At 44.1% G+C, this 144179-nt stretch overlaps 1 protein-coding gene across 1 annotated transcript; it reads right to left on the reverse strand.

Annotated features, from left to right (window-relative positions):
* Positions 1–10554: 10554 nt before the first annotated feature.
* APCDD1L (APC down-regulated 1 like) lies at positions 10555–100590 on the reverse strand. The gene is made up of 4 exons (XM_082271939.1): positions 99988–100590; positions 17444–17618; positions 15296–15827; positions 10555–11953 (listed from the first exon to the last, which is right to left on the reverse strand). The coding sequence occupies exons 1-4, from the start codon at positions 100025–100027 to the stop codon at positions 11195–11197; spliced, it is 1506 nt and encodes a 501-aa protein (XP_082128065.1). The 5' UTR covers positions 100028–100590; the 3' UTR covers positions 10555–11194.
* Between the last annotated feature and the right edge of the window lie 43589 nt (positions 100591–144179).

Below are 144179 nucleotides of genomic sequence, written 5' to 3' on the forward strand. Positions count from 1 at the left end.
TGAAATCCTTGCTCTTCTCCACACAGAAATTCCATGAGGGACCTGATAGGTTCACTGTGATTGCGCTGTCCAATCAAATTTGATCGGGTCCACCCTGGAAGCACTGAAGAGGCAGGAAAGCCGAGATTTTACATCTCTGGACTGCTGTGGCAGTACGAACATGGGGGCGGAGAGGGTGTCTGGTGTTATTTCACCCTTTACATATTTTCTAAAAAGGTAAAACAACCCTTTAAAGGAGGCTGGGGACTCTTTACTTTGCTTACATGTGACAGTGCTGGGTGCCTGAGCAGCCATTTATCAGTCACCTGTGACAGGTGAGAGGAAGAGAGTTGACAGTGGCATAGCAAATGGAAGGTATGTGCTGCTAGTGGGTATGTCCTTATTTTTAATGGATTTGTGGAATGCATTAATGGCCCAAAAGCCTGCCTCGTTTTTTTTTTTTTGTTTGTTTTTTTTTTAGTGCACTGTAGGGCAACACATGTTCCACATTACATTAATTATTGTGTATGGGCATTGGGCTGCCATTAAAAATGGCACTCACGATTGGCATACATAGCACGTTGTTGTACCACATGTTAACAGAAAGCACACTAAAAAGTTTTAATTGTAAATCTTGCCTATTTAAATATACAATATATTTGAAAGCCCAGAGGAAAGCTCTATCAGCCAAATTAGGAACAGAATCTGGTGCATTTTTATTGCAAATCCAGTGTCTTCTCCAATAGCAAAGCATTTGCATCAGTTTAATGTGCATTTGAGACCTCCATGATTGCAGTTCCCTCAATAGAAGACTCCCTTTATACAGCAGCTGCTGTCAGTGCTTTGAGTACCCGAAATGACCTTGCTGTCAAATTGAGCGCTGGTCTAGTTCTGTGTATCAGTTGCAGACTCCTACTCCAGTTAATCTACTGCTCCTGAGACAGTGAGCTAGATCTAGAATTGGCAGCCTAGTTCTGTGGATCATAAGGCGAGAGCGGCTCACTTGATGTAATCTGCAGTGCCCAAGTGTCCGTTTTGATAGCTGGTCCAGTTCTGTGTATTAGCAACAGCTGTTCCTTTCCAGTATACCTTTTTTCCCCAGTATGGCACTGGTTTATAAACACGTACACCAGTCTCCAGGAAATGTTTCTGGCTTTTCTGAGCTGCAGAACTTGTACTGGCACCTGTAATCGACAGGCCTGAGCTGTCAGATAGAAAGCTGAGGCTTGCTTGTGAATCAGGAGACCTGCAGAGTGCTGCCAATTCCTTTTCCTTTATCAAGTTTTCACGGAGGCGAGCCGGGGCATGCACTGGTGTGAGTCATCCGGCAATTATACCACCTTGAGCAGTGAGTTCTTGTCTCTTCAATTGCATTAGCAGTATGATTGCCCTAAAAGGGTCGGTTGTATCTAGGGTGTGATACGTAAAAAGTGCTGAGTACAAGAGTATGTTACGTACAGAGTGTTGAGCTCAGGAGTGCACTGTGTACAGAGTGCAGGGTCCAGGAGTGTGCTATGCATAGAGTGCAGGGTTCAGGAGTGCGTTATGTACAAATTTCATGGGTGTGCTGTGTACAGAGTGCAACCCCAACCCTCTCCCCTAAGCTTCCTTACATCTCTCTCCTACCTTGCCTGGCTCTAGTACCTCCCTTTGTAGGTGGCTTTGCCTTACCTTGCAGGGAGCAGAGGCGGAAGGTGAAAGTTGGAGGTGGCAGAATGGAATTCCACCACATTCTGGTTGCAATAATGGGTGTGAGGACCACATGACAAGGCCTGGAGGGACATATGTGGTATAAACCATCATTTGTAGACTCTAAAACTTTCACACAAACTACTCAATATACACTTATTGGGATTAAGACATGCAGCAGAATACATTTTGGTCTAAATTTATAAAATTTGATTTTCTCTTTCGTTCATTGACTGACACAGCTTCATTTACCGTTGGGCTATGCTGCTCTTCCTAGGAGTAGGATACTAGGCAGAAAAGGGTTAACAAAAGTTAACAAGACTTTGACTATGCCCATGGGTGGTCCTAGGGGGTATACTCCCACTTCCTGCTCTAGAACGTCAGTTTTTTCTGTCCAGTAGGTCCCCGCTGGGATCTCTGGTCCTGGCATTTTTTCTAAATTTCTAACAAAATCTTTTTCTTTTTTGATTTTTTTTTTCCTTCTACAATAAAGCTGCTCCTGTGAGAACTGCAATCAAGTGCTGGACTGGGTGACGCACTGGATATTCTAGATCCTTGAGGTCCACCCAGTCTGGCCAGGGAGTGCATGCAGACTGCATCTCCACTCTCAGTCGGCCCGACATAGCCCCACTGGATGGGGACTGGCCGGCGAGTGAAACACCTAGCAAGGACGCACGCGACCGGGTTGTGGCCTGAGTCGCAGCGTACCCCTGGCCCGCAGCCCCCTAATACCAAGATGGGGAGGTGTTCTGCCTGGAGTGGTGCCCACAAAGTCTCCAAAGGTATGGTGAGTAACTTGTTCTGGGAAACTTTAGGTGGAAGCGGGCCCATTCTGAGGTGGTCGGTTCTTCCTGTGACCTGCCAACCCCCCTGGTGCCCCATTTTCAAAATAAAAAGGGCCTCTGTGCTACACCCCCTCCCGAACGGAGGAATTTTCTGGGGTGAGGACTGTGTAGGGGGAGCTGTGGCTGGTAAGGGCTGGGAAAGCAATGTGGCAGTTCCCACAAAAAAATAGCAGGCTTTTTTTTTGGCTCCTATTAAAGCCTCCCTTGCTGACTAACACATTTGTAATAGGCCCTGGGTTCTAGTGTGCCACTCTCCTGCTGCATGGTGCCGCCATTTTATTGTAGCCCTTCTTTGCTGCATTCGGTGGCCATGTTTTGAGAGGCTTCCATAGAAGCCTATTGGTGGCCATTTTCCTGTAGTCAGAGGAGCGGTGCGCAGCGGGGGCCTCTAGTTGTGACACGGCCGTTCCAATTCCCTCTCAGAATGGCACGGAACAGGATGACTGATGCTCTCACTCTGTGACGGTGTGGTGAGTCTTCGGGGGTGTATGCGACCCCTCTCTGTTGTAGCGTTAGCTGGGGCCTGTAGTGCCATACTTAAAGTGGTGGAACTCTGTCCTGTAAAGATCCTTGGAATAGGAAGGCTGAGGCTCTGGTCCACCATCTTTTCACTGTGACAGGTTCCATTTTGAGGCCCATGTTCGCCATTACCTTGGTCTCTCAGACCAAGGTAATGGCAATCAAACGAATGGTCTGACGAAGGAGCACTAGTGCGCATGTTCCCAAAATGTGTTACCGCCCCCTGACGTCATTACGCCTAGTGCGGTCCACGGGTGAGGCATGCGTTCCACTGCAGCCTTGGACTGATCCACTGTTCCTGATTGGGCTCCTCCATCTTCGTCATCTCCCTGCTTCTGGACAGTTATAGGAAGAACGAGTCGCAAGATCAGGAAGAGACCCCGAGCCATGACGCTATATTCAATTTATCCTGTAAGTGTGCTAATTTCGTGTGTGCAATAAAGTATCACTAGCTGTACTCAGAGGCGCCTTTTTCTTTCCTTTGACTCTCTCACAGAAGGTGGCCTTCTTGGTGGCCATAACTTTGGCACGCAGGGTTTCTGAACTGGCTGCGTTGCCCTGTCCATCACCTTATCTGGTGGTTCACAGACAGGGACAAGGTGGTTCTTCATCTCTGTCAGTCATTTCTTCCTAAGGTTGTCTCGGGCTTCCATTTGAATGAGGACATTGTGTTGCCTTCGCTGTGTCCTAAGCCAAAACATCCAAAAGAGATTGCCTTACATTCCTTGGATGTGGTTTATGCCATCAGGGTGTACCTGGCGGTGACTGAAACAATTCGTAAATCGGATTCCCTATTTGTACTTACGGATAGACCCCATAAGGAGCAGGCTGCGTCTGCTGCGACTATTTCCAGGTGGATCAGGCAGACGGTGGTGCAGGCCTATTCCATTAAGGGTCAGGTCCCTCCTTTCCCTGTCAAGGCGCATTCTACAAGGACGCTAAGTGCCTCCTGGGCCTTTCGTCATCAGGCATTGGTGGTCCAGGTGTGCAAGGCGGCCACCTGGTCGTCTGTGCATATGTTCACCAAGTTTTACAAGGTGGATGTCCTGGCATCTGTGGATGCTGCTTTGGGCCGCAAAGGTTTGCAGACCGCTGTTGTGGAAGCTGCAGCCTCTTGAGGGTGTGTGTTTTTCAGGTTGGTGAGCCCCAGTTGTTTCTGGTTGGGCTCCTTATTGTCTCGTTGGCTATTTTTTTCTGTTAGCCGTTTTTTTGTTAACAGTTTGCTGTATGCCCACCCCTCATGATGACACTGCTTTGGGACATCCCAACGGTCAATGAAGGTGTGTCCGTCAATGAACAAAAGAGAAAACTGGATTTTTGTCTTACCGTAAAATCCTTTTCTCTGATGTTCATTGGAGGACACTGCACCCACCCCTCTGTGGAGTTGGGTTATGTATTCTTCTGACACTGCTTGTTACAAAACGGACGTCCTAGAGCAGAAGTGGGAGTATACCCCCTTGACCGCCCATGGGTATAGTCAAAGTCTTGTTAACTTTTGTTAACCCTTTTCCGTCTAGCGTCCTACTCCTAGGAAGAGTAGCATAACCCAATGGTCAATGAAGATATGAAGCTGCGTCCGTCAATGAACATCAGAGAAAGGGATTTTATGGTAAGACCAAAAATCAATTTTTTTTTTTTTTGTTGGATTTGTTTTACTTTTAAAAAGTAAAAAATGTTTTCTCTTTTACGTTCATTGATGGATGCAGCTTCTTCTGTATTCTTGACTATTGGGTTATACTGCCGCCTTCTGGAGTAGAACACAAGGCAGAAAAAATAACTCTTCACCGCCTATGGGCATTCCTAGCTGGTAGTCAACCTCCTCTCTGCCATAAGCAGCTCAGTTTTTTTTCTGCCTAGTGAGGAGTAAGGCCCTGGCTCCCTGCTGAGACCTGAAGTTTCATTACTTTTTTCTTAGAATTTTTTCTTTAAGAGATCTTCCATCAACAGACCTTTAGGTTCTTGCTGGGTCGGCCTTGACATGCCCCATCTTGGACCAGGGCGGCCAGTGAGTTAAACGCCTCGCAGGAACACATATAACCGGGCACTTTTAGTCCTTGTCTGTGTTACCCTGGCTGACAGCCCTCCCCCCACTTTGGTGGAGAGGAGGCTCTGTCTTGGGAGTGTTGCCTGCTCGCACCGCTAGATCAGTAAGTAGATGCCCCCTCCCTTCCTTCCCTGTGGTGGTCGGTCCCTACGGGGTTCTCCCCATCCCCCCCCCAGCTTGTTCTCCCTCTATCCCCCTAAGGTGTTTGGGGCATGGTGAGGTGGGGACTCTATTGCCGAGTCCCCTTGAGTAACGGGGGATAGTTGATGAACTGAGGGATGCCCATTTATGGGCTTCGGGGCGGGGCTGTGTTACTGGAGCCCCCCCCCCCCGCGCGGTACTTTAGGCTGTGGCATTTGCTGCCTACAAGAAGCAGCCGCGTCCAAAAATTTAAGCCACCGCAGGGGCTTCCTTGCCTGGTGGGACTACCAACTCCAATGGCAGGGCCACCAAAGGCGCCTACTGCTGTAGTGTGGAGGTCAAGGCGGTAGCCTATTTTTTCTGTTGTGGCCCCCAGGCAGCAGCCTTCCTTTTGGGGCCCGTGCTGGGCCTGAGAGCCTCAGCTGGCAGTACCCTTTTGCGGGGTCTCAGACTGTAATCCTCTTTTGTGGAACCCTCAGACGGTGGGGCCCTTTGCGGAACCCTCAGATGGTGGGATCCTTGCAGGCCTAAAGTGCCTCGGCTGGCAGTTCCATTCAGAGGTGTCTCAGACTGTGTCCCCCCTTTGTGGGGCCTCGGATGGTGGACTCCCTTTGTGGGGCCTCAGACGGAGGCCTCCTTTGCATGGGCTAGGACGACTACCTCCCTTTGCATGGCCTAGGACGACTACCTCCCTTTGCATGGCCTCAGATCAAGTGTAGTGTCTGTTCCAGTTTAATATCTGATACATTCCACATATGGGGCTTTGGCCAGCAGCCTTCTTTACAGGGTCTCTAACAATGACCTCTTTTGCGACACTGGCCTCCTTTGCGGGGTCTCCGTCTGCGTCTTTCTTTGCGGCCTTTAGACAGCGGCTTCCTTTGTGCGACCTTTGTTTTGCAGGACCTCTACCAGCCTCCTTTTGCAGGTTAGCTTTCTCCGAGCAGCTCATCCAGCAACCGCGTGCGGTGGGTCTCCCTTCAAGTCCACGGCTATGCCTTGGCATGTAGATTGGCCCTGCCTTGGTTTGCTAGGTGTTATGTCACCGTTGTTGGTCTTAAGATCCACAGTATGGGCCATGAACTGTGTCTGTCAGGCCATAGATAGCCGCATCTGCTTGCTGCCTGAACAGTTCCAGCTCTTCAAGGCCCCCTCTTCAGAGGGGGGTAAGCACTCCTGGACCAACGTGTCTGCGATGCTCATGGATAAGTCCTATTCAGCATTTTGGTGGTTCCACCCACTCTCTGGGTAGGGGTTTGCCTTGCTGGTTTTTCGGACCGTGGAACCCCCCTTATTCCCAACATGCGAGTCTACTTATGGCTTGTGTCTGGCTGCGGTATAGCGTTTCCTTCCTATCCGCTTGAGTAGTTCCTTTCCCCCAATTTCCATTTTTCCTGGTGCTGAATCTGCCACAGGGGGTATTTGTCCCTGTGTCTGAGCTGGCATAAGTTCTGGGGGTTCCCCCTTTCTGTTTGGTCCTGCCTTAGGGACCAAGAGGCCAAGCTGGGTCAAGCTGGAATCCATTCATGTCTTCTTGGGGTTTTTTTTTCCTCGCAACCGTAGACGTCCAGGATTCTTACTTGCATGTTCCTATGGGCGAGGGACATGTGTGTTTCCTGCCATCTGCAGTTGGGGACACATTCCATCAATTGTGGCATTTTACCTGCTTTGTTGCACCCTGTTTTTTTCTGAGGTGTTGGCTCCAGCCCTGGTGTTGCTGAAGCAGCTGGGATTGCTTTGCCTAGTTTCTTGGGCGAGTGCTCTTCTAGGTCACGCTGACGGTTAGCTTAGGGGACCTAAGGCTCCCTGCAGGGCTTTGGCTAATTACGGAACATCCTGAGGACCATTGTGACCGGGGAACTGGAGTCTATGGACCTGATTCTTGACTGCATGCCAGCGTGTTTTCTTAAGGTCAAATTTTTTTAGATTCCGGTACGATTACTTTCGTCCTGTGGGTATCCTCCCAGCTGTCTTGTTTGTGGACTCTGGTCCCTATGGTACCCACCTTTCTGGATGGCCTTGTGTGGGCAGTTCCATGTGAGGATTCTGTGGAGGGAGTTGTGGTCCATACAGGGTGACCCTGCATTTCTTATAGACAATCAATGAGAGCTTTCCTCTTATGATGGTTCTGGTCCGCTGTTCGGCTAACCAGAGCACACTCTCTTCCCTTTCTGTGGATGGTAATTTATATTACAGAATGCCAACCTATCCAGCTGGAGGAAGAGCTCTTGGTTCGCCTGCTCTTCGCGGTCTTCGGGCGCGAGAGTTAAGGTTGACCCGTGCTGTTTTTTTTTTCTTACCCTTCTCCGTGAGCTTCCTCTCTGGGTCTGATCAGACGTTACTGAGGCCTAGGTCTTCAGCCAGGGCAACACGTACATTGTCCTTCTTTTGTGGTGGGGGGCGCAGCATGTTTCTGGCCTTCTCCGTCGTGCATAAATCGGGCAATGAGAATTGATATGGGAAGTGAGTTCTGTACTGAGACGATTTTGTTTTTTGGCAGATTTGCCTACAGTGGAGAATCCCTGGAGGGGTTGTCCTGATTCCCTGCCTTACAAGGAGATGTAACAATTGGGGGCGACTACTGCTACCCTGGGTGGATGCATTGGATGTGCTATGTTCCCTTGTCTGCTGTAGGGTTCATGGGATGGCAACTGTAGGGGTTCTGGTCCTTCGGATGGCCCCAGACTGGTCTGTAGTATGCTGACATGGTACGACTGGTCTTAGATATTCCCTGGCGGTTGACTCTTCAAAAAGGTCGCCTCCCCTGGACTTCCCTGGTTGATTGATTATGTAGGGGTTCGTCGTCGTTGACATTCCCCATGTTCTATCTGTGACCTTTATTGTGTTTCAATTTGGGGTTTTGGTTCTCTAGAAGCCTTCCCTTGGAGAGTATGGAGGATATTACTCTGCTTCACTTTCTCAGAGCGTTGCCCTTTTGAGTATTTTTGCTTCTGCGGGCGCATCTGAGTTGGCTTGTTCATCTCCCTGTTTGTCTTTTCACAGGGATAGGGTCATTCCTTTTTTGTGTCTCTCCTGCCTGGCCGGTGTTGTCAATCTCTCACTTACCTGAGGCTATTTTCCTGCTTCATTGTGGCGATGTCTGGCATCCTAAGGAGCTTGTTTTGCACGCTTTTGGATGTGGTCTGTGTGGTTCATGTGCCCTTGTCCACTGCGACCTCCTGCTGGTTGGTTAGGTGTCTTTTATGTTCCCGTTGGGCTCCGGGGAAGGCCTGGACCTTTCTAGCCATGTTTTTTCTCTGTTGGTCAATCACTCTTAAGGGCGGGTTCCTCCCTTGTCCATTAGGGCACGCTCCACGAGGGCACTAGTGCCTCTGGTGCTTTCGGGCATCTGTGTCTCAGGGTTGCAAGGCAGCTCCTCGTCTGTGCGTTCTCTTATTAAATTTTCCCTGTTGATGTGTTGAATCTTCAGGTGTTTTTGGGCGCAAAGTTTTTCAGAAGGCTCTTTACGCTTCTTTGTGGCCCCCTTTAGGGGTTGTTTAGGTGGTTGGCATGTTTCCCTTATTTCTCCAATTGTTTTTGGTTTCCCCACCTGTTGAGGCACTGCTCTGGGACATCCCAATGGTCAAGAATACAGAAAAAGATGTGTCTGTCAATGAATTCGAAGAAAGGGATTTTACAGTGAGTAACAAAAATCCAGTTTTTCTTTTTTTTTCCCCCAAAATTGTCTTTTTTTTTTTTATATATAGCAAAAAATACCAAATACCATGAAGTGAAGCTCAATATGTGTTGAGAAAAATGACAAATTTCATTTGCATAGTGTTGCATGACTGCCCAATTACCCTAACGCAGTACCGCATAGCAAAAAATGCCCTGGTCTGGAAGGGGGTAAAATCTTGTGGGGGTCAAGGAGTTAATAAAATGAAGACAAATGTTATACTCCCAAACACATGTACTGTATGTAAGCTCACCAATAAATCCCTACACCAGAGACATCAAATTCGCTGCACATAATCTCTTAAATTGAAAGACACTGCTCTGATCTATTCTTGTTGACATGTTACAAGGGGAATCCCCTCTTCATCAGAGAGGACTCTCCTTGAAATGCATCAGCTAGAATAGATCTTAGGGGCATCTTCCCATGAAAGAGAACTTGACAAAGCTACATCGTAGCGAAACATGTAGTTGTGGCAAAGGGAGGCTCCAGAGAAGCGAGCGCATCACTTCCCTCACTCCATCCAGCTTCTTGTTACACTTGTACACAGCGTGAGTACAGCGCATTGGCTCCGGTCCTAGGAAGTGGCCGCATACTGGACCGTGCGAGCCTTCACAATCGAGGACCATTTCCTCACCGGGACTAAAGGTACCATGTTCCCATGACTTCCATCAGGGATCCTTTACATCACAGCTAGGAGATACAGAGGCTTCAAGGTCCGGTAGTAGGAAGTATGCTGTTTGTTTTAATTTACCCTGGATTTACTCAATACATCTTTATAGACTGCACATGTGAGCTTCATTTGGGGTGATTTTACTTTATCTATGCACGCCAGAGCGCCATCCTTTTTTCTCGTTTTTGCTTTCCCATGAAAGAGAGTATGTGCAGCCGATCTGATTTGTCTGGTTTTAGGATTTATAGATGAGCTTACATACACGTGTTTGAGTATAATAATTTTCTTTTTATAATTACATGGTTTACAACATTAATGCACTAGGCTGATGCATCCTCTTTGTTTTCTAGTACATTTGTATCAGGGCTTCCCCAGTCCTAACAGGGCAGCAAACCATGGTGGTCTAACACATCTCTGCAGTGGAAGTGTGTGGGTCCATTGCCTTCTGTATACCACACTATAGGGTTCAGTCAATCTGCCAGACCAGGTCTGCACACTGCAGGTCCCCATAAAAGTTGTAAGGACCAGTGTTAAGTGGCACATCACTTGGGGACTGGTGCATATGTTTAGAAATTAGTGCTGTGTACAGTAAAGTTTACATTTGGAGGGACAGGATTGATGTTGAAAATTGCACCTTTACAAAGGTTTGCCCCAACAGCATCCCTTACCCTCTAAATCTCAGCTTCCCCCTTCTACTTACCTTGGATCAGCTGGTAACCAACCTCTTTAGCTAGTGAAAGATGGCCTCGCTGTCCTCAAGTGACTGGGACTACAGACAACATTTGGCCACAGGTGGTGGAGGGGGTCCCTACCTGATCTTAGGTAAGTAAAAGATGATATATGGGGAGGGCACATTTATCTAAAGATTGAGTAATCCATTAGAAGAAAACTTTGCAAGGCCAAAACATTCTTATTTAGTTTTTACATAAGTCAAGGGGCAGAGGTATGTGAAGCACCTATATAAGCAAGAGGGAAGATGAGAGAAGTTTGAGATAAGTTTTATAAGAAGCTTTCACAAGAATAAATATTTTACATCACAAGTAAAAAAAAAAAAAAAACAACTTTCTATTTTATGGAAAGTTACACAATCTCCTTTTTAAACCAAACACAGGTCCATTTTGTGAGTGCTGTGCACTGTCCACATATTGGCGAAATCCCAATGAGCCAGACCAGTCATTCCTTCCAGAAGCAGCACAGTACTGGTCTAAAGAGCACCTGTATAGTCAAAGGGTGACAGCAGCCATTTGGCACCATGGCTGTATCCATAAGAATGCAGCCAATTTGTTGGCTATAATGTCAATCAGACAGCGGACTCCACATGGGTTCAGTCCACACAAATGAAGGCTTCCCCATGAAGGTTACAGGTCCTCTTCAAGAGCGTGTTGAAAGCCATTTCTGTTCGGTCGCTGAAGCACCATCTGGCTTTGGCATAGGAAAACCTCAGCACCTGGACTTTTTACAAAAAATATGTATCTTTTTCAGCAAGTGCATTAGCTAGATAAAATACTATGTACATTATCTTGAAACAATACAAAGGAAAGCTAAAACCTCAACATATTTTTATCTTTCTTAGAGGAAGATGAGGGTGTCCCAGTATGTCAGAGAACTACTCCTGACCAAATAGATGCAATGAATCAGTTCTGTCTTAAAATATGTAATACAATAAACATTGAGAGCAAGGCCCAAGGATGAGGCCTAGGCAAAGCTGCAAGGCTTGATGCATTGTCTGTAAATAACCTTTGCTTCAAGGGCTCTGTGAGCTCACCAGAACACTGGATGAGTGGAGGCTGGTATGACGTTGGCCTTTTTTGGGGAGTCGATGGACTGGACCCGTCTGTAGGCCTTTCACCCATGTAAAGAAGGAGACGGCTATGGCTGTCCTGCTCGATTTTAAATAACTCGTATTCAGTGTGGGGGAGGCTGATGCCCAGGGTGGTACAACCTCCAGTGACTGAAATATCTTGCTCCTCCCCTATGGCCCATAAACCATCAATACCACAGCCCCTAGGCCGAGAAGTGTTCAGCATCTGTAAGATGACCTGGTTTAGTGGTTTAACCCATACTTGGTTTACTGTAAACACCAACTCTGTGCCACCCTTCACACGCTCAGAGTGGATGCCTCTGGTGTAGTAGCCAGCTGCACGGAGGGTGAAAGTCGGCTGCTTGCAGAGAGGGTCGGCGTAATGGTAGTAGAATCCTTCCCAAGAGCGGTTATCTGCATGGAACGTCAAGTAACGAGTGAGGAAGAGTACATTTGGACGCACTTCACATTGGCTGCTGACCCATTCACCTCGGAGGTGGGTTGAAGGCTGTGGAGTGTGAGGCAAGACAGGTGGTTGGTGCTCATTGGCGTTGTATATTATCCCACAGACGTGGCATGGGTGAACGTGGTGCTGCAAATAGAACACAAGTGTAAGTAAAGAGAAATCAATTTAAGCCTTATGCCCTGTACACACTATCAGATTATCTGAAGACTTTTGTCTGCAGACTTACCAAAACCATATAATATGAGGTCAAACCTAAACACTTTCAATTTGTATGCAATCCGGCAGGCCCTTGCACTACATAGAAAAGGTAAATCTGAAGACAAAAGTCTTCAGATAATCTGATAGTGTGTACAGGGCATTAGGCCTGTTTCATGTAAACTTCAGCTTCTATAAGAGCAATGTGAACAGCAGCCTTTTATGAAACGGTTGGCAAGCTTAAGCCCCGTACACACGTACCGATGGTCGGCTTACAAATGTTCCTCTTTTCTCCCCGGGATGTTGGTGTCTGCTGAAAAGTGCAAAGACAGCACAAGGACAGCACAAGAATTTTGTCCGCCGACTGCAGAAGTGATGTCATGTAATGGTTAACTTTCCCTGTGTTTTCTATTTTCTGAGCATGCCCAGTCTTGCAAATCTGCGGTCTGTCGGCCGAATTGTGTACTGACAGGCGAACAATCGTCCGTTCTGGTGTCGGCATACAAATATTTTCATGTTTGCACGAAAGACTTTTGTCCGCGGATTGTGCGCAGACATCTGTCGGAGGCACCATACTAACACGCGTACAATCGGCAGATCCTTCGTCCACCGACGTTTGTATGCCGACGATCGGTACGTGTGTACGGGCCTTTATGCATAGCTTTCACTAGCTAAGGAAACATACACAAATCCTAATTGCCTTTTTAAACAAGCTGCTAGCAGGCTTCAGCAAGCTTAAAACAAGCTTCAAATAGTGCTGCAGCCTGCTAGCTGCTTGTTTAAAGTGGCAATCAGCACTCCCATTAGGATCTGTGTTTAAAATTTAGAAACTGGAGCAGAATGGTACTTTAAAATATTGCTTGTTGAATGCTCTGCAAATGCCTCGTAAGAGCTTGCAATTCACAATGTTCTTATACAAGTGGAATCCCATGTGAAACAGGCATTAGTAAGAAATGTTGGGCAGTTTGTGCTGATCTGGCCTTAAGGAAAGTTGTAATAATGTGCAGCCCTTATAGCAGCCAAAACAGGAAGTAGTGTGAAATCACTTCAGGGGACACAGCAATAAAACAAATTGGGAAGAGTTACAACCTCTGTCAGGTTATTATTACTGTTTGTAATACTGCTCTCCCCAATTTTCTTCTTGCTGTCTAAAGGACAGGAAGTGAGGTGAAATCTCCTAAACAGGGTGAGCCGGGGCTGTGGCCGAATAAAGTATTGAAATGTTTAAACTACATTGACCAGTTCATGACCTTCCTTTTAGATTAATCTCTGCATAAAAAAATTACAGCTTTTAATTGGTTGATATGTACAACATACATTGATGCCGTGATAATCAAAAGACATGCATTATACAATACTAATTTGTGAAAGGTGTGGAATGACTGTATCAACCATCCAGGTTTGTGGCCCCTGTGAGGAGCCTACGGTCATAAAACCACCAAGGAATGGGACTTTGAAGGCAGTGATTAGTCTGGCAGAAAACAGATATTCGAGACTAATACAGTTAAAAAGATAAAAATTTTATTACATATCAAATTGATCAAACATTGGGTCATGGATGCAGAAAAGCATCAGCTAAAAAAAATAGTGTACATAAATTACACATAGTAATAATCAGAACCGAGAGATACAGTAATAGGGTCACCAGGGTCCGACATGTTTTGCCAATGTAGTGGGCTTCATCGGGGACCAAAGATAATAGTGACCTCTTAAATGGCTCAATGATTCAAATATTAAGACAAATATTCATAGACAGCGACAGGGGTCTTAGCACACACACGCAGCTACAAGGTGAACCATCCCAGGTCATGTGAGACATCGGATATCGTAGGTCCAACGTCCTGCAGCGTCAGGTAGTCGTGTCCTCAGGACACGACTACCTGACGCTGCAGGACGTTGGACCTACTGATTTCAACAACTTTCTTGAGGTTGAGACCTCCTATCCATTTTTGTCCCTTATGGTGTATACGGTCTGCTGCTGACCCTAGTCCGGTCCAGTATCTGCCACGTGCTGAGGACATGATATCCCATGTCTCACATGACCTGGGTTGGTTCACCTTGTAGCTTTATGTACACTATTTTTTTTAGCTGATGCTTTTCTGCATCCATGACCCAATGTTTGATCAATTTGATATGTAATATGTAATACAATTTGTATCTTTTTAACTGTATTAGTCTCGAATATCTGTTTTCTGCCAGACTAATCACTGCCTTCAAAGTCCCATTTCTTGGTGGTTTTATGACCGTAGGCTCCTCACAGGGGCCACAACCCCGGATGGTTGATACAGTCATTCCACACCTTTCACAAATTAGTACTGTATTAGGGATGTGGCAGTGATTATTGGGTGAACCAGTTGCCGGCCTTTTAAATCATTTCATGCCCATGCATTATACAATAAGTGAGAGCTTTATTCAAAGATGGGGGGGGGGGGGGGGCATTAGCAGTTCTAAATATTCCTGCACTTTACAAAAAAATGCATCTTTTTCAATGATTTACTTTATAAAATTGAGCCTTAACCTAAACTTAAATAGACCTCAAAATAAAACAAAGATATGTAGTATGAACTATACAGAAATAAAACAGATCTGCACCAGTTTTATAACCCCCCCCCCCCCCCCCCCACTGGGGTTGGCAAATTGTCTCCTAATCCAAAATGTTTTTCTTCCTGCTTTGCTATAACCAGGGCTGCTGTTAGAAACCACAGGGCCCCATACAGCCAGCCTGACAGATCCCCCCCCCAAAGAAAATAGAAAACACAGTTTACTATGCTTCAGTTATGAGTGAATACAGTAAGTGATCAATACCGATCATTCCGGAAAGGAAGGTCATATTTTTACCGGACACTTCCCTCACTCTCCATCCTGAAGGATCCTATTATGTGCTTGCAGCTGCTGGTGGGAAGAAGGGGAGGAAAGCTGGCAGAACTGCGAGGGTGGGCAGCAGGGGTGAAAGTATGGTGCACAGGGAGGGTAATGGGTGTGGTGTGGGGGGGGGGGGTCAGTTACTGGAATCGAGCCTTTGTATGGCTCTCTCTGCAGCAGCAGTGAGAGGAGAAGAAGGTGGCTTTCAGTTGCTGCAGAGAGAGCCATACAGGGGATTGGTTCCAGTAATACCCCCCCCCCCCGCTGTGCCAATCAACCTTCCTACCCACATCCGATTCATACAGCTACCTAGGCCCCCGTGCATTAGGACTGGTGGTACCCCCTTATCCTTGGCCTTAACATTTCTTAAAATACATTTACAAATAAAGAAGCCCACTGTTGTTGACTTACCAAAGCGCTCTGTAGTGCCTGCTGGTATCCGTTTGGCCGGTAGTGTGCCCTTTCTGATCGATCTGTATGAGTGTCTCCCAGAAACAGCTTCTCCACCAGTCCTCCCCCCTGTTGTCCGTTGTATTGCTTCTCCAATCTCACTAGACTTAACTCATGCATGGAGAAGGCGATGGCAGCAGTGCAGTCTCTGCCCCCTTTAGCGCTGAGAAGCTCATATACCCTCCCTGGTGCCCATGTTCGCCCGGTGGATAAAAAGCCAGAGCAAGTCCTGTTCATCTGGGCCCTGATGTCACTCATGGCTTCCTGGCTGTAAAATACAATCCCCACTTTCTGCAAGTGATATTCAGCCTCGGTAGCCCCCCTCGTAATCCAGGATGCTTGGCGTAGACGCAGTTTTCCCTTGATCACCAGAGAGTAGGAAGGGTGATGACAATGGGGGTCTGTATAGTAGAACTGGAGAGCCTTGAACAAACGACTAGGATAGAAGGTGTAGGATCTTGTAAGGAATTCTGGGCCTGGTCGCACTTCGCATCTGTAATCAGTAAATGGAAAAAAAAACAGCAATAACTTCATGTATAACTTATACTGTCTTGTTTTTTTTCTAGGAATTTGCATTTTATATATACTTTATTGCCAAGGGATTCAGTACACTTGACCATCACACCTATATGAGCTTTTTGGACATCCCATTCCAAAACCATGGGCATGTGTATAGAAATGCCCTTACCTATCCCTCTCTCCTTTGTGGCTCAAACAGCCTCTGTTCTTCTGGTAGTGCTTTTCACAAAATTTTGGAGGGTATCTGTGGGAATTTGTACCATGTAACCAAAATAGCATTTCTGAGGTCAGACATGGAGGAGAAGACCTGGCTCATAATAGGGTGGAAGTCAGGGCTCTGTGCAGACCACTCAGGTTCCTGCACAACAAACCCATCAAACCATGCCTTAATAGAGATGGCTTTTAGCACAGGGGCACAGCTATGCTGGAACAGAAAAGGACCTTCACCAAACTATTCCCAAAAGGTTAGAAAGACATTGTCTAGGACAGGGGTCTCAAAGGTTTCTAAACAAAAGGCCAGTTTACTGTCCTTCAAACCTTATGGGGGTAGGACTGTGGCCAGTGGGAGAAGAAAATGTCCTGGCGTCAGTGGGATTACGCAATGCCTCATGCTTGGTATCAGGTAGGAATAGTGCCCCATCATTGATATCAGGGGTAGGAATAGTGCCCCATTGTTAGTGTCAGTGGGAGGGAGATAGTGCCCCATCATTAATGTCAGTGAGAGGAATAGTGCCCCATCATTAGTGTCAATGGGAAGAATAGAGTCCCATCTTTGGTGTCAGTGGGAGGAATAGAGTCCCATCATTGGTGTCAGTGGCAGGAATAGTGCCCCATTGTTAGTTTCAATGAGAGGAATATTGCCCTATCGTTGGTTTCAGTGAGAGGAATAGTGCCCCATCATTGGTGTCAGTGAGAGGAATAGTGCCCCATTGTTAGTATTAATGAGAGGAATATTGCCCTATCATTGGTTTCAGTGAGAGGAATAGTGCCCCATCATTGGTGTCAGTGGGAGGAATTGTGCCCTATTGTTGGTTTCAGTGGGATAAATAGTGCCCCATCATTGGTGTCAGTGGGAGGAATTGTGCCCTATGTTTGGTTTCAGTGGGATAAATAGTGCCTCATCATTTGTGTCAGTGGGAGGAATAGTGCCCCAATGTTAGTGTCAGTGAGAGGAATATTGCCCCATTGTTGGTATCAATGAGAGAAGTAGTGCACCATCATTGGTATAAATGGGAGGAATAGTGTGTCATTGTTGGTGTCAGTGGGAGGACTAGTTCCCCATTGGTGTCAGTGTCAGGAACTATTCCTCATTGTTGTTGACAGTGGGGGGAGAATAATGTCTCAAGGGCCGGATAAAAGCAAGGAAGGGGCCACATCTTTCCCCCGGTCCACATTTTTGAGTCCACTGGTCTAGGAAGATCTAAAGCAGTCTGTGATTCTCAATTCACTGCAAATCAAGTGTCAGATTATCCTTGATCAGTACATTATGTGGCAAGCTGTTTACTGATTTGTTGAGTTATTCCTGCTGTGATATAGAAGAAACATCCCTGTTGATTAGTTTACAGTAAAAGGGGCAATTCATTTTCTCACCCTGTGGAGATCCAGTGACCTTCTATGTTAGGAGGCAAGACAGCTGATATACGGGCTCCATCCTGTAGGTGGCGCAGTTGGTATTGACATTGAGGCTCTTGGTTCAGCTTTCCAGAGCTAAGAAACTGCTCAGGAGGAACTGGAACATCCCATAGCTTATCTCCATAGACCAGAGCTGTGAAAGGGACAGAAAGAACATACTGTATATCAATTCCATGTAAATTGTACCAAGGACCATATGATAAACAGCATCACAAAGAGAACTGTTCTTGCCCAGGGCAACCCGGATTATAAAATGAATTCTCCCATGCTGCACTAGAAACATTAAAGGCAGAATCATGGCTCTGGCAGATGGGAATCTGCTGGCTAGATAGATGACTGGCAATAATTAATGGAAATAACCAAACTAACTATACATTATTACCTTTATAGTATAAGGACAATATAATAGCAGAGTATACCTGAAACCCAAACTTTTTTTTCCTTTCTGCGTCCCATTGGAGAGATTCCCCTTCACTTCCTTACCCATAGATACAATCAGGGGAGGGCTGGCAGCCTTAGGCCTGGGGGCCAAGTTCAATTAAGTGGCCCATTGAACCATCCAATCTGCTCACCATTCGTGCCCACCTGGTTTTATAACAGATATTGATGTTATGAAGCCAGACAAACAATGCAATGTAGTAACATAATTCAATGTTCATAGCAACAAAGGAGGTTTAACAAAAATACATGACACCACGCCAAGCAGGGCCTAGGAAGCTCCTATCGGGTGCAGGAGCGTACTCTGCACACTCATATCACTCCGCTGCAGCTCTGTAAATATAACATTGTGTAGCGGCGACCGGCAGCTGTATACAGTGTCTGGCCTCTACATTTATCCAGCGCTGATTTCGGCCTTTTTACCCGGCATCAGGGCGGCCTGGGGGGCAATTGCCACCCTGCCCCCCTTCCCAGTCCTCCCCTGGATACAATAGAAGACAGGAGGAGATCTCTCCAGAGTGAAGTAAACTCCTTCAGAGCAAGTGCCCCCACTCAAAGATTTTTTCCTCCTCTCCTGTTTCCGGTGACAACTCAAACTTTTTGGTCCTCCCTCATTTTCAATCCCAGTGACAACGGTCATTGAGAGAAAGAGAAAGGGCGAATCTTCCTAGCGGGGGTACAGTGGGCATAAAAACAGAGGTGCTAACTCTTCCCTGTTCTGTCCTAAACTAAAAAAAAAAAAAGTTTTGGTTTTTAGATATCCTTTAAACTTCTTCCACATTTTTCTTCCACAAATTTAAAAGCCCCTTAGTTTTGTGCCTACAACTGCCTAATGTAAAATATGTCCCTAGTCTCTGGCTAATGCTGGCCATACATGGTGCAAATTTATTTGCTACAACTACGGGTTGCAGGAAAGAGATTTACACGATTCCTCCGTCAACACAGACAGTGTCTTCTCCTGGCGGGGGAGGACGGGGGAAGCTGTCCCCGCTGGGAGAAGACAGTGATTATCGTTAGTGGCTATAGCAGTCGCTAGCGATAATCGCAAGAGTATCCGGCAGGCTGGTTCCTGCTGAACCGGATGAGATTCGAACTGTATATGGCCGGCCTAAAGCTTCATCCTAATTGTTCTGCCATATGGATTTATCACCGATAATTCTTTACAATATATAAATGCATTGCATACTGTACTTGCTAACATCCCCCAAAAATCCACCATATCCCTGCCTATTGCTCACATGATACCATATCACACACAGCATACCCTATTATATCATGATCGATATCATGTATATACAGTATATATATATATATATATATAGATATATTTCCATATCTATCTATCTATATATATATATATATATATATATATACAGTATTTCACAAAAGTGAGTACACCCCTCACATTTTTGTAAATATTTTATTCTATCTTTTCATGTGACAACACTGAAGAAATGACACTTTGCTACAATATAGAGTAGTGAGTGTACAGCTTGTATAACAGTGTAAATTTTCTGTCCCCTCAAAATAACTCCACACACAGCCATTAATGTCTAAACCGCTGGCAACAAAAGTGAGTACACCCCTAAGTGCAAACATCCAAATTGAGCCCAAAGTGTCAATATTTTGTGTGGCCACCATTATTTTTCACTGCCTTAACCCTCTTGGGCATGGAGTTCACCAGAGCTTCACAGGTTGCCACTGGAGTCCTCTTCCACTCCTCCATGGCGACATCACGAAGCTGGTGGATGGTAGAGACCTTGCGCTCTTCCACCTTCCGTTTGAGGATGCCCCACAGATGCTCAATAGGGTTTAGGTCTGGAGACATGCTTGGCCAGTCCATCATCTTTACCCTCAGCTTCTTTAGGAAGGCAGTGGTCGTCTTGGAGATGTGTTTGGGGTCGTTATCATGTTGGAATACTGCCCTGCGGCCCAGTCTCTGAAGGGAGGGGATCATGCTCTGCTTCAGTATGTCACAGTACATGTTGGCATTCATGGTTCCCTCCATGAACTGTAGCTCCCCAGTGTCAGCACTCATGCAGCCCCAGACCATGACACTCCCACCACCATGCTTGACTGTAGACAAGACACACTTGTCTTTGTACTCCTCACCTGGTTGCCGCCACACACGCTTGACACCATCTGAACCAAATAAATTTATCTTGGTCTCATCAGACCACACGACATGGTTCCAAAAATCTATGTTCTTATGCCCCATACACACGTGCAGATTATCTGCAGACTTTTGTCTGCAGACTTACCAAAACCATATAATATGAGGTCAAACCTAAACACTTTCAATTTGTATGCAATCCGGCAGGCCCTTGCACTACATAGAAATGGTAAGTCTGCAGACAAAAGTCTGCAGATAATCTGCACGTGTGTATGGGGCATTAGTCTGCTTGTCTTCAGCAAACTGTTTGCTGGCTTTCTTGTGCATCATCTTTAGAAGAGGCTTCCATCTGGAACGACAGCCATGCAGCCCAATTTGATGCAGTGTGCGGCGTATGGTCTGAGCACTAACAGGCTGACCCCCACCCCTTCAACCTCTGCAGCAATGTTCGCAGCACTCGTACATCTATTTCCCAAAGACAACCTCTGGATATGACGCTGAGCACGGGCACTCAATTTCTTTGGTCGACCATGGCGAGGCCTGTTCTGAGTGGAACCTGTCCTGTTAAACTGCTGTATGGTCTTGGCCACCGTGCTGCAGCTCAGTTTCAGGGTCCTGGCAATCTTCTTATAGCCTAGGCCATACTTATGTAGAGCAACAATTATGTAGAGCAATTTTTTGCCATGAGGTGCCATGTTGAACTTCCAGTGACCAGAGTGAGAGCGATAACACCAAAATTAACACACCTGCTCCCTATTCACACCTGAGACCTTGTAACACTAATGAGTCACATGACACCGGGGAGTGAAAATGGCTAATTGGGTCCAATTTGGACATTTTCACTTAGGGGTGTACTCACCTTTGTTACCAGTGGTTTAGACATTAATGGCTGTGTGTTGAGTTATTTTGAGGGGACAGTAAATGTACACTGTTATACAAGCTGTACACTCACTACTTTACATTGTAGCAAAGTGTCATTTCTTCAGTGTTGTCACATATAAAAAGGTATAATAAAATATTTGATTTTGTAAATTTGCCCACTTACAAAGAAATGAAGGGTTCTATCATTTTTATCATATGTGTATTTTAATTGATAGAGAACAAAAAAAACACACACACGATACAATTGTTATAAACTGAAGCCCCATACACACACGCAGATCGTCGTCATACAAACGTCGGCGGACGAAAGATCTGCCGATTGTACGCGTGTTAGTATGGTGCCTCCGACAGCTGTCTGCACACAATCTGCGGACAAGAATCTTTCTTGCAAACATGAAAATTTTTGTCTGCGGACACCAGAACGGACAATTGTTCGCCTGTCAGTACAGAAATCAGCCGACAGACCGCAGATTTGCAAGACTGGGCATGCTCAGAAAATAAAAAACACAGGGAAAGTTAACCATTACATGACATCACTTCTGCAGTCAGCTGAAGTCTGCGGACAAAATTCTTGTGCTGTCCTTGTGCTGTCTTTGCACTTTTCAACAGACACCGACATCCCGGGGAGAAAAGACGAACATTTGTATGACGACGATCTGCGTGTGTGTACGGGGCTTGAGTTGCAGTTCAGTGAGTAAAATACGTTTTTGATCCCCTACCAACCAACAATAATTCTGGCTCCCAGAGACTGGCTACAGTATGTGCACATGTGGTACACAGATTTGTCCTATCAATTTAAGAAGGTGCTTCTAATGACAGCTCGCTATGTGTATAAAAGACACCTGTCCACAGAATCGCTTTCTTCCATTCTGCCCAGGTTTACACTGAGGCAATTCAGCTGAACTTGCACGACTTCAAGCCCGCATTTCAGTTCAACTTCAGGGGTGATTATACAGACATCTGTGTGGGTTCCTTAAATGTGTGACACACACAGTATTACTATTACCAAAAGTATTGGGATGTCTGACTTTACCCGTACATAAACTTTAATGGCATCCCAGTCTTAGTCTGTAGGGTTTAATATTGAGTTGGCCCACGCTTTGCAGCTATAACAGCTTCAAGTCTTCTGGAAAGGCTGTCAACAAGGATTAGGAGTGTGTCTATGGGAATGTTTGACCATTCTTCTAGAAGCACATTTGTGAGGTCAGGCAATGATGTTGGGCGAGAAGGCCTGGCTCATGTCTCTGTGAGCATTCCAGAGGTGTTTTTATCGGGTTGAGGTCGGAGCTCCGTGCAGGCCGCTCAAGTTCCTCCACCCCAAACTCGCTCATCCATGTGATTATGGACTTTGCTTTGTGCACTGGTCCAAATCATTTGGTGGAGGGGGGATTATAGTGTGGGATTGTTTTTCAGGGGTTGCGCTTGGCCCCTTAGTTCCAGTGAATGAAACTCTTAAGGCGTCAGCATACCAAGACATTTTGAACAATTTCATGCTCCCAACTTTGTGGGAACAGTTTGAGGATGGCCCCTTCCTGTTTCAACATGACTGCGCACCAGTGCACAAAACTAAGCCCATAAAGACGTGAATGAGTGAGTTTGGAGTGTAGGGACTTGACTGGCCTGCACAGAGTCCTGACCTCAACCCGTGAGAACACCTTTGGGATGAATTAGAGCAGACACTGCGAGCCAGGTCTTCTCGTCCAATATCAGTGCCTGACCTCACAAATGTGCTTCAGGAAGAATGGTCAAACATTCCCATAGACACTCCTAAACCTTGTGAACAGCCTTTCCAGAAGAGTTGAAGCTATTTTAACTGCACAGGGTGGGCCAACTCAATATTGAACCCTATGGAGTAAGACTGGGATGCCATCAAGGTTCATGTGCTTGTAAAGGCAGGCGTCCCAATATTTTTGGTAATATAGTGCGTGTGTGTGCATATATATATATATATATATATATATATATATTTATGCATTTGTTACAACATTGATATTTTTAGGATATTTTAAGGGACAAATCTTTACATTCAAGGACCGTCCCTGTAAATCATGGACCCTATGCACATCTGATAAATAGTATTCATAGAACAGTATGCAGAAGGTCATTGTGGGTTGAATGATTCATGATTCATGTCTTTCTGGAACAGTCTTGCTCCCGTGTGACAAGGCAGCATTTTGCTCCTGGAGATTCAGAAAGGATTAGGGTGTCTCCGCATGGTTTAACAGGGTGCCATCCTGTCTCCAAACCTCCAGACAAGGGTAACAGGCTCATATTGTACAGAACATGACATCACAGGAGCTGTCAAATGGCAGATCTCTGCAGCCATAAAGACGTGTCATGTAGTGGTTTACAGCTCCACTTAAAGGGCCATTAAACCTAAAACACAAGTTCACTTCCATAAAAAGCCATCAATAAACACACGCAGAAATACATGTTCCCATGCACTAATAGACACTGAGTTACTTCAATTGATTTTACCATTTGATAAGTATAGCTGAGTGAATTCTATTGTCTTAAGTCATAACATTTCAAACCGAAGTTGGCCATACAGTAAGTTGAACGCATTGGGTGACCATAAATGTCACAATGCCAATGATTCTCCAACACTCGATACAACCCTTGGGCAAAGATGGGGCAGTTTAGATCTAACCTAGGGAGTGATAATGGGCTCTTTCCACTGTGGAAAACTCTTTATATTGCCTTTGGCAACTTGGGTGATCCTTCTCCCTTCTTCGATAGAAGGAAAATGTCAACTCCATGTACACCTCTTAGGTCTGCCGCACATTGCGTGAAAAACAGCGGTAGGCGCTAGTACTGCTGATGATGGGTATTAACATTGATCTTATGGGTAAGTGATTGGACAGAATAGAAAACATACTAGACTTTCTCCTTGCTTCATTTAACATGCATGCTCAAGTGATCTGAGCTTGCATGTTTACAAGTGCAACCGATGCCAAAATGATTGGAGGCCAATGGGGTTATGCCAAAATCTCTGACATCCCTTTACCAAAATAACTGGAACTATGTGAGGGATTAGCTCGGAAGCGGGTGTGGGTGACCCCCTTGGGGGGGTTCGTTACACAGAGAGATAACCGAGGAGTGGCTGAAAACAATGGTCTATGGTTTATTCTTGCAATTTTTTTCACACAAGTGCAAGCATCAAAAACACCATAATTCAAAACAAACATAAAATAAATCCTGGCCACTGTGGGCGTCTACCTTCACACACAGGAACCTACCTAGGGAGTCTGTCCCAGCCTACTGCTGGGCAGACACTGCTGATCATGCAGCAGACAATCAATAGTCCATTTATTTTCTCTTCACATAGAAAATGTCCATGACCTCACCTTGAGAAGTCTTTAGCTGACTGCTCTCCTCATCGCACATCGCTTCAGGAGCCAGCAATCAGTAATCATCCTCTGGATAACTTATAGAGGCCTTAATTGCCTCATCCTGAACAGCTGAAGCCTTTTCAACGTCCTTACACCTTTCTGGCTATCTCTGCAGCCGACACCCTATAGTAATTGGTGAATTTTCTAAACCAGGTGGAAATGTATCTCCTGTCTGTGACAACACCCACAGATTTACCTGACTTCCTGTCACAACAGTTACAAGTGTTGTACAGGACCAAACCTCACTTTTATGATTTTATGCTATGTGTATGCATGGTAAGTAATGAGCTATTGTAACATTGCATTTATTACCTCATACAGAGATCACAGTGCTCCCCCTGACAATAACTTCATCTGCTTTTCTCTCTCGTAACGCAGCACCATCTTTGTTCAGGCATCATTTAGGATCAGCATATACTTCCTGGACTGAGATGACGGCTCAGAGATATCAGACAGCCATATAAACCCTGGCACTTGTGCATTTTTGGCTGTCCTAATAGATGTCTGAGTCTGACACAGATCAACCCCTGCTGAAGTCTTTCATCTTGTGCCTTGCTACAAATTTACGATGCTGTAGTTTGTTCAGTGTAAAAAGAGGAGACTGAGAAAATGCTTCCTCCTGTCTGCAGCAGACTGATGACATATTCTCAGCCTAGGCAAAGGCGCTGGACTGCAGCGCAAAATCTGCTTTTTGATGATAAAAGGTGGTGCTTTTTGTTCATAGACTTGCAAAGTTACTGCAATGTCTACATCAAAAGTTGGCTTTGTATATAAACATATGCCTACATTAGGTTAAGGTATTGCTGTACTTAATGTATCCCCCCCCTCTCCCAATTTTTATTTTTTAATAAATATTGGCATTTGTTCCACAATCCTAAAGTGTTACTAAATCCAGGAACCTGCATTCACTATATCTGATCTCCCGCAGTACAAAACATGAAAATGCAATTATTTTAGTAAATAAAAACTGCTAAATATCTTTTTCATCAGCAGTATATAGCAGTCTTGTGCCTTCTATGAGTGTCTGTTTAAAACTTGGAGGAGGTTCCATTCTGCACTGACTCTCCTTTGAGGATGCAGGACCCCTGACCCTCCGTCTGGACAGTGCTGATTGGCCCTGTGCTGATCACATGCACCCTCCCAAGAAGAAAAAAAAAATCTCTAGCAATACACAACAAACTGAGCATGTGCAGCCAGTCCCCTGGTTCTGTATTATCAGGAGATAGATTGGAGACTGGAAGAAGGGGAGGATCAGAGAAGACAGGATCAAACAGCCTTTTTACACAATGCAGAGGATTAACCCCTTAGGTTCAATAGTGAGTATAACCAGCATGCTTTACTGCATATACAGACTGATTTTACTATTGTGGGTTTAGTAACACTTTAACTCCTCATTTTAGTCCATACATTTCCATAATTATTTGTGATTTGCTCTCTGAAAATATCTGTAATCTTTATTTATATTAAATTCCTAATGTTCTCTGCCAGCAGCTACAATGTAAAATCAGGCTGAGGCTGGGAGTGTCAATACTATCTGCTCATAAAGGGAGGAGACTGTGTCAGGAGGTAGAGCTTAAACTCTATAAAGAGTTGATTACAGACCCAGAAAATAGGAATCCCAGTTTCTTTAAGTTAACAGAGTTGTATAGTATGAAAGATCGCTAATAGAACCAAGAACTGGCTGCATGAAAAAAAGACAAATTGGCAGTAGACACTCTATGTACATGAAAAGGTTTTTTGACTCCTTGTTTGTCTGGTTGCACAGTACATGATAGGAGACCCTGACTGTTCACATATTCTGTTTTCATCTGAGTTATTGGCTTTTCAAGTTCAGATTTGGCTGTAAAGGTTCTCCTGAATCTCGGATCAGAGCTCGACATGCTGGGAGACAACTGCTTGGCTGGAACAGTCCTGTGGTTTTCTGTTATTTTGATACCCTTGTCTTTCTAGCAGCTAATCCAAAAATTAAAATCACTTAAATTTGTTATTATTGTATTAGGTCACAGCATTCTCAGCTGCGGTCAACTTTCTTGGCCACGTGTTATAAGGGTTGCAGAAATGAGGCTCCTGGTCTCCTTGTTATTCTGAAATTAAGGCAGAACTCAAGGCCAATGACTAAATATATGTTTAAAATGTATATATGGGCATTGTTCTGCCTGCCATAATATGTGTTGTTATGTTCTGTTACCACTGTAGGCCCTACTGTAGTCTCTTCTGATCACCTGCCTACTCATTATACTAGCCTTTCTCAAATGATTTACCCTAGAGGAACCCTTAAATTTAATTTCAGGTCTCAAGGAACCATTGCTGAAATTAATTCTTTGAAGGTCAGTGGGAAGAATGCCTCTTACATTGGTGGTCAGTTGAAGGTATGCCCTCCTTGCAGTGGTTGTCAGAATGCTAGCTGAAAAGACCATTGGTGTAATGCTGATGGCTCTGCTGAGTGACGTTGGACCCAGAGCTATGCAGACACCATCAAATGTGACCTTAATCAGCCACAGCTCAAGGAATCCCTAGCAACCTCTGGAGGAACCCAAAGGTTCCATAAAACCCTGGTTGAGACTGGATGCATTAGTATTAAAAAACATCATAACACTGCTGACAAAATCCTTAAAGATGAATTCCAGTTATGTATAGTTTTACATAGTTACATTGATCCAGCTTAGACCAATGTAACTATGCATATACCATACCTAGTTGAACCCTTTGGAAGCTGGGATTACTGTAGTAGGCACCATAACTACAGTGATCTCCGCCAGCTTCCGAGTCCCATGTCGAGAGGCTCCCCGGCTGTATTGTAAACACAGAAAGTGGTCTGTTTGGCATGGGTGCCATTCAGAAATTGCTTTGCATTCTCTCAATGAATGCAGATATTTTTCTGATTGGATAAAGTGGAAATGTGGGGCAGTGACATCATGATCTCCACCTTGTCCATTCAGAGAGCGCTTTGCATTCATTGAGAAAATCCAAAAGGTTCTTTGAATGGTGCCTGTGCCAAGTGAGCAATGTCATGGGTTCAGTAAGCAGCAGTGCAGTTGTTTGGCAAGGGACCTAGAAACTAGTCGAGAACCCTGTAATAGTGGTGCCTACTACAGTTATTTTCTGCTTCCAGCAGTATTGGCCAGTTATGGTCAATGCACAGTTACATTAATCCAAGTTGGACTAATGTAACTATGTAAAATTATCATATCTAGAATTCATCTTTGTGCTCCCTCCTAAATACCCCGCTCTCCCAGCCCCTAGAGCCTAAAGCATGTTAGAGCATGTTAGTAGTACTGGGCAATCGAAGAAAGTATTACTGGTTTACAGTTCATAATTTCCGACTCACGTCCTGTGCATTCCTATGAGCTAAACCCCTGTTTACCCTCTCTGGAATGTATTGCCAGTCCACTGTATAGAAAGTCCACTAGAGGGCAGGAAGCGGTGGCTCTACCACTGTGCTACCTTTCTCTCCCCACCCTTGAGAATTCTTCCTTAGAATGCCTGGAGAATTCACCCCAGAAAATGGCTAGAGCAATGCCATGGGTGACATCAGGCACAGAGGAAATGAGAAAGCTTTTAGTCCAGAATTTCAAATTTATCCCAAATACACCCAAAACATACAAAAGATCTTAGTTCTGTTTTAACCTTTATTTATTTAGAGGGAAAAATACTATCAACGAAGACAATAGACTCAATTCATGCCATTCACAATCATTATTTTAAACCACTTGACTCATTATTTTCAGTCCTCATTGGGTGTCATTGCTGGGAAAACCCTGTTATTATGGCAAATAACAATTATTATAACTCAGCCAATTGTATATCCGGGTTATTAAACATGGTTCTTTTATCTCATAGTTCTAACATTGCCAATGGCATACAACTGCCAAAGGAATACAACGTGGTGTACACGGAAAATTCTATTTTATTCAAACTTGCCCTGTAAAATGAGAGTTAGAAACTGGAAGTCTGAATTAATGAGGTTAAGATTCTTTCTAGTTCTGAAGTGTTTGACGCTTTAGGCCAGTTTCCAAACTGCGACCCGAGGGCTGGATGCGGCCTTTTGCAAGCCTTTATCCGTGCCCTTGGGACACTATTCCTCCCAATCACACCAACAGGAGGCCATAATTCCTGCCACTCACAATAATGATGGGGCACTATTCCTCCAACTGACACTAATGACGGGACACTATCCCTCCAACTGACACCAATAATGGGGCACTATTCCTCCAACTGACACCAATGATGGGGCACTATTCATCCCACTGATATTAATGATGGGGCACTATTCATCCCACTAATATTGATGATGGGGCACTATTCATCCCACTGATACCAATGATGGAACACTATTCCTCCCATTGATACTAATGATGGGGTATTATTCCTCTCACTGACTCCAATGATGGGACAATATTCCTCCTACCAACACCAACGATGGAGCACTGTTCCTCCCACTGACACCAACGATGCAGCACTGTTCCTCCCACTGACACCAACGATGGAGCACTGTTCCTCCCACTGACACCAACGATGGAGCACTGTTCCTCCCACTGACACTAACGATGGAGCACTGTTCCTCCCACTGACACCAACCATGCAGCACTGTTCCTCCCACTGACACCTATGATGGAGCGCTGTTCCTCCCGCTGACACCGCCGGTGGGGCACCGCTGCTCCCGCTAACACCGCCGATGGGGCGCCGGTCCTCCCTCTCCTACTGATCCTCCTCCCGCTCCTACTGATCTCCAACCTTGAGTCCATGTTTATTCTCACTGATGCTGGGCCGGTACATTTCCTCCCCAACTGGAGAGAATCCGCCCCCCCCCCCCCATAAAGTCTGAAGGACAGTAAACTGGCCTTTTATTTGAAACATTTGGCGACCCCTACTTTAGGCCTATGGACAGTCAGTGACTGGCAATGGTCTTAAAACTGGCTGCCTCCATCCGGTTTGAGGTTAGTAACTTATGCCTTCTTCTTTTACATACGTCCTGCTTAGTGTTTGCTTGCATGAGCAATTATTTGCATCTAAACTTCTATTCTTCCCCATAAAGCTAATGTAAAAGAAAAAAACAGTTTGGTAACTCAAAAGCTAATTATAAGCAACTCAGATACAAGCCAAAAGCACCTCAAGACAACAAATAATAATTCTGCATTTGACATGAGTCTTACGCTTGCTTGCACAGAACCTTACGGAAAACATGATTGTTACTCATAAAAAGTGTCCGATGTCCCTTTAATAGCTGAAACACATGGAACCATTTTTCAGATAAGACCATGGCTCTGCAGCTAATCTGGACCTTCCCTTTACGTTTATTCCTGCCGCTATCATCTGACTCCATTCATTGCAGGGTTGATAATCCACTCACGGCGTTTCCTTGTCCGGGCTGGATAGAAAGCAGATTGTGCGCGTGGTTTGTTTCTGCAGCAGACGGGAAGGCGAGAGGTCAGCGGGAGGGACAGCCTAGTCTAATTTACTATCGCTATGAGTACCAGGACCTAGGCCCCATCACTTACCTCACAGGTTTAATGAATACAGATGTGTATAATCCAGGGGATTCTGCATAAGAGATGAAACATGTGTACCCGAATGTGAGTCACATGACATGGGCATCCGCTGAACTAGATGTGACACTGTCACAATTATCGCCTCACCTATACATCTGGCTTTGATCAATGGCAGTCTACAAAGCCGGATAGAAGTACATGAGAATGTATGCATCTTCTAGATGTTACAATTCAGCTGAACTCTGCAAATAATTGCAATCAAATGTTCTCATAAAGAAGTAATTGCCATCAATAAGGTATCTACAAAGCAAAAACATAAAAATGTAAAGGAAAGCATCAGCTGATCAGCAATCGCTTGTCAATTTTTGCTTACAGGACTCAAAATCTCATTAAAATGGCAGGTGTAGTTTGAGTTTTAGGGTTCTGGTAGATGGGCGGAATTTCCTGTATTTTATGGGCGTTTGAAGCATACAGGACAGCAGATTCCCATTTATTTTAATGGCATAGATGACATTTCATAATCTGTAGACTCACAGAAATATATGCTGCCAGAAAGACACCAACATCCCTGCAACTTTATACCAAAAAATACACTAGAAATAGGATTTTATAGGTGCCCTAGCAATTTACATATAACAATATACACTGCTATTAAAATTATTCAAATTGATTTACAAAGTATTAAAAGTACAACGCATTAGTGCCATGCATGTCCTATTTACAGATCCACAATGTATTGACATTAAAAAACACTTGTTTCACAACCCTACTCCATACCTCCCAACTTTTAAACTTAAGAATGAGGGACATTTCAGGGAGATAGTGACCTGCGGCACGCTATGCAAGTCAGAAACAAAGGATCACTATGGCACATGAAAGGCAGGAAGGATCACTATGGTACATGGAACTAAGGAAGGATCAATATGGTATATGGAAGGAAGGAAGGATCACTATGGTACATGGAAGGAATGGAGGATCACTATGGAACATGGAAGGAAGGGAGGATCACTATGGCACATGGAAGGCAGGAAGAATCACTATGGCACATGGAAGTCAGGAATGAAGGATCACTATGGCACATGGAAGGCAGGAAAGAAAAGATCACTGTGGCACATGGAAGGCAGGAAGGATCACTATGATACATGGAAGACAGAAAGGATCACTATGGCAAATGGAAGGCAGGAAAAATCACTAAGGCACATGGAAGGCAGGAAGGAAGGATCACTATGATACATGGAAGACAGAAAGGATCACTATGGCAAATGGAAGGCAGGGAGGATCACTAAGGCACAGGGGAGGCAGGAAGGAAGGATCACTATGGCACATGGAAGATAGGAAGGATCGATATGGTAATTAGAATGAAGAAAGAGAGAGAGAGGGGTGAGTTCATTCACACACTTTCACTCACCCAAAGCTGGCTGTTCTCCTGAGGCTCAGGCAGTGATATTGTGTGCACTGCTTCAAATTTCCTGCCCACACAACCCCTTCAGAGCCACAGGATTGGCTGTAAGCCAGGATTTGTGGGCAGACACAGGGGGACATATGGAGGAGGTTGAGCAGATCCAGTCTCCCTCCTCCTCCTCCTCTTATAATCTGTAGAACAGATGGGCAACCTGGTAGGAGGGGGAGGTTGGGGTCTATGCTGGATAGGCACTGCGCAGTGCACACTGACAGGTGGAGTTAAGTGCTGGCACTTGCTGGAACTGGGCCCTGCTGTGGGATATAGCCCTGAATTTGTGGGACACTGGGATTTATTTGAAATCTCGGGATGGTCCCGGCAAATCTGGGACGGTTAGGAGGTATGCCTACTCTGAGACTATATGCATCCTTTGTTGTAGTCACATGATGACAAGATCCTAGATGACAGTAGAAGAAGATCTCAGCAGTTATGACACAATGTGATTTGTGGGTTCCAAATATCCCACTTCCTCTAGTTCTGTCAAACAATTGGAGGGGTGTGAGTGAATATCCCTTCAATGTAAAGAAAATGATACAATTCTATTAGACCTCTTTTTTTGCCCCACAATAGATAGTGCATGATCCTCAGGGAAGACAGAGGCTACATAGCTACATTTAAATAAATATAGTGATGCAGCGCCACTGATCACAATATAGTGCAAATAGCAATGAAATGTGTGCAAAATGTGCAAGGTATACCCAAAGTGCTATAAGAATCCAAATTTACATAATTCCTAAATGAATCAATATAAAGTGCTCACATCAATAGTCAATGTATGATTCGCATACATACATCAAGAAATTGTGCAAATTGGCAAATACTATTAGATGTCTCGCGTGACCACATCAAATAGGCAAAAACCACAAGTGTTAGGTGACATAAAAGTCCACAAAAAGGAGGATAAAGTGCTAGGTGCTTATCCGGTGACTGGATGCATGGTATATATCGCTGTTAATCAATACAAGCATACAGTCTCTTTAACCACTTTACCACCGGAGGATTTTGCTGTCTTACGTCTGAGCCACTTTTTGCGATTCGGCACTATGCGACTTTAACTGACAATTGCGCGGTCGTGCGACGCCATACCCAAACGAAATTTATGTCCTTTTTTTCCCACAAACAGAGCTTTTTTTTGGTGGTATTTGATCACTGTGCGATTTTTACTTTTTGCGCTATAAACAAAAAAAGAGTGTAAATTTTTAAAAAATAACAATATTTTTCACATTTTTTATATGAAATTCCCCCCCAAAAAAATGTAAAAATCAAAATGTTTTTAAATTTTTGGCCAATTTGTTTTCTGCTACCTATGTTTGGTTAAAAAAAATCACAATAAGCGTATTTTGATTGGTTTGCGCAAAAGATATTGCGTTTACTAACTAAGGGAAAGATTTCTGTCATTTTTGGTGTTTTTTTTTTTTAACAAGTAATGGCGGCGATCTGCGCTTTTTTTTGCGGGACTGCGAGATTGTGGCGGACAGATCGGACCCCTGACTGACATTTTTGGGGGTACCAGTGACATTACTACAGTAATCAGTGCTATATATATGCACTGTTACCGTAAAAATGACACTGGCAGGGAATGGGGTTAATTTTATTGGAGAGGGAGGGGTTAATGTATGCCTGGTGCTTACTAATGTGTGTGGGGGGAGGTGACTGAGTGACACAAGGACAGATCCAGGGTTCAGCTATGCTGAACCCTGCAATCTGACCCTGCCTGTCACTTACACAAGCAGGCGGATCTCCACACTCGATTACCCGACGATCGGGGAAGAGCAGCGGCGATCGCCGCTGCTCCTCCCCTGGCCCGACTCCCGCTGTGACTGAACACAGCGGAGGCGAGCCTCCGGCGGCGCGCGCCGCCGAGAAAGGGGAGTGTCTGGCGACGTAGGTCTACGTCGCCAGACGATAACCAACGACTTTGCCACAGTAGTGCTCGAGTGAGCAGACGGCAAGTGGTTAATGACCATAAAGTGCACATAGGTGTGCACAGTCTATTGCATTAGGGTGTGCACCTCAAAGCTCAAACACATCTGATCGCCACCTGCTGGCACAGGGAGGAAGCTCAGGTGGTGGGAGGCAGTTGAATAGGAACATATTACGTTACATACTAAATATGGATGCAACATGTTCCTCCTAGGGTTGAACCTAGTCTTTAATATAATGGGGGCATTTACACTGACCACTAGCACCCCCAACCACCCACCTGGTGCCGCCCCTGGATAATAATAATGCAAATGGGGTGATTAGGGTGTGCCCAGGCACACCCAGCACACCCTGTGCGCACGCCTATGAAAGTGCACATTCAGAAGTGGATGCCGTAGGTGCTCATGATCCCACAACCAATAACAGATGGCCTCTCACCTTAGGTTTTGACCCGTGTTTCACCACTGGGTCAAAATTGCGCTATATATCCTTAGGGAGGTATGCCAGGTCGTGTCACCCAATCCGGAAATCCTTGGACACTGTGCAGGCTGATTTTAATTTAATTGGAGAGGTTCTCCTTTAATAAAGGCAAAGAAGAATAAAGACATTTGGACAACTTATAATTAGGATATAATTATACCATTTATGCATAGAATCTCTCCCAAAATGGCTGCCGTTGTACAGAGACACTTGTAGCTTGAATGATGGCTCTTAAACTCCCTCTAGTGGCCGGAGGTCTGATGAATATGGGATTGCTATCTCCATAGAAACAGTACATCACGCACAGCGCCACCTAGCGACAAACCAACTACGCACGTATTATTACACTGACGAGAGGAAGACGCCCTCATGCATCTCAGCCAATCAGTGAGCAGCACTGGCAGCAACAAAGACCCACCAGCGCGTTCCTCAGCTGGCTGCTGCTTCTTCCTCATAGGTCAGAAGCCTGTTAGTCAGACTTCTCACGCAGCTGTATGTGTGTGAGGAGCGGGAAAGGAGGCTGAGGTGAGGAGCTGTTGTGTGACAGACCTGAGGGGAAGGAGGGAACGTATTTCTCCTTCATAGTCAGCTGCTCTGGTTTTTTTTCTGTAAAGGTGAGCTAACCCTTGAAGGCCCCACCTCAGCTTTCACTGGCAGCCTGCTTTTTATGAGGGACACCTTTTCTGCATTCACTCCCAGATAAAGAAGACATCACTGACCCATAAATGTGGACTAGGAATGATCCCTTTATCAGGGCACAGCAATGCCCCATAGGCCCCATTCATACGACGTCCCATGCCATTCCTGAAAATAGATTGCTAGCTCTGCACTCAAGTGATTTAAAGGAACATATTCCTATACTGTACAGAAAACAATCTGGACCCATTTCAGCCACATAGCGAGCTATGACTTTGGCCTGTCCCTTGCCATCTCCTAAAATAGATTGCTAGCTCTGCAGACAAGAAGCTCAGTTGAGTAAATGATGGCATTGTTCCGGTCCCTTGCCATTCCTTAACCACTTCAATACTGGGCACTTCCACCCCCCTTTCTGCCCAGGCCAATTTTCAGCTTTTAGCGCTGTTGCATTTTGCATGACAATTGCGCGGTCATGCAACACTGTACCTACACCAAATTTATGTCATTTCCCCCCCACAAATAGAGCTTTCTTTTGCTGGGATTTGATCACCGCCAGGTTTTTTCTTTTTTGCTAAACAAATAAAAAAAAGACCGAAAAGTTTGAAAAAAAAAAAAAAAGTTTTTTTGTTTACGTTATACAATTTTGTAAATAAATAAGTTTTTTCCTGCACTGACAGGCACTGATGAGGCTGCACTGACAGGCACTGATGAGGCTGCACTGACAGGCACTGATGAGAAGGCACTGATGGGGTGGCACTGATGGGAAGGCACTGATAGGCAGCACTGATGGGCACTGATATGTGGCACTGATAGGTAGCACTGATAGGCAGCACTGATAGGCGGCATTAATGGGCATTGATAGGTGGCACTGATAGGTAGCACTGATATGCAGCATTGCTGGGCACTGATAGGCTGCACTGCTAGGCACTGATTGGCAGCATTGATGGGCACTGATAGGCGGCATTGATGGGCACTGATAGGTGGCACTGATGGGCACTGATAGGCGGCACTGATGGGCACTAATGTGCACTGATAGGCGGCACTGGTGGGCACTGATGGGCACTGACGGGTGGCACTGATTGGCACTGACGGGCGGCACTGATAGACGGCAATGATGGGCACTGGTGGGCAGCACTGATGGGGAGGGCACTGGCGGGCAGCACTGATGTGGAGGGCACTGGTGGGCAGCACTGATGTGGAGGGCACTGGTGGGCTCCCTGAGCCCTGATTGCCATCCCTGGCGGCCATAGTGGGCATCCCTGGGGTCATGGGTGGGCATCCCTGGGGTCATGGGTGGGCATCCCTGGTGGTTCTAATGGTACCCCCGAGGGTCTGCACTGGTAATCAATGATCTGATTACCAGTGACGACCCCCCCCCCCCCCCTGTCAGAGGGAGCCGCCGATCGGCGCTCCTTTACTTGTGCCTGTCAGGCATGTACTGAGGAAAGCCGATCAACGGCTCTTCCTGTTTACTATGTGACCAGCCGTGATTGGACACGGCTGGTCACATGGTAAAGAGCCTACGTCAGTAGGCTCTTTACCAAGATCGGAGATGCGGGGAGTCAGACTGACACCTCGCATCACCGATCGCCACTCTGCGCGCCCCCCCGGGGGCGTGCAGAGCGCATTATCCTGCCGACGTCCGGTCAGGATAATACAACCACATTCCCACCGTCAATCGCCTATAGGGCGGGCAGGAAGTGGTTAACCACTTTAGCCCCAGGCCCATTTTTTACACATTTTGTTCACAAGTTAAAATCAGTATTTTTTGCTAGAAAACTACTTGGAACCCCCAAACATTATAAATATTTTTTTAGCAAAGACTCTGGAGAATAAAATGGCGGTCATTGCAATATTTTTTGTCACGCGGTATTTGCGCAGCTGTCTTTCAAAAGCCATTTTTTTTGGAAAAATTATGAAAAATCAAATTTCACTGCATTTAAAAAAAAAAACTAAACGGTAAAGTTAGCCCATTTTTTTTTTTGTAAATTGTGAAAGATGAGGTCACACCGAGTAAATAGATATCTAACATGTTACGGTTTAAAATTGCGCATAGCCGCGGAATGGTGACAAATTACGGTCAATAAAAATCTCAATAGGCGACCCTTTAAAAAATTAACGGTTACCAGTTTAGAGTTACAGAGTAGCTCTTTTTTTTTTTTAATTATTGCTCACGCTCTGGCGATCGTGGCGATACCTCACATGTGTGGTTTGAACAGCGATTTCATTTGCAGCGCGACTTCCATATACGTTTTCTTTCGTGCGCAAGCCCACGGCGATGGGGGCAGCTAAAATTTTTTTCGTTTTTTTCCTATATATTTTCTTTTTTTTTTATTTTAGCACAGGTTTTTTAAAGAAAAAAAAAATCTGATCACTTTTATTGCTGTCACAAACAATGTAAACATCCCTGTGACAGCAATATGCAGTGACAGGTACTCTTTATGGAGGGATCGAGGGTCTAAAAGACCCCAAACCCCTCCACTACACTTCCATGTATGCAAAACGCCGAAAACGGCATTTTTTAATACACTCACTTTTTAAATTCAGCGCCTTCAGCTCCAGAGTAACCCGGATGTGACGTCATGGACGCTGCCTCCGGGTTACGTCATCGGAGACCCGATCGAAGCCGCATCCGGCTTTGATCAGGACTCCATCCAGCCAGCGGCATCACCCCGGTACAACCACTTAAAATCAGCCGACGTAGGTCTACGTGGCTGGTCGTTAGGTGGTTAAAGTGGAACTTCACTCTCAATCAACATTGACTATTTTTTAATCTTTATGCTGCTAGCATTATTAAATAGGAAAGTATATCAGATTTACTTGCTTTAAACTTTTTTGTTACATTTTTTCAGTTACTTCCTGGTTTCCATGCCTAGGCAAATGATGTCATACTTTCCAGGAGTCTTCAGGAGAGATGGGAGGGTTCTCAGCTCAGCCTATGCCTCAGCTAAGGCAGATGGATTCCAGGAAGTAAATGATATATGAATCATCTGCCCTTACTGAAGATGGCTATGACATAAACACACCCACTCACTCATCATAGGTTGGACTGGTGTCTTTTTTCAGCCTCACTAACTATGTAACTATGACCAGAAATGCTAGGGGGTGTTTTTTAACCACTTGCCGACTGCCGCACGACTATTTACGTCGGCGGTCAGCCCCTCACAGGCAGAGTGACGTAGGGCTATGTCGCTAGCCTGTGAGGGTATAAGGAGCAAGCGCGCGCCGCCGAAGGCACTCTCCCGCGCGGTCACGGAACCCCCCGCGCGTGTGACCGGCGGACCGCCGGTCACTCGTAATCGTCGGAGGGAGAAAGGCAGGCGGCTGATGTAAACAAGCCGCCTGTCGTTCTCCCCTGTGTAAGAATGGAGATCATACGGTTCTACTATGTAGGACCGTTGATCACTGTTCATACACCTCAAGCCACAGCCAATCACAGTTAGAATCACGCCCCTAGAGACACACATAACCCCTCCCTCTCCAATACAGTTAACCCCTTCACTACCAGTGTCATTTTTACAGTAACAGTGCATATGTATAGCACTGATTACTGCAGTAATGTCACTGGTAACCCCAAAAGTGTAAAAAATGTCAGTCAAGGGTCCGATCTGTCCGCCGCAATGTCGCAGTACCGCAAAAAAAAATCGCAGATCGCCGCCATTACACGTTTAAAAAAAACAACAAAAATCACAAAAATCTTTCCCTTAGTTAGTAAACGCAATAACTTTTGCGCAAACCAATCAAAATACGCTTTTTGCGATTTTTTTTACCACAAATATGTAGCAGAAAACAAATTGGCCTAAAATGTTAAAAAAATTTTGGGGGGGAATTTCATATAACAAAATGTGAAAAATATTGTTATTTTTGCAAAATTTACACTCTTTTTTTGTTTATAGCGCAAAAAGTAAAAATCGTACAGGTGATCAAATACCACCAAAAGAAAGCTCTGTTTGTGGGAAAAAAAGGACGTCAGATTCGTTTGGGTACAGCGTCGCACGACCGCGCAATTGTCCGTTAAAATCACGCAGTGCCGAATCGCAAAATAGGCCCTGGTCAAGAAGGGGGTAAAATCTTCCGGGGCTTAAGTGGTTAAAAATGATTTCTCAGCAAAATAAAGCATGGAGACCGGGATGGATGGGGGGAGATTGCTTTGAATAATACAAATGAATTAGATAGCATTTTCTGGTTGTGGTGCTCTGATGTAGTGCAGTTCCACTTTAACCACTTTACGACCAGCCGCTGCAGATGTACTGCAGCAGGCTGGCTCATACGCGCCGCCAGCGGTGAGCTCCCACCCCCACTCATCAGCGGGGAAGCCAAGTTTGTCAGGTGGCTGCGATTGCCACCTGACATCGGCGATCTCTCCCCGCTGACAGACAAGGACGGATGGCTGATGTAAACACAGCCGTCCGTCCTTCTCCCTCGGATGATCACAGAGGCTATATGATCCTGCTATATAGGATCGTATGTCTCTGTGATCATCTCACAAGCCCAACCCCCCCACAGTTAGAATCACTCCCCTAGGGTCACATTTAACCCCTTGATCACCAACAGTGTTAACACCTTCCCTGCCAATGGCATTATTACAGTAACAGTGCATATTTATAGCACTGATTACTGTAGTAATGTCACTGGTACCCCCAAAAGTGTCAAAAATGTCAGTTAGGGGTCCGATCTGTCCGCCCCAATGTTGCAGTCCCGCAAAAAATCGCAGATCGCCGCCATTACTAGTAAAAAAAAAAAAAAAACCAATAAAAATGACATAAATCTTTCCTGTAGTTAGTAAACGCAATAACTTTTGCGCAAACCAATCAAAATACGCTTATTGCGATTTTTTTTTTTTACCAAAAATATGTAGCAAAAAACAAATTGGCCTAAAATGTTAAAACATTTTGATTTTTAAATTTTTTTTTGAGAATGTCATATAAAAGAATGTGAAAAATATTGTTTTTTTTTTTCAAAATTGTCGCTCTTTTTTTGTTTATAACGCAAAAAATAAAAATCGAACAGGTGATGAAATACCACCAAAAGAAAGCTCTATTTGTGGGAAAATAAATGACGTAAATTGTGTTTGGGTACAGCGTCACATGACCGCGCAATTGTCCGTTAAAATAAGGCAGTGCTGAATCGCAAAATAGGGCCTGGTCATTAACCACTTGCCGACCGCCGCAAGTATATATACTGCGGCGGTCAGCCCCGTGCAGGCAAAGTGACGTACCGGTACGTCTCTAGCCTGTGAGCAAATAGGGGGCGAGCGCGCGCCGCTGAAGGCGCGCTCCTGCCCCCCGCTTGTTCATGGACACCTCCGCGCGAGTGACCGGCGGACCCGATGTCCACCGGTCACTCGCGATCGTCAGTTACAGAGGGAGAAAGCCGCCTGTCATTCTCCCCTGTGTAACAGCAGAGATCATACGGTCCTGCTATGTAGGACCGTTGATCTCTGCTGTTACACACACAGCCACATCCCTGCACAGTCAGAAACACGCCCCTAGGGACACACTTAACCCCTCCTTCTCCAAAAAAGTTAACCCCTTCCCTGCCAGTGTCATTTTACAGTAACAGTGCATATGTATAGCACTGATTACTGTAGAAATGTCACTGGTACCCCCAAAAGTGTCAAAAATGTCATTCAAGGGTCCGATCTGTCCGCCGCAATGTCGCAGTCCGCAAAAAAAAAAATCGCAGATCACCGCCATTACTCGTTAGAAAAAAGAAAAAAAATTACAAAAATCTTTCCCTTTGTTAGTAAACGCAATAACTTTTGCGCAAACCAATCTAAATATGCTTATTGTGCTTTTTTTACCAAACATATGTAGCAGAAACAAATCGGTCAAAAATGTTAAAAAATTTAGATTTTTACATTTTTTGGGGGGAATTTCATATAAAAAAAAAATGTGAAAAAAAAGTCCACGTGACGCGATAGTGTGAATGCAGCCTTATACACGCACAAACATTCCTCCGTCACACATGGCGACTAAACTTGACCAATCCAAGTGAATGGTGCCGTTCCGCAACCTCATTCATTGCAATTTGGGTTTTTAGGTGTTAAAATGGGTGGTGAGGATGTGGCATAACCTCTCCTCACTGCCAGTCAAATGCCCTCTGAAAACCAATCATCCACTGTGTGTACTATTGTAAACCAGCCCTATGTTTCATTTATCCCATCACTGGTGTAAGTGCGGAACGTTTGATGCTGAAGGTCACATTCCCAGCCCTCATACAGCAATGGTGGCAGGGCTGCTCACCTTCCACAGCACTGGTGATGGACCCGGGGATGGCGGATTAAGTATATCTTGCTTTACGAGGTAAGTAAAAAATTCAGAATGAATAAGAGGGGGTTGGCTGATCTATGAAAATGTGCCCCCCCCCCCCCCCTCTTGAATATTTTTTTTTAAGCGATACGGCACTACGTTACTGACAATTGCGTGGTCACGTGACGCTGTATCCAATTATAATTTATGTCCTTTGTCCCCACAAAGAACTTCTTTTGGTGGTATTTGATCACCTCTGCAGTTTTTTATTTTTCGCGATATAAACAAAAAGACTGACAATAAAAATAAAAAACAATATTTTTACGTTCTGCTATAAAACATATCTAAAAAAAAAAATGTAAAAAATCAAATTTCTTCATCAATTTGTATTCTGCTACATAAAGGCAGAGAATCTCCCCTCCTCCAGGACCCCTTTAGATCATAATCAGTGTTCCGTGCACCCAGAAACAGCCCTGGTGATGGACCGGGGGGGGGGGGGGGGTTTAGTATATCTTGCTTTACGAGGTAAGTAAAAAAAAAAAAAATAGGTAAAGAGGGGGTGTAAATTTAGCTGATCTATGTAAATGTGTCCCCCCCCCCCTCTTCCTGATTAAACATTAGGTTAACCACTTGACCTCCCCTTTACGCCCCTTTCTGACTGGCCATTTATTGCGATACGGCACTGCGTTACTTACTGTAACTGACAATTGTGTGGTCATGCAACGCTGTACCCAAATACAATTTGTCATTTCCCCCCCCCCAGAAATAGAGCTTTCTTTTGGTGGTATTTGATCTCTGATATTTTTATTTTCTGAACTATAGACTAAATAAAGGCTGACAGATTTAAAAAAAAAAATCAATATTTTTTACTTTCTATGAAATACATCCAATAAATAAATTGAAAAAAAAAAAAATTTCTTCAGCAATTTAGGCCACAATGTATTCTGATACATATTTTTGGTAAAAAAAAAAAAAAATCACAATAAGCGTATATTGATTGGTTTGCATAAAAGTTATAGCGTTTACAAACTATGGGATATTTTTATTTATTTATTTTAATTTTTTTTTACTAGTAATGGTGGTGATCAGCGACTTATAGCGGGACTGCAATATTGCAGTGGACAGTTGGAAACTAACTGACGCTTTTCTGGGGACCAGTGACACTAATGGTGCTTTTCCACTGCATGGAACCGAACGGTTCAGCTCTCTTTTGTGCTTTTCCACTGCATGGTACTGTATGGTACGGTGTAGGAACGGTTCGGCTCGCTTTTGTGCTTTTCCACTAGTTGTAGCACATGGCACGGTGTAGGAACGGTTCGGTACGGCGGCGCTTTTCCACTACATGGAACCGAACGGTACGGCTCGCTTAAACAGTACCACCTCAGTTGTGGTTCCAACAGGGCCGTACCGGTACCATATCCCACAATCCTTTGCATGCACCCACATGGAAGAAAAATATATTTAAAATATATTTTTTAAAAAATTCATTTTTTCCCCCCAAATATATTGGAAATATATTTGAAATGCTACAATTTTGGCCATATTCAATATATTTCTTAAAATTGTTCCCTAAATATATCGGAAATATATTTTTCTTCCATATGGGCAGCCTTGACTGTTTGTCACTACTAGCCACTGATTGGTCAGAGAATCATTGTTATCCCACCCACTTTACTTTAGTGGAAAAGCAAACCGTACTGAACCGTTCCAACACCGTACCATGCGGTACCATGCAGTGGAAAACCAACAGAGCCAAGCAGGGCCGAGTGGAGCCGAGCCGGTACTTGCAGTGGAAAAGTGCCATAATACAGGGATCAGTTTTACAAATATGCACTGTCACTGTACTAATGACGCTGGCTGGGAAGGGGTTATCATCAGGGGCGATCAAAGGGTTAACTGTGTGCCTTGCCAGTGTTTTAGTGTAGTGGAGGAGGGGCTTTTACTAGGGGAAGAAATGGATTCATGTCCCTGCTTTACAGAGACACCGGATCCATGACTTCCCTCCTGTCAGAATGTCGATCCCGGATGATTGGCGGGTGCTGATGGACATCGAGTCAGCAGGACCAGCAGATCAGCTCCTGCTTTGTATAATCTCAGTGGGAGGGGGCTGCCGGCAGTTCTCATAGTCCCCCCCTCCCCCCCCAAAGTGTTGGATCACCTACTAGGTACGTGATCTGGCACAGTAGTGCCGCCGTATATGTAAGTTATACATTCGGCAAGGGGTTAAAGTCTTTTCAGAGACAATCACTCCTGGCAATGTCAGCCTCCAGGTCCCAATGCTGCGCTGCGTGGTTTTTCCCGCCTGTGTCCTGTACTGACGTGGGTTTGGCAGGAGGAACCACTGAGCACATTGCGGGACCGGTCATCTGACACTCTTGGAAGTGCTGGGTTTTCAGCAGACTTCCTCTTCATCACAACAGACTTCTCTGCCAGCAGCAAATGAAGAAAGTATAAGTTTTATTTTATATGTGTAAACCTTAGATGAGAAATTTTACATAGTAGAAGGAAATGCTAATCCAGGGGTCCTCAAACTTTTCAGAATGAGGACACACCGACCAGAAAAAAATAAATAAATCAGATTATTAAATGAATGAATAACATTTCAATGAATGAATACATTTTACTTTGAAGCTTTTTGTAACCAGCATGATAGGATTCAGAACAGTGAACAAACTTTAGAAGGGCAGATCACACTGCCCCTCCATGAAATCGCAGAGCAGCTGAAGCAATTCACTGCTCCAGCTGCTCTCCACTAGGGGGCAGTGTAATGCACGATTAGTTGCATTGCACTGCTCCCTTTTTTTTTGTAATAATAACTTTATTTGAAGTGCACAAATCGTACAGTTCACTGCAATGTCCATTGGTGTGATGTGCTGCTCTACTTGACATTGCAGTGCAATTTGGGCCAGTGAGCTGCAATAAAATGCGGCATGTCTGCTAGGCTACTCTAGGCTGCTTTGTAGTGTGAATGGGACACATAGGAAACAATTGTTACCTGTGTGTCCCTGCGGTGACAGACGTTTACAATGCGGTAAAACATCTCTCACTGCATACAGTGTGAATTGGCCCTAAAACAAAGATAATTGCAAATAATTTTAAGCCATTTATAAGTTTGAACATTAATTCAGTCTGCATCAGAAGCCCCTCTTCTAACAGTGCGCCCCCCCCCCCCCTTTACATCAGTGTCCTCATCAGCCCCCCCCCCCCCCCTTGTTGAATTTTCTGCTTTCACCATAATAAATTCAGGGACAAAATGTTTACTTCCTGCCTAATATATCCCATCCACATTCAGGTGTAAGGAGATAATCAGTGTTATTCACTTTGCCTGTCAGTGGTCATAATGTTATAACTGATCATTGTATATTGGATTTGTACGGACCCAGTTGGATTTTTGTCCTAACCTGATTTTCCTGTATGTCTGGAAAACTTTAAGGCCCCTTTCACACATGGAGTCCGTTCAGATCCGCCTGTCAGTTTTTTTTTAGCGGATCTGAACGGATGCCCTCATGCATCCCTATGGGGCATCGGATGTCAGTGGAGACATGTCCGCTGACATCCGATTCGGCAAAACAGGACGGGTGGAAACCCTATTTTCCATCCGTCCAGCGGATCGGATCGGATGAGAACAGACAGACGGTCCCTTCCCATCCGATTCCCCCATAGAGATGAATGGGGACCTGACAGCTGTGTTTCCGTACACAGAGCGGAGACACAGCTGGCACCATCTTTCTCAAGTCTTCCCAGAATCAGTATCTGAAAATTTATGTACAGGGCTGTATGCCACGCCACCATACATGGGCTAACATTGTGTTATAGAGGTTGTAAACCCATAAATATATATATATTTTTTTTCAACCTGAAAGAGAAACACATAATGAGCTAGTATGCATCGCATACTAGCTCATTATGAAATGCTTACCTTAGAACGAGCCCCCGCCGTGCTGCCCGCTTACCTGTATGACGGGCGACATGTCCAGTCACCCGTCTTCCGGGATCGCAGCATCCGGCCATCTGATTGTCCGGAGCCGCGGTGACGCCACTCCCACGCACGTGGCTCTGAAGGAATGGCACCAGTGACGTCACTGGCTGCATGTAAGGTAAATATCTCCTAAACGGTACATGTTTAGGAGATATTTACAGTACCAATAGGTAAGCCTTATCATAGGCTTACCTATAGGTAAAAGTTGCAAAGGAGGGTTTACTTCCTCTTTAACCACTTCAATACTGGGCACTTAAACCCCCTTCCTTCCCAGACCAATTTTCATCTTTTAGCGCTGTTGCATTTTGAAAGACAATTGCGCGGTCATGCAACACTGTACCTAAACCAAATTTGTGTCATTTTTTCCCCACAAATAGAGCTTTCTTTTGGTGGTATTTGATCACCGCCAGGTTTTTTCTTTTTTGGTGCACAAATAAAAAAAGACCGAAAAGTTTGAAAAAAAAACATTTTTTTTCGTTTAGGTTATAAAATTTTGTAAATGGATATGTTTTTTCCTGCACTGATGAGCACTGATGACGCCGCACTGACAGGCACTGATGATGAGACACTGATGGGGTGGCACTGATGGGGTGGCACTGATATGCAGCACTGATGGGCACTGATAGGTAGCACTGATATGCAGCACTGATGGGCACTGATATGTGGCACTGATATATAGCACTGATTTGCAGCATTGGTGGGCACTGATAGGCAGCGCTGATGGGCACTGATAGGCAGCACTGATGGGGACTGATCGGCAGCACTGATGGGCACTGATGGGCACTGATAGGCGGCACTGATAGGTGGCACTGATGGGCGGGACTGATCGGCACTGATGGGGGGCACTGATGGGCACTGATAGGCAGCACTGGTGGGCAATAATGGGCACTGGTGGGTGGCACTGATAGATGGCAATAACGGGCACTGGTGGGCAGCACTGATAGATGGCATTGGTGGGCAGCACTGATAGGGGGGCACCACTGGCAGGCTCTCTGAGCCCTGTTTGCCATCCCTGGTGGCCATGGTGGGCATCCCTGGTGGTCATGGGTGGGCATCCCTGGTGGCTCTAGTGGCACCCCCTCCCCCCAGGGCTGCACTGGTAATCAATCATCTGATTACCAGCACAGACCCCCCCCTGTGATCAGTGAGTAATCAGAAATACTCACTGATCACCCCGGCTGCGGAATCGATCCTCTGCTCTTCTCCTCACTGACAGGATCTGTCTGGAGGAGAAGAGATCGAAGCCGTTACAACGGCTGTATTGACATTACATGACGGCTGTGATTGGACACAGCCGTCATGTGATCAGGAGGGCCAATCACAGGGCCCTCCTGCCGAGTCTTGTTGCTCTGTGTCCTAGGGACACAGGCACATTGAGATCGCGCCGCTGCCCGCGCCCGCGGCGGCGCGATCTCTCTCCTTCTGAAGGACGTTCCAGAACGTCCATTCAGAAGGACGAGACTCCCACCCGGCCGTATATCTACAATGGCCCGGGTGGGAGGTGGTTAAAAGAGGAAAACCTGCGCTACTGGACTATACAGGGTATCAACAGCCCAGTGAAAAAAATACAAAAATTTAAGTTAAAAAAAGGATAAATAAACATTTGCTATCCTGTTTTTGGTCACTTTAAAAATTCTTATAAGGAAAAAAAGGGGGGAAGCGCTAATCCCATCTATTAGCGGCTTGTACTTTGCAGTTTATTAGAGAGTGATATATATTTTTTTATTTTCACATGAATTAAGCAATATTGATACATTGGATTATGGGATTAGCGCTCCCCCCCCCCTTTTTTTTTTTTTTTGTTGATTATGGGGCTAACATTAAATTAAAGAGGTATCCCCTTCCTTGCCGCAAAAGGAAAATTAACAAATGTACTATGCAATTAATATGTCTGGAGGACTACTATGGGAAAAAATAGATACTACTATGGGAAGAATATGATAAAGCAAGAAAAAAAAAAAAACAAACAAAACAAACAATCTAAGGCCCCATTCACACTTGTGCAACTTGTCATGCAACTTTGGACATCAGAGTTGCACGACATGTGGTTCCCTATGTTTTCCAATGATAACCATTCATATATGCGCAACTTAAAGTTGCAGCAACTTCAAAGTAGTTCACGCACTACTTTGGTATGACTTTCATGCAACTTCAGGGCCATAGACTTCAATGTTAACCCTCAGAAGTTACATGAAAGTCATACCAAATTGTTATACTATGCAACTTGTGTGCAACAGTTGTCCATTAAAACTGGTCAAAGCCAAAGTCGTATCCATGTTGCACCCGTCCAAAGTTGCGTCAAAGATGCATCAAAGTTGCACCAAAGTTGCATCAAAGTTGGTGCAACTTTGGAGTGTGAAAGGGGCCTAAAACAGAGATTTATAAATTCTGCATGCAATTTATAAAAAAAAAAAACAATTTGCTGTGTGCAGTGTGTGCCTGGGCTGGACATGATAGCAGGCAGGGGATTACCTCCTCACTCTTCCAGGCTCTCCAGCATTTCTATGAACTGCTCCCCGCACACCACCTCTTCTCCCAGGCTCAGCCTCTCCTCCAGCCAGAGAAGCAGAGCTCCCTAGTGCCGGGAAACCACCGACTCCAGATCCCATAAGTTCCTGAGCCGAGCCGCTGCCGCCTCCAGCAATAATCTGGAGGAGGGCGGCAGCAGCAGTGGGGATGATAGGCAGCCGGGGATCCCCAGCTGGACTTCACTCTGCTGGCTGCTCACTCCTCCCACCGAGTCAGCGGCTGCTGTGCTGCTCTCTTTCTACTCTATCCCCACTGCTGCCACCAAGCAGTGCTCTATGTCCGGAGGCCTGGGCCACCTCCACCTTCCCAGCCAAGACCCTGCAGCTCACTCTGTAGAAGAGGCACATATTGCATATTACACTTGTTAGGCACACTGTTAACCTCTTAAATGTCTCTAGGTGTTAACCCTCTCCCAGCCAGTGTCATTAGTACAGTGATAGCGTACAGTATTGGCACTGATCACTGTATTATCATCACTATTGATTTCAGTGCCAGTTAGTGTACCTCCCAGCCAACGTCAGCTAGCACCAGATTGCCTTTCACCCTATAAGGCTCTGTTCACATCTAGGCGTTTTGGGGTGTTTTTGGGGAGTTTTTCTGCTCTAGGATCAGCTCTCAAAACGCCCAACAAGACAAATCCTATTAATTTCAATGGCCCCTGTTCACATCTGAGTTTTTTGACGCTGTGAGCAAAACGCCCAATGCTCAAAAAAGTACATGAGCTTCTTTTTGGGCAGATTACAGATGTTTTCCATTGGTCTCTATTCAATCTAAAAACGCCTGCACAAAAAAACGCCTGTAAAACTCCTGCAAAAACGCCCATAAAAACGCCTGTAATAGCAACGCAAAGATGTGAACGTAGCCTTACAGTCCCACTATAAGTAGCTGATTACCACTATTACAGTATAGAATCATAGCTGCGTAATTTCCAGTATACAGCGGGTAAAATAAGTATTGAATGTGTCAGCATTTTTCCAGGTTAATATATTTCTAAAGATGCTATCGACATGCCGGTTACAACCCATGCAATTCATACATACAAAGAAACCATAACAGATAAGTTGAGACATTGGGTTATGTGTAATGAAATGGAATGACACAGGGAAAAAGTATTGAACACATGAAGTAAGGGAAAGCCAAGACACCAACTGAAATCTATTAGCAATTACAAAGCAATCCTACCCTTGTCAGTGCAAATTAATATCAGCTGATTCAGTCTCAACTGATGACCTAAAAAAAGGTGTCTCATTACCAAGGTGTCACACAAGAAACATCCCATGATGGGTAAAAGCAAAGAGCTCTCTCAAGACCTTCACATAAAATGGAATGACTCAGGGAAAATGTATTGATTTTTTATTAAGAATGTCTTGGTGCTCTGGCATGCAGGCAGGAGGGTGTGCTTAGCTGAGAAAACCCCTCCTGACGACTCCTGGGATGTATCATTTGCCTAGGCCTGGAAACCAGGAAGTAACTGAAGTATATATGAAATAATTTACTGAATTTATTTAGCAGCATAAGGATTATAAATACTCAATGCTGATTTAGAGAGTGAAGTTCCACTTGAACTTTACTGGTAGGAAACAAAGATGTTAAAGATTGACTGAACTGTGAAAGCTGTGGTCAAAAAATGGCAGGCAGAGGGCCAAGGACTAGTCAGTGATCGACCGATATTGGATTTTCTTGCCGATACCGATATTCTGGCCATTGAATATCGGTATTGGCCGATATTTTTGTACATTTTAAAAAAATGTAATTTTTTATTTTTACACTTGACAGGTACAGTTGTGGAGGGATCTGGGGGTCTAAAAGACCCCAAACCCCTCCTCTGCACTTAAAAGCATTCAAAGCAGCCAAGTTTGGCTGTTTTGAATGCTGTCATTTTTTTTAAATCTGGCGCCGAATACCCGGAAGTGATGTCATGAAATCACTTCCGGGTTTTTACATGGAGACCCGATCAGAGCCGAATGCGGCTTTGATTGGGTCTTCTCTTCGACGGCCGTGCAGGTAGGATGCCCGGGTCTCCCGGGGGGATGGGAGACCCGGGCAAGCCGCGGAAGGTGGCGGGAGGGGGGGACGTCCCCTCCCGCTCCTTGTAATGACAGCCGAGCGGCTTCTCAGCCGCATCGGTTGTCATTACAAGACAGCTGACCATCGGCTATGGACGCCGGTACCGGGTGATGCCTCTAGCTGCAGGCATCACTCCGGTACAAGCACTTTCCTGGAATATCGGCAATATCAGTAACTTCAGGGCCGATTCCGATATATCGACCGGTGTAGTGTTAGAGAGGAAGCTATTGAGAAGGTGTATCTGATCACATGCTATTGGAAAGCTGTGCAAGAGAAACAGGAAGTTACAGTCTGCAGTGACCGCTATCGGATAACCAGTGGATTGGGGAGACAACTGAAAGGCAGTGATATAAAGGCTTCTGATCTTGTTCTGTCTTGTGAGTGTTAAGTCTGGAGGGGAGCACTGGAGGTGTGGTGGTGGATCCATCCTTTTCCATTGATTGAAGTACCACTGTGGATTCAATATAATATCATGGATTCCATGTCACTCTGCTAGCAAATACTGCACTGGGGATTAGTAGAGACTGCTTTTTTGTATCACTTGGACACTTGCATTAATTTAATTGATTGATTTATGATTTTACCTTCATTGACTCAGAGTGGATTGCTTTGGGTATAGCGCTGCTGAGAGTGATTCGTCCTGTGTATAGACACAGTATTAGCTGCACTTTATTTGAATTATGTTATTTTTTAGGAAAAAGAAACAAGACTTTACAATCACTTTAACCACTTCAGCGCCGGAAGGTTTTACCCCCTTAATGACGAGGCCATTTTTTGCGATACGGCACTGCTTTGATTTAACTGACAATTGCGCATTCATACAATGCTGTACCCAAATATAATTGATATATTTTTTTTGCCCCACAAATCAAGCTTTCTTTTGGTGGTATTTGATCACCTCTGTGGTTTTTATTTTTTGGGCTATAAACAAAAAAAGACTGACAATTTTGAAAAAAAAAATAAATATATTTTTACATTCTGCTATAAAACATTCCCAATAAAAAAATGTAAAAAAATCATATTTTTTTATCAATTTTTGCCAATATGTATTCTGCTACATATTTTTGGTAAATTTATTCTAACAAGTGTATTTTGATTGGTTTGCGCAAAAGTTATAGCGTCAAACTATAAGATAGATTTATGGCATTTTAATTTTTTTTTAGATTGTTTTTACTAGTAATGGTGGCGATCAGCGATTTTTAGCGGGACTGTGACATTGTGGCGGACAAATCTGACACGGGGTGACACTTTTTGGGGACCAGTGACACCAATACAGTGATCAGTGCTAAAAAAAATGCACTGTCACTGTATAAATGACACTGTCAGGGAAAGGGTTAACACTAGGGATGATCAAGGGGTAAAGTGTGCTCCTAGGGAATGCTTGCTAACTGTGTGGGGGATGGATGTACTAGAGGAAAAGAGAGCTCAAGTGGTTAAGCGAGTTGCTGTTTAACTTTTGTTTTTATATTCTTTTGAATATTTAAAAGGTAGATCTGTTGGATCTGCAAATCGTGATGCATTTTAGGAATGCGGTCAGTCATTAATTGTGTGATTTTATGTGGATAGGACAAAGGATCATACATACATATATTCAGTGGAATAAAACATTTGCAATCTGCTGCCTGTTCTTCAAATCATTAAACAGTATAAATGGCTGATCCATGAATATGCTTGCAATGTTGAGAATACACAAAAAAATGTCAGTATCTGGGGCTGTTATATACAATTACCATCTGTTCTTGTTCCTATTTTAAAGTCCTAAAAAGATAAATATTTTTTAATTCAGCTCAGTCAATACAGCAATAAGAGTCCTGTATTGTTCTGCTATTCTACATGATTGCATGGAGTACAGCAATTTAACTTAATGTCTCTGATGGCTCTGGCTGGCACCTTTAATCTGCCAATAATTTGTTATTCTCTTTGTAATCACTGAGCAGTGCAGGGACAAGGTCATCCAGCGCCCAGGGCAAGGGTGCCAAACTGAGACCCCCCCCCTTCCCTTAGGGTTAGGGTCAAGGCACCCCCCCCATCCCTGCAATAAACCATTGCGCCCAGGGCAACCGTCTCTTATGCCCACCCCTTGTCCTGGTCCTGTCACTGAGCAACCCCACTGCTTATCCTAGACACATGGCCGTGATGCTAAAAAGCACAACATACACGCAGTATTTGTATTTACGCTTTTAAATCTGATGTGCGGAAGAAACATATTTTTTGTGGGCTGCAATGTGTATGACTGGTAATTACAGTCAAGTTGAGATAGCTTCAGCAGTCCATATTGCTGACTACAATTCTGCTTGATCCCTCCCTCTTATATCTGCTACTGGACCCTGGCTTTCTCATCTCCTGGTAGGGAGATCCTGAGGACAGCGATCTGGTACTACTAACAAGCAGCTAAACCCATCTCCACCATCAGGAGCTCTGGCGAATACTGCTTAGTACTTAGACCGAGTACCTCAGGTCAGCCCGCATCATCTGCCAGGGTGACCTGCTTCTGTATTTATCCAGCTTGTTGGTGGGAGTCTCTCTACTGCTATAGCTACTGGTCTCCGAGCCTGACCCCTAACCCCTGATCCTTAACCGTGACTTAAAGCGGAGGTCCACCCTGGGAAATTTTTTTTTAAATAAAAATACCCCCGGGACAGTCAGGGCTAGTACATTCCACAATGGCTAGCCTCTGATCTGTCCCGGGTTGCACTTACCTGCAAGAAGAAATACTCACCTTGAAAATGTATTGTCCAGCGCTGCCATCTCAGGTGTGGGCAGCTTGAAGCCAGCGCGATCCTCTTCCGTCTTCTTCGGTCCCACGATGCACTGCACCGGCCCGCCATCACTTCCGGTGCCGCAGCGTCATCCCTGCACAGCTTCTGGGCATGCCCAGAAGCTGTTTAGCAAGGTATGACGGCGCCCGCACCGGAACGGACGTCGGGGCCGGTGCAGGCGCATTGATTCCTGGGAGCGATGACGTTCAGCTCCCAGGAATCATTGCAAGCCAGGAAGTGACGAATCGCCGTGGCCGCCGAGGGGAGGAAGAGGAAGTAAGGTAAGTATATTTTCTTCTAAACCAGGTAAGTAAAAAAAAAAAATTGCGATTATCCATTTGTTTTTCAGGTGACCCGGAGCGAGAAGATGGAGGTAAGTATAATTTTATGGTGGAACTCTGCTTTAAGCAAAGTGAAGTTTGTAAAGCGCCACAGGCTATATACCATGGCTTGCAATTTATGAAGAAAAGAAACACAAAATGCAGGCCCCATCCATGCATCCGGCCCCCTAATCTACATGCAGGGTGCTGGACGCATGGAGTTCAATGGGGCTTTTTTTTTTTCTAACCATGTGATTAGAGCCAGAGGCTCTCACAGGCTAAAAAAAAGGGTGGGCTCGGGGCGCAGAGCACTGTGCCCCAAGCCAACCCAGTTGTGTTACAATAGCGAATGAAAATTCGCTATTGTCACATGGATCCTCCTCCTGGCCAACCAGGAAGCGGGTTCTGAGACCCGTTTCCCGATTGGCCGAAAGAAGAAGCCATGCCATTGGGCATAGAGGAGGAGGGAGGAGACGCAGAAGACAGGGAGAAGAAGCCACCGCCGCCGTCGCTGATGTCCAGGCAGGGTGAGTGATCCTGTCCTCTCCTGGGGTCCTGTCCTCTCCTGGGGGTCCTGTCCTGCTGTGGTCCGGGGGTGTGTGGTCTGGGGGGGGGGGTATGGTGCGGTGTGTCTGCCGCCCCTGCCCATGGAGCACCAGCCACCACTGCTGTATAGATCTGAGGTCCTAACATCAACAGCCTGGCCCAGCTATTTCATGTTTGTGTGTGAATACGTGTCCTTGTTGTGTTCCATCACAGATTGCAGGAGGATTGCAGCACTGATCATACTCTTGCTTACTGCTGCGAGAGGAATGAGACTTCATGTCTAGTGCTGAGGTAAAGGAATAGGTAGGGTGTTCCAGCAAAAGATGAGTGATGACAGCTGGTGATTTAGAAACACCAGCACTGGGTGGGGCGACCTGTTAAATTTGACTGTTTTGGAGGCACCCTTAGTAACATGAAGCGGCCCAGCAACCAACTTAGCTGCTTTATTATTAAAATTTCATTTATTTATTTATTGAGCAGCACCATATTACACAGAACATACTTCACAGGGCTGAGACCACCCTTTGCTGTAAATGGCCGAATGTCTGTGATTTTCCACTGCCTGCACTCCAGCTGTTTTTTTTTAATACTGATGTAAAGCTTTTTTTGCCGTCAGTAAACAGAACCAGAAGGGACATTAGAAAGTAAAACATCTGTTCTCATGGCATGGCGTTACTGAGCTGTATATACTGACAGGAAGGAAAAAAGCAGGCTGTGTTTAGCTGGGGGAAAATGAGTAAAGGTGCTGTAAAATGAGCCTCACAAATATCTATGTGATTGTTTAATGGAATCTTTTATACCACAGTCATAACTTACAGATATCAGTGAGCAGGGGTGCGATCGCTTCACCAAATTTTAGCCATCGACTTGAAATTTTTTTTTTACAATAATAAGGGTTGAAAAGTTGTTGATGGCACGAAAGGTTGCATTTGACCAAACAAGCAAAGCTGATTACCAGTTCAGCAAGCTGTGATAAAGGGGACATGGCTGATGGCTTGCTTGTGATTGGGACATCAGCCTGGCTTGTCAAATAGGGCTAGAGCTACTCAGGTGATTGTAAGGCCTCTTTCACACGGCCGCTCAGTTTTTTTCTTCCGCTCCGGTGCTTTTTTTTTTCTGCACGGACACGGGTGACACTTGTGTCATCCGCTCTGTATGTCCGCATATCATCCCATCTGTTTACAATGTATGTCTATGGGCATTGCGGATGTCAGCGGATGACACCGCTGACATCCGATTTTGCTTCCTTTCCGTTTTTTAAACGGAACAATGACCCTAAGCACACAGCTAAAATAACGAAGGAGTGGCTTCACAACAACTCCGTGACTGTTCTTGAATGGCCCAGCCAGAGCCCTGACTTAAACCCAATTGAGCATCTCTGGAGAGACCTAAAAATTGCTGTCCACCAACGTTTACCATCCAACCTGACAGAACTGGAGAGGATCTGCAAGGAGGAATGGCAGAGGATCCCCAAATCCAGGTGTGAAAGACTTGTTGCATCTTTCCCAAAAAAGACTCCTGGCTATATTAGATCAAAAGGGGGCTTCTACTAAATACTGAGCAAAGGGTCTGAATACTTAGGACCATGTGATATTTCAGTTTTTCTTTTTTAATAAACCTGCAACAATGTCAACAATTCTGTGTTTTTCTGTCAGTATGGGGTGCTATGTGTACATTCATGAGGAAGAAGAATGAACCTAAATGATTTTAGCAAATGGCTGCAATATAACAAAGAGTGAAAAATTTAAGGGGGTCTGAATACTTTCCGTACCCACTGTATACTTTACCTGTGGGATCCCTCTAGAAGCTTGACATTTTTGTAGATTGCAATGCTACTCCAGTGATCTCCACAAGCTTCTGGGTCATGTACTGAGCCACTAACCTGCTGCAGGAGGTTAGCTGCTTGGGCCTGGTTCCAATCAGAGAATGCTTTGCATTGTCTCAGTGAATGCAAAGTGTTTTCTAATTAGACATGGTGGACCCGAAAGCTGGTGAAGATCACTGGAGTAGCAGTGATTTTCAGCCTCTAGAACAGGGGGTCTCCAAACCTAAACAAAGGGCCAGTTTTCTGTCCTTCAGGCTTAAGGGGGGCTAATTTGTGGCCTGTGGAATAGGATGACCAGACGTCCCCAGTTTCCGGAGATAGTTCCCAGACTGAGGACACTGTCCCTGGATCAAGACTGTCCAGGTTTGTCCCCGGATTGGATTTGGATAGGGGCCCAAGCAATTTCAAAGACAGTCAGTGCAGAAAAAAAATTCTGAATTACACCCCCCCGCTCCTACTAGCAATGATCATGAGTAGAGGGACTATTTCTTCAGTTTTCGGGCGCATGCCCATTCCATTCCTGCTCGCATGTTCTTCTGGCTTGGCTCAAGTCCCGGCCAGCCGCCTGCCTGTCTATCTCCTTGCCTTCCCTGGCGGAGTGATCTTCCTCCGCTCCCCACCCAGTAGTAGCCAGGGACTGGAGAGTGAGACTTGAGAGTCTGTAAGGCAGGCTCTGGTGACAGGCATAGAAAGGCATAAAAAGCTGACAGTATCTAGCAGCAGGAACAGAGGGGAAGTGGATCGGATTGTGGGGCTGCCAGTGCCTTCAAGGCTTCAACATAGGTGTGTTTCTGTGAATAGACTACATTGCACTATGTCTGTCTCTCTGGCATCATGGATGGTATCATAACTCACAGGCAGGGGGCGCTCTATCATAGCTTTGGCAGATAGTGTGCTCTGTCACAGTGTGTCACATAACATGGCTTCTGGGTGCTGATTTTGTTAACCTATTGGTCATAAGTTAACAAAATCATCACCCAGCATCCATGTCATGGGGCACACTGTGACAGAGCCAACCAGAGCCATGATAAAGTGCCTGCTGCCTGTGAGTTATCATAATGCTGATCATCTTAACCAGTTCCTGACTGCCTCATAGCAGATTTACTGCTACAGGTGGGGGGTAGCGGTGTGCAGAATCGTGTATATATACATGATCCTGCATTTCTGGGTATCGGAGCCGATCAGTCCGGGGGACATGATTTCCGCCGGTACCCGCAGATTATTCTGTACACAGGCAGAACGGCGGTCTGTCTATGTAAACAAGGCAGATAACCATTCTGTCAGTATGGAAGACATTGATCCTGTGTTCCTGCTAAGCAGGGACGGGAATCTATGCCTTCTCTTAGTAAAAGCACCTCCTCCACAGTGAGAAAACACTTGTAAGGCACGCATTTAACCCTTTGTTTGCCCTAGATGTTAACCCCTTCCCAGCGTCACTTAGTGCCTGATTTGTCTGCTGCATTATTGCAGTCCTGCTATAAGTCGCTGATTGCCACCATTACTAGTAAAAAAAATAAATATGTCCCCGAATTTCATTTTAAAAATCTGGTCACCTTACTGTGGGAGTAGAAAATGTCCTAGTGTGGGAGCAAACAAAACTTTGTTGTTGGCATAATTGGGAGGAATCATACTCCATCACTGGTGTCAGTGGCAGGCATTTGCTCCATTGTTGGTGTTAGCGGGAGGAATAGTGCCCCATTGTTGGTGTCAGGGGGAGGAATAGTGCCCCATTGTTGGTGTCATGGGGAGGAATAGTGCCCCATTGGTGTCAGGGGGAGGAATAGTGCCCCATTGGTAGGTGTCAGTGGTAGGAATAGTGTCCTATTGTTGGTGTCAGGAGGAGGAATAGTGCCCCATTGTTGGTGTCAGTGGGAGGAATAGTGCCCCATCATTGGTGTCGGCAGGAATTATGCCCCATCATTAATGTCATTGGGAGGAATAGTGCTCCATCGTTTGGGTCAGGGGCAGGAATTATGCCCTATTGTTGGTGTCAGTGGGAGGAATAGTGCCCCATTGTTGGTGTCAGGGGGAGGAATAGTGCCCCACTGGTGTCAGCGGGAGGAATAGTGCCCCATTGTTGGTGTCAGTGGTAGGAATAGTGTCCTATTGTTGGTGTCAGGAGGAGGAATAGTGCCCCAGTGCCCCATTGTTGGTGTCAGTGGGAGAATTAGTGCTCCATCATTGGTATCAGTGGGAGGAATAGTGCCCCTTAATTGGTGTCGGCAGGAATAGTGCCCCATCATTAATGTCATTGGGAGGAATAGTGCCCCATTGTTGGTGTCAGTGGGAGGAATAGTGCTCCATCGTTTGGGTCAGGGGCAGGAATTATGCCCTATTGTTGGTGTCAGTGGGAGGGATAGTAAGTGGGAGAAATAGTGCCCCAATGGGCCAGATAAAGGCTAGCAGAGGGCCACATCAGGCCCCACAGGCCACAATTTGTAGACCACTGTTCTAGAGTGATCCCACAGGTATGGCATATGGATTGTTACATTGTACCTATGTAACTAGGAAAAAATGCCATACCTGGATTTCTTCTTCATGGAAGTGTTTCTAAGGGCAGAAGGTTTTTTGCCTTAATGCATTTTTTGCATTAAGGGAAAAGACTCCCTGGGCCCAGCCCATCCCCAACTTCCCCTTATACTTACCTGACCCCCTACTCGATTCAGCGATGTGCATGAGAGCAGTGGCTCTCCCAGGTCTGTCTCCTCATTGGTTCATAATGGCACCTGCTGCTGTCAATCACAGCCAGCTAGCCAATGAGGAGAAAGGGGGGGGGGGCTGGGGGCTGAGCCGATCTCTGTGTGTGAGTGAACAATGTCAATTCACAGGTGTGTGTGGCTAGAGGGCGAGTCTGCTCCAGTGCCCCCATAGCAAGAGGCTTGCTATTGGGGGCACTCAGCAGGGGGGAGGAGCCAAGACTGCTAACAGGGGACCTTAAAAATCCGAGGATTGGGGTGGCTCTGTGCAAAACCATTGCACAGAGCAGGTAAGTATAACTAGGGATGCAACGATCCGACTTTTTTGGACACGATACCGATATCTGGCGTTGCGAAATCGCCGATACCGATACCAGAACCGATCCAGAGCTACACACAAACCAAGCGGCTGCAGTACAGTGCAAAGCTTCTGCTTCATGTGTATGGCTCCTCCATTCACAGGCGAAGAGCATCTGATATCACTCCGCCTGTGAGTCGGCCCTATACAGGAAGTAGCGTCTCCCATCCCATACTACTACTGTAAGGGATGGCTGAGCCGTTACCAAGCAAAAACCGGATCGGCCAGTGTCAATGTTACCGATCCCCTGATCCATCTAAAATGGCCATATCGGCGCCGATATCCGATCCAAATATCCGATTGGTGCATCCCTAAGTATAACATGTTTGTCATTTTTTTTAATTACAACCTTTAGCATCATGTTAAGTAGCCTAATTGCTATACAGATGGAACAAGGCTCCCTATGGTGTAAGCTACTCAAGAAGTAGGGATTAAGCTTGCAGATGCAATCTTGCTGTTGCTTTATATTCTTTACATGAATTTCAGAGCCACACATTTAGTGCCAAGTGGGTGGGAGGATGCTCCTGCACAACCTTTGGATGGCATTATATTATGGAGCAGAGGTAATGTAATTTCCCTTTTCACTAATGAGCAGATTTCCAAGTACAGGAGACTCCCTAGAAATGATGGAAATTCTTGCACCGAGTTTGGCATGTATGTCCCAGTACACTCCTTAGTCCAGTGTGCAGATGAGCTGGTTTCCATCTGGTGATGGCTGGGGTCTAGAGAATTGTGGGTTAGGACTTTGCGTCCGGTGAGTCATTTTACGCATTATTTAACGCACTTAGTTATGCGCGTGTTTCAATATAGACAACAAAATCAGAAGGACCCGCAGTTTCTTTGAAGTGGAAATGGGGGTGTTTTTGCACTGAGAAATCTAAAATCCAGGCCCAAATTTCTCCAAAAAAGTGGAAACCCTCTTGAAATGCTTTTCTCTTCCTAAACATGTAATCTAGTCCAGAGAGCAACTTCACCTAAACCTTTTCCTAAAGCTCTCTGATGCAGAGATAACATTATCAATCCATGCTACAGATACTGTTATAATGTAGAATTTTTATTTGTTACCGGTTTAGAAACCAGGGGCCCCGACTTATTTGTAGTTCTGAGACCTTCTGGCTCATGTCACGAACATGGAAAGAAAAAAAAAAGATCCCTAATCGCAGAGTGCAATTGTAATATATGAACATGAATATAAATCTCATTTGCAGCGAACTGGCAAAACATGAGATCATATCCCAAAGTCAAACACTATCATCCCCGGAATGAGGTTAGGAGATCATCGCCAGACAGAACCTAATGCCTTCCTTCCCAGGGAATTAATCGAAAACATAACAGAGCTGAGCTTAGCAAAACAGTTCGGTCTGGCCCCACGGGGCCCCTTCTGAGCTCTGCCTGTTTTTGTTTTCTTTTTCATTCAGGCAAGTTCTGTGGGTTTAGGATTGTGTAAAATTCATATTTCAGATCACATATTTCCAGTCTTGCTCAGTTGCGGAAGGAAAAGAATACGTATGTTACTGGATGTGCCGGGCTGTGGTGGTGCGACCGCGTATTTAGGGGGTGCTTACTGTCTCTGAGTTATGTAGCTAAATGGGGCCCAGGAATACCGCTGGTACTGAATTGGGGAACCTGCAATGCTGTCTTATTCTTTGAAGTGTACACTGCAAAGAGAAGGTGCAGGAGACCAAAGGGTGGTCTAATGCAAGAGAAGGAATTGACTGTGACACAGGGCAGAGGGAACGATCATCTATGACAGTGCAGGGGGAACGATCATCTATGACAGTGCAGGGGGTAGGTTTGTCTGTGACACAGGGCAGGGGGACAGATTATCTGTTGCACAAGGCAGGGGGGCAGATTATCTGTTGCACAAGGCAGGGGGGCAGATTGTCTGTGACACAGGGCAGGGGGGCAGATTATCTGTTGCACAAGGCAGGGGGGCAGATTGTCTGTGACACAGGGCAGGGGGGCAGATTATCTGTTGCACAAGGCAGGGGGGCAGATTGTCTGTGACACAGGGCAGGGGGGCAGATTGTCTGTGACATAGGGCAGGGGGGCAGATTGTCTGGGACACGGGGCAGGGGGGCAGATTGTCTGTGACACAGGGCAGGGGGCAGATTATCTGTTGCACAAGGCAGGGGGGCAGATTGTCTGTGACACAGGGCAGGGGGGCAGATTGTCTGTGAGACAGGGCAGGGGGGCAGATTGCCTGTGACACAGGGCAGGGGGACAGATTGTCTGTGACACAGGGCAGGGGGACAGATTGAATGTGACACGGGGCAGGGGGACAGATTGCCTGTCTGTGACACGGGGCAGGGGGATAGATTGCCTGTGACACAGGGCAGGGGAACAGATTTTCTGTCTGTGACACGGGGCAGAGGGACAGATTTTCTGTGACAGGGCGGGGGGACAGATTGTCTTTGACACAGGGCAGTACGAAGGATAGTATGTGGCAAAGAGTACAGAAAGAAAGGTGTATTTTTCACATAAACTGCAGGAGGAAGATATGAGTTATGGAGAAGTGTCTGTGAAGAAGCAAATGCAGGAGTGTTTGTGATACTTAGGCTGCATTCACATGTCAGCGTTTGGATCGCGGGTAGAACCGCCGCGGTTCCGCCCGCGATCCGGAGATTATTGCAAATCGCGGGACGCCTAGCGTTGCCCGTTGATTTGCAATAGCCCCCCAAACGCCGAGCGATGTTGCCGCGATTTCCGCCTGCCGAATCGCGGCAACATCGCGCAAACAAAATCGCGGGACGCAATACGCTCCAAAGAAGTACAAGAGCTTCTTTGGAGCGTATTGCGTCCCGCGATTTTGTTTGCGCGATGTTGCCGCGATTCGGCAGGTGCAAATCGCGGCAACATCGCTCGGCGTTTGGGGGGCTATAACAAATCAACGGGCAATGCTAGGCGTCCCGCGATTTGCAATAAATCTCCGGATCGCGGGCGGAACCGCGGCGGTTCTGCCCGCGATCCAAACGCTGACATGTGAATGGAGCCTAAGTGCAAAGAGTAAGGTGTGTCTGCGTCACAGAATGTAGAGGGAGATTTGTATTGTATACACCGATCAGCCATATCTTTATGACCACCCACCTTAACCATTTCTGGACCGGAAGGATTTGCCCTTAATGACCAGGCCATTTTTCGCGATTCGGCACTGCGTTACTTTAACAAAAAAATGCGCAGTCGTGCGATACTGTACCAAAATAAAATTAAATAAATAAAATGTCCTTTTTTTTCCCACAAATAGCTTTCTTTTGGTGGTATTTGATCACCTGTGTGATTTTTATTTTTTGCGCTATTAACAAAAAAAGAGCGACAATTCTGAAAGAAAAAAAAAAAACCAATATTTTTCACATTCTGCTATATAACATTCCCAAAAAAAATTTAAAAATCAAGATTTTTCATCCTTTTAGTCCAATTTGTATTCTGCTACATATTTTTGGTAAAAAAAATCACAAAAGGCGTATTTTGATTGGTTTGTGCAAAAGCTATCGCGTCTACAAACTAAGGGTAACATTTATGTCATTTTTTTTGTTATTTTTTTACTAGTAAAGGGGGGATCTGCGATTATTTTTTAGCAGGACTGCGACATTGTGGCGGACAGATCGGACCCCTAACTGACATTTTTGGGGGGACCAGTGACATTACTACAGTAATCAGTGCTAAAAATATGCCCTGTTACCGTACTAATGACACTGGCAGGGATGGGGTTAACCTAGGGTTTATCAAACGGTTAATTGTGAGCCTAGGGTGTGCTTTCTAACTGTGGGAGGAGGGACTTGTGAAATGATCATAGAGACCTGCGATCCTATATAGAAGGATCACAGGCGCTCTGTAATCATTTCAGAGAGAACAATGGTCAGCTGTGTTTACAACAGCTGACTATCTTTCTCTCTCAGCGGGGAGGGATCATGGGTCCCCGCTTTCTAGTATGGGCGAGAGTGCGCTACCGCCCCCAGGAGCGCTCCCGTGAACTGACGTACCCCTACATCGATTCGCGCAGCCAAGCCAGTGGTTAAACTGTAGGTTCCCCTTTTGCCACCAGAACAGCCCTGAGCCATTGAGGCATGCACTTCACTAGACCTCCTATAAGTCCTGTGAGTACCGAGGTGGGTCCTACATTTTCAGCACATCCCACCAATGCTTGATTGGACTGAGATTTGGAGAACATGGTGGCCAAGTCAACAAATCAAACTAACTATTGTGTTCCTCAGACCACGTTTGTAGTGTGGCAGGATGCATTTTCTTGCTGAAACAGGCCACTGCCATCAGGGAATACTTTTTCCATTAAGAGGTGTACTTGGGCAACAACAATGTTTCTCCGGCAGAACATTACTCAAAGCATTACACTGCCTCCGCTGGCATCCCTTCTTCACATTCTGCACCCCTGTGCCATCTCTTCACTAAGTAAGCGACACACACGTACCTGGCCATCCACATGATGTAAATCAAAATGTGATTTATCAGACCAGGCCACCTTCTTCCATTGCTCTGTGGTCCAGTTCTGATGCTTATCTGCTAATTGCAGGCACTTTTGGCTGTGAACACGGGTCAGCATGGGCACCATGACCAGTCTGCGGCTACGCAGCCACATACACAACTAACTGCAATGTCCATTTTTTCTGCTTTCAGAAAATTAGCTTCAGGGACAACATGTTCACTCGCTTCCTAATATAACCCACTGACTTTCAGATGACATTGTAATGAGATGATCAATGATATTTACTTAGGCCTCTTTCACATGATTGGACCGATCGGGTCTGCCTGTCCGTTTTTCAGGTGGACCCGATCAGGCCACCCATTGACCTTTATGGGGAGGCGGATCCGCTGACACCCGCCTGGCATCTGATCCGACCCGCTGGACGGATGGCGAACGTATCGCCATCCGTCTGTTTTCAGCGGATCTTGTCCATTTTCATCCGATCTCCCCATAGAGGAGAGTGGGACTCTGACAAGCCTGTCTCTGCACAGTGAGTGTAGATGGACCTGTCATCCGCCTGCTTAGCGGGGATCAACGGGGCAATCCCCGCTGAGCAAGTGGAGTCCGCCGAGTGGATTCGCCCCGTGTGAAAGGGCTCCTAACCTGTCAGTGGTCATAAAGTTGTGGCTAATCGATGGAAATCATACATATGACATGATGTGCAGGAGACAGGTAATATTCCAACAGAAAACAATGCACATCTATGACACAGGGGAGAAACAATGGGGGATATTTATCAGATCTACTGCACAAAAAAGCAATGATAACAAGAGCAGTGACATAGAAATATTACTTATCATAAATAAATGATATGTTACTATAAGCGCTCAGTTGGATTATTAAATTACTCCCTCTGCTGCTTTAAAGTAGAACTGCGACAGAATTAAACCGGCTTACACTGACCACTTCTTAGTTTTGCATTTGCTTGCAGTGAAAATTTATCTCATCTTCTGCAAGTATTTCTCAGTTGGCTGCAAGGGATTGCATTGCATTTCCTAACTTCATGAAATCATGTATCGCTTCATGAAGGAATATAACATGGTGCACCAAACTAACTGTAGCAGATAAAATGAAGGACATTTATTAAAAGTTGTCAGCCAATTGGCTACAAGGGAGTCAGTAGTCACCACTCAACTTTTGTTGTATTTATCGCTTCATGAAAGCCAGTATTTACTGACCATCTCTTAGTGTAAGTCTATTTATTATAGGTTGTGCACCAATGTCTTTCAAAAATTCACTGTTTTTAAATAACCAAAAATATTTAGTGATATATATACAGTCAGGTCCATAAATATTGGGACATGGACACAATTCTAATATTTTTGGCTCTATACACCACCACAATGGATTTGAAATGAAACAAACAAGATGTGCTGTAACTGCAGACTTTCAGCTTTAATTTGAGGGTATTTACATCCAAATCAGGTGAAAGGTGTCGGAATTACAACAGTTTGTATATGTGCCTCCCACTTTTTAAGGGACCAAAAGTAATGGGACAGATTAACAATCATAAATCAAACTTTCACCTTTTAGTACTTGGTTGCAAAGCCTTTGCAGTTAATTACAGCCTGAAGTCTGGAATGCATAGACATCACCAGATGCTGGGTTTCATCCCTGGTGATGCTCTGCCAGGCCTCTACTGCAACTGTCTTCAGTTCCTGCTTGTTCTTGGGGCATTTTCCCTTCAGTTTTGTCTTCAGCAAGTGAAATGCATGCTCAATCAGATTCAGGTCAGGTGATTGACTTGGCCATTGCATAACATTCCACTTCTTTCCCTTAAAAAACTCTTTGGTTGCTTTCGCAGTATGCTTCGGGTCATTGTCCATCTACACTGTGAAGCGCCGTCCAATGACTTCTGAAGCATTTGGCTGAATATGAACAGATAATATTGCCCGAAACACTTCAGAATTCATCCTGCTGCTTTTGTCAGCAGTCACATCATCAATAAATAGAAGAGAACCAGTTCCATTGGCAGCTACTACTACTACCACCACCATGCTTCACTGATGAGGTGGTATGCTTTGGATCATGAGCAGTTCCTTTCCTTCTCCATACTCTTCTCTTCCCATCACTCTGATACAAGTTGATCTTGGTCTCATCTGTCCATAGGATGTTGTTCCAGAACTGTGAAGGCTTTTTTAGATGTTGTTTGGCAAACTCTAATCTGGCCTTCCTGTTTTTGAGGCTCACCAATGGTTTACATCTTGTGGTGAACCCTCTGTATTCACTCTGGTGAAGTCTTCTCTTCTCTTGATTGTTGACTTTGACACACATACACCTACCTCCTGGAGAGTGTTCTTGATCTGGCCAACTGTTGTGAAGGGTGTTTTCTTCACCAGGGAAAGAATTCTTCGGTCATCCACCACAGTTGTTTTCCATGGTCTTCCGGGTCTTTTGGTGTTGCTGAGCTCGCCGGTGCGTTCTTTCTTTTTAAGGATGTTCCAAACAGTTGATTTGGCCACACCTAATGTTTTTGCTATCTCTCTAATGGGTTTGTTTTGTTTTTTTCAGCCTAATGATGACAGCTCTTTGGATCTCATATTGAGAGTTGACATCAACAGATTCCAAATGCAAATAGCACACTTGAAATAAACTCTGGACCTTTTATCTGCTCCTTGTAAATGGGATAATGAGGGAATAACACACACCTGGCCATGGAACAGCTGAGCAGCCAATTGTCCCATTACTTTTGGTCCCTTAAAAAGTGGGAGGCACATATACAAACTATTGTAATTCCTACACCTTTCACCTGATTTGGATGTAAATACCCTCAAATTAAAGCTGAAAGTCTGCAGTTAAAGCACATCTTGTTTGTTTCATTTCAAATCCATTGTGGTGGTGTATAGAGACAAACAGATTAGAATTGTCGATGTACCAATATTTATGGACCTGACTGTGTATGTGTGTGTATATATATATATATATATATATATATACATACATAGCACTACTTCCTGGGTTACCCATAGCAACAACTTAACAATTCAAAGTACTTTAAGCGTTTGGCTCAGTCAAAAAACAGTCCAGGGGATGTGCTTTTTTGTTGGTTTTATTTTAGAACTTGGATAGGAGAAGGGATGAGTGGGATACTCCAACTGTATGAACTATGCACATTTTTAGGACTTCTAGCTATGCTGACTGTGGCAAGGCCGCTGCTTCACCTTGCCACTGTAGTGAAATATTTGATAAGCAAACTGTATATTGAATTACTCTTCAGGGCCCTGCTTGGCATCCCCTTTACCCCTACTCCTCAGGGTTCTACTTGGCGCCCCCTTTACTCTTGCATACTGTGTGAGCTGACCTTCTATACTCTGACTTCCTGGAGTGGTCCCCCATCCTGGACGGACCCCTTGGCAAGCCCCATGGTACTAACGGACACTGTTTTTCCCAGATGACTCTGCCAGCAGCTCCACCGTCAGCTTTCCAGGATCCTTCAGGCTCAGCTCCACATCTGACTCACTAGGCCGACTGCCAGTGACCATCTTCCTCAGACAGGAGGAGAGACAGCCGTCACCCTCCTCCTTTGGCTTCCCGCCAAAGACGCCCTGTCACATGTGCCCTTGGCTTTTATGGTCAATCCCAGGATGCACTGCGGTAGTGCCCTCCCACTGGAACTGCCACAAAAGCCCGTTTGCCACTGGCCAGGTTTCCTCCACTGTCCAACAGGTTCCCCTACTGGATACAGTGGGGACACTCCCTCAGACCAAGTGACTCACACCTGGACACATGCAATAGGCATGACTACAGATAAGGCTCCCCTGATAAGCAGATGGAGCATAATAATGCTTTTTCCTAGCACCTATCTAGGAGGGTGCTATATATATATATATATATATATATATATATATATATATATATATATAATCACCTTTACTTTGTAAAAACTGAACTGTTATGATGCACTAACTCTAAGAAGTTAAAGTATGTCCGAAAATCCCTGAGGTAGAAACTAAGGCCTGGACTCAGAGGGCAGAGGAACAGTATGTAGTATGTCTCAAATGTACAGTAAGAAGGTATGTCTCAATGTAGGAAGAAGTTTATCTATAAAGCACATGGCAGATCTGCCAAGGTTTACCTGTGTTAGCTAGCCAGGCACTTATGCTGTAGATTCACATTGTTCTGTATATATTGTGGACATTGAAAGAGCAAATTGAGGATTTTTAGTTTAAAAACGTAATTTGCACAAACGAAGCTTGCATTGTGTGTATATAACTGATCCTCTTAAGGAATCATTGGCTAATTACAGTATCTATAACATCAATAATTTGACTTGCTCACAGTTGGTTAGGCATGCCTGTAACATTGTTATATTGTTAAGGGTGTGGTTGCTGATGAGAGCTGGATTTCACGTTGAGACATAGGAAATTTCCAATGCTACTCACACCAGAATGCACAGGGTGCTGCAGTGAAAGATGTGATGGGCAATTGGAGGCAGATAAGCAGTGAACGATTAACAAACCAATCACCAGCCATTATATGCTCCGAGGTCTCATTACTAGCCTTGATGTGTCCGGGTCATGTGACAGGAGGGGGGCGCCATTCCAACTGATGCTGGACACAGTGGAATTATTGGGTTCACGCACCATAAAAAGTGCACATGCATGGATTCTCCACCCTATGTTTTGCTTCTACAGTATTTTGCTTGGAGTAAATGTGTGAAGAGCAATCCCAGATGAGCACATCATTTATTTTGACATGGAAGATCTGAGACTCGGCCCAGAGATACAGATCGGCAGCTGTATTAATTCTCCCAGCAAAAATGAAAGTTATGTTTCCCATCCCACATTGTTTATTAATGTCCAAGGAGCTGAATCTAGCCTTTTTGTTGCTATATATATAAATATATATATATATATACTGTATATATGAGGTTCCATATTCACAAGTGTCTGTGGGTCACCAGAGAAGGTATGTTGCAGAAAACAGGTTTATAACACCCCAAAACTATACCTTGCAACTCACTTTTAAAATGTTCATAGCATTTTTTTGCTTCCCACCACCAACACAGTGCTAACCTATCCCCTACCCTCTCCTATATGAATATTTAGCTTGCAGTTGGTCCTCTGGGGATTGTTTACATCTTTCTGCTGATCTTCCATGCCCCAGCCACACCTGCAAAATAGCTTCCCATAGTGTTCCATGGGGTTACCTCCCTAGGCAGGAGGTTGGTATGCATCTGGGGAGTGGAGGGCACAAAGAATAAGAGTGTTTTGTTTGAAAGTGCACTTATCTTTTAACCACTTGAGTACTAGCCTGTATATACCCCTTCATTACCAAACCATTTTTCAGTATTTAATGTTGTGCTAGTTTGACTGACAACTACTTAGTCATGCAACAGTGAACCTAAATAAGAATTCATTTTTGAGACACAGAGCTTTCTAAAGACCAAAAAATTTGGGTTTGCATTAGAGCTGCACGATTCTGGCCAAAATGAGAATCACGATTTTTTTGCTTGGTATAAAGATCACGATTCTCTCACGATTCTCTGTGTAACATCTTTTACATTATAAAAAAATTGGGATAACTTTACGGTTTTGTTTTATTTTTTTATTCATTAAAGTGTATTAATTGCGTTTGAAAGACTGCTGCGCAAATACAGTGTGACATAAAAATTTACAACAATCACCATTTTATTCTGCAGGGTCTCTGCTAAAAAAAAAATATATAAATGTTTGGGGGTTCTAACTACTTTTCTAGGAAAAATAAACTGATTTAACTTGCAAGCAACAAGTGTAGGAAAAAGGTTTAGTCTTTAAGAGGTTAAACTTCCTTCCTCCGGCAGAGGGAAAGAAAAGATACAATGTAATCATTTTTGTTTACAGTTCAGTGGGAGACTAATGCTGATAGGCTTTTGCGGGAGGCTCTTTTTTTTTTTTGACAGCTTTTCCCTCACAGCTATGTAAAGAATCGAGCAAGTGTCATGTTAAGATCGTCAGGGGGAGTGAATCGCGATCTCGATTCTGTTACGATTAATCGTGCAGCTCTAGTTTGCATACATTTATCTTTGAATTCTTTAAAATGATCCCACAATCATTGGTGGTCAGTATCACCTTAACCCTCCTAAACGCACACACGTCCTTAAAAAAAATGTAACAATAATTGGTGGTCAGAGGTACTTTAAGGCTGCATTCACATGTCAGCGTATGATCGCGGGCAGAACCGCCGCGGTTCCGCCCGCGATTCGGAGATTTATTGCAAATCGCGGGACGCCTAGCGTTGCCCGTTGATTTGCAATAGCCCCCCAAACGCCGAGCGATGTTGCCGCGATTTACGCCCGCCGAATCGCGGCAACATCGCGCAAACAAAATCGCGGGACGCAATACGCTCCAAAAAAGTACAAGAGCTTCTTTGGAGCGTATTGCGTCCCGCGATTTTGTTTGCGCGATGTTGCCGCGATTCGGCGGGCGTAAATCGCGGCAACATCGCTCGGCGTTTGGGGGGCTATTGCAAATCAACGGGCAACGCTAGGCGTCCCGCGATTTGCAATAAATCTCCGAATCGCGGGCGGAACCGTGGCGGTTCTGCCCGCGATCATAAGCTGACATGTGAATGCAGCCTAAACCACCCACCTTTATAAATAAAAATAATCCCATCACCTTTATAAATAAAAATAATCCCATCATCATTGGTGGTCCCTGGCATTTTAAGGCACCCACCTTCACCTTCGATTTGTAGATCCTCCTGTCTGCTGTATATACAAACATTCAGTATATTAACCACTCGAGCTCTGGAAGTATTTACCCCCTTCATGACCAGGCCATTTTTTGCTATTTGGAACTATGCTACTTTAACTGGTGATTGCGCGGTCATGCAATGCTGTGTGCGAACAAAATGTATAAAAAATTTTTCACACAAATCAAGCTTTTTTTTGGTGGTATTTGATCACCACTGCGTTTTTTTTTATTTTTTGCGGTAGAAAATGAAAAATGACGGAAAAGTTTAAAAAAGAACAATAGTATTAACTTTCTACTATAAAACATATCCAAAAAAAATAAAATAATCAAATTTCTTCATAAATTTTGGCCAAGATGTATTCTGCTACATGTCTTTGATGAAAAAAAAAAAAATCCAAATAAGTGTATATTGATTGGTTTGCATGAAAGATATAGCGCCTGCAAACTTTGGTGTATATATACTGGAATTTTCATTTATTTATTTATGTATTTTATACTATCAATGGCGGTGATCAACGACTTATAATGGGTCTCCGATAGTGTGGTGAGCAATCTTAAGCCCCGTACACACGATCAGATTATCGAACGATCTATCGTCCGTTTTTTGTGGCATGCTAGTCTGATGTGGAAAGTGAAGAGGTTATTTTCATACGAATTTTCCCGTACGACAGAATTCTACTTCAGAAGTGATGTCATGTGTTGGATTGCTTTGTATGTGTTCTTTCCTCTCTGAGCATGCCCAGTCTTGCTCTTAAGATTTTTTTCCGTTGAAAACTGTACTAATGAGACGAAAATTGGACGTTGTTTTGAGGGACGATAAAAATTTTATAGCCTGCACATCAGGATTTTTTCAGCTGAAAATTCGGAGTCGGCTGTCGAAAGCACCATACTAACAATCCGAAAATCGGCAGATTGGTCGTTGGACGAAATTTCCCGTCAGATTTTCTTATCGTGTGTACGGGCCTTTACACTGACTGACACTGGGGGGGAAGGGGCTGACTAACTACCACTGACATCAGCAGTGACACTAATGCAGTGATCAGTGCGAATATATGCACTGTCACTGTACTACTGACACTGGCTGGGAAGGGTTTAACATCGGGGCAATGAAAGGGTTTAAATGTGTGCCTAACTATGTGTACAGTGTGCTGCTTTTACTAATAGATCTCTTAGTTTCTCATCTCTTTAGTTAAATTGTAATGCATTATTTAATTAGGATTAAGTGATTTTAAAATCTTGTTTGTTTTTGTTTATAAAAATAACAAACATGTTATACTAAGTCCCGGTTCACACTGAGGCGACCTGTGAGGCGACCTGGTCGCCTCACAGGTCGCCGTAGGTCGCCTTCCATAGAGAAGCTGCGGACCCGTTCTAATAGGAGCGACACAAGTCGCTCCGACTTAGAAAAAGGGTCCGGAGCTTCTTTGGGGCGACCAGGAGGCGACCGCCATAGACTTCAATGTTATGAAGTCCGTGGCGGCCGCTCCGAGGTCGCGGTGTGAAGTAGCGTCGCTCGTATGTGAACGGGCACTTACCTGCTCTGTGCAGTTGGTTTTGCACAAGGTAGCCCCGATCTTCCCCTTCTTGGGTCCCTCTTCTGCTCCCCTGGCCCCTTTATTCTGGTTATTGCCCCTACAGCAAGCAGCTTGCTATAGGGGCACCCGAGCCGAGTCACAGCTCCCTGTGTCCGTTCAGACACGGACCTGCTGACCTTTCTCTCCTCATTGGTTGACTGACTTTGACAGCAGCAGGAGCCAATGGCGCCGCTGCTGTGTCTCAGCCATTCAGGAGGGAGAATCCCAGGACAGCCAAGGCATTCTTGGACATCGCTGGATAGAGATGGGCTCAGGTAAGTATTAGGAGGGCTAAGAGGGGCTGCTGCACACAGAAGGCATTTTTATCTTAATGCATTAAGATTAAAAAAAAAACCTTCTGCGTTTACAACTCTTTTAAGCATTTCTCTAGAATTTCCATACTCCAATACTCCTGGCCTGGAGTAAAAAAGGGGATAACGTTATTCTTTATGGTATTAAGGTTAATGGTAACGGCTAAATCTGTGTCTGTAGTGCACGTTCAAACCTTAATACCATTAATAATAACATGTTATTCGATTTTTACTCCAGGAGTATATAATGAGTTTAGCAATTCTAGAGAAATGCTTAAACAATGCATTACAATTTTAACTAAACCCATTCGATTTAAGTCAACTAAAACGTACTGATTTCATTTTAGTTTTAGCAGTGTTAATTTCGTCGACTAAAACCGACTAAAACGTTTTCGTCGACTAACATAATTCAGATGACTAAAATACGACTAAAACTAAAATGGCATTTTAGTCTTAAGACTAAAATACGACTAAAACTAAAATGGCATTTTAGTCAAAAGACTTAACTAAAACTAAATGAAAATTTAGATTTTGAATATTAGATTTTTCACTCCAGGACCAGCAGTAGTATATAATATGTTTGGAAATTGTAGAGAAATGCTTAAATAATGCATTACAAATTACAATTGAACTACACCCATTCGATTATAGATGACTAAAATGAGCTTTAGTCGACTAAAATGTAAGACATTTAGTCGACTAAAATATATTGGAGTTTTAGTCGACTAAATACGACTAAAACTAAAACACTTGCAGAAGACTAAAATGGGACTAAAACTAAAATGCCATTTTAGTCCTAAGACTAAGACTAAAACTAAATTGAAATTTGCTGCCAAAATTAACACTGAGTTTTAGGCACAGTTTTTTTGACTAAAATGCCATTTTGGTTTTAGTCATATTTTAGTCATCTGAATTGTTTTAGTTTTAGTTGACTCAAATAATTTAGTCAAAAATATTTTCGTCAACGGAATTAACACTGTTAGTCCCCATTCACACTAGCGCGACTTGTCAGGCGACCAAGTCGCGGTGGGTCGCCTGCTATTGATTAGCACAGGACCCGTTCTAATAGGAGTGACACAAGTCGCTCCGACTTAGAAAAAGGGTCCTGTACTACTTTGGGGCGACCTGGAGGCGACCTGCATTGACTTCAATGATATGAAGTCCGTGCATGTCGCGCCGAGGTCACGGTGCACACTGTGCACCGCGACTTCACAGGTCGCCCCAGCAAGTAGCGTCGCCCCTGTGTGAACGGGGTCTTATACAAACCTCTGTGTTGATTGTCAACACAGAGCTCTGAGCTGTGATTGCACACAGCCCATCAGCAGGTCCAACCCATGAATAATTGGCCAGGACTTGCTGACAGACAGGTTTAGAGCGACGCATTTGCACGCCCTAAACCTGGAAGAAGGCAGCAACGTACGGGTACATCGCTCTGCCTGCGCTGGTCAACAATCCCATTCACAATTCTGTTGTGAATGGGATGAATATCTGTAAACACAACTAGTGTTTACACTTGTGATTGCTGTCATCGGTTCACAGTGATCACAAGGTACAGAGCCCCTCTGATGTAAATCTGTAATGTCCAATGACAGATAAGATCACAGGCATTCACAGGTGCACTGGCCGCCCAAATATTTTTTTAAAGCGTTATTTATAAATAAAACTTCAAAAATTCACGTCTATCTCCCCAGTGTTTTCTTACAATATGAAGGTACAGAGGTGGTTAAGGAGAAACTGTCAGGATAAATACATACCCTGGACTGTTCTTATCCCGTTTCCATCTGTAAATAGTGAGGCTGGACCGCACCTACAGCAAAGTCATATAGGCTCATAGGGCAGCCTTAGTGCTCAGAAATCTACCTGTTCGTGGATCTGACACCAATACTTACAGGGACCTGAAGCTGCAAAATGGTTTTTTATTCATTTAGGTTAGAGAACAGCGAGGGTGCTGTGAAAGGGTGATGTTTATTTAAGACTTTAGGTCCATTCCTGCCTGGCATACTGTGGAAAGACTGCTAAGTCTGGAAGCAATGCACCAAATAAAACTCAGATAAACAGTAAATTGGCTGGACGTTTTGCACAGATCTAATGTCTCCTTCACAGCATTAGCGGTAAACTGAATGATTTCACTTTGGGTTTTCTTTATTAAGGACTAAAAAAAATGTGCCATTGCCGATTCCTCTCTGTAAATGCTAGGTTGTCACTGACCCAGAACAAGCATGCAGATTTTACAGGTCAGAGTGATGTTAGAGTAGCGCCTAATCTGCATAGTTGAACCCGGTCAGTGACTGTAAAGTGAACCTTTCCATTTCTCTAACATAATGATACCTTTATAACCACTCCATTAACCGTTTAAAATACTATTTAACTTCCTAAAATGTGCATCCTAAAGCTGGCCATTGATGGATCATATTTTATCCTGTTCTGTAGCAGCGAGCCTCAGTATATTCTGACAGTGCAAGGTCCCAAGGATGTCCCAGCGAGAGGGATTTCTCCATCCACCTTGCTTGTGTAGATGGAGGAATCTGTTAAAAAATGGCACTTCTATGGTCAGCCTAAAGGTCCTTTCACACAGGCCATCCGATCCGCCTGTCAGTTTTTCAGGCGGACCGGATCGGATGCTCCATGCATCCCTATGGGACAGCGGATGTCAGTGGTGACACCTCCGCTGACACCCACTGCTATCCGCTTCTGATCCTGTCCGTGAAATCCAAACGGATGGAAACCCTGTTTTCCATCCGTCTGGAGGATCGGATCAGATGAGAATGGACAGACGGTCCGTTCTCATCCGATTTCCCCATAGAGGGATCTGACCGCTCCGTCTGCGCACTCAGAGTGGAGACGGAGCTGCCATCCACCTGCTCAGCGGGGATCGGCGGATCAATCCCTCACTGAGCAGAATGGATTCCGCTCCGTGTGAAAGGACCCTAATGGCACTTTTCCACTGCAAGTACCGGCTCGGCTCTACTCGGCCCTGCTTGGCCCGGTTTGCTTTTCCACTGCTGGTACCGCATGGTACGGTGTCGGAATGGTTCGGTACGGTACGGTATGGTTTGCTTTTCCACTAAAGTAGTACTAAAGTTAAGTGGGTGGGATAACAACGGGGTGGGTGGGATTCTCTGACCAGTCAGTGGCTAGTAGTGACTGCATGCAAAGGATTGTGGGATATGGTACCGGGTATGGTACCTCTTGGAACCACAATCGAGGTGGTACTGTTTTTGAGAGACGTACTGTTCGGTTCCGTGCAGTGGAAAAGCTCCACCGTACCGAACCGTTCCTACACTATACCATGTGGTACCAGCAGTGGAAAAGCACAAAAGCGAGTCGAACCGTTCGGTTCCATGCTGTGGAAAAGCGCCATAAGTCAAGAGCTAAGTCCGCATTTTTAACAATTCCCTTTTGGCTGCTAAGCATATGTAGATCGTGACACATGACTGGTCACAGGAAGGACAGAAGTGTCATTGATGTAAGGCTTGTGATATACAGCCCAAATTCACCTTTTGTCTGGTGATGGAGAGGTAAGATTTGGGTGCCCAATGGGGAAATAACTGGGTCTCTGGTGAAAGACTGGAACCAAATTTTTGTTAAATGATTATGCAAAAAAAATTGTTTTCATTGTTTAAAAACATTTTCTGCAAATACAGAAAAACCTCTTGATCCTACTAGAAATGCCGTATCTTTGTAACTTCCTGTGAGCTGAACTGAAAGCACACACAATGTTTCCTGCTTCTGTAAACTAATCCAAGAATACCCAAACTTTACCAAATTTTGGGGTAGATTAAAAAATAGGTAAAACCCTGTGATTTTGTCAGCTGTGTCCCTTTGGTGAGATTTGCCCTCACTTTGTATCCCATCAAATTCAAAACAACAGGAAAATCATTGCAAAGTGAGGGAAATCCTCTCTTAGTGCCGGTTCACACTTGTGCAATGCGGGAACGCTGCGAATATGCAGCCTGTTCCCGCATCGCATCCGCACATCTGGCAGTTCACACTGCCATATGTGATACGCAGGGGGTGTCAATTAAATGTTAACGACACCCCCAGTTTGATCGCATATCGCAGTGCGATCTGACAGTTCGCACAGGATCGGATTGCACAAGTGTGAACCACTGTGCGATCCGATTCTGATGCGGCTGAAAAAAAGCCTCATGTGCGAATTTGCTGCGGATACAGTGCGAATTCAGCCATACAAAGTGTATGGCTGAATTTGCATCCGCACATCCGATCGCATGTAATGAAGGAGCAGTGCGCTCCGAATTACATGCGATCTCGCAAGCCACACAAATGTGAACCGGCACTTAGATAGGTGTGACTGGAAAAATTGTTTCCTTTGGATCACATCCTCTATTTCTGTTCTGGTAGCAACTCAAGATTTGGGTTTTTTTCTTGTATTTTGTTTTGGTTATAATGCTTACTTAACCACCTGCCGACCGCTCACAGTAAAATACTGCGAGCAGGTGGCAGGCAGAGGTATGATCATGTACATGTGTGGGATTGGCCTTCTCCCGGGTTTGGGGCGCTAACCTGTGCTGTGATTGGACACTGCACAGTTTGACAGCTGATTTCAGCGCATGATTTCAGTTGAAATCAGCTGATTGGCTGTCTCCAATCATACACAGAGTTCTGTGTTTACAAAAACAAGGAACTCTATGTACAGGGAACAGCCAGATAGTAAAGTAAAGCAGCACACATTACACATTGTTAGGCACACAGTTAACACCTGTATTGCCCCTAGATGTTAACCCCTTCCCAGCCAGTGTCATTCATAGAGTGTCAGTGTACAGTATTATCACTGATCTCTGTATTCATCACTGTATTCAGCCAGTGCCACTAGTAGAGTGTCAGTGTACATTATTATCACTGATCTCTGTAGTGTCACTAGCGATGCCAGTGTCAGTTAGTGACCCTCTCAAATCATGTCTGTATTGGCACTTTTCCACTGCGAGTACCGGCTCGGCTCCACTCGGCACTGCTTGGCCCAGCTCAGCTTGGTTTGCTTTTCCACTGTGTGGTACGAGTTGGCACCTTTCGGCACTGTATAGGCTCTACTCAGTTCAGTTTGCTTTTCCACTAAAGTAGTAATTGGGTGGGATTACAACGATTCTCTGACCAATCAGTGGCTAGTAGTGACAAACAATCAAGGCTACATGCGAAGGATTGTGGGATATGGTATTGGAACCACAACCGAGGTGGTACTATTTAAGCAAGCCGTACCATGTAGTGGAAAAGCGCTGCCATACCAAACTGTACCGAACCGTTCTAACACGTACCATGCGGTACCATGCAGTGGAAAAGTGCCAAAGCGAGCCAAACTGAGCCGTATCATGCAGTGGAAAAGCACCATCAGTACCAGATTACTCGCCACCCTATAGCAGTCCAATTACAAGTGCCTGATCACCGCCTTTACCAGCGTAGTGTAGAATAGCGTAAATTCCAGTATATATACTACAGTTTGTAGACGCTATAAATTTCACACAAATCAACTAACATAACTAACATACACCTTTTGGGATTTGTTTTACCAAAGACTTGTAGCGGAATACATTTTGACCTAAATTTATGAAGAAATTAGATTTTTTTTTTATTAGATATATTTTATAACCGAAAGTAAAAAATATGTTTTTTTAATTTAATTTTTCAGTATTTTTTAACTTAACTTTAATTCTTTTTTTAACATCCAGCAGTGATCAAATTCCACCAAAAGAAAGCTCTATTTGTGTGGAAAAAAATGGTAAAAATTTCATACAGTGTTGCATGACCGTGCAATTGACAGTTAAAGTAGTGCAGTGTTGAATAGCAAAAAAATGCGGTGGTCATGAAGGGGATAAAACCTTCCAGAGGTGAAGGTTAAGCTGGACATGCACTGATTGAATTTTGAGGTTCTGACGAACCAACTGCAATTTAAGCAGTAGGTGGCCCCTGTTAGCTCCCTACCCTCTGTCATTCCTTCATCTGAAAACCAAAGATCATTTTGAGCAGAACAGTGATGCAGCTAATCAAATGCAGTCACTGTTTGGCAGCTGTCTCTGGCTGTCAATATGCAATACTGTCAGCGGGAGATGCGTTCATCTTCACTCTATAGCATTGATGAAAAAACCTGTGATTTTTTTAGTTCAGCCCACTGGCTGACCAAAAAAATGATTATTCGTGTATTATTAGTGTTTGGCCAGGTTAAAACAAATAACACACAGAAACAGACTGTAATATAAACCCAATGGAGGTTCTAAGCCCCCCAAACTCTATCCAAAAAGTTGTTTAAGATATATATATATATGTATAAAATGTCAGTTTGAAATGCAAACATGCACTGAATACTGGATGGGCTAGTAAAAAACATAGACAACGCACAACAAAAAATAAATAAATATATATATATAATGTGTATGTTTACTGACAGAAAATAGGAGTTGTGAAATGACCATGTGGAGATCATTATTTCAAAGATGATGATACAGTGAAATGTATAGAATGTTACGGCTTCAAGACTTTGTTTAAACATAAATATGATTATCCAAAATGTTGATGATAGATTTTCACAAAAAGCTTCTATTACATGTCCCAGCAGTTTAAAAGACTTTGCGGTCCAGACCACATTGGCATCAGTTCGGGTACAAAAACAGGTCACTGTTATTTTCTGGAATAAAATATACAAGAAAAAATGTAATTATGTAAAAAAAAGTGTTTCTTTTTTTTCTCCATTAAAACACATGGAGATAGATTTTCGTTAAACAGTTTAACCGCTTTACCACCGCCCACAGTAATATTACTGCGGCAGAGTGGCTCGTTATCGTCTGACGACGTAGTACTACGTCGTCAGACACTCCTTCTTCTGGGCGGAGGGAGTCGGGCCAGGGGAGGAGCAGCGGCGATCGCCGCTGCTCTGCCCCGATCGCCGGGGATCTAGTGTGGAGATCCGCCCGCCTGTGTAAACACAAGCGGGCGGATCTCCATAGTGACAGGGAGTGACAGATCGGACTGTTCAGCATAGCTGGACATCCGATCTGTCCATGACTCACTCAGTCACCTCCCCCCCTACACGTCAGTAAGCACCAGGCATACATTAACCCCTCCCTCTCCAATAAAATTAACCCCTTCCCTGCCAGTGTCATTTTTACAGTAACAGTGCATATATATAGCACTGATTACTGCAGTAATGTCACTGGTACCCCCAAAAGTGTCAAAAATGTCAGTCAAGGGTCCGATCTGTCCGCCGCAATGTCGCAGTCCCGCAAAAAAAATCGCAGATCGCCGCCATTACGCGTTAAAAAAAAACCCACCAAAAATGACAGAAATCTTTCCCTTTGTTAGTAAACGCAATAACTTTTGCGCAAACCAATCAAAATACGCTTATTGCGATTTTTTTTACCAAACATAGGTAGCAGAAAACAAATTGGCCAAAAATTTTTAAAAAAATTGGTTTTTACATCTTTTTTGGGGGGAATTTCATATGAAAAAATGTTTAAAATATTGTTATTTTTTCAAAATAAACGCTATTTTTTTGTTTATAGCGCAAAAAGTAAAAATCGCACAGGTGATCAAATACCACCAAAAGAAAGCTCTGTTTGTGGGAAAAAAAGGACGTAAATTTCGTTTGGGTACGGCGTCGCACGACCGCGCAATTGTCAGTTGAAGTCGCACAGCGCCGAATCGCAAAAAGTGGCCTGGACGGAAGACAGCAAAATCCTCCGGTGGTAAAGTGGTTAAAGCCAATTATGTTGTGTTTGGTAAAGAAACATTTGTTGCTAACAGAAATAAGGCTTGATTCTTGAGGAATCTACTGTGAATCTACTGTATAGAATGCCTTATCACTAACCTTTTGGCCCCTTTCACACATGCGGTCCGTTTGTCCGTTTTTCATCCATCCATTGATGGATGAAAAACGGACATCAATGCATCTCTATGTAAAAACGGATGACAATGGATGATCATCCGTTAACATCCGTTTTCATCCGCTTCCGTCAATGTCCGTTTTTTTTGGAACGGATGAATGCCCTATTTTTCATCTGTCAAAAAATGGATCGGATGAAAAACGGATGAAAACGGATGAAAAATGGATGAAAAACGGATGGAAAACTGATACATTTTGACGTGACGGAACTGATGAACTGAACGGACCATATGTGTGAAAAGGGCCTTACAGGTTATTATTTCACTATGCAACAGACAGAGCATCCACTATTGATTGTTATGTGTAAAGATGTGAAAGGTCAACCTTAGGCAGCAAGTAACATCAGTCTATCCCATATAGGAATATATTGTTTTTGTGTTTAAGGAAACTTTTCCTGGTAAATCCGAGCATTTGCTCACGAGCCACTCAGTTTAAATGTCTGGCACAGTGCCATTGTGCCCAGATAAGTGACTCCTGTGCATAGGAGTGACGTCTTCTTATGCCAGCGAATCAAGACAGCTGAAGACCAGCTTCTGTAAGAAACCCCCTGCTCGCAGACCCCCACAACCACTGGTGGGGTTGGGAATAGGATCTTGTCCTCATCAACATGCGGACAAGGTGCTTTCGGGTGGGGGTGGGGCGGAGCTCCTTCTGCCCCAATGCACCCACCCCCCCATGTTGAGGGCATGTGGCCTGATACGGTTCAGGAGGGGGGGGGGCTCTCTCCTCCCCCCTCCCATTCCTGACCTGCCGGGCTGCATACTCGGATAATAGTCTGGTATGGATTTTGGGGGGGACCCCACAAAAGTTTTATTTTGGCATGATGTGGTGCTATTTTTTCTCATACTTTTAATGGATTTTTGACAAATACTGCATGTGATACCCCCAGCTAAACCCTGGTGGTAATTGTCGCATGTTTTTTAAGGCTCTGGTCCGTTTGTGAATTGGACTTAAGAGCTTTTTATACAGTATTTACCGGCACATTTTTTTTCCCGGTAAATACCACATATTTTGTTTTATTTTTGTGAACTGGACTTGCGATAATTTATGCAAATGAGTAACATGATACCCTTATTGCATGCGGTAAACGTTATTGAATCGACCCCAACGTATTTTTCCACATGTCCTTGGTAAAAAAAATCCCAATAAGAGGTTTACGTGAAAACTATAGCATCTACAAACTATATTCTGGAATTTTTATTTATTTTTATACTAGTAATGGCGGTGATCAACGACTTATAATGGGATTGTGATAGTGCGGCGGACAATCTGTCACTAACTGACACTTTGTGGGAACTAACGAACTGGCACTGACTATCTCCAGTGACACTAATACAGTGATCAGTGCTAATAATATACACTGTCACTGTACTAATTACACTGGCTGGGAAGGGGTTAAGGTCTAGGGGCGATCAAAAGGTTCATTGTGTGCCTAACAAGTGTTAATGTGTGTACTGTGTGCTGCTTTTTTACTACGTATCAGTTTGTTTCTTTTCCCTGTTTTGTTGGAAAAGAATCAAAGCTATCGTTCCCAACACATGGCTCTAGGTTGTGATTTGACATAGCCAATCAGCAGGTCCATGAATCATTGCCTGGGATCTGTTGACGAACTTCCACTGTCAAATCACGAGGGAGCCCCGAAACTCAGAAACAGGCAGTGACGTACCACTACGTCATACTGCTTGTAGCCCCGGTATACGTACTGTGATGGGTCAACAAGTGGTTAAAGTGATATACAGTAAAAGTCAATGCATCCCTATGGGGCAGTGGATATCAGCGGAGACATGTCCGCTGACACCCGCTGCCATCCGCATCCAATCCTGTCCGTGAAATCCGGGCGGATGGAAACCCTATTTTTCATCCGTCCAGGGGATCGAATGGGATCGGATAACAGCGGTCCGCTCTCTTCCGATTCCCCCATAGATAGCAGAGGGGATCTGACACCTCCCTCTCTGCACACAGAGCGGAGAGGGAGCTGTCACCTGCCTGCTCAGCGGGGATCAGTGTATCGATCCCCCGCTTAGCAGCACGGAGTCCGCCGACGGAGCGGACCATGTGAAAGGAGCCTAAATGGTATTTTAATACTATTTGATAAACTGAATCTCTAAATGCTCTAATAAGAATTGTGAGTCTTTACTTCTATAGGAAGATACAGTATTTTAAACTCTGTTGCATTGGGAGTGTAAGTATTAAAGACGTTTTCTTTTAAGAAATGCCAGAATTGCAACAGTAGATGCTATAATCCATGTTTCTGTCAAAACTTGTGCTACTAGCTACTGTTTGTATATGAAGAGGTTAACGGCTCAGTTAATCTGCCCCAGTGACTCTGTCAGCTGGTGCTCAGATTATCAGGCTGGATCTGAGTGTGTAATGCGTCACATTCAGGGGATCTGATAGTGTATTCATCAAAGTCACCAGAACAAGTGGTAAGGAGAAACTGTTTAGCCTGGGTCACACTTGTGCGATGCGGGACACCGCATGTGATTCGGACAGGAATCGCACCGTATTCCTATTCAAATCACATGTGATTCTTTGCTGTGCGATTTGAGCCTATTCATTTTGTATAGGCTCAATTCGCACCGCACAAAAAAAATGCAGGAATCTTTTTTTTTTTTGCCGCAGCGGTATCAGGTCTCATGGATGTTAACACCCGTGCAATCTTATTTTTGCAATCGCACTGCATTTTGTGACCTTTTTTTTGGGGTGTCAATAATTTAACATTGACTTGAACAAAATGCGATTTCAGTGCGGTGCCATAAACGCTCAGGATTCAGTGCGTTACCCGCACCGCATATATGTGAACTTATTGAGACTTTCTATTTACTTTAAAGCAATCAGTGCTATAATGCAGTGCTAGATTTCCTGTGAAAGTTTCCATTTTGAATAATTATCTCCGTATTCTGGCACAAGTCACTCTGCAAATGTAAATATGGTGAAAAGAACACGTCTGTATTGGCCTCAGTATCCAGTCGGATTACATCTGATGTTTCTGCTTCAGGTTGCATAATAACATCAGATATATAATTAGGGTTTTTGGATAGCAAACATTTTTCTTGCCAAATGTTTTGCAATGTGATGTAGAATAAAGCCATGCATTTGTACTAGCTTGTTCCATGTTACTGAGAGCTGTATTGCCTCCTACTTATGTAATGTACCAGTTCAGATAAAAGATGACTTATAACATGAAGTTTTCTCACCCTCCTATTAAAATGTGATGAATGAACTCTCCTTATGGCTCGTACACACGATCAGAAAACTGTATGAAAAATACCGCTTTCAAAGCGATCATACTAGATAATCTGATCATTTTTGACAGCGAATCATGAAAATTCATGCAGAATTATCTGATGGGACGAATATTTTTCAGATTGTCAAATTTTGGTTTAATCAGTACAGTTGTCGTTTTTAAATACAATTTGGTGTTTTTTCTTTTGGTTTTATTTCCTGTGTATGAGCATGGTTATGCCCGATAGGCGCTCTTCTGTACCACACTTGGGAACACTACAATAAAAACAATTTTCAAAAAAAAAAAAAGACAATATAATACATTACATCACTTACAAATTTGTATTCTGTTGTTCGAGAATTTTCGCAACTTAGTAAACTCTTCATTTTCGATATGAGACTAGCATGCAAAAAAAAAAAAAAAATGGAGGGTCATTTGTCCAATATTCTCATCGTGTGTAGCAGGCATTAGGGATTGCGATGAGCAGAAGGGGCAAGGGCTGAGCACCCCCTTTACGGTTACACTTCCTGTGTGAGCTAGCTCCTTGATCCCCCTGACTTCTCTGGAGTGGTCCCCCTTCCTGGATAGACCCCTAGGCAAACCTCCTGGTACTCACGGACACTGTTTTTCCCAAGAGACTCTGCCAGCAGCTCCACTGTCAGCACTCTGGATCCTCTGCAGCTCAGCTCCACACCCGGTTCACTAGGCCGACCACCTGAACCACCTTCCTCACACCTGTAGGAGGAGAGACCAGCCGTCTGCCTCCTCCTGGGACTCTGCTTCCCGCCAAAAGACACCCTGTCACATGCTCCCTCCGTATTTATAGTCAATCCCAGGATGCATTGCAGGAATGCCCTCCCACTGGGACTGCCATGAAACATCATGTGTCACTGGCTAGGTTTCCTCCACTGTCCAACAAGCTCCCTTATTGGATATAGTGGGGACACTCCTTCAGACCCAGTGAATCACACCTGGAAACATGTAACAGGCAAACCAACAGATAAGGCTCCCCTGATAAGTAGAGGGAGCAAATAATGCTTTTTCCTAGCACCTACCTAGGAGGGTGCTACATGTGTAATAAGTACAGTGACGATAACAAATCTCAAGAAGATATTAATGTACCAAGAAGTGATCTGATGACCTGGTTGCAAAAAAAATCCGTTGAAGACTTTGGCTCCTTTCACACGGGTGCCTCCGCTTAGCAGAATCTGTTTGCTCAGCGTGGGATCTCTGCTGATTCCTGCTGAGCAGGGGGATGACAGGTCTGTGTCTGCTTCGCTATAAAGACAGTCCTGTTCTCCTCTATGGAGCAATTGGATGGAAACTCCAGCCTGTCCATTTCCAACCAATCCGCCGTATGGATGGGAAATAGGACCGCCTGTTTTTGGCGAACAGGTTCAGATGGAGATGGCTCCATAGAAAAATCTGGGGAGTCTGATCAGGTCCGCCTGAAAAACTGACAGACAGCCCGTGTGAAAGAGTCCCTGCTATTCCCCCTCTTTTGATGCCTTATGTCAGATAAAAAGTTAAAGGTCCCTTATAAATGATAGTTGCAGCACTTGTGCCAATAGCATAGTATATATTATAGTTAATTTGTGTTACTGCCTTTGTATATTTAACTTTTTATCCCGTTCTTAAGAGCCAGAATAAGTAACACTTTATTTAGATCACAGACTATTTGTAGTTATTTACGTGACACGTAACACCGAGTCAGGCTTCTGGAATGACCGACTGAAATTGCAAAAACAATGCAAGATTAATCAAGTAAGAAATAGGCCCAGTAAATCCTATCGGCAGATTCATCAATTTGTGTTTATTTCTGTTAAAAACCACAAAAACACACCGCAGTGCCAAAATATGAGCAAATGTTCTGAACAGCTGCTACTTTTCACTGAGAGACCTCTAATCTCCCTTAATGAATCTTCCATCTCTTCCGAGCAATTAATTATCCACAATACACAATAACAAACAGCTTTGTTGCATGAACATGGATGTATTCGCCTCTTCACTGTGGGGGCGGCCATTTTTTTATTGCATCGCCTGTCACACAAATGAGGCCTATCCATTCACTGACAACGTCACATTTTTATTAAGGCAGTAATAATGACTTATATATTGTGCTCTTTTAGTACTGTTACCTGGCCCTTAGCTGATTTGCTTTTGCATTTCACTGGCATTAGCTGTTTTGTGACCAAACCAATATTTTCATAAATGAGGCTTGTCCATTCGAGAGGAAATTGGGTCTCTACTGTTCACTGACTCATCTGCTCCATTCCTTCTGCTCCAAATTGCTTTGTTGTATGTTTAGCCTATGACCAACCAGGCAATGTTATTTGCCACAACATTATTTTTTATTGATGACAGCTGAAAATAACAGGCACATGAATAAAATGAATGACCATTTTATGAAGTTATAAATGCGTTTTAACTTGGCAAATTGAACCTCCTATCACCAAAGCCATAGTCTTAGAAGCTCTAACCATCGAAGGAAATGTTAAAACAACAAAGTATTAGGAAAGAATACAAAGTGGAGGATTACAATTAAATTCCCTCAATCAACGTGAACTATTTGTAATCCTTAGGGCTCTTTCACACGGAGCGGACCGCATTGCGATCCGCTCCGACACTTTTTTTTTTTTTTCACGGAGTGGATGACACTTGTGTCATCCGCTCTGTATGTCCGCATATAATCCCATCCGTTTGCGGATGATATACGGACATAATGTAAGTCTATGGGCATTGCGGATGTCAGCGGATGACACCGCTGACATCCGATTTTGCTTCCTTTCCGTTTTTTGAACGGAGGAAAAATAGGGTTCTGTTCCGTTCCAAAAAACGGAACAGAACTGAAAGGAAGAAAATCGGATGTCAGCGGATGGTATTCCGCTGACATCCGCAATCCCATTGACTTACATTATGTCCGTAAATCATCCACAAAAAAATAGGATGATTTGCGGACATACGGAGTGCCCGTGTGAAAGGGCCCTTATGCTGCTAGAATTTGTAAATAGATGGGAAAGTATATCATGTTTACACTTTGTACATTTTTTTTTTTACCTTTCTTCAGTTGTTTCCTGGTTTCTGGCCTAGGCCAAACTGATGTCACACCCCCCAGGAGTCTTCATCTGGAGGAGGGAAAGAGAGGCTTTCTCAGCTAAGCACACCCTCCTGCCTGCATGTCTGAGCTGAGGGCAGATGGATTTCAGGAAGTAAATGCTACATCAATTATCTGCCCTTACTCAAGATGGCCTCGGCTAGAAATGCTAGGGGGGTTGGTTTTTTAAAGGTGATTTCTCAGCAAAATAAAGCATGTAGACATGGATGGATGGGTGACTTTCCTGACGCTAACGGCAACTCAGTATTGTGATATGCATTTAACCAAGAACACGTTTGTGAGTATTTTTATTTCTATATTTATTAAAGCCTTTTATGGAGGATAATGCACTAGGCCGGTGCACCCTTGTGTTTGTCTTTTAATTACAATAAAACACTAATAGAGGGGAAATCTTCCAATGGGAGTTCTGGTGGCCCTGGTGACACAGCTGGATTCCCTCAGTTTGAAGGGATTTCCCCTCACTTCCTCTTTGGCTATGGGAGAGGAAGTGAGGGGAAATCTTCCCAATGATACACAAATGGCAAAAAAAAAAAAAAAAAACTGAGGGGTGTGTATAACCCTTCTTACTGTATCCAAAATGAAAAAAAGTGTTGCCTTTAGTTACACTTTAACTTTAATATTATCAGTGGAAGAGTACAGTTATGGACATTGTTTTAATTTGTTTCAGATGCTAGGAGTTCCATCCTTATAATGACCCCTCCCCCCCATTAAACTTTCTCTAATTATCTGTCCTTTATTTTCTAAATGCCCAAAGTTCCTTCCTGCTCAAAGCCGACTACTCGGCAACATAGATTGCAACAATTCTTTATGGTCTACAGCTTAGTAGCAATGAGTAAAGGCCCGTACACACGTACCGATCGTCGGCATACAAACGTCGGTGGACGAAGGATCTGCCGATTGTACGCGTGTTAGTATGGTGCCTCCGACAGATGTCTGCGCACAATCCGCGGACAAAAGTCTTTCGTGCAAACATGAAAATATTTGTATGCCGACACCAGAACGGACGATTGTTCGCCTGTCAGTACACAATTCGGCCGACAGACCGCAGATTTGCAAGACTGGGCATGCTCAGAAAATAGAAAACACAGGGAAAGTTAACCATTACATGACATCACTTCTGCAGTCGGCGGACAAAATTCTTGTGCTGTCCTTGTGCTGTCTTTGCACTTTTCAGCAGACATCGACATCCCGGGGAGAAAAGAGGAACATTTGTAAGCCGACCATCGGTACGTGTGTACGGGGCTTTAGGCTTTGGCTGAAACATGTTGGCGTGCCACTTCTGTATCTGGCCATGTAACCAATAAAGAATTGTAGCAATGGATGTTAACGAGTAACTGGCTTCATTGTATTGGATAAAAAGGTGTTTTCTTGCCCACAAAATACATAGCATGCTTTCTTCTTGCTATTCTGGCATTAATTGAATTTATTATTAAACACATTGAGCTTTTAATCATTAATTGGATGCTCTCAATTACTTGGCTTTACAGGGAGTTTGAATTAGGATGACCCTCCCTCCCCCCCACCACTTTCCATCTCTGTCTTTGTGGGGAGCTGCTGAACCTGAGCCATTGGGCCATACCAACCGTGCCAATAACATCATGCATTCCATGAAATGTATCTCCTATCTTCTTCACTTTCCTTTGAACTATAAATCCCCAACAGAGGTCCTAACCCCACACCATTTTGTCTAAAACTAAAATGAATTTATTCAGTTGGTGTTGGGCTTTAACCACTTTACGACCGCTCACAGTAATATTACTGCGGCAAAGTGGCTCGTTATCGTCTGACGACGTAGTACTACGTCGTCAGACACTCCCCCTTCTGGGCGGCGCTTGCGCGCCGCCGGAGGCTCGCTCCCGCTGTTTTCATTCACAGCGGGAGTCGGGCCAGGGGAGGAGCAGCGGCGATCGCCGCTGCTCTTACCCGATCGTCGGGGATCGAGTCTGGAGATCCGCCCGCTGTGTGTAAACACAGCGGGCGGATCTCCACAGTGACAGGGAGTGACAGATCGGACTGTTCAGCATAGCTGGACATCCGATCTGTCCATGACTCACTCAGTCACCTCCCCCCCTACACGTCAGTAAGCACCAGGCATACATTAACCCCTCCCTCTCCAATAATAATAAAATTAACCCCTTCCCTGCCAGTGTCATTTTTACAGTAACAGTGCATATATATAGCACTGATTACTGCAGTAATGTCACTGGTACCCCCAAAAGTGTCAAAAATGTCAGTCAAGGGTCCGATCTGTCCGCCGCAATGTCGCAGTCCCACAAAAAAAATCGCCGCCATTACGCGTTAAAAAAAAAACACCAAAAATGACAGAAATCTTTCCCTTTGTTAGTAAACGCAATAACTTTTGCGCAAACCAATCAAAATACGCTTATTGCGATTTTTTTTACCAAACATAGGTAGCAGAAAACAAATTGGCCAAAATTTTTTAGAAAAATTGTTTTTTACATCTTTTTTGGGGGGAATTTCATATAAAAAAATGTTATAAATATTGTTATTTTTTCAAAATAAACGCTCTTTTTTTGTTTATAGCGCAAAAAGTAAAAATCGCACAGGTGATCAAATACCACCAAAAGAAAGCTCTGTTTGTGGGAAAAAAAGGACGTAAATTTCGTTTGGGTACGGCGTCGCACGACCGCGCAATTGTCAGTTGAAGTCGCACAGCGCCGAATCGCAAAAAGTGGCCTGGACGGAAGACAGCAAAATCCTCCGGTGGTAAAGTGGTTAAGTGGAAAACTGTCTTAGATAAAGAGACACATTCGTCTCAATTGAATCTCTATTGCAGTGCTCCCATTTAGGATTGCAGACGGAGAAGTCACAAATATAAATCAGTCTCATGACCTATTTTAACTGACTTGCAACGGCAGGAATTATATGTTTTCTCCAAAAGAGGTCGCATATTCTTTGCTGAATGAAAGGCATTTTTAATCAAACTAGTTGGGTATCTAAATCATATCAGTAACTTTCCTGACAAATCTTGCTACTATTTGAAAGCTGAAGGTTGGATTTTACTTGGAGAAGTATAACACCATCAATAAGAGGCCACAGAGGGTCTCGCTTCGTCCTACCTTGTGAAGCCTCCTTTTAAGATGTCACATTGTCTTTATAATTGACATTCACGTCAGGATAACTTATCTCAGAAATTTATGACTTCTATGTTTCGATTGACAGTTTATCACTGAGCAGCCATTTTGAAAGTCAACCCATATTCACAAAAACAAAGGCTTGAACTTTACTAGGATTTAGTGGCATCTAAGTAATGACCTCTCCCTTTTTTTTTCTAGAAGTTCAGTGGGCCTGAACAGTACAAGGAGACAGGAAGAATCAATGCCGGAAATGCTGAACAACAGGTAGGTTCGATTTTATTTTTTAAAGTTATTTTAAAGTCTTGTTTTTTTTTTTTGTTTAATGATATTTACCTGCTCTGTGTGATGGTTTTGCACAGAAAATCCTAGATCCTCCTCTTCTCGGGTCCTTCACTGGTGCTCCTGGCCCCTCCCTCCTCTCAAATGCCCCCACAGCAAGCAGCTTGCTATGGGGGCACCTGAGCCAAGCCGCTGCTCTGTGTGTCCATTCGGCCACGGCTCAGCCCTGCCCCCTCTCTCCCCTCATTGGCTCACTGATTTTGATTGACATTGGCTCCCGCTGCTGTGTCTCAGCCAATGAGGTGGGAAAGTCCCGGACAGCCAAGGCTCTTATGCAACATTGCTGGATTGAGATGCGGCTCAGGTAAGTATTAGGGGGCTGAGGGGGACTGCTGCACACAGAAGGTTTTTTATCTTAATGCATAGAATGAATAAAACCTTTAATCAGATAAGGGCCACATTATTTATTAATTATGCTAAGTATGTGTGATATGCTTTGTTTCTGCAACCACACTTTGATTAGCATCTGTTTCATTTAGCAGTCAACCTGGCTTCTTTAGTGTAAAGAGCCAGACCATATTTTCTTATCCTAAAATTGTTTCTCCTGACACATGCTTGAACTCTGTGTTCTGCTCATCTACTACCTTCACCTTCACCCTGTCTTGAAACAAACTTCAAGAAATATTTCACGTAAATCTGTTGTGATATCAAAATTACCCTAAAATTATGAGTGTAAATTTCTTTCTACAGCTGCTGGGGAGAGCCGGTGTACTGCCGAAAACTCCAACCTGCCGAAATCTCCAACCACGTTATTTCCGGTGAGTGTACACTGGGAATAATTGGAGATTTCGAGCGCTTGGTGTTTTCACACAACACCGGCAGCCTATACACTCGAGTACATGGTATAATTAGATTCTTACACCGCCCGGTAGTTGTTGGAGGCGGCCATTGTTTTTGGTTACTAGCGGGCGGTGTAAGAATCTGCACTAAATATACCATGTACTCGGGTGTATAGGCTGCTGGTGTTGTGTGAAAACACCAAGTGCTCGAAATCTCCAGTTATTCCCAGTGTACACTCACCGGAATTAAAGTGGTTGAAGATTTCGACAGCTTGGAGTTTTCAGCAGGGCATCAGAAATCTGTTTTCCCCACCCTCTCCTATCTCTGGTACTTTAATGTTGGACCATGAATGCAATGGACAGCCTCAATGACCATTAGGCTTTGGGCAGGGGGGGGGGGGGGTCAAACTTGACCTCTCTTTCTAAATGTGGTGGTTTGGATAACCTGGGTTTACCAACTTAGAGTTTTTTACAAAGGTGGAAGTCAATCATACTTCTTCCTTGTCTCCAATCCATTACACAAGATATTACTAGGGTTTAAACATCATTGGGCATATAGAGAATAATGGCAAAAGATGGCAGTTACTGTTTAAAGAGATGGACCACATAAAACTGATATTTCCACTTTGGTAGGTTCTGGAGAGGTATAGTAATTCACAGTTTATTTGTCCTTTGAGGAACCCTGATGGTTACACCACTGAACATTCTCGATCTGATGACATTGTGTAAGATTCCCACTCTTCCTGTTCATTTGTTTTACATTTTAGGGAATACAACAAGAGGTGCAAGGATCCCCATACATTTCTGTAGCAAAAGTAATATGACTTAGAAGGGGGCTCACTGCTGAAAGCCCCCAAGATATTAGAAACCAGTCAGTTACCAAGCCAACCAAATTTCACCATAAAAATAAAATATCACTTTTTTGACCGCCTGAACATAAACCCTCACCTTGTAAAAAAAAAATCCTGGTTAGTTTAAAATGGAAATGAACGGCAAAACATTTGTGTATATATATTAAAAATATTATAAATATATTTTCCCCATTTTCATAAGTGATCCCTCTGTTTTCATAAGGAGCTCAGAGAGCTGCGGAAGGAGAAGCAACATTAATCTTCCCAATGAATGGCTGGGCAGAGGGGGCAACCTGTCACTGTCAGCACAACTCTGATATTTGGAGGAGAGCAGGCTGAGTTCCCAACATAACTAGAGAACTGACCACAGTGTGCTCTCGTGCTCAGTGTGGTCAGTTTTTATTAGGATAGTAGAGGGACTGACAGGAACACCAGAGATTTCACACAAACGAAGCAATACAAAGAAAACAGGATACTTTCTGATAAAAGTACATGGTACAGCAGGCACATATCAGGGATATGAAATGTGTTTGGTTTACATATTCTTTAAATCTAAAAAATTGTATAATTTATTTAGCTTTGGATAAAAAAAGGAACATCTTAAACCTCCTGTTCTGGTGATCACACTGGAAATGAGGACTATTTTTCCTTGATATGGGTATAGTAACAAAAATGTGACCGAATCTAACCATTCCCTATTCTATCTAAAAAGAAAAAATCAATGTAAAGCTGTGGAATAAACCAGATCCTATGATATTGTGCAAATACCTAAGTGTGAGTTACTAAAGTACAAAGTGCAAGACGGAATAAAGCTCACTAATCAATATTTACATTCTCCTAATACCTTTTTATAGAGCAAACACATCATACTTCTTGTCACTAATAATTCCTTTTCTGTGCCTTTGAAACTCTGCTCAAAACTTTATTTTCCTTTTTAGTTTTCTTTTCTAGTTTAGTTTTTTCACTTTAGACTTTCATTGCTCTCTGTGGCCCTTTTGGGGAGATTTCCCCTCACTATCTTTCTTGTCACTGGAATAGAAATGAGGGGATTGGATTTGACTTTAATATCATTCCTAATGAAAAATGCATGTCCTGATAACATACATGTGCAATTATCAGTGTGATTGCAGATTCTTTTAGGTATTGTATTGGCCTGCTTCATATGATTGGAAGTATCCGCATCAGCCCGCAGAAACTCTGCAGCTCCCGTCTCTTTCAATTTATAGTTCTTGTTTCTTTTTTGGAAGCAGATCCTTGTGTCTGTTTCCCCTCCTCCATTGCCCCTCTTTGATCTGATGTATAGACCTCTATACATAACTGTGTTGTTTAACCATAAACTGGTTATTGTACACCAGATTTCTCACCGATCCTCTAGTAAAGGATTCTAACAGTTAAAAAAAAAAAAAAAGGAACAACTGATTTATCTTCTAGATCAGGGGTCTTCAAACTATGGCCCTCCAGTTGTTCAGGAACTACAATTCCCATCATGCCTAGTCATGTCTGCGAATGTCAGAGGTTTACAAAGCCTCATGGGATGTGTAGTTCCGCAACAGCTGGAGGGCCGTAGGTGGAGGATCCCTGTTCTAGATTGTAAGCTCTAACGAGCAGGGCCCTCTAATTCCTCCTGTATTGAATTGTACTGTAACTGTATTGACTTCCCCACACTGTAAAGCACTGCGCAAACTGTTGGCGCTATATAAATCCTGTATAATAATAATTTATACTCTCATTTTTGTAACCCATCCAACCTCAGAAAGTTGGGAGATATTTGATGGTCCTCCAATACACAGAGCATTCCGTACATTTTACACAGAGGACAAAGGAACAGACAGATCTTTGCGTAAAAAAATGATCAATTTACTTGACTGAATGTAACTAGTAATCATGGTTTCTTCCTCGCCTTAGAACAAGACAGCAGCTAACTGACAGATTCACAGCCGCCTATCATTCTGACAGAATGTGCTGGGGCCTTTCTAGCATTTGATGCTGATTGACAGCACATTGCATGCTGCGAGAGGGGTCATGAAAGATGTTGGTTTTCCTTTCCTGGTTGTGATTGTCTGTTTGTAGAGTGTGTTTTCATAACTTCTATATAACCATTCTGTGTTCTGTATAGGTGCTTTGAACATCTAAGGCAGGCCATAGACGATTCGAATTACGTACGATTTATCGTTCGATAAACGAAAGCGGCACTCGTGCACATCATCGAGTGTACCATCAATGTGAGCCGAAAATCGTACGACAAAACACTATTTTTTGTGCCTTTTAACCACATCTCTACCGGACACACTCCCTACTGTTCTGTGTTTTGTTAGGCGAAATCATACAACTCCCCCACTAATGATACGAAATTCGGCCGATTTTCGCAAAAAAACCCAACATGTTGGATATGTGAATTTTTGCTGTCGTACGAAAATCGAACGTTTTACATACCACACTAACGATACGAAAATCGTTCGATAAAACTGCCATTTACGATTTTCGAACGAAATTCAAATCGTCTATGGCCTGCCTAAAACACAGTACAAAAATCTCAAGTATTGGTGCATTTCAAGCAAAAATGACGATATGCAGATCTGCTAAATGAGAGCAGCAAAATACTAAATTGAGTAGCACTGAAACCTTGAGGTCCTGGGTTTACTTTCTACTAGTGTATCAGATGGAGTTTTATATCATCTCCCTGCACAGGCATGGTTTCCACCACCAAACCCATAAAGATACCCGTAGGCTAATTTCCAAAACTGGCTGTATTGTGTATTGTGTTAAAGCGGAGTTCCACCCTGGATTTTTTTTTTTTTTTTTTAATACCCCCGGGACAGTCAGGGCTAGTGCATTCCACAATGGCTAGCCTCTGATCTGTCCCGGGTTGCACTTACCTGTTAGGACAAATACTTACCTTGCAAACGTCTTGTCCAGCGCTGCCATCTCAGATGTGGGCAGCTTGAAGCCAGCGCGTCCTCTTCGGCGTCTTCTTCCGCCTTCTTTGGTCCCACGATGCTCTGCGCCGGCCCCGACGTCACTTCCGGGTCGCGCGCGTCATCCCTCCACAGCTTCTGGGCATGCCCAGAAGCTGTTTAGAAGGGGATGACGCGCGCGACCCGGAACTGACGTCGGGGCCGGTGCAGGCGCAATGATTCCTGGGAGCTATGACGTCCAGCTCCCAGGAATCATTGCAGAGCCAGGAAGTGACGACGGGCCGCGGCCGAGGAAGGAGGAAGAAGGAAGTAAGGTAAGTATATTTTCTTCGCTACGAGGTAAGTAAAAAAAAAAAAAATATGCGATTATCCATTTCTTTTTCAGGTGACCCGGAGCGAGAAGATGGAGGTAAGTATAAAAATAGGGTGGAACTCCACTTTAAGGTTGTACAGGCATTGGTTTGTATGTTCCTTCAGGAATAGGATTGATGTAAATGATCTGTAAACTGCAGGTTATGTTTGGTGGAGTAAATTCTATCTGAAACTCTTTTTTTTTTTTTTGACAGCGTGGAATAGGGTTAGTATCCCCACTAGAGAAAATTCGGGTCATTTCTGTCCCAGAAATGGTGGTCAGTGAAATTTGAGATCTCTCCAGTGGCAACACGCTTTTTAAAACTTTTTGAAAATATATTGAATACAGATTAGAGAACCTTTGTCAGGTTTTTACAACTGTCTGTGTTCCCTTTAGGCTGGGTTCACACTTATGTGAATTGGTTGTGGGTTTCCCCGCATCCAGTTCGCATGACAAGAGACTGTGTGGATCTCAATGGAGCAGGTTCACACATCTCCGGGGCGGCTGCGAAGCGGATTTGGCTGCATTTCAGGTCCGAATTCAGGCAAAAATTCACGCCTAATTCGTCCCTGAAATGGAGAACAGAGACGCATTGGACCCCTGCTGTAAACCGCATCCGAATTCAGTGTGAACCCAGCCTTAGGGAAATTCCCATCACTTCCTTTCCTAGTGACACAGTGGGGTTGATTTACTAAAACTGGAGAGTGTAAAATCTGATGAAGCTGTGCATGTCAATCAGCTTCTATCTCCAGCTTGTTCAGTTAAAGTGGAATTAAACATCCATCTATTGTTTGTAACTATAGGTAAGCCAATAATTAGGCTTACCTATAGGTACTGTAATTATCTCCAAAACTTGCATAGTTTAGGAGATATTTACTGTATATGCCACTGATGACATAATCAGTGCATGCGTTCTGAAAGAACGGCCGCCCATGCTGTTTTTTCAAAGCCCTGCGCTGTGACCGGCAGCTCCCGGGTATGTGAGTGACGTCGCGCGGCTCCAGCCAGTCACACAGCCGGAGTCTCCGGACCTGGAAGGAAGATGGGTGAAGATGGATGCGGCCTTCAGCGGTGACAACGAGGACTTCGTTTGCAGTTAACTTTCAAATAATATGCTAGTAGGCAATGCATGCTAGCACATTATGCCTTTTACTTTTGCAGGTTAGAAAAAAAAAAAAAAGCGGCGCTTTACTTCCTCTTTAAGGTTTGACAATAAATCTTGGAATCTGAGTGGTTTTTATGCAGAGCTGCACCAGATTTTGCACTCTCCACTTTTATTTTTTCAACCCCAATGTGATAGGAAATAAGGAGAAATCTCCCTGAGAACGAGCTTGTAGTAAAGATCTTACAGTTGTTCTAACCCTAAAACTAAACTATAAGGTGAGTATTGCAGCAAGAACTGCTCTTTATTGTATTTACTACAGCGGGGCTTTGGATTCCTATATATTTTCTAAAAGCTGGAGTTGGTTTTATATTATCAATACAGAATTAAGTAGTACTCTAACTTTTTTCAGTGCCCCTTCCCTCCTGTATTGAATAAAAGCTAGCAAAAATTAGATGGAGTTCCATTAGCTACAGGTTCCAGTTGTTGATTGTTGTCTACAGATGTGTACATGCAAAAGTTGCTTACGTGTCTATAATTATTGTGAATTGCGAATTGAACACATATCTATTCTTTGGTTAAAAAAATAAATAATTTTCCTCGTTTTTTTTTTAACTTCAATCAATTTTAGGTAATGCTAACCATAAGGTTACAATATATATAAAAAAAAGTTGTTTTCAGTAACAGCGTATTCTTGTTCAGGATAAAGGCTAATCGTGTTACTTCAATAATATTCACTGTGATGGGTAAAAAAGGGTCTCTGAGAGAAAGGGACAGTGAGGATCAGTTATCAAATTAATCCAAAAGGTAAGTGTCTTGGGTTGCTCTTATTAAATAAAAACGGATTAAGGTGTCCTTTTATGAACGGGTGAATTTTTTTCTCCGTTGGCTTCTCTACAGTTCTCCGGGGAAAATGATCACATCTGGCACCCCTTTTATGAATGGGAGAACTTCAGTTCGCCCAGGGTGATCAGAGGAGAACGGTTTTCTCGGAGATCTGTGTAGAAGTCAATGGGGCGTCTGTAATCTCGTGAGACAAAGTGAGATTACCGTAGTATGAAAATCCCTGGCGCGCTTTAACAAGCAGAGATAAATTATCACTGCTGAGTACACCAGGTTAATAAATAATAGTCCCCTTACATATATATATATATATATATATATATATACACTGAATACACACACACATACATTATATATATATATATACACATTAAATAGATATCTACATGTATGTGTGTATATATATACATGTATATATATACATAAATATGGCAGGGGGACATGATTACTGTGTTGGGGGGTCTGAACAAGGAAGAAGGAAGTCCATAATCTTCCTTTTTCCCTCTCAGTTCTCCCCCGATTCTGTCTTCACTCCCCGCTTCACAAGCTCCAGGCTGGTGAACCCGGGAGTGTGAATTCTGACCCAGATCGCCAGTGAAGTGCGGGGATCGTGTGAAGAGATGATCAGCGGAGAACATGTTCTCCCCCGATCATTTCTGTTTCATAAACTGAGAATGATCGGAAATGAGCTGTGATCAGCAGGATCACTGCTCATCTCCGTTTCATAAAAGGACACCTAAGTATTGATCAGGACAGCTGTTTTTTTCCTGCGTGTTCACCAAGTATCCTACCATCAAGTGCTGTCATGGACATTTCTGTCCACATACAGGAAGATTACAATTGGAGACATGCTTGCCCTTGTAATGATTGCAAGATCACTAACTTGACTCCGTTGATTCTCTTGCACTTTCTGAATTCGAGTACACTTGCCCCATACTTTAAGCTGAACTGAAAAATCCTCCCCAACACTGAAAGTTAAATCCCTATTTATGCCCAAGATAGCGCTAAAAAGGACTTTCACATACGTGATCCTTTTCTCCCGCAGGCACTCTACATTCCATAAGATAGGCTGCCACTCGCTCTTCTCTAAGGCGCTCTAGCGGCCGCAGGTACTCTGACATCATTGAGTACAATGAATGGCTTATAATTCTACGTTGTACACAAAGACATAGGGGACCGCTCACAACTAAGAGTGTGGAGAGAAGAGTTGAGGGCAGTGAACAAGAAGGTTACTAGTATCCTAAGCATAAACAAGTATTTTTCCCTTGCACTAGGGGGTAATGATTGGAGCCTCACTGTGAGGGATGATTTATTTTCTTGGAGTTCAGCTTTAAATATTGTCTGCAGGCAAACAGCTAAATGCAGAGTTAAACCGCATGTGTTTGAACAATCTTACCTGCTGAAAGATATGTAATTCTGTTTTGATAGTCTTGTGATTTAATCACCACTGCCAGATGCACAGTCTGTTTCTTGACCTCCAGTTAAAGCAGAATGAAAGTCACGATACGTACCTCCTCTCTAGTGGTCCTTCACCAGTGCCGGCATCTTCTCACTGGCTTTTTTCCAGGTGTTGGTCTTTGGCCATTTTGATTGGCTGGCGCAGGAATATGTAACCCCTGTGCCTGTGCAGGAGTCAGTCATTCTGGCACACAGGGACCGTGCCAAAGATGTAAACTGGTTACACATTTGCAGCTTAGTAAACATGCCACCGAAGACTGCCAGCAGGCAGGTAGGTTTATTTTATCACAGAAGAGACATTGCATGTCTCATTTAGTTCCACTTAAAGTTTAAAATAAATAAACATGTTATTGTGTTTAGGGGTGGCTGATGGTGGGCACAGACATTGGAAGGTTGTCAAGGACCACACTCACTACCTACTAGTTGGACAAGGAAGGAGAAGCATACTGTAAGCATGTAGAGCTTGCCATAGATGGATCAAAATTTTTCCAGTCCAGCAGCAACCAGTCAAATTTCATTCCGTCTATTGGCAGGCTGGTTGTACGGAGGACGATCCATTGATAGACTTCAGTACAACCAGCCTGTTGGGATTTTTTTGCCTGATCAGTGCCAGATGTTATAGCTGCCAGCAGTGATCATTGTATTCTGCCGATGGGGAAGGCTCTCTGCCGGCAGAACACAACAGTGCTGCGAGAGAGATTCCCTCATTAGAACTAACTGTGTTTAAGGGAGAATCAAGCAATTTTCTTTCCTTTCAGCTGTGGTTGAAGGAATGTATGGCCAGCCTTAGCAATGTTCGGCTCTTTACAAAGCTCCAGTCATAACTGGTTCTCAGCCAAATATATATTATCCAATACACTGGTGATTTTTTATCACTGAATAAAAAATACAGGTTTATATTTGCTACTGTAGCTCTTTTAACCTGGGAATGGCACCATATCTCTGTGGCGATTAAGCATTTCCATACCAAGGGAAACTTGTAGGGATTCCAAAACATTATCTTAAAGCAGTAATAAACCACACCTTTTAAATACAAAAAAAACCTTGCAAGACAGTGGCATAATGTGCTAGTATGCATAGCACACTAGTACATTATGAAATACTTACCTTAGAACGAAGCCCTCCAGCTGGGCACTGTCATCGCTGAGAGGGTTTCCATCTTCACCCGGTCTTCCTTCCGGGTTCGTGTGCTCCAGCCTTCTGATTGGTGACGATGTCACTCCCGTGCATGCGTTCAGTAGTCACGGACCACAACGCATAGCTCTGTAGGGATGGCACGGGTATAACGTTCATTCGGAGAGCCTTCAACATTGACATCACCAGCTGCATGCAGCGTGAATATCTCCTAAACAGTGCAAGTTTAGGAGTTATTCACAGTACCTACAGGAAAGCCTTATTATAGACTTACCTGTAGGTTCAAGTTAAAAAAAAAAAAGTTTTCTACCACTTTAAATGAAGCCAGTCTAGTTTATTGCATTGCACCATCACAGACATACGGTACATTTGGCGTGGCAGTGTTCATTCTTGCCGTAGAAAATAATGGTAATCAACAAAATTGTCAGTCCATTTTATGCGGTTTTATTGTCTGTCACTCGATGTATGAAATTTTAAGTCCCCTCCCCATGTACATACATAAAATTGTATACCAGTAATGTACACAAATGCATGCAAAATACACGCTAACATGAATTACTGCTTGTACAGAAGGCTGAATAGAGCCTGCGTGCTCTCATGGTGCATTAGGTGTTTTAGTCTTAGTAAGTGGATCAGATTGGTGAGGTATGCCCTATATCATCTCAGGAGGTATGATAAATAAGGTACTATTGTCTATAGTCTGTTTACTGGATGGCAACAAAACCTTTTGGAGATTTTGGTGAATAGCATTGGGATCTGAACATGAACATGCCTGAGCTCATCACTATTTATCAATTATTAGATATAACAGACTGTGGCTTTTCTGTCTTTCCAGACCTAAATGTGATGGATCAGATATAGCAGGATGTCTGTTTACATTTGCTTGCCTATAGAGCCATCGCGGGTCCACCACAGTACACTGTCAATATGAGGACACAAATTGAATGGGCACAAAACTGACATCCGTCCCGTTCTTCTCCGATTCACCAGGGGATCTGCTTTCAGATCCCCTTCTGAACAAGGTGGAGCAGCATCTTGTGAAAGAACCCTCATCTCCCAGTGCATCTGGTAATACCCTTTGCCCAGATTGACAATGCTGCTAACCAAAGGTGTCTCTGTTGCGCCTCCATCCAGAGTGGGAACACCCTACGATAGGAAGGGTGTTACTAACTGGATTACCAGGTGAAAACAAATAATTAAAAAATAAGCCTAAAAAACAAAACAAATGCAACCTCCACATTTAAAGTGGAGTTTCAGTTTGTTTTTTTAAAATTACCCCCGTGAAGGTTGCAACTAATCCTATACATAATGGTATGAGTAATACACGTGGGTTGTACAATTATTTTTCTTTTTTAAAAACTCACTCTGCTCTCCCCAGCGAGTGTGGGCATCTGAAGCCCACTCATTGCTCTTTCTGGGATACGGCACTGCTGGCTACACAGCATGCACCTCCCGATCTCGTGCATGCGCATGCCGTACAAAGCGTGGCGCACTCATTGTTACATGCTACGAGCCGCAGATGCCCATTGACTCCTGCAATTGATGACACTCATATCCCAGAAGCCAATGAGCGGGCGGCCAGGCGGACATGACGTACCTCGCCGTGGCGAGATACAGCAGAAGCCGAAGATTCGGATAAAAAAAAAATAAAAGGTATTTACATTGAGGGCAAAAAAAAGTGTCCAAGAAGACATTATAATATGATCACAAACGCGGGGTACAAATTAAAAAAAAAATGTCTGGAACCCAATTCCACTTGGTTATGTGCAGGCAGGAATCATTCCGTTTGTGAGTTTTGATAGTTTGGATTTACGACCTGCATGAATTTCAAGGACAGAGTGAATCTGCATGAGGGCATTTAGGTGACCTGAAGAAGTGCAACTTAGCAGCATTTTGCATATAAGTTCAGTTATCTCAACTTTCTTCAATTCATTCATTTTTTTATATTGCTTTATGATGAGTTAGTAAGTTTGTTACAAAGCTTGAAGAGCAATAATTTTCCAATGTGTAGGTTATTCCATTGCACTCCATTCAGAGACTGGTGACAAGCTGCAGCATTCAGGAGCCAGTCAGTCCTATGTGGCAGCTAGGTGAACAATGTAATGAGCTTTCAGTGGCACCAACAAACAGATGTTAAGCATCATCTGTAATTATTTTGGTGCACAGATCAGCAGAGTTGCTGACATTGTGATGGAAATCACAGAGTATAAAATAAATGGCTTACCTAGAAAGCATCCCAGAGCGCAGTACCATGGATGAGCCATCCCTCCAGGAGAAGTCGGCAGTGGGCTCAGGATAAGTTGTGGATCCTGTAGAAGTTACACTTCAGCTGTGATGAGAAGGGTCTGTTCCCTGGCCAGTGTAACACAGGGGCTGCTGTTGCTGGGGAACGCTGTGCTCTGTCTGATCACATACTAATGTGTTCCTGAAGGCAGCCTGTCCACAGTGTGTTGTTAGATTTAATGGAGCTTGGCAGTTATAGGTTAAACTTAGGAGAGGTGGAGACTTGCAGGATCCTGCAGACTATTACAATGCACGCTGGCTGTTCATTCATACTTCCAAAGTGTATACCTCATCCTACTCTTTCACCCACTCACTACATACTGCACTCACCCATGTGCACTCACACCCACATCTCCCTCCTTTTCAAGGACAGTCCCTCCTTTGGTCCCAGGTACCTCTGTCTCCTTTTCCTCCACAGCTGTCCCCTTTTAGCTGTGAAGCACAGATGTTTGTAAAAGGAAAGCTGTACTCAAGAAGTATGAAAACTGTTGTACTTGTCCTCTCCTTCTCCTTGCCTGACTGTCATGCTGATCCAAGGGCTTCATTCCTTTCACTGACCTGCAACAAGTATGCAAACCAGAAGCTTTAACTTCACTTTTTTTTTTACCCGTATGCTTGGCGTAGGTCAGTGACTCAGCATGGAAAAAATGTGTAAGTTACATTAAAGAGGAACTTTAGGCCAAAATAAAAATGGGCACACAGACAGGTATTTTAATGCAATGCCAAATCTGAATGAGCGGGAGCGACGTCATCCCCGCCCGACCAATGAAAGAGGCTGGGATTTGAGACCCGGAAGCCGGCTGCCCGAACATGTTAGCGGCTGGGCAGGGAACACGGAGGTGCCGCATCACTGGAGCCGAGGTGAGTATAGTTCCACTTTAAGATAAACGGATAATAATGAGTATACAATTATAGTAAATAAACTATACTTTAAAAGAAATGTATTGCCAAAGCTTTTTGGTTGTACTTTTGTTGAGGGTCTAAGGCAAGTATCCTCAAACTACGGCCCTCCAGCTGTTGCGGAACTACAAATCCCATGAGGCATTGTAAAACTCTGACATTCACTGACATGACTAGGCATGATGGGAATTGTAGTTCCTGAACAACTGGAGGGCCATAGTTTGAAGGCCCCTGGTCTAAGGAGTGCACTTTTTTTTTTGCTCTCATGTGACCCAGAATCGGTTAATAGCAGGCTGTTCCCAGCTATCAGCTGATGTGGCAGAGCCATTCTAGGCTCTGGAAGGAGCTTGACAATATTATATGGATCCACACGGCTGTCTGATCAGCAGCTGGTTCCGCCTCCCAGCGTGCCACTGAGAGCCAACCCCTTCCTTGTTTGGCCAGTGAGCACTGGTGGGGCAGAACAGAGAGAGGTCACTGACAGTCACTTCTTTCTGCTTTGAGCAGACCAAGAGCTGAGCAATCAGCAGGCATGTAATTGCTCAGTTCGCGATCTTAGAACCAATATGGGGCAGCTGCAGCATCCCACCAATGCTGCAGCATGGAGGTGAGTATGTGTGTGTTTTTTTTTTTTTTTTAACTCCACACTTCTCCTTTAACGTGTGTTTAGTGGTGATTTTTAGTTCAGTACTTTTTATGGTGCTTGTCTCTAAGGCTTCTTTCACACGGTCCGCCTCTGCAGGCGGATCCGTGCTGCTCAGCGGGGGATCGATACACAGATCCATCTGAGCAGGAAGGTGACAGCTCCCTCTTTGCTCTGTGTGCGGAGAGGGAGGTGTCAGAGCCCCATGCATCTCTATGGGGGAATCGGATGAGAGCGGACCGCCTGTCTGCTCTCATCCGATCCTATCCGATCCCCTGGACGGATGGAAAAAAGGGTTTCCATCCATCCGGATTTCACGGACAGGATCGGTAGCGGATAGCAGCGGGTGTCAGCGGACATGTCTCCGCTGACATCCGCTGCCCCATAGGGATGCATGGAGCATCTGATCAGATCCGCCTAAAAAACTGACAGGCGGATCTGATCGGATCGCTCGTGTGAAAGGACCCTAACTGTCTTTGAGAGTGTAAACACCTGACAGTTAATGATACATTGCTGCAATTTCATCTTTTAGCTAACAGAGGAGGAATAGGTAGCACCAGTTTCCACTAGGGACGGTTGGTTCCTTTACGGCCTATTCACACTATTTGCATTGACTTCCATTTTTTTGTACTGGATAAATGCAGGTCACTGCTAGGGTCCAAAGGAAATAACTGTTTTCCATGCGCCCTGTTCACACTGCAGCGCTGGTCTTATGTGTGGTGCAGTACAGTAATGTAACACATTTGCATTTTTCCACACTGCACTGGATGGCACTACGTGTCACTGCACAATAATATAAAACCCAACTGCACAGAGGAGGTCAGTATAACATATTTGTTATTTTAATAGAAAACATTTTTTTTCTTTACAATCACTTTAAATTTAAAGTGGTTGTTGTGATGGTGTTCACCGTCACTGGGAGTGAGGGACATATACTTGGGGGACGCTGAGAGAATGGTTTGGATGGCTTCAGATGGGGCAGTAATATTTGTCAGCAATATCTCTCAGGAAATGTATGAAGATGAATGGTTTGACTTTTCAGATTGCTAGAATATTCCAGGAGTGTCTCATAGACCCTTGCTAGATAGTGAGATGGGGTGGGGTTTGTTATTGGTAAGTGCCTGTATTCCATTGTTCTATTATTTCTGTCTGCCTTAAGATAAACTTATTATGGGATGTATATGTGTATGTGGATTGGCTGCTAAGGGGAGGGGGGGGGGGGGGATTGTCCCACAGTGTATATCTCTTTGTGCATTTGTTTGAATAAACAGTTTGAGTTCTACTTCTTCTCCCTCAGTCTAGAGTCCTGTCTCTTATTGGGGGAATTTGCTACAAGGGATTGCTATGCTCTTCATACTCCCTTGAATAATCACTAAGCTCTTGTAAGAGCTTGTTCCTGTTCCTGCTGCACTCTCTAAGGAAAGAGAGGTTCACCCACTGGAACCTGGACCCTTGTCGTAGGTCCAGGGTGGGTAGGAGACGGCAAGACCCCAACCAAGCTGCAGCGGTTCGTGGGGTTTGCGGTGGTTATGGTGTCTGGTGGAGTGCTTGGAGCCCTCGGGAAGCACTAGGTGCATCCATCAACAGAGGTACTCAGTTGGGGTGCCAGTTGATCCGTTACAGTTGTAAACCTCAGACATGAAATATGAACAAAGCATTTTCCTCTATAGTGTGTACTTGTCTCTATCAAGAGCACGAATTGTCATTTCTGTCTGCTGCCCCACTCCTCTGCTATGAGCATGAGTCACTTCTGACAAGTTTTCCTGACACCAAGATAAAAAAGGTGACAGGGGAGGGATCTCCAGCACACAGCCTGTGATTGACAGTCTCAGCTCTGTTCCTGTGTGCTGTGTGAAGGGGGTGTGTCCTTTCCCTCCAATCAGCTTTCAGAGCTCTCCTCACTGAACTCTGCAGAGTTCCCTGTCCCCTTTTTCTGACAGCTCGAACAAGCTTTTTTCAATTCTGAATGTAGAGAAGAGAAGACTGCAGATAAACAGATATAACTTAGTAGAAGGTTTTTTTTTTTTATCTCTGTGTATTACCTGAGGCTGGTCACTCCACTGAGTATATGTAAGGGTTTACAACCACTTTAAATTTCAGGGAAGCAGCAAAAAGTGTAGTACAAATATGTGAATTATTTTACTTTGTAATTCTGTGTGGCTATTCCCATGATCCAGTAATGTAACTATAGCTATGGCAGCTCACTTGGCTGTTACAGAAAACTAAACTGTGAAGCTTCCAGTATAGGAGGCCTAAAGTCGGACCTCGGGATCATCATTAGTCACAATAAGGAGCGTTTGCTTAGCTGTCCTATCAGTGCAGATCTATTGCCCTCTGAAATGAAAGTGGTTGTAAAGGTTAAACTTTTTTTACCTTAATGCATTTTAATTTTCATGTTTAGCTCCCCCTGAATACATACCTGAGCCAGGTATCGGTCTAGAGCTGTACCAAAGAGCTGCAGCTCTGCTCTCTCTCCTCACAGGGACCGAGGCAGCAATGGGAGCCATTGTTTCCTGATGCCATCAGTCATAACCTGTGAGGAGGAAGCAGGGGGCAGAACCAAGCCGCTGTGTGTGTGTGTGTCAATAGACACACACAGTCCGGCTCGGGATCGAGTCTGCACATGTGCCACCATAGGAAGCTGCTTCCTATCGTGTCACATGGAGAAGATGAGGAGCAGAGAGCGCTGGCTGGGGCCTCAGAAGAGGAGGATCAGGGCCACTCTGTGTAAAACCACTGCACAGAGCAGGTAAGTACGACATGTTTGTTATTAAAAAGAAAAAAAACTTTACTATCACTTTAAGAGTGCATGCATAATGTAATTAAAGATCCCAGAGTCTCTGCTCCATTAAAACCTTTTAAAACAGCGGATGCAATTATAGTTATTATTGCTACTACAGCTGTAACTTTTTTCAGCACAGCATTGCTCCCTTGCAGTGTACTGACTATACCAGACTTTCTCAAACTTTTTAACATTCAGGAACCCTTCAAATTACTAGTCCCAACCCTGCTAATGATAACTATATCTAGATCTCCCAGTACATTAGCAAGATGGTCCTAGAAAATAATGATCCTTACACTTGTGGTCATTGAGAAGAATGACCCCCTTACAGATAGCAAAAAAGGTCAATGGTGTCTTTCTTTACAATAGGTTCTTTTCTGAGAGAAATCACTCTTTGTTCTAGGAACCCCTAGCAACCTCTATAGGAACCCTAGTTGAGAAAGGCTGGGCTATACTAACAACTCTCCTGCTGCCTGTCCTAGATTTAAGCCTCGTACACACGCATCGAAAATCGGCAGGGAATTTTCGTCCGACGACTGATCTGCCGATTTTCGGCTTGTTAGTATGATGCTTCCGACAACCGACTCCGACTTTTCGGCCGAAAAAAATCTGGTGTGCAGGCTATAAAATTTTTGTCCTCCGTTAAAACACGGCTGATTTTCGTGCAGTCAGTACAGATTTCGACAGGGAAAAATCTGATGAGCAAGACTGGGCATGCTCAGAGAAGAAAGAACACCAAGAAAGCAATCCAACACATGACATCACTTCTGAAGTAGAATTTTGTCGTGCAGGAAAATTCGTGTGCAGTCTAGGCACATTCCAACCAACAAAACACCACTCTGGACAAAAGACGGACGACCGGTCGGCGGAAAATCATTGCGTGTGTACGAGGCTTTAGGCATACTTTATGTTAAGATCGATAACATGTATTGTCACAGTAAACACTGCAAGCTGCTACAGAGAAAATTACCTAGTCGGGGTGGGTGGGCATGATAATTTTGCTATGGGCCCAGATCCCTGCCATGATCTGTGCATTCCTCCAGGCAGCACAGCCAGGTACTTGACTTTGTTTTCCTGCTCAACTACACCATACATGTTCCATACTGACTGTAAATCTTTGTACCATCAGTTTTAGATGACCAAAACCATGTACAGGCAGTCCCCGACTTACGAACATCCGAGTTGCGAACGACTCCTACTTACGAACGGGGGCCGCGTGACGTCACTGCCGGCTTCTTCCTCTCGCTCCTGTGCCGGAGACACAACGCACGCTGCAGTACTACATGTACTGTATGCCCCACATACAGGACTGCCCAGAAGCATCTCACTCGCATCCCACTACTGTCTGGAACCTGTGGAACTGGTGAGATTACAGTACTACTCTGTGCCCACTACCTGTACCCTGGGAGCATGCCCGGTACTTGTACTTCTATGATAGTGTAGCAGGACTGTGTTACAGTACAGTATTATCCCTGTGACCCAGCATGAGCTCATGTGTACCTCACATTCAATTGTGTGTGCTTTGAAACCATTTTTTTATTGTTATACTGAAGTTGGTCAGTACTGTATGAGGTTTGTACTGCTGTCTGTATCCTCATGAATTCTTTTGGCTGGAGTTACACTTAAAAATGTACATGTTCCAACTTACAAACAAATTCGACTTAAGAACAAACCTACAGTCCCTATTGTGTTTGTAACCCGGGGACCACCTGTAATATGATGATTTACCTCATCTATCCAATAATCGGTATTCAATCAGGCAAGTCCTACATAGTTGTTAAATCTAAGGGAGATTGTACAGGCAGATTGTAATGTGTGTGGTGAGCTTTATGTACTTCTGCCTTGTCACCAGCCCAAGCCTACTGATTGCACATTGAAAGAGCTGCACACTGATAAGGACACCACTCTGCTCCCTCCTTCTGACAGCATCCTCCAATTTATTGATGGACAGCGCTCTCTGATGGTGCCGGGGTTCTATCAGATTGGCAAACCCATCAGGTCAGTGAATGGAAGTGACGTTCCGTCTAGCAAACCCATCAGATCAGCGAACGGAAGTAACGTTCCGTCTAGCAAACCCATCAAATCAGCGAACGGATGTGACATTCCATCTACCGAACCCATCAGGTCAGTGAATGGAAGTGACGTTCCATCTAACGAACCCATCAGGTCAGCGAACGGAAGTGACATTCCATCTACCGAACCCATCAGGTCAGTGAATGGAAGTGACGTTTCATCTACCGAACCCATCAGGTCAGTGAATGGAAGTGACGTTCCATCTACCGAACCCATCAGGTCAGTGAATGGAAGTGACGTTCCATCTACCGAACCCATCAGGTCAGTGAATGGAAGTGACGTTCCATCTACCGAACCCATCAGGTCAGTAAACAGAAGTGACATTCCGTCTACCGAACCCATCAGATCAGTGAACGGAAGTGACGTTCCGTCTACTGAACCCATCAGGTCAGCGAACAGAAGTGACGTTACGTCTACCGAACTCATCAGGTCAGCGAACGGAGGTGACGTTCTGTCTGGCAAACCCATCAGGTCAGCGAACAGAAGTGACGTTCCGTCTACCGAACCCATCAGGTCAGCGAACAGAAGTGACGTTCCGTCTAGCAAACCCATCAGGTCAGCGAACAGAAGTGACGTTCTGTCTGGCGAACCCATCAGATCAGCGAACGGAAGTGATGTTCCATCAGCAGCGCATGCATTCCACGGGTTCGCTAATCTGACAGAACAGCGGCAGCGGACATCTTACTACACCCAGCTTTGTCTTAATTTTCAGAGTAATTTTAGCAATAAAGTGAGCGTATATAAATAAATATAGTATATTGACAGCTGCGATGCTGTTTTGATATTACATTTTGAAAGAAGCTGGACGCCAGCAGTAGGAAGGTGGCAGAGGCCATGTTGGTTCACCCCGCATTACTCTGCGCTAAACCTTTAGGCTTTCAAAATTAAACATTGAAACAGCATTAGAGATGTCAATATACTATAGTTATTTATATACGCTCACTTTATTGCTAAAATTACTCAGAAATTCAAGCCGTAGCTGGCTGTAGTAAGATGTCTGATGCCGCTGTTCTGTCAGATTAGAAAACCCGTGGAACACATGCGCAGCTGATGGAACGTCACCTACATTTGCTGATCTGATCGGTTTGCTAATCTGATAGAACACCGGCCTCCCTCTCTCAGTGAGCTTAAATTACATACTCAAGAACAGAGAATGACATTATAGTACTAATATAATGACAGATTTAGGTATTTTTAACTATTATTAGTATAGTTCTAGGAATTCTTAGCTTGGATAGATGGAGCTTTTACCTGAATAGAAAGCATATTGCATACATACTATTTTTAGGCCTCTTTCACAGGAGCGAACTGCAGATAGAGGAACTTAGGTAAATGCAGACAATGCATCCCTGTGGCCCCATTCAAATATTGCGTTTATCAACATTTTCATATTATACGGTTTTGTGCATTTAAGAAAGATAAAGTTGACCGCGTCCAGGAGCGATGTACCGCAGCTATCTGTCCATAAACGCAGTTAATCGCAGTACAAAGGAAAATTAAGTAAACAGTTGCTATACAAAAGACAAGAATTTACGAATTCATCCGCATGTAAACGCAAGTAAACGCATATAAATGCAATGTACAAATGCGAGTAATCTTTGTGCTAGGAGTGTTGGAATTTCAAAATAACAAAACATGCTTTTACCAGCGGCAGAACAACCGCCCGTGTGAAAGGTGCCTAAATCGATCCCCAAATTTATAATCTGCTTTAGTAAAGTTAAGAATGGAAGGAAACCTGTTCAAATATCTCCAGTCTTGTGTCTCAGGCACACTTCCATCCCATGCTCTATGTCAGGGGTCTTCAAACTATGGCCCTCCAGTTGTTCAGGAACTACAATTCCCATCATGCCTAGTTATGTCTGTGAATGTCAGAGTTTTACAATGCCTCATGGGATGTGTAGTTCCGCAACAGCTGGAGGGCCGTAGTTTGAGGATCCCTGCTCTATGTTATTTCCGGAAAATTGGGCATTATATGATAATCATGAAAAGTATCTTTGTTTTTACAAGAAATATAGCAAATCTGAAATATTTGTGTGTGCAAATGAGTAATATTGTAGCCTAATGATTGATTTCTTACAGTCTGATAGGGTTACTGGAGCTCTTATGAAGGTTTTTTTTTGCTCTGTGATAAGAGTGGCCATAGGGGAGTTCAGTATCCACAGGTCAGCGCACACTTGGGATAATAAAGCAGTAAGATTCTCCATAGTTGATCATAACAAATCTGCTGGCCATCGGAGGTATTCATTATGGCATGGGAATGTTTTTCAGAGTTCTGGATAATCTTGAATTCAGGGCCCAATTTTATTCAGAAGAGGGAACAACCAAAGGACCACACATAAAGCTTCCACTTACTGTAAATGAGATAGTTTGTGGCATCTTCCTCCATCCTTCACATACCACTGGGCTCCACAGCAGCCAGACACTCTGTGATGGCTATAGAGTCACCGCTGGGTATTACCCATGAGAAATATCCTACCATGATAAATATCCTTCCATGTAGACAATACAGACACCATCTTTTTTTTGGATAGCGATAGTGATGTAACACAGCCAAAATAAAACCTGTGTTTGTAGACTAGTGATGATATCAATACACATTACATACACACTGGTAGGACTTTTCTCATGACTCTTTTTTTAAAAGTCTTCCACAATTAAATTCATTTATAGACCAATGAGAAGCAATCGGGGTCTTCTTTACCTGTTTGTCATTGTTTCTCTCTGTAATGTCTTGAAACTCCTTTAGAGATTTTACAGGGATTACAGCAGACTGCTGAAACATATACAGTAATAATTTAATACAAAATACAAAAGGTAAAGCGTTCCTGTTTTTACATGCTAGCTGTACCATATTGCCATTATTGTATTATGTATAAAGTATATTTTATTAGATATATGCAGAATCACAGTCTAACAGTTATTTCTTTCACTGTTATTACAGCATGTTTGATGGATCTTCATTTTCAATCTCTATCCTACGTTTTCAGGATCCAATGTGCTTTAAAAAAATAAAAACAAATACCTTATTGAATTATTTAGATAAGATTTAGAATGAGAAGATACACATGACAGAATTAGATGTTTTTAAAAAAACAATTGACTTGCTTCCCTCTAGTGGAGGATGAGTGGAAGTGCTGTGTTGATATGGGGCACTGAAATCCGTAAACCTTAAAGTATACCTAAAGGCAAAACATTTTTTTAAAGTTTTGGATAAAATGCAGAGCACAAATGCAGAGCAATTAGAACACCTGTCAGTTTATATTGCTGTCTGTTCCCCCATTAGGGAGATTCATCCTCTCTATTTGTCCTGTTTACCATTATCATTGAAAGTGGAAGTAAAAGAAAATCCAAAATTTGGGGTTTTTCCCAGAAAAGTAATGGAGGGGACATCTTCCAACTAGTTCTGGTGACCTGGGGATACCCAAGGAATTCCCTTAATTAGCAGGGATTTCCTCTCACTTCCTGTTTGGTTATGGGACGGTGAAGGGAAATCTCCGTAATGGGACAAAATGGCGATATAAAATCTGACAGGGGTTATTATCCTCCCTTACTCTATCCAAAATGAGAAAAAAAATGTTGCCTATAGTTCTACTTTTAACAAGTATTCTTTCTCATTTTCTCCCTTTTTTGGTCATATATAGCATTAAACGTTTTTTGTTCTATGTGTTTGATAAGTACAAACATATATCAATTAACCCTGCCTGATATCAAGTGAGCTGTTGACTTTCTGTGCTCTCTGCCTCTGCTGCACTTTTACCAGTTAGCTTTGTTCACAGTTCTCTCTGTGGACTGAGGAACACCTCTTTGCTATGTTACTGAGATAAATATGTATTGCAGGTGTTCTGTAGTTCTAACATACCTCCTAACCTAGAATGACAAAGCTGCTGCTCCATAGATGCAGACATCCCAAGTCTCCTGCGAGGTGCAGGAGTCTCCCGCATTTGGGCTGCGGCTCCCTGACACCCGCAAGTGATATCCCGGCTGTCATCTGTCAGCTGCAGCAGCCTGAGGCCATATCTCTGAGCATTACTATGAAGAACGGAGCTAATGCTTCCCGTATTGTTCCAGCCAACAGCACCCACCATCGGTACCTGCCAGCAATACCATCCAGCAGTACCCACCAGCAGTACCCGCCAGCAGTACCCACCATCAGTACCCGCCATCAGTATCTGCCATCAGTACCAGCCATCAGTACCCACCAGCAGTACACGCCAGCAGTACCCACCAGCAGTACCAGCCAGCAAGCAGTACCCACCAGCAGTACCTGCTAGCAGTACCCACCAGCAGTACCAGCCAGTAGTACCAGACAGCAGTACCAGCCCTGGAGGACAGCCAGCAGCAGCCACCAGCTATACTCACCTGGGGGACAGCAGCCAGCGATACCTCCAGGAATCCTGAGGAAAAAGTGAAGATTGAGGTCAGTTGAGGTGACCGGAGCCATACAAGAAGCATCGGCTCTGCTCTCTACTGCAGCTGCATACTTCCTCCAGCACCTCTCCTGTCACACTTCGTTTGTGTCTCAGAGGAGCCAGCATTATCCACCAGCAGTACCATCCAACAGTACCCACCAGCAGTACCATCCAACAGTACCCACCATCAGTACTTGCCAGCAGTACCCACCATCAGTACCTGCAAGCAGTACCAGCCAGCAGTACCCACCAGCAATACCAGCCAGCAGTACCCACCAGCAGTATCAGCCAACAGTACCTGCCAGCAGTATCAGCCAGCGGTACCATCCAACAGTACCCACCATCAGTACCCGCGATCAGTACCCACCAGCAGTACCCGCCAGCAGTACCCACCAGCAGTACTTGCCAGCAGTACCAGCCAGCAGTACCCGCCAGCAGTACCTGCAAGCAGTACCAGCCAGCAGTACCCACCATCATTCCCCAACAGCAGTACCCACCATCAGTACCTGCCAGCAGTACCAGCCAGCAGTACCCACCATCATTCCCCAACAGCAGTACCCACCATCAGTACCTGCCAGCAGTACCAGCCAGCAATACCAGCCAGCAGTACGCGCCAGCAGTACCAGCCAGTAGTACCAGACAGCACTACCAGCCCTGGAGGACAGCCAGCAGCAGCCACCAGCTATACTGACCTGGGGGACAGCAGCCAGCGATACCTGCAGGAATCCTGAGGAAAAAGTGAAGATTGAGGTCAGTTGAGATGCAGGTAACCCACGGTGCATCCGTATGAAAGCAGCTTTGGGCCCCTTTCACACGATCGGTCTGTGCATTAGTGTGTGTAAATTGTTGCAATATGTTTTTTAATAACTAGTTGTGTTCTGTCATAATAAAATGTCATGTCCTTGTTCATACATGTAGGAACAAGGACATGACATCTTCTGGCTGCCTAAGTCACATATGCTAGGGGTGTAACTATCCCCCAGCACATAACTGTAAATATCCCAGGATGTTCAGTGTTTCTGACTCCTACCACCATGGCCACTTCAAATAACTGTAATTGTCATGGTGGTTAGAGTGTTGCTTTAATACCTCTCAGAAGAAGTAAACCTCTGTATACTGATTCCATTTCATTTCATCATCCTCTAGTTGTGTTAAATTGGTGGTGGTGGGGGGGGGGCGTAGATTGCCACCTCCCTGAATTGAGTTTGCCACTTCCCTGAAATTAGTTTTTGCAAGTTGGGATGTCTGTAGATGTAGGATCGAGTAAGATCAAATAAAAAAAAAAAAAAAAAAAAGCCTGGAAAAAAAAAAAATTATTGCAGCCACTACAGTCAAAGAGTAGTAAGCTGAAGTATATAAAATTTTTGAAGAGACATCGCTCGAGGGGAGTACTCCTCAACTAATCCTTGTTGAGCACAGAGAGAGGGTGCTGGCTCTGCATGCACAGCATAGGAAAACAAAAAATGTCTGGATGGCCGCACTCCGAGGCAACTGCCATTCATTGGAATAAATAAAATACATACAGCATAGCAGAGGTACAGGAACATAGACAGCTGACGCGTTTCGCACTTACATCAGTGCTTAATCAAAGCTACAGTACACATACCCAGACTCAAAGCATATATAGATGTAAAAGGCTAAATAATGCACAAAATCCTACTGGGTTCAATCAGGTACATTCTAATTGAACACAAAACAGGGCAGCCAAAGCAATCAGGGATGATTAGGTTAACCCCTAACAAGAAGTCAAAAACCACATCCCAAATCAAATTGCTATTTGCAAGCCCTGTCCTACATAAAAATACCATAATTATAAAACCATTGTATATCATATATATCAAAGACTGGCCCACAACTCATGAGGAGCAGATTGACAGTATCTATACATACATAAATGGAAACCACATAAACATACATACGTGTTTTAAATAAAACCAATATTCAGGAATGTTCAAAAAATAAGATGTGTATCGATCTACATGCCCAACAGCGCTACATCATCGTCCTATATTACCAAAACTCCAAAACAACTATAGTGCTAAGGCCAGTGGTGTATTTTGTTTTTGTGCTGCCCTAGGCAAGACTAAAATTGGGCGCCCCCCCTCTTCCTCCTATGTAAATTTGCCCCGCCCCTTTCTGTTTAACGGATGTGACTCCCTCCAAAACGGAAGGACTCCAAGTCCCAGCAAGGACCCCTGAGATCTCACAAGAGGAGGGTTAGAGGGGGTGGGAGAGAGAGAGCGCGAGAGGGGGTGGGTAAGGGAGGGTGAGGGGGAGATGAGAGAGAAAGAGGGTGGGAGAAAGAGAGAGAGAGGGAAGGTGGTGGGAGAGAGGGAGAGAGAGAGGGGGGGTGATGGGAGAGAGAGGGGGTGATGGGAAAGAGAGAGAGAGAGGGGGGTGGTGGGAAAGAGAGAGAGGGGGTGATGGGAGAAAGAGAGAGAGAGAGGGGGGGTGATGGGAGAGAGAGGGGGTGATTGGAAAGAGAGAGAGAGAGGGGGTGGTGGGAAAGAGAGAGAGGGGGGTGATGGGAGAGAGGGAGAGAGAGAGAGGGTGGTGGTGGGAGAGAGAGAGGAGTGGGTTGATGAGAGACAGAGGGTGGTGGGAGAGAGAGAGCGTGGTGAAAGAGAGAGAAAGAGGGTGGTGGGAGAGGGGGGGGATAAGAGAGAGAGAGAGGGGGGATGAGAGAGAGAGGGGGGATGAGAGAGAGAGGGGGGGTGAGAGAGAGAGGGGGGATGAGAGAGAGAGAGGGGGCTGAGAGAGAGAGGGGGGATGAGAGAGAGAGGGGGTGAGAGAGAGAGGGGGGATGAGAGAGAGAGAGGGGGGATGAGAGAGAGGGGGGTGAGAGAGAGAGGGGGGATGAGAGAGAGAGGGGGGATGAGAGAGAGAGGGGGGTGAGAGAGAGAGGGGGATGAGAGAGAGAGGGGGTGAGAGAGAGAGGGGGGTGAGAGAGAGGGAGGATGAGAGAGAGAGGGGGGTGAGAGAAAGAGAGGGAGAGAGAGAGGGTGTGGGTGGGAGAGAGAGAGAGGGGGGTAGGAGAGAGAGAGAGGGGGGGGTGGTAGAGAGAGAGGGGTGGGAGAGAGAGGGGGGGTGGGAGAGAGAGAGGGGGGTGGGAGAGAGAGGAAGAAGGGAGTGGAAGAGAGAGGGAGAGGGGGATGGGGGGAGCTCTAGGCGCGGAGGAAGAGGAAGTTAAATCCTCCTCCACTTTGAATTATGGGCAGGGCCAGGAAAATGTCTGTGACGCCACTGGTTGCTAGACACCAGGTGGCTCTAGCAACCAGTGGCCAATAGAGTTTCAGATGGAAGCGGAAGTCGCTATTTTGCTGCCCCCCTGCAAAGTGCTGCCATAGGCCTGGGCCTTGTTGGCCTAGGCAAAAATACAGCACTGGCTAAGGCATGTATAGAGCACATCTATAAAGAGAAAACGCAGACTATTACAGCTAAGGAATTATGCTCTATATATATTTACAAAAAAAAGGAATTATAAACAGTGTAAACAAAAGATAAAACAAATATTTCTGTGAGCAATATCCCCACATCAACCTTTAAACTCACAGAGATTTTCAGGCGGACCTGATCAGATGCTCCATGCATCCCTATGGGGCAGCGGGTGTCAGCGGAGACACCCGATGCTATCTGCTTCCGATCCTGTCTGTGAAATCTGGACGGATGGAAACCCTATTTTCCATCCGTCCAGCGGATCGAATCGGATGAGAACGGACAGGCGGTCCGTTCTCTTCCGATTCCCCCATAGAGGACAGTGGGGATCTGACAGCTCCATCTCTGCACACAGAGCGGAGACAGAGCTGTCATCCTCCTGCTCAGCGGGGATCGGCGGATCGATTACCCCGCTGAGCAGAATGGCTCCGCCGGCGGATGCGGGCCGTGTGAAAGGACCCTTAAACTTTCTTTTCCACTGCTTGTTTTTTTTTTTTTGTATTTGAATGGATTGTAGCATTTTTATGTGGGATTGGGGTAATGTTTAATACGTTGACCTTGCATTTGGGTGCAGGGTGTCCTTTAAAATCTGATATAAAATGAATTATATCCTTGACTGCTTGTCATTCCAGGATCTTGATATTGTTTGCCATGTGGCTTTAATAATACGCGTTATAAAGCAGTACTAAACTCAAAAGCAAACATTTATTGTATTGCAGCTTACCAACTCTTTGATGTGATGGCTGCATCAGTTTTCTTTTTTAGGCCTTCTTTCTTCTATTTTCATCTGGTGAGCCAGCCAGTCAGTCTGTTGTTTTTCAAAAGAATAACCTCTCCAGCAGAATGTATCAGTTACAGGGATGAGACAAACCATCCAGCACTGGCAGGGGTTTCCTATAATTATTAGCTTTTTTCTTTTAGAGCCGGTTCACATTAGTCAGCCTGACAAGTCGCGCTCCCTCGCGGTCCATTGACCGCTACATGACCCGTTCTAATAGGAGCGACACAAGTCGCTCCGACTTAGAAAAAGGGTCCTGTACTATTTCGGGTGACCTCGGAGCGACTTGCATAGACTTCCATTATGTGAAGTCCCTGCAAGTCGCTCCAAAGTCGTGGTGCAATGTAATGCACAAGTCGCCCCCGAAGTAGTAAGGAGTCGTGTCGCGCTAATGTGAACCGGCTCTTATGCATTTTTATCGCAAAAGAAAAAAAAATGTTTGCTGTAACTGTTTATAACACATTAGCTGGAGTTTGGCTTCCATTTTCTAGTGTATTTAAATCTGCTAGTACATGAAACACTCCCCTCCTTCCAGACTGACAATGCCGCTGTCCAAAGGTACCCCCTATACTCTTTTATCCAGAGTAGAGACACTCTAAATACAGTTGGTGTGTTACTGGCCTGATCACCAGGTGAAGACAGAGGGAAAAAAGACTAAAAAGCAAAACTAAGCTGCAATATATTACATTTTTGGTTTTAGGTTTAATACCACTTTAATGATTTCATGCAGTTTTTCTTTCAGACACCTTCATATGGAATATGAGGCCCAGTATCCAAGGAAGCCAGACAAAAAAATAAAGAGAGCTGGTGGGGCTGCTATGGGGTGGGGTTATCTAATGCCAAACTAATGGCTATGATAAGCAAGGTGCTAAGTAAATTGGATAAACATACCCTAAGAGTCTGGTGCTAACCTTTGGAGGGTATTGTAAAAGTCTAACCGTCTGAAGCATTACATTCCAGACTGTAGGTGTAGCATGGGAGAACTCTTAGGAAATTGGGTGGGAGCCGGACATAAGGGTCATAGGTCACAGCACATCAAAGAGCAAGAAGCAAGTTTAACAATGAGAAAGAATTTTGGATTATATTTTTTAAGAAACCGGCAGTTAGTTCCATATTCGAGATGGATTAAAGTGGGGCCAGTTTGGCTAATGGGAGACCAATTAGTGGGGTTACAAAAGTCAAGTAGGAAATATTGCATGATTAAAAAATTCTTTACTGGTATTATTAATGAGAGAGGGAGAATTAGTTATGGTTACCATACACAAAGATATTCAGTGGTTTCTGAACAATCAAGTCCTCTTTTTCATCCATCACCTAGACTCATTCTTCAGCATACACAGTACCTTGTGGTTGGAATTGCTAGAAAATGTCTGTATTTGGCCAACATAAAGAGTTAAGCCTTGTACACACGCAACGAATTTCCGCCGACCGGTCGTCCATCTTTTGTCCAGAGTGGTGTTTTTTTGTTGGTTGGAATGTGCCTAGACTGCACACGAATTTTCCCGCACGACAAAATTCTACTTCAGAAGTGATGTCATGTGTTGGTTTGCTTTCTTTGTGTTCTTTCTTCTCTGAGCATGCCCAGTCTTGCTCATAAGATTTTTCCCTGTCGAAATCTGTACTGACTGCACGAAAATCGGACTTGTTTTGACGGAGGACAAAAATTTTATAGCCTGCACACCAGATTTTTTTGGGCCGAAAAGTCGGAGTCGGTTGACGGAAGCATCATACTAACAAGCCGAAAATCGGCAGATCGGTCGTCGGACGAAAATTCCTGGCCGAATTTCGACTCGTATGTACGGGCCTTTAGGAAGGCAAGCAAGCAAATGTACCTTCAATGTGTCCTCTGACCAAGACCTACAACAATTTCTATTCTAGCTCCACAGACCTCGGACATGACACATAAATAAGAGATAATTTCTGTGTCTTCCATAGATACATACGTGGGTGATCAGTGTTTGGCATGGGAATATGTGCCCATTCAAGAGGTCTTTAATCAGAACACTCGCTTGATTTTGCTTTCTAGATAAAATGTACTGTATGTATAGCTAGAGCTTTTTTTTTTTTTTCTTACAGTTTTGGATATAGTGGGCTTAATTTTTTACTGTCTGCTTCCCGTTGCGGTGATTTTTATTTATTTCATGTCCCAGAGACACAAAATGAGGGGAAAACCTCCTTTTAAATAGTTAACTCCAGAATAATAGTCCTATTGAAAGATTTCATATGTAACATTGTGGATATCCCTGAACCTTCAGGCTGGATTCACACAGATGTGCTGTATCGCTTCACATTTCATTTGTACGGGAATTGCACCGGATTCCTGTACAAATGACATGCAAATTCAGTGAGGCGCAAATTGAGTCATGCATTATGTTTGGCTCAATTCACACTGGATCCTCATCAAAAAGGTGTAGGACCCTTTTTTTTTTTTTTGTTCGCACTGGAATCGGATCACATTGGTGTTCAGACCCATGAGATCCGATTCCATCTGATTCCACAGTTCGCACTACTGTTCTGCAAACTGATTTGGGGGTGTCATTAACTTTATGTTGACACCCGCAGTGGTTTGCAGAGCGCAGTAGTGAACTGTCTGCGATTCTGATGCAGAGCAGGAACCCGCACAGGAATCGCTGTGATTCCCGCACCGTATCAGTGTGAATACAGTCTCAGTCTCAGTGATAATGGTTATCAGGACAAAGAGAGGGAATTTACCTAGCAGTGACAACAATAAAACAGGAATTCTAATCCTTTTACTAAAAAAGTTTTTGTTATACTGTAAATCTGTAGGGATCTGTTGACCTTTAGATCCGGTTCACACTGCCGCGACCTCTAAGTCGCCTCATAAGGGGCGACTTGTTAGCGCGACTTTAGCGCGACTTCAGCACGACTTTGCACATATTCAGCGCGACTTGTATGATAGACGACTTTGTAGGACTTTGTATTTGGCCAATCAGAATATGATGGTTCTGGGTCATGCTCAATCACACAAAAAAAAGTTCTCAAAAATTGTCGTTTTTGATAGAGAGCCAATTATTGAAAAAGTTATTGAAAAAAAAAATTAGATTTCTTTGGATTTAGTGTCTGGGGGGTCTAATAAGTGTACCTGTGAAGTTTCAGCTCTGTAGCATATCCAGAACCAGAAAAAAAGATAATTTTTCTTTGAATTTTTAGTAGCACAGGCATAGGGCTCCGCTCCACCTGGGCGTTTTTGTTGCAGGCATTTATCGGGCATTTTTTGGGCGTCTTTGGAGGCAGGCATGACTTTTTTTGGATTTAGTGTCTGGGGGGTCTAAAAAGTGTACCTGTGAAGTTTCAGCTCTGTAGCATGTCCAGAACCAGAAAAAAAGATAATTTTTCTTAGAATTTTTTGTAGCACAGGCATAGGGCTCCGCTCCACCTGGGCGTTTTTGTTGCAGGCATTTATCGGGCATTTTTTGGGCGTCTTTGGAGGCAGGCATGACTTTTTTGGATTTAGTGTCTGGGGGGGGGTCTAAAAAGTGTACCTGTGAAGTTTCATCTCTCTAGCATGTCCAGAACCAGAAAAAAAGATAATTTTTCTTAGAATTTTTAGTAGCACAGGGATATGGCTCCGCTCCACCTGGGCATTTTTGTTTCAGGCATTTATCTGGCATTTCTTGGGCATGCCTGCCTCCAAAGACGCCCAAAAATGCCCGATAAATGCTTGCAACAAAAACGCCCAGGTGGAGCGGAGCCATATCCCTGTGCTACTAAAAATTCTAAGAAAAATTATCTTTTTTTCTGGTTCAGGACCATTTTAATGGAAAGTCGGATCACAAGTCGCTTCAAATAAGATAAGGAGGCGACTCCCATTGGAGTCTATGGGACAAGTCGGATACAAGTCACCTCAAAGTAGTACAGGACCCTTTTCAGAAGTCGGAGCGACTTCAGTAGTGCCAATTAAGACGGCACTCATTGATTAACATTGCTTTTGTTATGTCAAGCGACTTGGGGCGACTTGAGGGCACACGTCGCCTCACAAGTCGCGGCAGTGTGAATGGACTCTCACTGTCTGTATTTGTAAATAGCTGTTGCTTTTTAAATACCACTAATCAGATGCTTCCTGTCCCTGCTAGCTTGGTTACAAACCCCAGAGGAAGAAAGTAGAGGGAGGAGCTGGGACCTCCTCTCCTGTCAATGGAAAATCTGCTACTCCTGAATCTAGGCCAGAAGCAGGGGTTATTCATCAAGTACTCCTATGTTTAATCGTTTATTATTATTGCCCATTGCTTCTGGGTATACATAATACCTAAAGACTGGTGACAGAAGTAATGGTCACCTTCCTGCATGTGAGTAGGTGAACCTGTCTGTTGCAATAGAGTTTATATACAGCTCCTGTTATTTTATTTAACCCTGTCCCTTCTGGTCTGGGATTCTATAGCTGGTTTTAGCTTAGGGCTTAGCATTCAGCATTGGCTAGAGCCAGGTTAGGCATCCAAAGGCCACCTGATAGTTGCATGCAGAATAAAAGTTACTAGGGACTAAAATGCAGAGTAGGTATGCTGACTTTGAGTTCCAGTGCCACATGACACTTTCTGCTGGTGAAAAGCTGTGTTCCAGGCTAGTTGGACAGCAATTGGAGGATCTCCCTATTGCTGCAGATCTTGTCTTGAGGTCTCCGACAGCAGGACTGCGCCACATCACGATCATCCTCAGGGGCTCCTGTAACTGAACTTTGCTGTAACATTTATCTAGAGGAATCTTTATTAATAACTATACTTATCCAGGTATATTTGCACAATTACACCAGGAATCTTGTTGGGCTCTTTACTGATAATACCTGTTTTTATATGTATATACTAGTATTCATTTATTCTTATATAAGGCTTGTATTATTTACAAACTGGTGGGCATCTATACACTTATGGTTAATGTTATATGCAGTGGTGGGATTCAAAAATTTTAGTAACCTGTTCCGACTTTCCCAGCAGAATGACCAGCGTGCCCCCTTTTAATGCAGAATGACCAGCGTGCCCCCTTTCAATGCACAGTGACCAGCGTGCCCCCCTTTCAATGCACAGTGACCAGCGTGCCCCCTTTTCAATGCAGAGAGACCAGCGTGCCCCTTTTCAATGCACAGTGACCACACATTGCCCCCAATGATTGCAGAGTGCCACAGCATTGCCCCCAATCATTGCAGAGTGCCACAGCATTGCCCCCAATGATTGCAGAGTGCCCACAGCATTGCCCCCAATGATTGCAGAGTGCCACAGCATTGCCCCCAATGATCATTGCAGAGTGCCACAGCATTGCCCCAATGATCATTGCAGAGTGCCCACAGCATTGCCCCCAATGATTGCAGAGTGCCCACAGCATTGCTTCCAATGATTGCAGAGTGCCCACAGCATTGCCCCCAATGATTGCAGAGTGCCCACAGCATTGCCCCCAATAATTGCAGAGTGCCCACAGCATTGCCCCCAATAATTGCAGAGTGCCCACAGCATTGCCCCCAATGATTGCAGAGTGCCACAGAATTGCCCCCAATAATTGCAGAGTACCCACAGCATGCCCCCAATGATTGAAGAGTGCCCACAGCATTGCACCCAATAATTGCAGAGTGCCACAGCATTGCCCCCAATGATTGCAGAGTGCCATCGATCCCCCCGCGAGACCCATGCACTTACCTCACGGACGGTCACGCAGCTTCTCTTCAGTTCCCAGGTCCCCGCGTCCCCGCGTCTGCGAGTCATCAGTCCTCCCGCCTCCTCCTCCAATGACATGGGGTTTGCCTTTCGGCCAATCAGGAAGCGGGAGGACCCGCTCCCTGATTGGCCAGGAGGAGGATCCGTGTGACAATAGCGAATTTTCATTCGCTATTGTCACAGAATGGGCGGGTCAGGGCGCACTGCTCTGCTCCCGGCCGCCACGTCTGCAGCTGCGCGGTCCGAGCGCGGGACATTTAATTGTACTGCGCGTCCTTAGACGCGCAGAGGGATCAGCCGGTTCTGAGAACTTGCAGAAAGTTAGTAACCGGTTCTATGGAAACGGTGGAAACTGGCTGAATCCCACCACTGGTTATATGCTGGTTGCAGTAGCTCCTCTGCTCCCAATTCCTTTAATTAGATTACTGGTTGTTTTTCCTGTCCTGGGTTGAGGCACTGCCAACTTTATTACCAGCCCACTCTTATATCTAGTGAAGGTTCTGGTTCTCTTATTTACCTACAGGTTTAGGGTAGTGAACACCCCAAAAAAGAGGGCTACACATTACTTTAACTCCCACACAGCTTGAGAGTCTCCAAAACATAATGCTGAAATCTGTCACATTGTTTTAATCTGTGCATCCTCTCTATGTCTTGGATAACAAAGGCTTAAGGAAAGTATTTTATGACTAGAGAGAAAAGAGGTCACAGGATGTCTTCTGTGATGAGAAAAGGCTTTTTTTTTTTTTTTTTTTTGGAAAGGGTGACATCAGTGCATGACTTATAGAACAAAAAACATTCCAAATGAGAAAGAGGTGAAAGATTTCTATCAGATGATAGATGAGAGCTGGTGAGGAAGGGTAAAGAAGATGTGGAGGAAAGGGGAGGTAAGACAGAAGAGCAGCAACTTTAACCTTCACTTATTGCATCAAAGATACAGGCCGTTATTTTTTTCCTGGGATCAGAGAATGTACTGTTTGGAGCATGTGACAGAATCTGTTGATAAATGGAGTCACTTTTTTCTTTAGGGTAACATACAAAGTCAGTGGCATCAAGGTCAGGGATGTGGTAAAGGCCCTGTAGAGAGGCTCAAATCAGGGCATGGGAAAACATGAGTAACATTAATTAAACAGGTTTCGTTTGGATAAGGGTAACCACAGATGAGCAGATCTCTTACAGAGATTAGTGAGTGGTGACCATTACCCAGTTCATGTTTTGGAATGCCACCGCCATGTGTTGCAATCTTCGGTATATGCACAGTGAGAGCTGGGTTGTATGAAAGAACATGTTGGAGGTTTGTTGTATTGAACCATTTTTATGACAGGAAACTTATTACTCATTTCTCAATGGGAACTTTAACAAGTAGATATTACTGATTTACAAAACAAGTTATATGGATGTTCATTAGTCATTAGCAACTGTGGCATTGCTTGATCATTTATTTTTTTGGTGTTGGGCATTGCATCAGCTGTTCTTTTTATTGTGAGGTAGCCTAAAGCAGTTTAGATGGCACTACATTCCCCACCTATGCACACTATTGGAGCCAGACTAAGACCTGAAGTAAAGCTGTAGTGGACCTGAACCTGATACTATTGGAATGGGCAACTGGTCACCAACATTGATTGAACATGGATCCAGGGCTTCACCCTGGATGTGATAGGAGTTTTTCTAACTGTAGCCCCTACATAGACAAGGTAGAGCCAGAATAAGTAAAATGATCATTATACATTAAGTAGGTTGCATTTTCTTAGTATGTTTGTAGTAGACCCATAATCCAATAAACCTCTCATAGGCACTGTTTAATTGTGCTGTGTTGCTAAGCTTGCTATGTGAACTTTCTGCTTATGTGTCCACTCTAAGAGCATGGACAGTGCAGGTTACTGGAAATATCCTGGCAATGTGCTCTATCTTTCTAATGTTTGACAGAGTGGCAGTTTTGCTTAATGTCACGTATGCATTCTTGCTTCATCCTAATAGATGCTTGGTGACAATTGAATTGCAAACAGCCAGGTTTCTGAAGAGACCTCCTACAGAGCATTGAATAGAAGAGTCACAGTCATTTTGACATGTATCAATCTCACAACTGAAACCCTTTAATGATAAGCGTCTTTTTTTGGATTCTTGCAGGACCTTTGCTGTCCTGAATGCACTTATCTTCCAGGGGGCCTTTTGTCTTCTTGTCCTGCTACCAACCCTCCAGAGATTACAAGCCCAGCCAGGTCCTCTGTTTACTGCTCAATCTCTTTCCCTGACAGGCTGTGGTCAGCCAGATCAAGGCACAGCAAGAAACGGCACCTGCCAGCTGTCATCAAACATCCATACCTCTTGTTTTCTAAGAACATTCTACCGAGAGCAACTAATAAAACCAGTTAGGGAATTGCTAATGGTGCTAGCTGACCTATACTCAGATGTCAGTCTAACTATTTAAGTGGCACAGGATTGATAAATAAAGGCATTTGGTCTTATAAACTGTTTAAAGCAAGGATCAAAGATTGGTTGACACTTCCCCTCAACACCAAATTTCTTGTTTTACCTGAAGAAGTCACTAAAGAAACCTAGTATTTTTTGTCCTTTCAGTCTACCCATGCACCCTTAACTGCTGCAGCCATAGGAGCCCTTTGTGCCCAGGATGTTCAAGAAAGCCCATCCCGATGGTTGGATTTAGCCTTCTAAGGGTTCAGCAATTACTGGTCCTTCCATTTTCACTGTGACGTGGCTCCAACAAGCCAGGCTACTGTAACTGTAGATACCAGCCAAAGGAAGCAGAAAGAGGTAAAAACAACGGTCTCTACAAACTGCTCTGGTCCAAAATGGTATAGTTAACTTTTACCGGTATATAATATATGTTACGTTTTTGCATATACTTGGAGTTCCTCTTAAAATAATATGTATATTAGCCAAGGTACCTAAACATCCTCACATGTGATGATTATTTAAATCTCTCTGGGATGTAATAAGCACTTCATTCTGGGTAATTGTTCTCGGAAATGGCTGTCTTCAACTGCAAGTTTAGCCACACTAACCACAGTATTTATGTTACACAGTGTTATAATTTATCACAAAGGTACTAAAATATTGTACGGCAACACAAAACAATTTATATTGGGTTATGTGTAACTGTGTTTTAATCACAAACACGTGTGTTGACTTTGGGATATCGCTCATGTCTACAAACACTGTGGTGTTATATGACTGCTGTAGAAGTATCTGGAGATAGATTGTGGAAGCTTTTTGTCTGATACCTCCGATTGCAGCAGGTTTCATATATTAATTGTGGCTAGTTAGTCTGCTGGTGGGTGACCCAAGAGCAGGACCATGTTTAGTGTAACGGAACCTACCTGGCTTTGATTTATACATGTGATAACCACACTGTGTCCCTTCAGATAAAAGAAATTCAGATTTCAGTCACAAACCCAAGGTCCATGGCATTGGAAACATTGAAGGCATAGTTACAAAAACAAGAGTGTGAGAGAGCTTACAAATGTAATAGCCATAAGGGTTCAGTAGCTCTATCCTTCTGGGTGGTAGTCATGGTAGTGACAAATCAATCTATAGTAAATTCTGAAGAGTAATGGTCAAAGTGAGCTGCCTTTATACATGCAGATCATTGTGTCCAGTACTGCTTTTGGTGGCTCAGTCTGCCACAGATTTGCCTATCCCTCTGCAAGACCTCCCCCCCCCCCCCATTCTAGGCTTCCTTTTAATGGTAGCAGCAGGTGTGCAGATATGGGACTTCAAGCACAGAAATCTTACCATCACAGCCCTGACAAGCATAGGAAATAAATACGGTATGTTTCGCACTGCATGGCAGCATGCATTGCAACTTCACATTACACTCTTGTGTCCGTATGATAAGGAGTAGTAGAGTTTTATTTTCAGACTGAATTTTGGTAATGTCCTAGATTCATGTCTGGATGACTACCTGTTGTATTTGGCTTGTGTTGCTTCAAATATGAATTTATAATTGCCAATACAGAGTCCCAATAGAAGAAGGAACTACCCAAAATAAACAGAAATAAAATCTAAGTATAAAAGAGGTTAAACTATTTTGTTCATGCTTTGGCAGCTGATTGCATCCCTGTGTTTTCCTTCTGTTGGCATGCAAGGTATAATGGATTGTGCCATGCTTGTTTAGGAAGGGCTAGCTGCTAAGGTGGACCCTAACATAGAGCTCTGTAAAATAAATCCTTTCCCATTAAGAACATTCTGTGTGAATGTCCGAGGGCTTGATTTTTTACCAGATGCTAGAGAATTAAATCAACTAAAGATTCTTACAGAATAGTCACCTTTAATTTGACTCATGTTTTGTACTGGGTCATGATGGTGTTCTGTACTTATTTTTTTTTTCAAAAAAAATTGTTGACCAGAAATACTGTGAGCTCAGGCCGGCATCGGGACCCCCAGGAGGCATAACCATAACGGCTTGAACTCGAAGTTGGTTGGATGACACTATAGGGTTGATTTACTAAAACTAGAGCACTCAAAATCTTGTGCAGCTGTGCATGGTAACCAATCAGCTTCAAACTTCAGCTTGTTCAGTTAAGCTTCGACAATAAATCTTGGAAGTTGATTGGTTTCTATGCAGAACTGCACCAGATTTTGCATTCTCCAGTTTTAGTAAATCCTCCCCCGAGTGTCATTCAACCCAGAAGGGTACTGGCCTTACATTTAACCTCTTCCTTCCCCCAAACTTAAAGTTTACCTATCACTTTAACCCTTATTGCTTAGCCTACCACCTAACCTTAAATGTAACCCCTAAATTAAGTCACACATTGAGCCCTTAACATTCATTCTGCTCTAACTCTTTACCCGCACAGGACCCAGCAAAAGGTTTGCTTTACCCTTCCATTTACCCCCATGATATACTTACTTTCCCTTCCTGTTCCCGTCATTATGTTTAGAAATGGGAACAGAAGGAAATATTTCCAGGTATGGAGAAGCATATAACTCACTCTTTTTGACAACACTGGGCCCATCAGTGTTGTCACAGAGAGAGCAGATTACCCTCTGTAAGTTGAGAATTCAGCATGCAGCTACGTAGAGATTATCTTTGCATCGGGTAGCTGAACACAGTGGTGGTGAGCAAAAGAAAACTATGTCCTGTTGTGGGAGCTGGCCTTAAAGTGAATCTTTTGTCTTGCCTTTCATAAACAAAGCTCAAATTTACCTTAAAAGAGATGTATGGGAATTTTTTTTTTCTTGAATCATACTTACCTAGGTGGATGCACCATCGGTCTGATGCTGAATCTGTCCCCTAGTGCCTCTAAGACTGAGAACCGAGTGATCTAACACCGAAGATTGCTCGGTTCTCACAGCTTCCCAAGTTGAGAGCTGCTGACTGTCAGTCAGCAGCTCTCTGCTCTGCCTCCCTGCGCTCACTCACTGGAGCTCTGGGCTGTGGAGGCGGCAGTAGCAGCCGGCTCAGCTGCTCGCTGAAGGGCGGGTCCAGGCATGTGTTCAAATCCCGACTCCATTGTTGTGATCTTGCCCAAGTATGGACCGGAACTGTGATGTCGGCAGACAGCAGACTTCAGCTCGATGTCTGTTGAAAAGGAGTCACAGGAGTGCAGAACGAACTGCACTCCTGTGATCCAAACGAGCTTTGGCTGTACTTCTCCTTTAAATAAACCCCTCAACCTAGCACTGAAAATTATACCTTGACAGTTTCCCTAATAGTAACACCTTTACCTGTCCATCCCTCCAACCTTAAACCTTAACCTAATTGTTAATAAAAACTTCTAACCCCATCTATAACTCGGCCTTTAGCCTTCTTCCTAAGGTTTACAACCCCAGAAATTAACATATTGCCTCAACAAGTGCTCTAATTCTTACCTTTCTCTAGGGCCAAAAGCCAACAGTCCAGCACCAGAATCCAAAAATGAATGATCAGTACCCAGCCTGTCATTGACGTTTATTTAGGATGGAAATTCAGACTTCACTGTTTGCAAGCTTAATCAGGTCAGGGATTCACAAGCAGTGATGCCAGTCCTGCAACCTTATGTTTAAAAGCACATGAGCAGTGGAGCCGCCACATTTCTGCTCTGGCATGCTCACTCTCTCTCCCATATATTATGGAAGTGAGATCTCCGAGGTTGATATAGCATATATTTATATGAAATATACTGTATCAGCCTAGGCCATCCGACTTAATTTTTTTAATTTGTCAAGCGTGAACTTTAACTCCATGTTACATTATTTTCTGAAAACGAACAGTAAACATTTTGCTGGGAAAAGTATACAGTACAAGAAGGGTGATGCGTTACAGATCTTGAAGGTACGCGGTGAGGTCAGAGGTGAAATTATTTAGAAACAATTCTGTCTTGCATGCAAATTCCCCATACTGCCAGCATTAGCATTAAGGCTAAATAATGTCTTTTCTCATCTATGGGACAGAACACAGTCACGGCAGCCATCCCGTGTACATTCTCTGTTTTCTGTCCTGCATCACGTTATTTGTGTTTGAAACGCCCGTATCAGATAGCACTTCACACAGAGGGCTGCCATACTATATGCAAATTGTGTCATTTCCCAGAAGGCCTTGCCACCCGCTGGAGATCCATTTGTGAGATGGGCCTAATTTAAACAGTATGTTTATATACGTATACAAAAGAGGCCTGTTACCATACACAATATCAGTGCTTACTGCACAAATATACAAAGTGTCCTGCTACGGCTTACTCCTGATATCATTAGACACCCAACAAGATGGATTCCCACAATGCACTTCATTTTTCAGGTCTACTCTACAGCTCATTAACATATGCTTAGATTTGTAAGCAGCTTTAGTTTACATAGATGTGATTTACTGTTTCACTAAAATTCATTCTGAAACTTGTAATTATTTAAATAACATAAAACAGTTGTTTTAATGCTCAAAATGTTATATAATTTTCAGGGATACTTGGAACACTATGTTTACAGTAATATTCAATCTTTTGAGTTGACAAAAAGTTAATTTGTACAACATCAGAATTATGAATATAGAAGTCAGAATCAATTCTTCAAGTTTGAGAACTTTCCCCAAATTAGGCCAAATCTCAACCAGGGATCTGTAACTTTTGGCAATCTGCAGAATTTTCCTGCCATTTCACTTTGGGACGTTGTCTGTTGAGTGTGCCGTGCTATCTTTCAGCCTTCCCATGTGTTTTGCCAAATATAGTGAGGGAATGGTTTATCCTAAATGAAAGAGGAATTATAATTAAAAACATAATGTACAATGGGAGATTCTCTTTTTTTTGTCCTCTTTTTCATGCTGGGCTGTTGACATCTCTGAGCATGTATGTAGAAATTCTGAATTTAAAGACAGCTGTTTGTACTGATTTGAAATTCTGTATGACTGCACTGGGTTAAACAAGGCATCCTTAGATTTCAGAAAAACTGATTTCATTTTCCATTAAGCATCTTGTCAGATCTTTTTTCTAGACTATAAAGATGTTAAATCAATAGATTTCTTCTTGTGTTTCAAATAATTTTAAGGCTTCCAAGTTGGATATCTATAATGTGGTCTAGCTTTATCTTGTCCCTACTACCAATTAAATATGTTGGGATGATATATTGGAGATACTTCATTTAGACATTGCGGCACCATTCACACCTGACTGTTTTGGAGCTCAAAGCTCTTTTTCTTAAAGCCCAACTTCGGGCAAAATTGTTTTCCCTATGCAGTGTGGGCACAGCACCACTGCTCCTTTTTTTTTTTTTCTAGGAGTGAGCCAATCCTCCAGAAAACAGCACTTCCCCACAGTCCAGCTGTGGACTGTTCCTCCCTATTGAGCGTGCTGATTTCAGGAACAATCCATTTTCAAGACCATTGGAGCACGGGAGTCTCGGACCAGTCTTGGCAGTAAGTATACTTACCAGTCAGGTAAGTATCTCTCCACCGTCCTCTCCCCTAGAACAAAACAAGTATTCAGCCTGTGCAGCCCCACTGCTTGGGTAAAAAAAACAATTGGCCTGGAGTTTTACCTTCATTTGAAGTGTCACAAAGTGGCACTTTTTTTTAAGTCTCTGTGCATCAGCACAGTGAGCTGCATTGCTGTGCAGTGACATGCATTGCCTTCTCATGTGCTTCAGTTTATTTGCTAAATGTTTGCAATTTGCCACAGCTCACCACACACCCTGGCTGTGTCGCAGCGTGAACTTGGCACATAGAAAATAGATATTTGGCTTGTGTTGCTTCAGACTGGCATTTATCTATGTATTCTTTGTTATCTTTTAATTTTTTTACAAAAGCCTTGCTCAAAGGATGAGTTTCAGTAGATCGCAGCGAGGTAGCTGCTCTGCTATGCACGAAACCCTGACCCAGAATCAGGTAGTCTACGAATAATTTAGCATCGGGTTGCCAACAAACATGCAATGCTCTCAGTGAGAAAGGCGGGACCACTTCCGTCCACGCTCTGGTCCCGAGGAGAGCAGCGCCCCTGCCCCGGATATCCTTTTTAAGGATGCTTAGTCACAACAGAGACTGCTGGCATTATGCAGAGATAGTGTTTGAACCATGTAGCCTGCAGTGCAGACGGCCTTCCCCCAGGTACCCCTGTGCCTTAGTCATTGACCTATGTGAGGCATATAGTTAGCTGCTCCCTGGTCAGACCTACAACCAGTGTCTGTCAGGAAGAAATTTTCCAGTAGCAACTTGATACGCAGCTGTAAGATGCATGTGACCGAATGCTGTAGGTCACAAGGGAAGCTGATGCTATAAGATGTGTGATCCACCTTTCCCCATGCTCATAGGAAAATCTGCCTTTCACCATGCCCACCAACTAATGTGGCACTATGTCACACTTTGCATAGTATACTTGGCTGTATCGGCCTCCCAGATCACAGATTTTTGGGATTGCTTTCTTCTTATAAGCATGCAGTATGATGTCCTAAGGGGTGGAGCTGTTGCACACTGGGACAGGTTATAGGGGGAATTCAGTAAAGTGTTTACAACACTTTTCTGCTAGCATGGCCTATTTTAAAAAAAAAGCCTCTGCCAGATTTAAAAAAGCCTTGTTGCCTGTTTTGGTAGCTTTACCAACCCGTGATGTCCTCAGGGGTGGAGCTGTTACACACAGGGAAAGGTTATAGGGGGAATTCAGCAAAGAATTTCCAATACTTTTCTGCTAGAATAGCCTAGTTTTGAAAAAAAGCCTCCGCCAGATTCAAAAAGCCTTGACGCCTATTTTGGTAGCTTTACCAACCCATGTGGCAAATTCGGGTAGTTCTTAATAGTTCCATGGCTGCACTGTGTTAAAAGGAATTGCCTCCAGGGGAGGGAGCTCAGCTGCATTGATGGATGAGGATGCACTATGGATCTGGTGCTTGCCCAAAATTCATTAACTGTACTTCCAACAGGTACATGAATTTGTCGCCTTCATCGACATTTGTCCACAAAGGCACAAGGGAATTCTGAAGAGTTTTGTAGACCTTCTTTATGAATATCCCAGTATATTGGTAACAGTTAGGCATCATTCACACCAGCCCCTACACTAAAACATTGTTGATGTCTGTTGTGTAGGGGCAGTAAGGGATAATGTGAAGCGCTGTAGCAGTACATCACACTGTGTAGGTTAAGTTTATTGAGGCATCACAAAATGACACATACTTATGCGCTGCAGTGCGTAGTGAGGTGGTACAGTGGCATGCAGTGTGGTAAGTTAAGCAGAGATGTATAGTAACGAAGTAGAACTACTTAAGTACTGTACTTAAGTACCGAAATGCGGTATCTGTACTTTCCTAGAGTAGAATTTTTTTCTCCTACTTCTACTTTTACTTCACTACATTTTTTCGATGATTTCGATACTTCTACTCAAGTATTTTTTTTTTTGTGCTGCATAGTTACTCGTTACTTTTAAAAAAATTACCACTGCCAGAACAGTAGATGGCAGGTTGCATAAAGCTCAAAAAAATGTGTATAATGTCATTTGTAAATCAGCGCATACGAAAATAAAGGCTGTGTATAATAAAAGCTGCTATACCAAATCTTTCCAATAAAAAGAAAATATGAAACAAACAAATAAATGGTGCTACAGCGCTTAAAGTGCATCAAGAAACTACTAACAAACACAGGTTAATCATTTGAAATAATAAAAACAATATGATGTTCATACTTTTGACTTCTTTCTTTAATAACTACATAACACAGTACTTGTACTTCTACTTTCAGTACTTGAGTAGCATTTTTTTTTTATAACTACTGGTACTTTTTACTTTTAGTACTTAAGTAGCAAATTTTTTGAAAAAACTACTTGCAATACTTAAGTAAAAAAAATGTTGAATACTTTAGTACTTCTACTTAAGTAACTTTTTCTGCGAGCACTTCCACTTCTACTCAAGTAATTTTTTGATCGAGCACTTGTACTTTTACTCAAGTAGAAATTTCGAGTACTTTATACAAGTCTGAAGTTAAGCACGTTTGAATTTTTTTGCAAAGCACCTCTCCGCAGCATTGTGGTATGAACAGGGCACATAGTAAAAGTTCTATTTTCCCCTAGGATTGAGCCTGCGTTAATCTGTGTAGATCTACTCAACTCAACGCAGTTGGTGTGAACGAGCCTTTATAGATAGATCTCCATGCATACAATAAATATAATACATTTGAAGGTTTATATGGTTGTGTCAGAATGTATTGGCTCTTGCAGCATCTTTTCTTTACATCCTGCTTAGATGTAAATGGGATGAAAAGTTATATAAAGAAAAATAAAGCACAGCCTCTTTCATCGTATAATTCAGTTTGTGTTGGAACATCTACCACTGTCTCGGGTCTTCAGTGTTTACAGTTTCCTACAATTGGGCCAATAATGGTATCCGAACCCTACCAAACAGACCAAATGACTATCATTATTATTTAATTATGTGCTCAGCATTTCATGTTGGAGAATAACTTCCATACAAAGCAATGCTTTCACCACATTCAGTGAATCATTGTGGGAAAGCTCCTGGGGTCAATTGCCTGAGAACAGGGTTGGGAACTTTGTGCTTCTTTGATACACACTTCAAGGAGCCCCAAATGTCAAGCCATTGGACGAACCATGGTGCCGATGATGCCATCACCCACTGAGACAGTGTCTTTCAGACTGTGCCGTTAGCAATGGAGTGGTTTTCATTAAGCCCCTTTATAACAAGTCCAGCCCATCCCTAAAAGGGATTTACTTCCATTAAACACTTATGTGAAGAACAATATGTGCAGGGAAACAATGAAGTTGCAATTAAGAGAACCTGCTGTGTTCAGTATAACTGAGGAGGTCTAATGCAATGGATAACCTGGCAAAACCACATGACCAGGTATCAAGATTCTACTGTTTTAGGTGAATAGTAATTTTTTTTTTTTCTTAGACTTCCATCCCTTTGTCACCGAGCATGTTGCATGAATATTATAATCATCTACATTTTATTGCCAGATCTCATATGCAAAGCTGAATTTATTACCAGCCATGGGGTTATATTTTTGGATCAGACAGAAGACCTAACATTTCCCTCCCACTGTTTTTTTGCCAGTACTGAGCATTCGAGCCTCAACTCGAACATCACTTTTCATTCAATGTTTGCACATAAATTTTATGATCTAGTACAGAGAAAATGCCAGAACCTGTAACAAAACTTACAATGCAATAATTGTGATGTAAAAATATATTTGTGTCTGATTTTGTTGTTTTTTGTATGTATCGTTACGAAGAAAAAAACATTCCTTTATGTTTTAGACATGCAATTGGAAATTAAGTCATGCAATGCTATGCTTTTTGTGGGTACAAGACACCCCAAAACCCAGCTTGCACTATATAGTTTGCTTCAACCACAACTCCTCCATGACCATTTTCCATGATTTTCAGAGGTAGTTGCTTTCACCTTCTGTGGAGAGTTCTTTTCAAACTTGGAGAAGGCACTGTTTCAGCTCAATGTCCTAAAAAACAAGCAGCCATACATAACCTGACAGTAGGTAAGGTTGTAGGTCAACACTGGACTTTTTCATTGGCAAGTGGGCAGCAATACAAGCAGTTGTCAGCCAATGACTGTGCAGTATAACATATAAGTTCAGTGCTAGAATAATTTCTTAGAAATTACAAGAAAATTGTAGCACTGCGGTTATTTAATCTGTTATTTTGTACATGCCAGAAGCTAGTAATTGTAAGGTAATTTTACACTGTGTTCTTTGGAGGGAAAGTCAATCCTATGCCAGGGTGACTTGCCTGGAAAGTTATTCTTAATTCTACTCATCTCGGTAACAAATTCCTTTTAATCTCATTGGTGTTTCACACTTTCTCCAGTTTTGTTTTCTTCTAAAAAAATTTAGGGCCATAATGCTTGCTGGTTGGTTTCCAAAGACTGTTCTTGTATCAAACTCTCCGGGTTCATGGTGTTTGCATTTGTTTTTAAGCAGGTACGTTCCTTTTTTTTTTTTTTTTGTAAAAAGTATGAGTACAAAGGCAAAATAAAGAAAATTCATTAAAAAAAAAAAACCACCACATAAAATTGGTATACATATAAAGCAGAGGTCCATAATAAATAACGTATGGGTGACACTACTAAAATATGCTGTACAGCCTAATAAAAGATGCGTGGTGGTAGTAGTAGGTGTCCTGTGGGGGGCTTTCTTGGTCAGAATGAATGTATAAAAGTAAATCTGCAGTTGAGAAGTAAACATGCTACAGGCAGAGTTTAAGAACATAGGGTGGGGGACCGAGCAGTTTTTGGGGGGGTGTAGTAAACCTGGAGTAGACACTTTGCCTGGATACATTTTTCTCTTGCAGAAATCATAATGGGCGAGGTATTGTGCAATCTCATCCTCCCAGTCCTTTTCCTGAAGCTGGGAAATGTTAGCCTACCATTTATGAAAAAGTTAATAAAATATGGTGATTAAACAAGCTCATTAGGAACAGATAAAGAGAAGAGAGATTTAGGAAGATCAGACTGTGGGACAGCTTGTATCTGTGGTGTGGATAGAAATTGGGAGTGGAAAGCGTGTCAGATTTGTAGGTATCTGAAAAAATCTAGTTGTGCAGATCGAAGAAGGACTTATTTTGTCCTTCACAGAAAGTGTCCACAAAGTGGATATGCTGCAATGTGGTTATAACTAATCTGTATCAAAGTTGGCAATCCAGAATAGTAGAGAAATGGGAGAGAATTGGATTATACCTGTGGGGAATGAGTAGAGAAGACCAGGTGTTGGGGAGCTGTGTTTTTTATTTAACATACAGCCAGCCCCTAAGACACCTCTTCGTTGGGGTAGAAGGACTAAAACAGGGTCATTGGGTTTCATAGATTAAAAATGAAAGCTCCTGAGGACAGCACACAATGCCACACTCAAAATAAATAGCAGGGGTGTTAGGGGGGGAAGAACAGTTGCAAAGTAGAGAGTGCCGAAAGAGGGAGTTTGCAGGCCCAAATAAACAAAGATACAACTCTATTTAGTTTATTGAAGAATGGTTTGGGTATTTAATTAGAGGGAATTACCAAACAAATATATAAATTTGGGGAACAGCATTTTGATAATGTTTGATCTGCCTTTATGCAAGAGAGGGTAGCAGGTCCATGTAGTTCATTTGACTGTGATAATGGGCTTAGTTTAGTGCACTGGCTGAGATCTCAGGTGAATTGTTGGACCCAGTGAAGGAGTATGAGTGGCCTGATCTCTGGTCTTGTGGCCCAGAGAAAACAAAATGGACTTTGTGATATACAGTAAAAGGGCATCATTGGTATAAAATAAAAGTTTCTCTTTCATTCATTGACGGACACAGCTTCATATCTTCATTTGACAGATGGGTTATGCTGCTCTTCCTAGGAGTAGGACACTAGGTGGAAAACGGTTAACAAAGCTTAACTACGCCTATAGGGCAGTCCCAGGTGGTATACTCCCACTTCCTGCTCTAGGATCTCAGCTTTTTTCTGCCTAGTCAGGAGTAAGGATCTAGCTCCTTGCTGGGATCTCTGGTCCATGCATTTTTTCCTTTTTTAAACTGAACTTTTGTTGTTTTTCTTATACAATCAAGTTTGTTCCTGTGAGAACTACAATCAATTGCTGGACTGGGTGACACTCTAGATATCATAGACCCTTAAAGTTGTCCCAGTCTGGCCAGCGAGCGTGTGCAGACCTCAGCTCTGTGCTAGGTCGACTGCGACATGGTTCCACTGGAGGGACTGGCTTGCGAGTGGGATACCTCGCGAGGACGCACACGACCTGGTCGCGGCCGGAGTCACAGCGTTCCTCTGGCCTGCAGCACCCCTCATTCTGAGATGGGGAGGTGACCTGCCTGGAGTGACCCCCGCCAGGTTCAAATGGTATGGTGAGTAGTACCCCCCTCTCCCTTGCGAAGTTTGGGGAGAAAAGCGGGGCCCTTCCAGGGTCGGTAGGTCTCCCTGGTGCCCTTCCCCCCCCTCGCACTAGCGGGGTTCCCCCTGCATGGGCTCTCCCTCCCCTACTCCTTTGGGGTGTATTGGTGACTTGAACATTTTGTTAGTGGAAAATGTCACCTCAGTGAGGTAAGGTGAGCTGTAACTGTTAGGTGGGGTAAACAATCGAGTCACATCTGGGTTGCTCCAAGTCGCTGAGCGGTTGGATGTCTGCTTTGGGGGTGTTGCGTGCTGAGGAGGGTCCCTGCAACGCCCCCCTGGCTGTGTAACTGCTTAATGTAATTTGCGCGCCTGCAGGCGGTGCTGTCATTTTCTTGTGGTTACATGCGCGGCTGCTCAGCGGCCAATTTCCCGAAGGCCGGCGGCTATGTTTTGGTGTTTTGTTTACTATATAGCAGATGCGGCGGCCATTTTCTTGAAGCTGCAAATTAAAATTTATACTTAGGCACCAGGGTGTCATGGAGCATGAAGAAAGTGTGTCACCACTGGACCCACTCTCGGGGGGGGGGGGGGGATTCTCGGGGTCCCACTCTGCTATGGCGGCCATGACGGTGGTTCTGCAGTCTTTAGTGTCTAAAGTGGACATGGTCTTACAGAAAAGACCTGGCAAAAAGCGCCCTCCACCTTCTCCCGTTTCCTCTGCCTCCTCAGGTTCTGAGGCTATTTTGGCCACCGCAGACGCAAGTCACCCCATGGGGTCCATGTCACTGCACTTTGATTGCTCTGATAGTAAAGATAATTATTCTTCCACCACCTCTGCACAAGAAGAAGTGCTTGTAGAGGCACTGATTGCGTCAGTGCGAGAAACTTTAAAAATGGAGGACTCAGCGGATGCTGCGTCGGCCGCTCCAGTGAAATTTGACACCCGCAGGCCATCCACAGTGACTAAAGTGTTTCTCTTCCCTGCCTATTTTGACTAGATTTTCGCTAGTCAGTGGGGGTCCCCGAAGCGCATGGCTGGAAAACCTAAGCGTTTCGCTAGGAGATATTCCTTTGAAGATTCCTTGTTGAAGAAACGGACAGAGCCACCGGTGGTGGACTCCCAGGTTTCTAGGCTAAATAAAGTCACATTACTACCAGTGGAGGATGCTCTGTCCCTCACAAAATGGTGGAGCTGGCGGACCAGTTAATACAGGGTTTGCAATATATCTGCGATGCCTCCCTGGGTGCAGCCCCTTTAGCCTGCAGGGCGTCGGTGACAGCAGTGACCTTAAGTCGCATGATCTGGTTGAAATGTTGGTCTGTGGACCAGGCCTCCAAAAAGGTTCTGATGGATCTTCCCTTTTCCCTGGCTGTTCAGAGCCTCCATGGAAGAGATCATAAAGGGTCTAATGGGAGACAAGAGCACTTTGCTTCCGCAGGTTACTAAGAACAGAAAGCCTCGCCGCAAACGTGGTCCTGTTTTTATGGCTCACAAGCGGCCCTTTTGTCCCATGGGGTCGCAGGACAAGGGTTCTAAATCCCCTCTCCCCTTCACAGGGGGTTCCTTGGGGGGGTAAGTCCAAGGCGGGCTCCGATGGCCTCGCGGATAAGCCCTCCTCCGCCTGAAGGGACGCCCTCATCTGTACTAGTGGTAGGGGGACGTCTTCATTTCTTTCTGGACCCATGGACCTTGTTCATCCAAGACAAATGGGTACTTGAGTTGATTCGATCCAGTTACAAGATCATGTTTCGATCCTTGCCCCCGGCAAGGCTCTTCCCTTCCAGTTTGCTTCTGTCTGCAGAGCGGCTTAGGGCCTTCTAGGAGCTGTACAGGTTTTGTTGTCACAAGGGGTCATAGTCCCGGTTCCAGAGTCAGGACATTTTCAGGGGTTTTATTCAAACCTCTTTACGGTCCCCAGGGAGGAGGGAAAGGCTCGTCCAGTTCTGGATCTCAAGGCCTTGAACCACTTTGTGTGGGTTCAGAATGGAATCCCTGTTAAGGCACATTCCATGAGGGTGCTTAGTGCCTCCTGGGCCTTCCGTCATCAGGCGTCAGTGGTCCAGGTTTCCAAAGCCGTCACCTGGGTGTCTGTACACACGTTCACCAAGTTCTACAAGTTGGATATTTTTGCATCTGCAGATGCTGCCTTTGGCCGCAAAGTTTTGCAGGCCACTGTGGCAGAGACTTCTGCCTCTTGAGGGTGTTTTTTTCTTTTAGGTGAGCTCCAGTTGTTCCTGGTTGAGCTCCTGGTTTACCTGGTTATCTAAGTATAACCTCCACTTTGTATATACCCAGTATCACTGGTTATTCTTCATACTCATAAATTTGTAGAGCATAGGCTCCAACTTATTTCATGCACTGGCCCCCCCTTCTTTGTAGCAGTGTTATGAACTATGCTTGATCCTAGTGAGACGTTATATGTGCATTTATTTGACACACACCCATTAGGCTATTGCCTTATATGCGTGTAGTATTTTTACATGCGCGCATATTCTTGGTTCTGTTGCGTCAGTGTACTCTCTATACACTTCATCTAGACAAAACAAATATTTTGCTGTATTACTTTTTTTTACTTATTATATATATTTCCTTGCTATTTACAGTATTATTGTGACTGACCCCCGCCCCTCTGGTCGGGCTATTTTGGACTCCAGCTGGAGCAATTTGGGCCCCCTTTGGTCTGCACACTTCCCACTATCACATGCTTACTGACATCCTTTTTGGACCTGCTCCAAGTATCAAACCTTCCTCTCATAGACAAGGCTGATGACGATTTCTGTGGGTGTCGTTAATGTTCCATGTTTTTAATCTGTGGCAAAACAAATTTGGGTGTTCATGCGTCCTTCAACCATGTAAGTGTACACAACTATTTTTTACATTTACAATACTGTGTTATAATGAGTGTATGTTTATACTCCAAAAACATGTTTATACTAATATTTTGTTACTGTTTTTATTGTATCGACAGTTGGTTGTTTTGATATATCTTTCCAATACTTACAGAAAAATTATTCCTACAAAAAATCCCTGAAGAAGAGGTTCTCACCTTGAAACGTCGGATCTTGCATGGAATAATTGGTTGAGTGATTTGTACACCTTCATATAAACATCAGTTTTGCCAATAATTTTACTAATTTTCATTGTATACTTTTGTATGTTTATCTTTTACGATTTTTTTGTAATAAAATCTATATATATTTAATATTTTTCTTTGTATACTTTTGAGTGGCCTTCAAAGTCCCACCCCAAGGGGAATTCCCAAATATGCTTCTCATATCGGGATGTGGCACTCATATTTAGGAACACAGCGGGAGCACACCCCTATATTGGTTATCTAAGTTTATCCCTTGTTGGGAATTTGTTTACTGCTATGTTTTTTTCCCACCCCTTATGCTAATACTTCTTTGGGACGTCCCATCTGTCAAATGAAGATATAAAGCTGTGTCCGTCAATGAACAAGAGAGAAAACTGGATTTTTGTCCTACCATAAATCCTTTTCTCTGATGTTCATTGACAGACACAGCACCCACCCCTCTGTGTCTTCTTCTGACACGGCTTGTTACAAAACTGAGATCCTAGAGCAGGAAGTGGGAGTATACCACCTGGGACTGCCCTATAGGCAGAGTTAAGCTTTTTTAACCCTTTTTTGCCTAGTGTCCTACTCCTAGGAAGAGCAGCATAACCCATCTGTCAAATGAAGATATGAAGCTGTGTCCGTCAATGAACATCAGAGAAAAGGATTTTATGGTAGGACAAAAATCCAGTTTTTTCCTCCATAGGTCCTATTTCAAATCACTTTATCTCCTTAGAGCTTTGAATCAAGGCTGCAAGGTGATCTATAACCAAAGCAAATAGTCTTGGGGATAGAGAGCAACCATGTGAGGTACTTTTTTGGAGAGCATTGGACAGGGAAAGGTAGATTGGTACCCTTGCTAGGCATGAAACCTGATTGGCCTTTGTAAACATTGTAGGTAACAATTGAGTATGTTAATTGGATAATAGCTTTTCTAGGAGTTTTGTGTTTATGTTTAGTATGAAGAGCAGGGTCTGTCAAGGTCTTTGCCAGGTTTCAAATATATCTATGTATCAAATATAGATTCAAAGAGAGCAAAAAGTTTGGGGGCCAGAATTTCAGGGTATTGCTTTTAAAAAACAAGGAAAGGCCACCTGCGCCTACGGTGAAAAACCCTCTGTGCTGCAGCTTCCCCCCAGACCTCCCCTTTTTCTTACCTGAGCCCGATCTGATCCAGCAATATGCACGAGTGCAGCAGCTCCAGCCGCTGTCTCTCTCCTCACTGGACATATTGATAGCACCAGGAGGCATTGGTTCCTGCTGCGGTCAATCCACTCCAGTGACACGGAACGGAGGGGGGCCCAGTCCCGCTGTGAGTGTTAATGGATGCAGTAGCGGGAGCAAGCCTGCAAGGGTGCCCCCAGAAAAAGCGTCTTTTTTCTTTGTGGGTACCCTATGAAGAGGAGGGGCCTAGAGCGCGGACAGAGCACCCCAGAAGAAGAGGATTGGGGCTGCTCTGTGCAAAATGATTGCACACAGCAGGTAAGTATTGCCATGTTTGTTATTTTTATTTAAAAAAATTAAAGGGTTTACAACCCCTTTAAAGCAAAGTAAGTCTGTGCTATTGAGAAATGTATCCAGTTCTGCAGGTGTGTATGTGGCCTTTTCGGATCCATGCATACTTGGCTTTAAAAAAAAGTCAGTTCCCTTGGCAGAAAAAAACTCTTATCTAGAGGTACACAGTTTAGGAGAGTTTTGCGTTTTCTATGCCTGAAAGCTCCAATCAGAAACGCAAACTAGAAAGGTTTTTATTTGCTGCTTCTAACCCTGGGCTTAAAATATGCCTTTAATCGTCCTAATATGAATGGACACATGGGATAGCATTGAGCTGCTTCTACAGGCAAAACACAAAACGTCTGTACAAGCAGTGTGCATGGAGCCTAAAGGTGTAATATTGCTGATAATGTTGGGCAAAGTGCTTGTTGTTGTTTTGGTTGAGTGTTTGGTTAAACTCTGGAGACATAGGTTCCCAGGATTGCTTTTGCTGGAAGACTGTTCCTTGGCCAACCAAGCTAGCAATTTCCTGTGTTTGTCGCCCTTTTCAGATATATGCTGGGATTGGTGCAGCAGGATATTTTTTTTGACATTGTACTACATAGGAGGGTGATTTTTGGCAGGGCAGTTTGCAAGCCTGAGTATTTGTCTGGGTTCTTAGTGATAGTCTTAGATGCCTCCAGGACTCGAGCAGCATTATCTGTGCATGAAAGTGTAGCCTGGCAGTGTTCTCCAGCCTTGCTAATGTTCTCTATGTACTCTTACCATATAAAGGCCTAGGAGGCCTTCTTTCTGGAGATCTGGATGGACTCGGACACAGACAGGTGTAAATGGACAGCCTACACATGGAGCTTCCAATCACATGAAAAAATTACAAGCATACCTGATTGGAAAGCTTGTGTTAAAGGACATTAAAAGTATGTCACAGAAAGGTAAATAACTGCATTAATAACAAGTAGACAGCAGAGTTTCCATTCTAAGTGTCCGCTCTGTTGACCATCTTGCACACACCCCTTCATTTAAAATGAAGCTCTGCTTTATGGCAGTTTGTGCTTTGGTTGCATGGTAGGATGTAGACTGGAACTGTGGTCTGTAGAATGCCATGAAGGGGGGGCTTATGCTCTGCCACCCCCCCCTTCCATGGCATTTATTTTAGCTACCAAGGAAAATCATAGCTAGGTGCAGACCTAAAGAAAAAGTAAATTTGTAACCTTAGTCTATTGAGGAACACGAAAAATTAATAAGCTGTCAGGTTATAACGCTGCCTTCAGGAGATTGAAACACTGGCAAACAAAATTTGCTAGTTTCCTAAGAGGTTGAACATCTTTTCCTCAGCTCTGCTAAACTTTATTTTTACTAGCCTTTTTATCTTAAAAATTTTTTCAGTCATAGTAGATATTTCGTTTTTCAGCATCTTTAAGCAAGACTTCAATTACACTCCTAGAGCTAGCCTCTACACAGCTATGCAGCTATCCAAATTGGTGCATCCTCAGCTACAGCTTTGGAGCTGTATGCTGTTCTTGCAGGACTGAAGATTGCAGTGCCAGCTTGGAATGTGACATTCAGGCTCTGCTTTGTGGTGCTTTCCAGACCATTGTGTATTGTGTTAGCCGCATAGCTCTCTCCAGGTCTGAAGCCATGGCACAACCTCTGGCTTGACCCAGTCTCTGAGGACTCGTGTAGTGTAAAGAGCTGATTGGGCTGAAGGACCAGAAGCTACTTTACAACTGGTATGATTGGGAACCTATTTACAATTCTTGCCACAGTCAGTCCTGATGTCATTAACTAGGTGGATGCATGCTTCACACTTCCTTTCCTGTCCTTCAGCCTAGAGGAGCAACTACTCCACTGCTGTTTCTGCCTCTAAAGCACCTCGTGGGTCATCTGGTCTAGTTACACTACCCTCCTCAATGACTTGGTCACCTCCAGCCACCTACAACCCTTATCATCATTTGCTGCTTAAGATTTGTGGGTAAACAAGGCCTTACCTCATTTATGGCCTAGTTGTTTTACACTATGCTGTGTAACATGTCTTTTGTGTTCAGACACAGAGGACAGCCCAGCTGCAATGGGCAACTTTACCCCATACTCCACTACTGGTTCCAGGGGTGATTTCTCCACAGAAGGAGCCAACGACTGTAACCTAGACTGTAACCTAGATACTGGGTCAACTTTTGCCGCCGCCGGTAAGCTTTTTATGTAAAAGGGACCACTTTTATGGTACTGTAGGAGTGTGGAGATTTTTTTTCAAAAACTACTTGTCCAAGGGACTAAAATGGGGTCCCAATCTACTTGTCCCTCATGACAATCTACTTGTCCTGATAAAAAAAATAATTTTAACCAAAACCTTATTTAAATGGGGTGAAGGGCCGATGTTTTTTATTAGGCAGAGGTGCTTTTAGGAATGTCTGGGGCTTTTAAAAATGAAAGGGGCTTTATGGCGACTTAAACTTTTAATGTATTTTATTTTTTTGTGGGGCTGGGCAAAAAATCGATTTAATCGATTTATCGATTTTGTAGTGTAAAACGATATTTATTTTGCAAACTCAAGTTTTTTGCCACAATAGTTTTTTCGGACTTTTCCGCGTTTCGTCCTTGTGCGTTACCATAGCGCGATATGAGCCAGCCCCCGCCCTGCGTAACCGACAGTACACACACACTAGAGGTCACTCAGGGGCCCCCATGGCCTGCATGCGGGACACTTACCTGTACAGGCGGGCCGCCCTGGGCTCCAGCCAGCTCCTAGTCCTCTGCACACCGCACAGCCAGGCCCGGGAACCGGCCACAACACACCGAGAACTCCCCAGTAACCGGCCATCTCTGCTCAGAGTCTACGAGGAACGAGCCAATCAGCGGCCACCGCCAGGCCTGGATGTGACGTCAGCTGCCGGGAGAGGAAGCGGGCGGTGCGTCTGAGGGGAGCCGGGGTTATACCTGTACAGGGGCTGTGATAGGTACAGAGACTAGACACACCTGTACAGCGCTTCTCCTCAGTCCTCCACACAGGTGTGAGCTCTCCTCCTGTGAGCCTTCCCTCCCCGCTCAGCGCCCCTCATTCCACACAGTGCGTTACCATAGCGCGATAAGAGCCAGCCCCCGCCCCGCGTAACCATAGACAGTAAAAGAAGCGCGTAACACAGTCAAAACAACATGGCAGCGTGTAGTACTAGCAGAGAACTACTTCCAAAGAAAGGCACAGGTAATTCCGTAATTTGGAACTGGTTTGGTTTTGATGCAGCAGACAAAACACAGACGAAGCCTTGCTGCAAAATATGTTTCAAGGCTGTTGCTACTGGAAGCAGCAGTACAACAAATCTTTTCCAGAACCTGAGTAATAAACATCGCGAAGAACGGAGAAGTGCAGCCGGCTCCGTAGCGAAATGATGTCTGCAGTCATTTTTTAAGTACATTGAAAAAAAAATCGAAAATCGAATCGAAACTCAAATTTTTCTTTAAAAATCGAAGATTTTTTTTTTAGGCAAAATTGCCCAGCCCTATTTTTTTGCTAGAATATTTCTTAGAACCCCCAAACATTATATATTTTTACAGCAGAGGCCCTAATGAATAAATTGGTGGGTGTTGCAATTTTTTCACAATTTGTTGGGAAAACATACACTTTTTTTAATTTTAATGGAAAAAAAGCACAATATATAACACAATTTTTTGTAAAGAATAAAAGATGATGTTACACTGAGTAAATGGATACCAAACATGTCACTCCTTAAAATTATGCATGCCCTTGCAACAGCAACAAATGATGTAAATTTTACTATCCATGGGTGATGCTGAAAAGTCCTTACAGGTTACCACTTTAGATTTACACAGGAGATCTAGTGCTAGAATTACTGCCCCTGACCTGATGTTCCTGGTGATACCTATATATGGGGCATGATCAGGGGCGGACTGGGCCGGGGGGAAGGAGGGCAATTTCCCCCCGGGCCGCTCTGATCCCCCCAGAAAAGGCCACTGCAGCATCAGCTCAGTTTCTTCAGTAAGTTTCACTTACATGGTGAATGGCCGGCGCGGCCCCGAGACCCATTTCTTCCTCCACCCGGCCCTATAATCTGATCTAGACTGGTTGCTAGAATAGCCAGCCGCTTGGCGTCTAGCAACCAGTGACGTCACGGTCCCGAGGAGGAAGAGAGGCTGAGAAGGGACCCAGCATGCAGAGCGGAGAAGGATCTTCTTAGTCCTCCTCCGTGACTATTACTGGCTCCACCCACTTCCTCCCTCCATCTCCCACTGTGCAGGCCACTGCAGAAGAGAAGAGGAACTGGCGAAATTTTTGCCTGCAGGAATCCAGGACTGAAACTGCAACAAACATCAAAAGCACTTCTCCAGTCCAGCATGGCCGGTACAAGGTAAGGGCAGAAGGGTCACTGTTCTGGGGGGGGGGGGGGGGGGTCGGGGGATTCTGTGTTGATGCAGGGGCACACTTGGAGCTGGAGCAGCTCTTCTACACTAGGCTAGCCACAAACAAATGCAGGGAAGTAAAGGAATAAATTGCCTCACATGATTATGGAGCTCACTGCACATTAGGCTCAGCCTTCCTTACTGCCAGACTGACACACATATCTCGATCTCCGATGTTACAGGGAGACGGAGGAGCTCTGCTATCTTCAGCTATCCCTGCAC

Source organism: Pelophylax lessonae, assembly GCF_965119305.1.
Source record: "Pelophylax lessonae genome assembly, chromosome: 11".
Classification (NCBI taxonomy): domain Eukaryota; kingdom Metazoa; phylum Chordata; class Amphibia; order Anura; family Ranidae; genus Pelophylax; species Pelophylax lessonae.

Excerpts from the sequence above, each read along its gene's own strand:
- APCDD1L (XM_082271939.1), bottom strand. The coding sequence starts at position 100,027 with ATGGCTCATCCATGGTACTGCGCTCTGGGATGCTTTCTAG. Across the intron at positions 17,619-99,987 it reads CGCTCTGGGATGCTTTCTAG|CTCTGGTCTATGGAGATAAG; the intron begins GTAAGCCATTTA and ends TCCCTTTCACAG. Across the intron at positions 15,828-17,443 it reads GGTCACTGGATCTCCACAGG|ATGCGAAGTGCGACCAGGCC; the intron begins GTGAGAAAATGA and ends TACTGATTACAG.